General features: G+C 43.5%; 1 long non-coding RNA gene across 1 annotated transcript; it reads right to left on the reverse strand.

Moving 5' to 3' along the window:
• Positions 1-1,031: 1,031 nt before the first annotated feature.
• On the reverse strand, positions 1,032-72,637 carry LOC149871919 (uncharacterized). Its single transcript, XR_016440562.1, has 3 exons — positions 72,502-72,637; positions 27,092-27,214; positions 1,032-1,529 (listed from the first exon to the last, which is right to left on the reverse strand). It is a non-coding gene; the product is annotated as an uncharacterized LOC149871919 (long non-coding RNA).
• Positions 72,638-144,179: the final 71,542 nt, after the last annotated feature.

The raw sequence follows: 144,179 nt of genomic DNA on the forward strand, positions 1-144,179 counted from the left end.
TCTATAATGAATGATTTCTAGTGTTTCCAAAAGATTCTTTCTAACCTGGTGGTCTTGATCTGGCCTTGGTTATTTATGCACATATCAACTTTCACTTATTCTCCAGCCATATGGTACACCTAGGCATGAAGTCTTTAGCACTTATGGGAACTAGCTGACCTCCTTAACAACACAGGCTGCAATGAGAATATCCAACTTATCCCCTACTTTCTATATTTGTTTTCCCTACAATTTCAAATCAAGAACAGGTGTCATTGTGGTAAGTCTCTGAAGGATGACCATGCTACAGTAGAAGGGACTGAATCATCTGCTGGGTACACAGATAATTATGCAGTCTGATTCATGATAAGCACCTTGGGTGCATCCCCATGAGCAGGAATGTCCATTTCTTAGGGACAAATAACAGTGGCACATATTTGTGTCACTGCTAGTTGTCCCTGGGCATGTCCCTGTACACGTGCTTTGCATGTGTGGCAAATTTCCCCAGGTGGGCCCAGAACCTGTGCTGGCCCCAACAGCCTTACTTGAGGTCCTGGAGGCCTCCTGGGGTTGTAGCAGTGGCAATCCTTCCATACTGGTCTTTGCTGGCAGCTAGTGTGTGGCTCTGGCCTGCCAGGCTCTTGTTTTAGGCAGTACATACTGCAGTCCCATGAGTCACCTTGTTTTTTTTTGCTGTGTGTTTTTTTGATTTCCAAGTGTCAAGAAACCTGCCGTGCTGCTAATTAGCAGTCCAGTGAATACACACATGTGTGGTGCATGCAGTTTGTGGTTCTGCACAAATTACACATGCATGCTCATGGGGATGCACACCTTTTATCACAAGATTTACAGCACCATTCAGCTTCTGTTGCAATGCTGCTGCTGACAACTGTTGGCACTGGATTTATGACCCAGATAGACCCAAACCCTCAGACTGACCACAACCTCTCCATTTAATAATAGGCAAATTTTATTGATACACGGTAATGGCAGATAAGAATAATGTAAACAGTTCTATATCTACCAGTCCTAGAGCTGTCACAGAGGGAAGCTTTGCCTAGCCAGTGTGCAAGCATCACCCTGAGGTTCTTTCTCTCTTGAATGTCAGATGTCAGCAGCCTGGAGGTTGAAGGCTGAGCACCCACTCTCTCCAGTGGAGTGGGTGAGATGGACTAGTGGTATGCCTTTTGTTCATAGTGGCCTCAGCTTCCCCTTCGGGGGGAACCTTTGCTACTCTGAAATCTCTCCTTTTGCATCCTTTCTTCCCTTTGATGACTCTTCATGTCCAGGCATCATTGATTGGTTTCCCAGTGATCATCATACTGTCCACATTCTGTCCTGTCAGCATATTTCTTTATTCCAACAAACCCATAACATGCATACATCTTAATTTGGGCTTTCACTGGTCTCTTAATATGGTCTGTTCACCAAAACCAGAAATCCCAAGGGCTGTGCAGTTTGGCACTGTGACCCAATGCCACCTTATCTCATGTTATGGAACATCTTCAGTTTTCCAGGCTGTGTTTCTGCTGGCTTCAGACACAATGGGCCTTGAAGGAAACATTGTCAAAAACAGGCTTTTAGAAATCAATTAACACTTGCTCTTCCCCTGGATCATTGTTCTAATGCAATATCTACTTTACCTACAAACCAGTTCCCTAAAGCAAGCCTCTAAATAACATTCTCTAGTGATCAACAACATCCTTCATCTTACATGCCTTTCCAGGCCAAAGACACAGCTTAACGTTCCTTCCTGAACTCCAGGTCACTGTGTAGGAGCTGTTTAGACATATGTGCATTATCTGTCTAACATATTACAATAGGTGTACTTTATTATTAATTTGCTCATGTAGCCAGTATATTACAGGACTTGGTCATTGGTCTCCTTGTCATACTACCTTACTCAAAGTAGGATAGGAAGGAGCCTCTGCTGAACCAGATATGCCAAATGTCATGCTTAGATATTAAAGTGATGAGTATGCTATAAATACCTAATATAGATAATTTGAGACATGGATGATAGAAAAATATGAACTGATGGTAATAGTTGGCAAATGATGACCTCCTAAGGATTACTAATAAACATAATTTTGTTGCTGGACTTTTCTGAGCCAGATTCTTTGATAGAAAATTATAACAATTGGGAAAATTATTTATTTGATCACCAGTGACAGGGGCAGTGATAATGGCAAAATGTTCTATGCAATTGAAATGGAAGAGCAAGATTCCTTTTTTCCTTGGTATCACAAGGCATATAGGAGTAAATTTGTGAGAGAGGCTGGCAGGGAAGATTCTTATTATGACACTATCTGCATATTATCTGCCAGTCATATATATATATATGATTGTTTGGCAGATAAATACTAGCTTTATTATTATATATAAACAAAACATAAACACACACACATATAAATATATAAATATTTATTTTTGTGATATATATAAAGCTAGTAACCTCTGTTTCAAGAACATTAGCATTCTCCCTTTGCCTCCCCATGCAGGTACTGATTTCTGAGTACTGTTATAAATTAAGATCACCCAGACAAGGTATTGGAGACTGGACAGGAAGACCACTTTATGTTCATTTATGTTGCCAAATATAAAAAGACAATATTGTGTTCAGTAGGAAGAAAATCTTTTCCAATGAAAGTTATTTTTCCCCATCTTTTGTATATAATTTTTGCACATATGAGGCTGGTAGCATGGATGTAACCTGAAATATAATGGCCTAATCTTGTATTACTTCAAAATCTTTTCATTCAAACCAAACAGACAATTAAAATCCCTTCTCATTTTGATTGCTGAGAAAAGAATAATAGATTTGCTAATGGATAAATCACACCTGGAATAAAATATAATGTAGTATGGCGAAATTTTTCCGAGGTGACTGATCATCATACTTGTTATGGGTGTCAGTATCCAGCCTGGGATCTTCAAAAGTGCCCTGGAATTTAAAGTGGCTACTCAGAACCTCCTGAAAATGAAGTTCCTCTCAAAGTTTCAAATTGGACAATCTATAAATCACTATGTTCTGTTGTCAAACCTTGTCTAAATGTACAAAGAACACCCATACGCTCACGAAGTTATGCTTTTGAAACAGGGATGCTATGGACTTTATCAGTTTGATGTTTATGCCAAAGGTGAGATGCTTATCAAAACAGTATTTGAATATTTCGTGGTGAGAAATAGGTACCAGGAGATACTGGGTGCATTGTTTCTCTGTTTGCACTGTAAGCAGTGAAGGGTAGGAGAATTATTCCTGAAAAAGGTGAATTAGACACAATATAAAGATCCCTGACCTAGTAAACTCTGTAAAAGTATGTAGTGGGGCTAACAGGTTTAGTGAGAAGGAAATAATAAAGAAAACATAGGTACTTAAGTGACATTAATATACTATACTAATGAATGCTATCAGTAAAACCAAGATAGGGATGATATCAATTATGACTTTTTTTAATGGCTGGCCTACTAAATTGTTCCTTAAATTATATCTATTAAGGAAAATAGTGCTTACCATTAGCTACCTGTTTAAGATCTCTATTAAGCTTCCATTGGGTGCACAAAATTGCTAGACCTAGTATTTTTTTTCAAAATTAGGAACTGTTGGGGAAAGTAAAGTACAGAAAAGTATTGGGGATATTTTCAATAATTTCTCATCTTTTGTAAATGAACTCTAAAAAGGTGAAGTTACATGTTACACTTAGACCATACTAAATCTGTGGAATGTTAAATAGTGTTAAAGTTAGAACATGCTGTGAACAGCCATGCATTAAGAGTTAATACTGTTTCTTGCCTGCATATTTCTGACTTGCCATTAGAGACCTAACAAGTAGCGGTGTGTCTAGAAGCCAGGACACCTGAAATCTATTCCAGTTCTGGGTAGGGGGGAGGGTGGGAATTGGAAATAGTGCATCCTGGGATGCTGGAGGACTGCAAATTTGTTCATTTTTATCTTTTTGGAGACTGAAGTTACCCTACCATGAGCTAGGTAGCACACCCCAGAGTTAACTCCCACCAGAAGTGGTGTAACTTTGAGATACTTGAGGGCATTTAGCATCAGTTAACAAACCTTAACATGTGGATGCTAACATTTTGTGTGTCATTCTTAGACAGTGACTAGTTTCAGGAAGGAAACACTTCTGAAAACTGTCTAAAAGTTCTACACTTATCTGATGACTGTTTCCTTGTCCAATTCTTTTTCTGTGCATAGATGAGATAAATTCCTTAGTTCTTACTGTGAAGAGGCTTTCTTCACCTCTTCAGAGATGATGGAATAAAACTGGAAGAATCTACTGGAGCCACTGGAAATGATGCCAGTGACGGGAATGCCACAGCCACCAGAATGCTGCTTTGCCAGCCACTGGTCCTCCAAGTTTGGTGTTCCCCACAGCAGACATCATATTTCCAGTGGGGTGGTGGTGCTGGGGAAGGAGGCAGACCGGAAAAGCAGATCAGGTTTCCCTATCATAACCTGAAGCTTCTTGCTGCGAGAACCCTGGGGATGGGAGAGGACCAAATTTTAGTCCCAAGGTTTGGAGAAGCTCTGATTACAACTGGACGTGCCTGCTGCTGTTCCCTGCAACTGATTACACAGGGAACACTGACAGTATCTGGGAATTCTGGAGCAGCTGTGAGCCCCTTGGAGGATAAAGGTAGTTTCTTTTCTTTTCTTTTTACCTTTAAGTTCACATTATGCAAAAAAGTTGTGTGATGAACTGATTTGGGGGTATTATTGAAAAGGGGGGGGGATCCCTGCATCTTGAAAATAAGATTGGATCTCTGGGAAAGTGAAGACATTCCATTTTTTCCCCTTTTTATTGAAGTTTAATTACCTGCAAGGCTGTGTTCAGACAATGATCGCCCTCAGCATCTGGGGAAGGGTCCTCATACAACTGATAAATGAAGTGCCTAATACTCCTCAAGCTGTTGGGAGTTCCAGTACTTACCTAGATTATTGTGTCCATTGGTGGTCACTGTTTCCTTTATTTAACTGTATCCAAATATTTTCTTAGACATAGGCATTAGGGTTGGAAGAGACCTCGAGAGATCATCATGTTCAGCCCCCTGCCCCAGGGGCAGGATGTCAGCTAGGAACCCAGCAAGATAAGCATCCAAATGTTCCTTGAATTAGTCCAGAGTAGGTGCCTGCACCACTTCTGGAGGGAGTCAATTCCAGGCCTTGGGGGCCTGGACAGTAAAGAAGTTTTTTCTTATGTCCAGCCTAAAATGGTCATGGAGGAGTTTATGACTTTTGGTCCTTGTTATCCCTTGGGGCACTCTGGTGAACAGATGTTCCCCCAGATCCTGATGCACACTCCTTATGTACTTATAAGCCACCACCAGGTCACCCCGAGCCTGCACTTTTCTAGGCTGAAGTGTCCGATGGCTCTCATCATAAGGCCTATTTTTTTGCCCTCTGATCATCCGCATGGCTCTCCTTGGGGTTCACTCTGTCTGCTTTGTCGGACATGCTGAAGAGGTTCTAAGTGTAAAAGAGCAAAAGAGTAGAGGAGAAGTTAAAACCTCTATCAAACAAGTTGCAAGCTTCCTAAGATCTCTGAACAGGTGGGTGGCATTTGGCTGGGGTGTAAGTGGAAGTTGGAGACCCAAAGAGGAGCAGGTCTAACATCCTTGAAGTGAACTTACAGGAAGAAGAACACCTCCCAACACATATATGTTACATCAAGATGTGGCAGGAGAGAATCCAGGCACACATTGCTGTTTGATCCTAAGAGGATAACAAGGCCACTCCTTCATGGCACAGAGCCAACAGGCAAAAGGCCAATGGGGCCCTCAGCCCTATCCTGCACTCTGCAGAAACTTAATGTACACCCTAAAATTTATATCTTGGGGGTTTGTAAATCACAAATGGACTGCAATGTGATTTTAAGGCTGTGGACAGGCATTCATTTTTACAGGCATTCATTTTACAACAATAAAAATCTTCCTGAGAGATGAAGCATACAGACATTCAAGCCTGCAGATGCCTCCATTCCCCTTGCTCTCCATGTTTTCCTCAGACTGGGGTTATGCACCTGATATGGGGAAGACACGGAACAGCTGCTGCTTTGTTCCACCTGGTCCGTGGGAGGAGTGGAATGGCCAGGAGAGGCTTCCTGTACTGGTCTGGGGATGAATTGAAGATCAGAGGCAGCTAAACTCCTCCTGATCACAGGAGGAGTTGAGTTGTGGGGTGCTTCTGCACCTTCCTTGGACTGAGGTCCCACAGTCTGGGGAAGACACAGGAGAAGCTGCTGCTTGATGACTCCTGATCATAGATTCATAGATTGTTAGGGTCTGGAAGGGACTTTGTAGATCATTGGGTCTAGCTCCCTTGCTCTAGGCAAGAAGACAACTGAGATTAGGTGACCCCAGAGAGGTGACTGTTTCAGAAAGGCATCTCAGAGGAGGTTGTGGGGATGGATTCCTCTGTTGTTGCACCTCTGCCTGCTGAGGGGGGGGATAAGGCAGGATCTCCACCCTCAACCTCGAAGTGGTTGTGAGGGGCTGGAAGGGACCGTATAGATGATTGGGTCCAGCCTCTCCACCCTAGGCAGGAAGACAACTGGGGTTAGATAACCCCAGTGAGGTGACTGGTCTCCTCTTGAAAACCATCAGGGTAGGTGACTGCACCACCTCTGGAGTGAGTTTATTTGACAGTCTGGACATCCTGACTGTGAAGGAGTTTTTCCTGGTATTAAGCCTGAAGCAGCCTTCCAACCCTTGGCGGGTATCCATGGGGCTCTGCTTCCCCTATGACACTTCCATGCACTAGCCTCCAGGATGGCCATTTGGTGTCAGTGTGGCTTGCCCTCTGGTGTCATTAGTCCCTGCTCCTCTCATTGACTGGGTTACAGTTGGTTTCTCTCAGTCACTGTACCCTGCGGGCATTTGATCTTTTGGCATGTCTTTAATTATGCCTGGCTGTTTGCCATGGGTCCTCAGCCACTCCTATCCTTGGAGCACTGCCCATGCTCTGGCCTCACCTTGGGGCCTCTCTGTGCCGTCCCTGGCAGAAAAAAAAAAAAAGAGAAAAGGAAAAAAAGAATAGAATTTTAACAGTAGGATAAAGGGAGAGGGTCATAGCCCATCCCCACTCATGGACAAGATGCCAGTAGCCCCAGCAGTCCCCTGACATTGTTCCATTCCAGGTCCTCTCCCCTGCCGAGGACTCTTCCTGTGGGTGTAGTGCCTCATCCCACATCGCACGCTGGTGACCTTCGTGCCTGGCATGGGAAGCACTCTTGCTGTCTGTGCCTGCCTCCTCTCAGTGGTTCGCTGTCATGCTGTCTTTGCCCGAGCTGCTGACCTTGCTCACCAGGGACCTTCGTGCAGACCCCAAAGGGTTCCTTGGCTACCTTCAGGGTGACCCCCAAACTCACCTGCCATGACTTTGAATGATCCTTCAGTGGAGGGGGTCCCCTTTGAGGATGCCTCCAGAGCTGTCACGCATCATGGCAGACATTCACGGGGTTCCAACCTCCCCTACACCCTGGCCACATGCCAACCTTTGAGATGGGCCTCCAAATCTTTCATGGCAATCCCCTGCTGATATCCTCCCTGATCCCTGCATCTCCTCTTGCAGATGAGCCCCCTGGACCCTGCCCTGACCCGGAGGGTTTGGTGACTCTCGGCCTTTTGCCTTGTCTTCTTCGGTGCCCTGGGCCTTCTTTGTCTGATGCTGTTGGCCCTCACTACGTTCTCATGTGGTCCCTTCTCACCCTTGGGTGACGTCCCAGCTACCTTAGCCTGGTGCTAGGAGCACCGTCACTCTACTCTTGCCAGGGAACTAAAATAAACAAACCCTAAAAGGGGAACACAAACAATACCTTCACCATAGCCCCTTTCCCTGTAGTGACCCAATGTGAAACAAATTAATGAAACTAACCATGCAACTACCAAGGGAGCATGACAACAGGGAGAACAAAAGGAAGAGGAGTGCCCACGGGGAGAGTCCTATACTCTCCTAACCCCTAATGCCCCTAAGGCCTCCAGGCTAGCGTGCCCTCTGGGTCAGGGTCTGTGCTTTCACCCCAGCTGGGGTCTCTCTCTCCTTTCCTCCAGGACCCGCCTCCACCCTGGAGCTGTGGTACCCATTGTCTCTGAAGGGAGCTCCCACGCCGGCTCTCACTGTAGCCACTGCTGATTTCTTTGGTGGTGCCGCTTTTTCTCCTTTGGTCTCCTCCAGCAAGTGGATCCCTCACAGCTCCTGCTGTCTCTGCCGGTCTCCCTGCTGGCTCCTCCGATCCCTGCTGGTCTTCCCCGGCTCACGGATCATTCATGGCTCCGGCTGCCACTGCTGCAGATCACAGTGGCCAGACGCCCTCCACCTCTCAGTCTCCCACTGCTCCTCCAGTCCTTGGCTTCCCTGCTCCCGCGCTTTTGTGGCTGCTTTTTATCTTCGCCAGGTGGCATCTCTTCATGACGTCACCTGGCCCCAGCTGTATATGGGCACAGCTGACAAACTGCGTGGGTGGTTTCCCAATGCACGTTTCCTCACTCCTCCCGGCCCCTGCAACAGATATGTTGTTGTTGGGTTTTTTCCCTTTTTCTTTGATCTGGGGTTTGCCTCTGAAAGAGGCTTCCCCCTTTTCTGGTCCTGTGCCCCTGGGGCACTGTCCACTCCCTGTGTTGCCTCCCCATCATTCTTCCCAGTGCCTACTTTTATTCCAGCCAGGTGGTATCCTGGGATGATGTCATCCACCCATGCTGACTCCAGCTGGACAAGCCATAGGTGCTTCATGCTGGCACGGCTTGTCCAGCTCCCCTCAGACTGAAACTGATAAGTTTGCCCTGGTTTCAGGTTTTTTCTTGTAGGGATGGGTCACCCCCATCCTGAGTCCTAGCGCAGAAGGGTCTCCTGTTCCCCAGTGACTGTCCCCCTGGGACAGCCATGAATTCTGAAAGAGTTTTGCCAGGGGTTCCACAATGACCTCAGCCACCTCCTTCCACACTCTCAGATGGAGTCCATCTGGTCTTGCTGACTTATAAATGTCTAGCTTTTCTAATTGGTATTGCACCCACTCAGCATCCACAGTGGGGAGGTTTTCAGTCCTGGCATATCCTCTCTGAACTTTATCTTGCTTGACTTTCCCCTTGGTCCAGTGAAATACCGAAGCAAAGTGGGCATTCAGGAGTTCCATTTTTTTCCTGAATGTTGGTTACCAGCTGTCCCACAGTGTTAAGCAGGCGTCCCACACTTCCATTTCTTTTCCTTCTACTGCCTACATACCTAAAAAAAGGACTTCTTATTGTTCTTAACTCCAGGAGGAACTCATGAAGAGGTTGATCATATAGTGTAATTCTGGTGAGAGAAACTCTCTCACAGGAAAGATTTTCTAGGTGTCAAAGCAGAAGATCTTTTTCATGGGCGGGGCATGTTTCTTCTGCAAGAACTGAATGAATGCCTGTACACTGACAATTTCTAGTGGGAGAGCAGTATTTCTGTGGCTAGAAATGTAATGCCTGTCTACAACCTAAATTTCAGAATATAGCACCTCAAGCAGAACTAATTCTGCTACTGTTATGGTAAAAATGGGTTAAATACTAACTCAAAAAGTGCCACCTACAGAATCTCTAATCACATCAAGGGACAAGTATTTATTCCTTAGAGATCTGCTATGCAGCTATTCACTTGACCTAAGCATTCTTAGCTGAAGATCAGACTCCAGGCAGCTTGAAGTTATATGGCTTCAGATTACATATGAGTATCATATTTTATCAAAGGAGCCCAATGTCTGTTTTTTGTTTAACAGAATTATACACAATCAAAGAAACTGAAACAGCTGAGGGCTATCTATTTATTTTTCTCCTGAATAAATTGCACACACCCTTAATTATGTAAGTCTCTAAATATTTTTGAGTCTTCCTTGTTGCAAAGTAGGAATGCTTGCTTAATAACTGTCAAGACATGAAGATTTTTAATCCATCATTATATTTCTCTCTTTGGCACTACGTCAGTGATTCATATTAAAGCACAGATAGCATCAGTGTTTAGCAAATGATAATAACATTAAGGAAATTCTGACTATATAAATGTATATTTGTGCCCCATAAGAGAAAGTTGCATTGAATTGCTATTCAGGGGCAGATTTATAGCCATCTGAATATTATTTTAATTTTATTTTGAAATGCTATTTGAGATTATAAATCTGATTATGTTTGGTTTCAGCACCTGCAACAGTGGACTAAGTTTTCTCAACTTAAATCAAGTTCAACTGAGTCATGCTATACATAACACCTCCTTCTTACTATGCACATGAACAAACTTTATTGAAATATTTATTGTTTAAATGAAATGATCCTAAAAAGAAGGAAAAACATGGCTAAGAAGATTTGTTTTTAAATTCAAGTGACTATCTTGGGAAAATGTTTGGTACTATTCCAGTGTAGGATCTCACTGGAGTGAGAGGAAATCTTGTATAATGTCCAGCCATTGTAGGGCTCCATATGCCAACCAGTCTCGCTGTATGTTTGTGCAAGTTACATGCATGGTTCACTAGTCGCCATAATGACCAACTGGAGAAATAGCCAGTCTGTACAATTTTGAGGGAACAGCTTAGTGCTTGACTGCCCTAGTAATAAAGGAAAACAGTTACCTTAAAGTTACCCTGTACCTTCCCTTCTCAGTTGTACTTCTAAGTACACTTCAGCCACAGCTGAGATTCTACAGTCTTATTAAGAGTATATTTTAAATTATCTTTAAAGGTTTAACAACGGATGAATCAATTCTTACATATTGTTCTACATCCCCAAAGGTCTTTTAAGCATGGTTATAACCATTTTGAAATGTGGGCTAGCACAAATAAAGGACTTAAGATGTGTCTACTAGGGGTGTATGAAGCTTCAGTCGCTGATTTGATTTGGAGATGATTCAGCCTGATTTGGAGGCTGAATCACCAAATCCAAATCAAATCAGGAGGGAAAAAACCTCCAAATTGATTCAGAGCCTCAGAAGGCAGTCTTTCAGGGGAACAGAAACTGAGAAGAGGAGGGAGGGGAAGCAGAGGGGGAAAGACTGACATCTGTAGCTGGCCAGTGACTGTGATTTTTCCCTGTGTACCCTTCCAATCACAGTGCTCTAGGGGAGGGACATAGAAACAGCATATAAGCCTATGTCTACAGCCTTTCTGTGACTTTTGTGAGCTGTTTCTGCCTGAGCAACAGCATCTGAAAGGCACTGGACTGGCTTGGCTTTCTATCTAGTCAGTTTCTTGCTAGTTTCTATTCTTGGAAAGGATTGGATACAGCTTACTAACTAGAATCCCTCTACTTATCCCTATCCAATCCATTTCTTTCAGTTTGTTCTTCCCCCCAAAACCTCTTATTTGTTCTTTCCCTCTCCCCCCCCACACATACCTTTAAAAAAGAAACCTGTGTTTTCCTGGCAGTGTGATCCATCACTGTGCAGGAAAGCACATACATTACACACATTCACACACATATACAGAGAAGAAGAAGAGATATTATATAGGTACACACACATACAGTATACAACACAGAAGAAGTCTGACACATACATCAGAGAAGAAGAGATATTATTTTAGTTATGCACAAATACAGTAAACACAACACAGAAGAAGTCACACACAGTCATACATCAGAGAAGAAGGAAAAGCATAGATATTACAGCTGCTCACACACAGAGACACATGTTGCAGCACAGGAAAGATTAATATGAAGCGTGCTGGAATGGGAAGTGCCAGGTCTTCTGGCAGGGGAGGGAGAAGGGCTAGAGGAGGTAGAGGGAGAGCTTGAGCTGCAAGTTCCACCCCACAAACATAGACGCATCCTCTTTCCTGACAGTCATGAGGTTTCTGCAGCCAGTGGGAGCAAGGAGGTGGGAGCAATACCTGTCCCTGCACCTGCACCTGCACCACCTCCCCTAACACCAGAAATAGCCACCAGCAGTGGAATGACAGTCCTCCAGCCTAATTTCGTCTCCCAGTGTAAACTTCCCACTGCCAGAGGAGCTGGATCTGGAACCAGGGCACCTGAGTGCCCTAGCAAAAGAAATTCTGGGGACTGAGGGGGAATCTGAGTTTGTGCTCCACACCCCTTAAACAACACTAGAGCCAGATCTCCTTCTCAGAAAGGCACCTCAGAGGAGGTTGTGGGGGCAGGTGGCTCAGCTTCCCCTGTTATTGTGCCTCTACCTGCTCAGGAGGGGGAAAAGGCAGGATCCCCACCCTCAACCTGGAAGTGGTTGTTAGGGGCTGGAAGGGACCTTATAGTTGATTGGGTCCAGCCTCTCCACCCTAGGCAGGAAGACAACTGGGGTTAGATAACCCCAGTGAGGTGACTGTCTGGTCTCCTCTTCAAAACCATCAGGGTAGGTGACTGCACCACCTCTGGAGTGAGTTTATTTGACAGTCTGGACATCCTGACTGTGAAGAGGTTTTTCCTGGTATTAAGCTTGAAGCAGCCTTCCAGGAGTTTGTATCCATTGATCCAGATCTTCCCCAGGGTGCCCTAGTGAATAGTGAACAGCTCCTGATGCACTCTTCTGATATAGTGGTAAGCCACTATCAAGTCCCCTCTCAACCTTCTCTTCTTTAGGCTAAAGAGGCCCAGGTCCCTCAGCCTTTCCTTGTATGGCTTACCTTGCAAGCCCCTGATCATATGGGTGGCTCTTTTTTGGACCCTCTCAAGTTTTTCTACATCCTTATTGAAGTGTGGTGCCCAGAACTGGATGCAGTACTCCAACTGTGGTCTCACCAGTACTGAGTACAGCGGGAATATCACTTCCTCAGTTTTACATGAGATACATCGGTTGATGCATGTCAGCATGTTATTTGTCCTGCTGGCCATCACACTGATGGCTCATATTCATGCAATAGTCAATCATTACCCCTAGGTCCCTTCTGGCTGTGGTGCAAGTCAAGCTGTCACCACTGAACCTGTATGTATGTTGAGGGTTGCTTGCCCCCAGATGGAGCACCTTACACTTGGAAATGTTAAACTTCATCTGGTTCTGGTCTTCCCAACTCTCTAGCCTGTTCAGGTTTGCCTTTATCTGCAACCTATCTTCTAGGCAATATGGCAATATGGTCAAGGCAGTCCATGATGCCAACTTTTTTGGCATCTGCTGTGTGGCACATAAGTTCCACCTAATAGTGAGGGATGCCTTGGAGGGGCACAGGGCTGCCAGTGATGGTGCCATCACTACCACCTAGCTGATTTAAAAATGCAGGAAGGCGGTGGGCTACTTCCACCACAGCATCAAGGTGGGCAAGATGTTGCAGGAGAAACATGCAGAGTTGAGCATCCCGCAGCAAAAACTCATGCAGGATGTGGTGACTCAGTGGAACTCCATGTACCTGATGCTGGAAATTCTGGTGGTGCAACAGAAGGCCATCCATAAGATGGCCTTGCTCAGGGAGATTGGGATCAGCAGCCCTCTTAACAAAGCAGTGTGGGATACCAACTCTTAGACCTTGGCAGTTCTCAAGCCATTCCTCGAGGCCCCTGAGACCCTCAGCACTGGTGATGCCCTCCTTAGCCAGGTGATCCCTGTAGTGAGGGGGCTTCAACTGAATGGAGAAGTTCCAGGGGATCAATGTTCATGGCTGGGGAAAGCTGCTGTCACCAGATGTGCAGACACTGGTGAGGCACCTAAAGAAGGGCGTCAGGAAATGCCTGGATCTGTTGCAGTCCAGTATGGTCCACCTGCTGGCAGGCATGTGGAACCCCATGGTGAAGGGAAGCATGTACACTGGCAGCACCAAAACTGTTGATCAGTGGATGCAGGTGCTGGTGATCAGTCAGGGAGGTGGAAGGGCAGAGGTGAGGGGATGTGGAAGAGGGTTATCCACTTTCCCATGCCAGCACTCCCAGCACTGCCGCCGGTACCAGCCCCAGCACCAGCACCAGCCAGTCTCCTCCATGCCAGCCACTGCCAAGGTGGGCCAAGGGCATGGCTTCAGTGCTGAAGTCCAAATGCACCAGACCCCAGCCTTGGGCAGGTAGCGCTGACGCTTCAGTGGATACCTATCTCACTGAGGATGTGGAGCCACTGGACTGTGGTCCCTTGACTTACTGGGCAAGCTGCATCCAGATGTGGCAGGATCTGGCCAAGGTTGCCTGGCAACACCTGTCCTGCCCACCAACCAGTGTTCCAAATGAGAGAGTGTTCAGCATTGCTGGGGATGTTGTGACACCCCACAACACCTGCTTGGATCTTGCTTTGGTGGAGCAGCTGGTGTTCCGGAAGGTTAACCTCCCACTGCTGGGGTTCCCCAAGCTCCACCTGCAGATGGACTGAGTGCCACCCTCCTCACTCCATCTGCACCAATTTCCTTTTTTGAGTTTTTTAAAAACCAGTTAATGTCCCACTCTCAGCTGGAGTGGGCACTAACTGCATCACCAGCCAGCAGGGGAAGAACATATTGCTGCTGAGCTCCCATGCCAGGATGAACTTGGAGGTATTAGGCTGGAGCTATGGGGAAGGAGGAGGCTCCAGGTTCTGGGCATGACAACCAAAACCGCACTCTGCCAGGGTGGCATGGCAGCCCCAGGAAATGCCAGGACTGAAGATCTCCCTGTTGAAAGGTGGGTAGGAGGCACCATAATCACCAGCCACCACACGCATGGACAGCCCTGGCTGGGGAAAGCCCAGACCTGTCACATCTTTGATAGGCCTGAGGCTTGCTGGTTGCAGTGGAGTTGTGAGGCTCCAAGTGAGCTCAGCTTAGCTGCCTGGAATGCCATCTACAAGGAATGGGCTTTTGGGTTTAAAACCCTTCATCAGGCTGAGGAAGCATCTAGTTGTTGTGTGTGTGCTGTTCCTGGATGGAAAGAATACTAAAGAAGCCAGAGGCTGGTAAGCAATGCAAACAAGAAAGCCAGTTAGTGAAAATGGAAATGGAGGGATCAGGGGGTGAGAGAGACAGGCTGGGGTAGGGCAGAAAGGGGATGTAGCAGGTAAATGTGGAGAGGTATCTGGAGAGTTGGATGTCAGGCAGGCTGTAGTCTGCCATAAATCCAATGTTTATATCGAGTCCGTGAGCTTCTGTATCTAGAAGGTTGATGAAGTGAAGTTCATAGGCACATTTGTGAAAAGTGGTTTGTAAACTCCCTTTGAGGATCAGGCCTGAGATACTGGAGACAGAGGGTTTTTTTTTTTGTGAGAAATGTGCCACCTCAGGTGGTTGGATATTCTTGTCTTTGATAGATTCTGGTGTGCAGTTTGTGGGGGTACTGGCGATATGTTGGTAGGTTTTGTGTTTTGGGCTGTAGGAAGTTGGCTTCTGGTAATGAGGTAAGTGAGGTTCAGTGCTTGCTTGAATTTACAAACCACTTTGTACAGACGGGGCTATGAACTTCACTCCATCAACCTTCTAGATACATAAACTAATGGACTCAGTGTAGGCATTGGATTTACAACACTCTATGACCTGACTGACATCTGATTCCCAAGGTAGCAGCAGGTACCTCTCCACTTTTACCTGCTATGTCCCCCTTCCCCAGCCTGTCTCTCTCATCCCCTGACTCCTCCATTTCCATTTTCACTGACTGGCTTTCTTGCCTGCATTGTATGCCTGCCTCCGGCTTCTTTACTATTCCTTCCATCCGGGAAAAGCACATACACCAACTGCAGGTGCTTCCTCAGCATAACAAAGGGTTTTTAAACCCAAAAGCTTGCAAAGAAGAATTTCTCCAACTATTTCATTGGTCTAATAAAAGATCTCAGATTGACTCTAAGAACCTTGTCTGTGCTATGTCCTTAAACAACCTACACCCCTTAACACACACAAGTGACATGAGTTTTAATTTCAGCTGTTTGAGGTGCAGTTCAGTAGAAACCCCTGCACCACTCTGCCTGAAACCGGGCAGGCCTCCCTCATGCCTGTATGAGGGGCAATGTATGTGGCAGGACAGGGTGGCAAGTTAATGCACTGCTCTCAGAGCTGGAGGTAGCAATTTAGTTTCTTACCAGCCAGCAGGGGAAGAACATCTCCCTGCTGAGCTCCTGTGCCAGGAAGAACTTGGAGGTATATGGGCTGGGGCTATATGCAGAGAAGGAGGCCCCACATCATCCTGGGCATGATCTAAGACTGCACCATGACAGAGTAGGGAGGCCTGGGTGGGACTGCCAATGGTGCAGCAGCCCCAGGAAATGGCAGGACGACAAACCTCCCTGGTGAAAGGCAGGTAGGAGCAGAAGGCACCATAACCTCTAGCCACCACAGTCCTGGCTGGGAAAAGCTAACAAGTGAGTCTAACTGTATTCAAATAAGGTGTTCCTCTGTGTAAATCAGCTTTACGCTACAATTCAGTAGGCATTCTAAGATCAAGCCTAGCATGCAACAGCAGGATCTGGGTCCTAACAAGATGCAGGTGTGGTCACTGATTTTCTTTAAATAAAAGGTACTTGTGCCCACCTAGTATAATAGCCAAGTGGCTGGGGACCCAGAATACATCCCCTTCTTAGCCTAAGAAAATTCAAATCCACATTTCCCATCTCTCAAGAGAATACCTTAAGCTACAAACTATGCTGGTTTGAGACATTTTTCAGCCCTTCTATGGAAATTGGTTCATTATGCTGGAAAAATTTCAAGATTTATTTGGCTAAAGCAGGAAAAGCCTGACACCATAACCTAGTGACTAGGGCACTCAGGTAGAGAGTTGGAAGGGGTACTCCTGGATTTTGGTCCCTGATACCAAGACAGTTTATGGACTTTATCTAACCTGTGCTTTTAGAAAAGAAATGTCTATTGTGTGGATTCCAAGTGGACACGGCACTTCCCTGCAGCCCTAAGATACGTGGGGCTTCAGACATATCATTAAATTTACTTTTTCCTATTGACTAACTCTTGGTGACTCCTTGCTCAGGTACCAGGTGGTTTGCTGGGTCTGTTGCTGCAGGGTCAGGTACCAGGTGGTTTGCCTCCTTTTCTAAGACACTCAACTGTCATCATTATTATGTGGGGAGCCTAAAGCAGTGGCTTGATGCCTGAATGTTAGACAATACAAAAGATAATCTAGTTGCCTAGGTCCTTTAATGTACCCTTAATATAAAGTACTGTATTTTATGGTGTGTAAGTCTGTGTGGTGTATAAGTCAACCCCATATTTTGATGAAAAAGTTCGGATTTTTATAGATCCAGTGTATAAGTTGCCCCACATTTTATAATGATCCATTTGTTAAAAAATCCATCTATGGTACATATTTTCTTGTACCAGGAAGAATTCAGAATAAACAAGTGCCACCATGATTGTTTCTGATGATGGTCATGCTTACTACCAGAAGCCATGATTACATATAATGAACAATTTCTTGAACACAATTTAAAATCCCTCAGTCATTTTCATCATCAGAAGTATTGGCCCCAAACAGTTCCATCCAATCATCCACATGATTAATTCGGTTATTGTATGGATCCTCAGCATCAACAGTTCCAGTGTCTTCATCTTTGCTTTGATCTTCTTCATGCCACAGATGAAGAGAATCATTGCACTTTTATACCAAGGGGGATAAACAACGATGTCACAGGGAGGACTCAAGGGACAGACCCCGAGGGGCCAGGGGGGAACCCTGGGGTCTGGAATGTGCTGGGAAAGGTGAGAGAAAGGACAAGAAAACAGAAAATCCCTTACTAGTAGCCAGAGCCACGGCGAAGCTGGAAATGGTGGTGGGACCCGCGTGGCTCATTAGCTGTGTTTTTTTAAAGCTGTGGCCAGCTGAAGATAGGAGCGGCAGGAGCCAGAGTGGGGATATAAGCAGAGCCATGAGAGAGAGAGGTGGGGAGAGACCTGGAAGGTCGCCAGCAGAGAATGCATCCCCAGAACCGCTACTGGGGGGTAAGAGGTGGCAGGGCTGCCTCTCACTGGGCTGAAGAGCGCTTTGAAGTCCGTTGCAGGGAAGATGCTGGCGAAGGCACAGAGAGAGGAGGGGAGGAAGCATAACACGTGGACAGAGGATTTGGATGGGAAGATCAAAGGGAGCAGGAGGAGAGAGACGATGACAGTTACCCCCAAGGAGCCAGGGAGGTTGGCAGAGCTAGAGACGTCTCACCAGGTGGGACCGGTACAGGCTCAGGAAGGCTCAAGAAGAGACCCAGGTGGAGAACGAAGAGCCTAAGCAGTGGGAGGGGCTGTGGAAGATGGGCTCCAGCTGTGTAGAGCTGCCCAGTGGGGGACGTGGGGAAGATGTGACTGAGGGACCACCGAGGGTCTGGCAAACCCACAGACTGGGTGAAGAATGGAGGGGAGAATGTAGTAGCCGGTAGGCTAGTGTGTACCCAGGGTAAGGCCAGTTAGGAGCTTTAGGGGCCTGGGCCTGTTGGTGTAGAGTGGGCTGGGAGGTCAGGAATTAAGAGGCCAGTTGGCCTCTATATAGTCCGTGAGCCTCTCTGGTATTGATATTGGGTTTTTTTGTTATAGCTGTTGAGGATCCGCGGCTGGCGAGCCAAGCTCACGGTCTCGGTAATGGTTGGTTGGTCGAGTGGTGGCAAATTGGACACGAACAGGTGGGATTACTGGTGTGGAGCTCTGAGACACGGATACGTAGTGGGTTTTAAACAGAGAGGATTTATTAGACTTACGCTTCTGAGATGTAGGTATCGGTGCTTTCTTTAGTTACAGTAAAACAATTATACAACGAAGAACAACGAAGGGGTCTGTTGGCCCATGAGGTTCACAGCGAGCCCTTGCTTTCTACCCCTGGTGCAAGCCCAGGGATAGGTCTGGCTGCTCACTGCTAGTCTCAGGGCTGGTCAACAGCTCGTTAATGGGAAACACGAACGAACAGTAACAAAACTGTAACTCGTCATGATGCCAGTCCAAGGTGATGGACAATGAACGGATGGTTGGTGGGAGAAGCTGAGGTCGAAAACTGGGAGGTGATGCAGCGGAGACATCAGGTTAGTAAGGATGAGCCGAATCATGATCTATGATAGAAGCCAAAGTCAATCCAAGCCAGATAAGTAGAAACTGGGTTATCAACAGAGTCCAAGAGGGTGATCCGAAATCGTGGTCGAAGGTCAGAATGAAGATAAGTAAGCCAGCAGATCAATACAGTAGAAACGAATAACACTAAATGCCAAATGAAGAAGGAGACCGATAAGCCCAAGGGCTTAACTGGAGGACAGTCCCTGCCAAAGCAGCCTCTGTCTCCAGCTATGCGGGTCTCCCCAGTTGTGAGACACTCTCTGCCAACAGCAGTCTCTGCACTCACACTGGGTCCGGGTCTCCCCCCGTGGGAGGGGGTCACTGAACTTTTATCAGAATTTAGTGGCCAATCAGAACGCTTTCCACAGAGAAATTTCTAGTCTGATTACATCATGTCAGGTTCTGACTGAGCATGCTCTCAGTCAGAAGCTGACACAGTCTGAGCATGTGTCTGTGGGGAAAGTAGGTCAACAATGATTAACAGTCCGCAGGTCACCCAGGGGGCAAGAGCTGGGTGAGCCTTGGAACTTTCCACTCACAGAGTTAAATGCGCATGTCAGTTTCAATCCTTCTGTGTTGGCAGCATACACTTAAAAATTTTCCATACCCTGCAGCCCCTGCAAACTCAGGGCTGGGGGTGGGCTGTGGGCAGGTAGAGCTGGACCTGACAGCCAGAAGCTGCCTGCAGCTATCCGGAAGGACACAGAGGCCTGGAGTTCAAAATGCCTGCAGGCTTTTAAAGCCTGAGACAGGGGCTTCCTTGGGGCAGGAGAGGCTCCCAGCCCAGAGCTCTGGGGCTAGCCTCAGGATGGTCCCCGACTGGCAGGGCTGACTTGGGAGAAAATTTGCTCCCGAGTTGTTTCTACATGTGCATTACCACACTGTAACTAATCATGAGTAAATTTGATACTTGTAAGTTCTATAGTTTTTCTTGTAGTTCATATGGAAATGATGTGATGGTGGTTTTGAGTTTTGAGGTGAAAAGGGAAGTAGCATTTTCCTGTAGCTTTAGTAGTAGCTTGTGTCACAGGTTTTCGGCTTCTTTTATGTCATCTTCATGGTTAAGGATAACTATAGCTCCTCCTTTATTTGTTATTACTATTGGTGGTTGGAACTTAGAGCTTCTATGGCCCTTCTCTCTGAGAGGGAGAGGTTGTTATGATAGTATTTGTTGTTGATTATTTCATTGTTCATTCTTTCTCTGAGGTTGGTATTTGGAGGTGGAGTTGGTTTGTTTTTTTTTGTATGTTAAGAATATAGTTTATATTTTATTCCTTCTGTGGAATTTCTCAGACTTGGTATGTTATTTTTAGTGGATTGACATTATAATATAAATGACTCCAAAACATTACAGAGAAAGTTGTCAGGGTATATTAACCACAGTATTGTGGACTAATAAGCTTTTAAAAGGTGTTTTACTAGGCCTGTGCAAAGTGACTAGTATTTGTTTTGGATTCAGATTCGGCGAATTCAGGGGACAGTGATTTGATTGGCAATTCGAATCACTGTCCCAAATCAGTTTGGCCAAATGTGATTCAGATATTTGGCTGCCGTTGAATCAGCTGAATCTCCAAATGAAACAGGCCTCTTCCCCTGCCCATTCTCTCAGATCCATCAATGGCTGCCTCACCCGGCCCCAGTGCCCAGGCACTTAAAAAAAAAAAAAAAAAAAAAGCCCTGCATTCACGGGCTCCTGCCAGGTGGGGAAGCGATCCTCACTGCCCCCCAGTGTCCCATGCTGTGTGGGGTGGCTTTGCCACGAGTCCCCAGAAGCCCTGACAGCCGCTGCAGCAGCTGTTGAGTGTGGGGCGCTTTTTTTTTTTTGACGTGCCAGGACACTTGGGCTGGGTGGGGCAGTCATTGATTGGGCTGGGAGAGTGGGAGGGGGTTGGGGAGCACTCAGGGGGGCTGAGGGAGCAGGCTGGAGATGGAGCCTGGTGGGGGTCCCTCCATGGTACCTTCCCTCCTCCTCCTCCACCCCGCCCCCACCCCCTACTTACTGGCATGGAGCCCAAGTCCAGCTCCCTGCGGCAGTGAGCATGGACTGCCTGAATCTCAGACTCTCCAAAGCTTCTCCAAACCTTCTCCGAATCAATTCGGAGGCTTCAAATTGATTTGGACCTTTTTATTGGTCTCCTGATTCAGAGATTCAGCCACCGAATTGAGCCAAATCTTCTCTAAATTGAATCAGCAACTGAAGCTTCGCACAGCCCTATGTTTTACATATACTATATTATACGAGGCATACTAGGAATAGCAAGTATTAATTTTATCATGTGTTGCTTTTTTGAGGGAAGTCTAGTGACAGAATGTAGTCATATTGCTTTTAATGCAATTTTGTGAATTAGCATAGCATTGAAGTATATGTCATGAAACAAATACAGAACATGAAAAGTATTAATTAACTTCCATAACCATTTTCTAATAATAGTATAGCCTTCTTAAATATTACAGTATGCTTGGACTAATAACTTGAAAGTTCTCATTATATAAGATATTTACTAAACTTTTAATGGAACAAAAAGCATTTAATACTGCCAACTTGTGTTTTTCACTATTAGCTAAAAGTAAAGCAACTTAATAACATATTGTTAATTATGAATCCCCCCCAACATGCTACTTTGAAGGGAACTCATATACTTAGCTGTTTTAATCTGATTCTAATTTATTTGTGGTCTACCACTCGTGAGGGGCTTTAAAAAAAGAAATCCCCTTTGCCATATCTGTATTGCAGCATGAATGGTGCCTCTATAGTAAGGGGGCAAATGATTTTTTTCTGTCTTTTCACAGCTGCAGATGGCAGTCTGATTTAGAAATGCAATAGATATTAATTACCTTCAGGATGCAAGATGAACAGAGAAGAGGTTTGACTTGACTTGTGTATTGTACTCTTTTTCTTTTGTTTAATATAGGACTCTAATTTATTTCTTTTCTACACAAAAAATCTACAGTAATATTAGATATGTGCTGATAGTGTAAATATCACTATAGCAAACCACCTGGAGATAATACTGACATGACCTACTTCTCACAAGTATCAGGTTTACTAATTACTCTCAAAAATTTTCAGAGCAGATGTCTACAACCTGTAGCTTTCGTTTTTTCTCTCTCTCTCTTTTTCTTCTGTCAGAAGTTTAGCAGGTAATTAAGAAAATAGTTGGAAAATATTAATAAATCTAAAATAACCCTCTATATCTGCTTTTGCAATAGTTGTGTCTGTCAGTACCACTTGTGTTACAGCAGGATAGAGGACTGATTACAATCTAGGGAGAAGAAGAAACCCACAAAATATCTTTATGTGCAAATAATTAAAATGTGAGCGTAATAAAACCCCCAGCCATGTACAGCATTTTAATCTCCTGCTGCACTCTTTTAGTTAGCTTATAATAGCTCAGAATGATGAAACAAACAAAGACAAAATAAATTATCACAGCCAAAATACTTTAATGGAAAGCCACAAGGGGTATGTCCAGACAAATGTGCACGTGGCACCACAAACCACACGTGGCGTATGTGCAAGTGTTTGTTGCACTGCTAATTTGCAGCATGATGCCAAAATTTTAGGTGTCAAAAAAGTGGTATGGTACATGTGGCAATGGCATGCGCTGCCAGAACCAGAATCTGGCTGTCCAGAGCCATGCTCTAGCTGCCAGTCAGGCTCTGTGCGGCTGGATCGGCACTGCTGCTGCTCCAGGAGTCCCCCAAGACCCCAGGTAAAGCCGCTGAGACCAGCACAGGTGCTGGCCCCAGTCTCCCTTACCCCACCCGGGACTAATTGCCCCCCACTAAACCTGACTTGCAGGGGCATGCACAGTGGCAAAAAAGCACAATTTTTGCAGCAGCAAATGCACACCCCTGCATAGGGGGACATCTCTAAGAATACTAAAGAAGGCTACTAGCTTGAATCTAGCAATTCAGAACCAAAAAAAAATGCCATTTCACATTTGTTAGTTTATATTTGTGAAATGACTTGATGATCTCACCACATTTCCTATTAAACAGGTGTTCACAATACAAAATCACTAGCAAAAGTAGCTCGATTAGCACCATTATTGGAAATCTCAGAGGGTTCCTTACAGAACTTTCCATATCAGGGTTGGCCACAGACACTTTTGTTGGACATATATGTCTCATTCTCAGGGGCTGCATCTATACAAGATGCTGACCATGCAGTAGCCCAATACTACTGTGCAGTAGCATTATGTGTCAAAAAAAAGTGACAAGATGCTACTGCGTAGTAATATTAGGCTACTGCACAGTAGTGTCACAAAAAAGGTGTTTGCCGGTGCTACTGCACAGTAACTCAGGTTACTGTGCATGTATTTAGTACTTGTATAATGTACTTATAGTTAGTATTTGTATTATTTAGTACTTGTATAAACAAGTACTAAATACATGTGCAGTAACCACTGCTCATTAGTGTCTCATATAGATGCAGCCATGCTTTACTTTTTTACAAATAATAAGTATCTAAGGTTACTTTCAAACTGTGAGGACAAGTGTCTTAAAAGGACTTTGGACAGATTGTTTTGAGGTTTGAAAAATTATTTTGATTTTATTCACCAGCACAGACAATCTAGCAACTTTCATAAATGTTAGACTTTATTATTTTTTCATTTAATAAATGAATTAATCTATACTTGATTTTATTGAAGACGTTGCAACAGCATTTGAAACCAGCTGCTATGATACCATTTTACAGGGCAATCAGAAATTGATCATTATTTTTTCCTTAGACTCAGTTGAACTTGAGAGAAATTAGTACTTTGTTTACCATTAGGATTAAACATTCTTTGCTTATTCTTCACCTCTCAACAAAAAGTTCCAGCAATGTAGGAGATATTTTTGTTTCCTTTTAACAGGGATCATTCATTTAAAAATATTATAAACACCCTTTTCCTGCTACACAATCTAGCTAGTGCTGTGATCATTTACTAGACATTGCAAAACAAGCCACTCTTTAATCAAGCTTTAATCAAGGGTATGATTTAGCGAGTCATATTATATTGAGCAATGAGTATATTTTTGGATCAGACATTACTAAATGTGTACCTTGTCCTTTTATGGTATAAATGAATAGCTCTATATTTTTCCATTTTACAATAAAAGCTGCAAAAATTTATCCAGCAAGAAAATATTTCCATGTTGAATTGGTTTGCGGACATTTTTCCAGAAGCATTGGATTCTAAACTGCTAAACTCATTACCTTTTTCTTTTTTTAGATGGATCAAAATCAAAATAAAAAATATAACAACTGCTCTCTGATTGCCAGTTGACCATATGAAAGAATCAGAGAGCTTGAGGTAAACTCCTCCTAGGTATCGCAGCCAATTTGGAGATAATCCAATCCACTTGCCCTTTTGTATCCTCCTAATACAAAGAAGCCACATTTGGAAATTTCTTTGAAAATATGTCTGGGACTTGAATATTTTCTGTGCTCTTAGAATGTCAACTTTTGGCAAGTTTACTAACCATATGGGAAACATAGTATAATATGACACATGAAGTGATAAAATGATAAATGAATCTAGACATATCCCTTTGGCCATTTAATAGACTTTCAAACACCCATTCCAGCTAGATAAGATTACCTTGTTTTCTTTGTCTCACTAGTATATAGAGACCTCTTTTCAAATTCACCTATTTTGCTTCAGGATTACTTCATGTTGTATACTTCTGCATCTCTTTCTTTGCCAATTGACTGATTTAAGGTTCAAATAGTTTGGTTTAATTCTAAGCCATAATTTACTAGCAGTAGCCTTGCCGTCTTCAATTTTAGCAATTTCCACAACACTGGTAAGACTTGAAGCATCCAAAAAACTATTGACTCACAGTCTAGGTATTTGGTAAATGGTCTGCATCTTTCCTTTGATTTTTTTTTTCTTTGCCTAGGTATGTGTGTCCATTCTTCACATAACTCCTTTTTATGCAACAATAAAAAGATTGTTTGAAATATATAAATAAAATGTCAAATTAAATTAGTCAAATACAAAAAGTATTTGAAAGAGGAAAAAAGTTTCTGTGTGTGAATGTCTTGCATCAGGATTGCAGGCTAAGGTCTAATGGGACTGGTTTTGTTATGTTCATGGACAAACTGTCTCTGTCCTTGAAAGGAAAGTAGTTGGGATTAAGTATCAGTAGTGTCCTGTGCCAATTTAATTCTCATTCAATAATACGGGCCCTGCAGTTTGTTCATGTTAGCTGCTTGTGTGTTCTTAGGCGGCCTTCTACCTGTGTAATATACTTTATTGGTATCAAAACTGAAAGTCAATTTTCCTTAGAGTAGAACAATGCTTTACACTTGGGGCATGTTACATTTTAAACCAGATGGGAGGGCTGTGCTAAATGAAGTAAATGAGGTGGGGAGGTACCCTTAGCCATAATTACTCTTTGATTTGTTTCTAAATCACATTTTTATGTTATCATTGTAAACATCAGAAGTTACCAGATTGTTCCAATAAAATTACTGAAAAACTAATTTATAACAATGAATTTCTAAATATTTTGAACATAACCTTTTTCAGTGATTCAGCTAACTCTAATAATCACATTTAATAGGTCTCCTATTATGCTTGTTCTTAAGTGGTATGTTTATATTGTTAAGTAAATGGGGAACCCTAATATATTTCAAAATTATTTAAAAAATATTTAGAAAGTATATTTTACCTTCAATTCATTTTACCAATATTTTTTTTCCTACCTAGCTCTACTTTTGGTCAAACTATAATCTTAGCTGAAAGGCCAAATAGAAATATGTCTTAGCCTAATCTAGTGAGTCTTTATCCATTATCCATTATGTTTAGGAGTTAAAACCTGAGGGCACTTCTGGTTCTGCTTCATGACAGCCATGACTGTAGACCATAAAACATTTGCCTATCTCAACCTCTTGCCTTGCTGAAGTGCAAAGTCAGGGCCCAACATAAAAAGAAAAAAAAGGACATTTAAGATAAGTAAAACTAATATGCTGAGGAGATACAACTTTAGTGAAGTGAGGACTATGTGCATGTTGGATACGTAGTGTACGCCAGAAATCTTCAAAAACTTCATAGTTACAAATGAGGACAGAATTCATCTCCTTATAACTCCAGCAGCATAGGCCCCTTCCACTTAAGAGCAATTGTGAGACTTCGTATTTCTATGTGAAGTGTAAGGAATTATATGTATTTCTAGTATTATATTTTACAAGGGAGTTGAAGCCAATACACATGGTACTTATTTTCCACAAGCATCAGGAGGGAGGGTTTTGATGTTCAATAACTTAAATATAATAGTCAGTCTACCCACAGAATTTTAGGTTCTGGCAACAAAAATGAGCATATGTAAATCTGAACTATGGTCCTTGCAGCATATGACATTACGTCATGGCATGGCCAAAACCGTCTGATGCCTTGGCAGGAGATTCCCCTTTTGCAAAATGTAAGGACCTACCAAATACATTCACAGAAATCATGTAAATGGCAGTCTCCCATGAAACAGCTGGTTCCCCATGAAAAAGCATGGGGAAGTGGCTGTGTTTAGAGCTGGGAAAAAGCTCGCACAAAGCTTTTTCCTAGAAGAGCAGGGGGAGGAGGAAGACAGCAGAGACACAAAAAAAGGCAGGCTGCCCATCTACTGAAGCAGAGGGGGCTGGGGGAAGAGAGGAAGGAAAAGTTCCTGTATTTCTGACTCCAGAAAGAGGGCGGGGGGGGGGGGGGGAGGAGGGGAGCAGGCAAAAGCCCATCAAAACTCTTTGTCTCCATTGCTTTATATTAGCCAGGTAGCTAGCTTTACAGTACAACTGGGTGCAGGAACTGTTTAATTGCAACACTTAAATTGGTTATTTACTCAGTAATTATCACCCACCACCCCTTGAAAAGGGTGCTAATTACTGAATTAACAAGCCAGGCAGCTCCAGCTAGGGCTTTTAATCAATGCCTGGGAGGGGTGGAACTTGCAGCACCTCAGCCAAACAGAGGTGGGGAGGGGCACTTTGCTCTGCCTTCAAAATGGCTGACTCAGCCATGATATGGCCATGAAATCAGGGCCCTTAGCCATGTTACAGCCATGTAATTGGCCACTGGAGCCTGTGAATTTGGTAGGTCCCTACCAAAATGTAATCAGTGAAATGTCAGGGTATTTTTTTTGTTTTTTTGAGGGGTTTTGTGAAGAATAATTAAACTCTCTCTCTCCCCCCACAGCCCACAGCTCACTGTAACAGGTTTCCCGAATGTCATTTCCATTACCTGTAAATAAAGGCTTCTGCTGTGTCTTTAGCTGTCTTTTCCTCATGTGGCCATCCTTATACTGTCTTGTTTTACTCAAAAGAGCTCCGCAAATTCGTAAGACACAAAGGACTAGCTTGATTTCTAAAACAGAAAAAGGTTTCTCAGTAAGTACAAAATCCCACAATTAATTAATATTTCCGTATTGCTCAGGACTATTAAAGTGTTTAAGAAAGAATAGTCCAAGTAAAATCATTTGTAGCTTGCCAGCTATTGAAAATCACATAAATTCCATGTGGTGTAGTTAGCCCCTTAGGGTACATCCAAATGAACCCACAGATGCCTCTTGCTGCATCCCAAAGGAATTTGAGACATGGCAAGAGGCACTCTGGGAACAAAAACATGTTCCTCACACTGCATATTTTCAGTGCGGGCTCAAAATTTGATTTCTGGATATCCAGGTATCAACCCCTCCGACCTCCAAAAAAAGCAGGGCATGGCACATTACCATGCCCTGAGGCAACCAGAACCTTGGGTCCTCCAAAGAGACACTCTGGTAGCCAGCCAGCGAGAGAGTCTTTATGCCTGCCTCTTGCCCTGATGCTGCAGCACACTGCCTGCCTATGCAGGGCAAACAGCAATGCAGGCTGCAGTGACCTGGACCCAGTCCCCGTTCCAGGTTAGTAGGGAGTGGGATGGAGTTGAAGGGGTGGCTGTGACGGTGTGGGGGATCATGGGAGGGTAGCTTGGGAAGAGTGGATCCCCCATATACCCCCCCACAGGGCCCACATGCCCCCCCACCATGGCCCACAGCTCTCCCCCCACAGCCCACAGCTCACCCACAGCAGCAGCCACCATCCGGGTGCTCAGGGCCCTCCTGGCACAGCCCCCCATGTGGTGCAGGGCAGTGTGGCTTGGCCCTGGCCACCTGCCACCCAGCGCTGCCTGTGCTATATTGTGCAGGCCCGGGCCAGCTCAGTGCAGGGCTGTGCACCTTTGGGCAGCTCCAGCCCTCTTGGGCTGTCACCCAGGGCCCCATGTCACTTGGGAAGAGAGCTATGCCCCCATTCCACTTAGTGGGAAGCTGTGGACCATTCGGGGGGATCTGTGGGCCTCGCCTCCTACTGCTTCTTGGAGCCAGGGGCCAGAGCAGGCCCCTCATAACCACAGCCAGCAGTGGGGAAGAGGGGAGGGAGGGACAGGAGTGGAGGGGCAGTGCCATGTGCAAGCTCTCCTCCCTCTCCAGTCCTGGAAGGCAGGGAGTGTGGGGGGTGCATGGGCCAGCACCCAGAGCAGTGTGTGTGTGTGTTGGGGGGGTGGGAACTGGATCTAAAAGAATGGGGGGAATGAACCTAGGCCCAAAGCAGGGGGTGGGGAAGTGAGGGAGCAGACCTGGACTTGAGGCAGTGGCAAGGAAAGGGGGGAAGCCAGACTCCAACCCAAGGCAGTGGGGGGGGGGGGGTGACATAGGCCTCTGTCCACGCCCCCATCATGCTTGTTGGGCAATTTGCTAGTGTGTGTGTGTGTGTGTGTGTGTATAGCTTTGTGCAGTGGCTGTATCATAGTGTGTGTGTATATATATATATATATATATATATATATATATATATATATATAAATTGTGTTCTTTTGTTTTACTTGTGAAAGAACATGGATTTTGTGGTATTTTAAATAATGAATTTGGGCTTTTTTTAAATCAGAGATTTGCCTTTTTAAAATTCATGCTAGTGAGGCAAGTGGCAGGACTCAGGCTGAGGAGAATGCTCAGGGCTGACACGTGGGATCCAGCTGGAAGTGGCTGACCTCCTGGCCACTTGGAGTCAAGAAGACATGCTTTGACAGTTTTAAACAGGCTATGACACTGAGAACATCTTCTGGGGCATAGCTGCCCAGATGGCACGGTGGTGGCATACATGGCAGTATTGCCACACAAAGGCCTGTAGAGCCATAGCCCACTGGCAGCTGGCCAGTGCTGTGGCCATGTAGTCCCCATCTGGGTTTGGCAGGTCTGGGAGGCATGCAGCCTTGGGGCCAAATGCTGTCACAGGTGGCAGCAGGTCACAGCCAGGCAGCAACCCCCACTGCCAGACTGCTGCAGTGCATGGAGGGTACAGGGAACTGTCAATTGGGGCTGATTCAGCAGTCCAGCTGGCACAAGGGGTACTGTCCCCAGATACCAACTGCCTGGGCCTCAGAAGCTCCTGTCTATTTATATCACCCAGTTATCATGGGCCCTGAGGCCCACCCAGATAACTAGTAGCTCCTACTGTATTGGGCCAATGGATGGATGACACAACAGAATTCTTGGGCCAACAAAGGCAAAAAACAGGACAGGAGTGATGTGAGGATCTAAAGGTCAAAATGTGAAAATGAGTGCTTCTGAGAGGGATACGGAGCAGAGCCCCCAGGGAGATACCCACCAGACCTCAAAGATGTCTAAGGAGCTGGTGGATGCTGCCCAGTAGTGTTCCTCCTGGAAACATGTCTGGACCAGCAAGAGGACCATGACCCCACAATCCCTGGGCTCCTTCCTGGCCATAGCCTCCTTCCTGGTCATGTACAGGGCCCACTTGGCCAGGGCCAGGAGGATGTTGACCAGAAGATCCCAGAACTTGGTGGGGCTGTGGATGGGGTGGCCAAAAATAAAAAGGTGGGGAGTAAAATTCATCCAGAACTTCAATAGGAGGTTCCAGAGGTGGAGGTAGAGGGGCTGCATCCTGACATGTTCAAGCATGATATGCACTAGGGTCACCCTCTGCCCATAGAAGGGGCAGGAGACTGGGGTGTTGGTAAAGCTCACCACATACATGCCTGTGGTGATGATTCCATGGAGGAGCTGCCAGCTGAGGTCCCCAGTGGCTGGTGGGATGAGGGTGGAGTACCGGTTCAGCCACTGGAGTGCCCCAGCTATGCCCATGCTGAGCAGGTCTTGCCACTTAGTGTCTGGGCAAGACGTGAGGTGGCATGGTGGATCATGTGGTGCACAAGCATGCACTCAGACCTAGAGGTACAGCAGGAAGCCCAGCATTACCTCAATAGCTTGGAGAACCTCCAGTTGCAGGCCCAGGGAGAACAGGGTGGCCACTCCACAAGAGGTGGCTGAGAGGTGACTATAAAAGACCCTGCCTCCCCACTCCAGCCAACAGTTAGGCTGGTTGGCTGGAGTAGTCAGGGTCTCCTGCAAGAATACCATGGGGTACCCCACCTCCTAAAGGAAGGAGAGCATCCAGCATCTCCAGAGACCTTTCCTGCAGCCATGGACATTGAGTATTGTGATCTTAAATAACCTCATGGCTAGTGGGGGTTAAGCAGACTGTTTGGCAGGGGCCTTGCACACCTCAGCACTTGACATGGGACAACCGGCTTGCATGGCACCCTCCCATAAGCATAGAGGGCATCTATTAAACTTCAGGGCCACCTATAGATCCAGACATTGCAGCACTTGGGCCCCCTTGCCTTCCCCCACCAGTGCCCTTGCAGTGCTGAGGACACTGTCAAAACCTCCCCAGCAGTCCAAGGAGAGCTGCTTCTTGCTGGCGAACTGCAAGGAATGCAAGTAGCTCACCCCTGAGGATCACAAGGTTCAAAGGTCCGCAGGCTCCATGGAGCCCACTGGTTCTTGGGCATTCTCCTCATGGTTCTGGAGTTCAGTGGGCTCCTTAGGCACTGTCTGAACCCCCTGGTCTGCTACAACCCTGGATTCTGGTTGGGGTTCTGAGAGCTCTGAAGCCCCTTGGGATGGGAGCGGGGGTAAGGGTGGGGGTGGGACTCCCTCACAAGATGGCAGGGCAGAGCTGGAACCCCAGGAGGTCTGCGTGGGGTCCCCAGCAAGATTGGCCTGTCAGTCAGGGGACCCCACCTCTACCCCCTCTGGTGTGAGCCATAGGGTGGACTGGTAGAAAGGTTTTTCTGGGAGGTGGGGCGAGGAGACCCATCGGGCACTGGTGTAGCATTGGTGCCTTCCTTGGGGTCCTAGAAGAGAGGACCTTCTCCCTCAGGACTCACTGGGGTCTTCCCCAGAGGTCCACATGGTAGGTAGTGTAATAGGCCACTCTACACCCTGGGCAGCAACAGTGCAGGAGGCACCACTGGTTTCTACAATGGCTATTTTTCCATTCTTCCCAGATACTATGCATGGGGTTACTTCCCATTTGACCTCTTCAGTTATGCTGCTGGTTTAGAGATATTGTACTATCATCAATACTTGGGAGACTTAAGCACTGAACAGCACCGTGATATATGGACAAGCATCTGTCATTTGGAGTAAACTCATCTCACTATGGAAGCAGATAGAGGAAAGAGAGAAAGGGAAAGAGCTGTGTCTTGACATCACTAGGATCAGCTCCTTCTTCTCAGAACCATTTGACACATCTGCAGTTGAACATGTGGATCTCAGATCAGCTTCCCTATGTACTGGAAAACTGTCATCTTCATATGGAGAAATTGCTGGTGACAAAAGTGGTGAGGCTGATAAACTGTATCTAAGATGGATTTTAGAACTGACTAGAATGCAAGGTTGCTAAATGTCAGTAAATTTACTGACTGAGAGTAGAGAAAAACAGGCTAAAAATGGCTGTCAGTAAAGTTGGTAAAAAATCTCCTTTAGTTTTCAGTAAAAACATGTATCAGCTGCCGCTTGATTGAAGCACTGGTAGACAGAGTACAGGTTTACTACTTGATGTCTGAACAAGAGTGCAGCACCAGGTACACTTCCTCTCAGCCCTGTGCTATTGTTTGTGTGTCTTTGGCTGCCTGTAATACTCTTGGATAACAAGTAGGTCTCTTGGGGAGTTTATGCCAGGATTTGGGGGAGCAGAATGATGCAGGGTGCAGTCAGGGACATCATCCCAGGGTATGGGATAGCACAGTGTAAATCCATCACTGCAGTCAAGCAGGATTGCCAACCTAAGGATTTTTAAAAATTTAATGCTAACTTTTGCTAACAACCAGACTCCTTTACTTTTTTACTATAGTTGATTTGAACCCAGCTCTTCTAACTGCGGCCTGGCAGCAGGGCAGGACCTAGCAGAAGGGTTATATTTACATTATGTAAAACATATATCAGTAAAAGCATGTGGCAGTAAAAAAGTTTGGCTATCAGTAAAAGCTTGAAGATTGTCAGTAAAAAATATTCTTGGGTTGGAAACCCTTCTGGGATGAATTTAAAATGGGGTATTTTCCTTTTGAACACAGCGGGATGGTATTTTAGTCTCTAAATAATGGAGGACATACATTGTGAGTCACATCCTGATTAATCTAGCAATTACTCAAGAGCTCCTTGTTGGATGTTAGTCAGCCTATTGTTTTAAAATGATTCAAACCCTTTGGTATAGTTTTCAATTTAAGATGTATGTGTTAGATTTTCTCTAATTACATTAATTTGATAAGAAACAGGTTTCTCAGAGCCTTGCATGCTCAACAAAAATGTAATTTAAAATCCAGTGGAAAGCTGGAAATGCCATACAGCTGCCTAACACATGTCAGGAACTGACAATGTAAGATCCTACATTAGTGAAAAACATTTTGTGGCCCTGTACATTATAGCTCCAGTTTAGCTGTCATAATCCATTTTACAGTTAATTTCAACATCTTTGTGAAACAAATAGTGAATAAGAAACCTTCTAGAAATATATATATTGGATATGCATACATATAGACATACGTATATGTGTGTCTGTATGTATGTATTTCAATGGAAGTACTAGCTGCAGAGACTTCTCATACAATTGCTATTATTCCATTTGTTCATGTGGTATAATGAAATGACTACTGGCATCATCTATGGCTGAAAATTTAGCATGAAAGATACTTCTAGTTAACTTGTATATTTACTATACAAGTAAAATATGAGAGCAAATAATTGATATTTGTAATGGGCAAATAATTAGTCTAAGGGCCTGATCTTATTCTGCATAATAATAATAATAATAATTTTTATTTATAGAACTCTGGAACATAGTTTGAATGTAATGAGAAGCTTCACTGTAGGCTGTTGGTACTATTCCTCATTGGATTTTTAAGGAACCAATGGTAAATAGCTGATGCGCTGTTTAATTTTGTTAATATTTGTCTAAAAAGATTTACCTTTTTCTTAAAAAAACAAAACAAAGCCTTTCAAGAAAAGAATATTCTTCCTGGGTCATCTTTGCTACCTCAGTAAGGACCTATCAGGACTGTTGAATTCAAAAGCTACTCTAACCTGACAGATAGGATCGAAGTCAGAATCCTGTCAATTTCCTGAGACTGGGAAGAGATTCAATGGGAGGCTGAATCCTATGCCTCTGCTCCCAAATCCCTAATATACACTAGTATGCAGAGAAACCCAATATCCTTGGGCTTCACACCAAAAAGGAATATGAGTCTCTGTGTGGTATCCCCTAAGTCCTTCTCCTTTCATTGAGGAGAAAGACTGCATGATTTTTACTGTCAGAAGAACCTCCAAACCAAAAGGGGAGAGACAGGACTCATCCCTGTGCATTGTGTATACCACTCCCCTATGTAAAGTGGCTTTTGTAAAAAATGTGTATGCTTTGGCCAAAAATAATTAATAATATTTAATAATAATTAATAATAATTATTGAAAACCAGCTAGTTGGAAAGGGATACTGATCAAACCAGTGAATTGTCCAGTTAAGTTCACTAGGGGGAGAATTGACTTTGTATGTTATACTCTCTTGGTATTCTTGAGGAACTCTAAAAACCATATTGAAATGAATTTTAACTATGTATATAAAGAGAGAGATGTAGTGTCACTAATATACCTAGGGTTCCATTTGAAACTCAAAGTAAGGCCTTAGAATGAGGCTTGTTTTCTCTGATAAAATATAAGCAGCCATTTTAGAAAAGGAAATCATATGGCCATTTTTGCCATTGAGCCAGGTAATCCTTGTTTTGTTTTAACTGAATTCCCAAATAAGAACACTTTGTTTCCACAAACAGTTGTTGAAGTGGTTAGATAATTTGCATTCCTTTGTCATCAAACAAGGATTTCTTGTTTTATTTATCTTCCAAAATTCTGTTTTGCCAAGATGAAATGAACCACATCTCTATGCTGTAATCTTGTGTTTTACTTAAAGGATGTCATATTCTTGCTCCAGAAACAGGACCTTCCTGTTTTGTTGGAAAAATAATATTCTCCTAGCATTTTAAAATGTGAACATGTCAATGACCCTGGCAAGATCTTCTTATACAACGGTTGAGAAATAGTTTCACCATTGATCACAAAATGTTCTTCGGTGATTTGATCCTCAGAAATTATGGGTGACAATCCAGAAGATGATGTGTTGGTAAAAGTTACTCTTCCATTTGTATATGCCTAATTTTTTTTTCATAGATTCATAGACACGAGGGCCGGAAGGGACCTCAGAAGAACAGGGCAGGAAGGGGCAGGGCAGGGGCAGGAAGTCATCAGGGATCATAGGATCTCAGCGAGATAAACATCCACATGTCTCTTGAAGGTGTTCAAAGTAGGTGCTTGAACCACCTCCGGCAGCAGTCTATTCCAAACCTTGGGGGCTTGGACAGTAAAGAAGTTCTTCCTTATGTCCAGCCTGAAACAGTCATGGAGAAGTTTGTGACCATTCAACCTTGTCATCCCTTGGGGCACTCTGGTGAACAAATGTTCCCCCAGATCCTGGTGAGCACACTGATAAACTTACAGGTGGCCACCAGATCACCTCTGAGCCTGCGCTTTTCCAGGCTGAAGGGTCCCATGGCTCTCAGCCTTTCATCATAAGGTCTGTTTTCCTGAACTCTGATCATGCACATGGCTCTCCTCTGGACTCTCTCAAGCTTCTCCACATCCTTTTTGAATTGTGGAGCCCGAAGTTGGATGCACTACTCCAGCTGAGGCCTCACCAAGGCCGAGTACAAGAGGAGAACGATGTCCTGGGATTTGCTTGAGAAGCGTCTATGGATGCAAGCCAGCATTTTGCTCATTTTGCTAGTCACAGCGTCACCTTGAAGACTCATGTTCATCTTGTGGTTAATAATGACCCCCAGATTCCTTTTGTCCATAGCACTAGCCAGCGTAGCACTGACGAGCCTATAAGCATGCTGCAGGGTTTTCCACCCAAGGTGGAGAACCTTGCATTTTTTGGTGTTAAACACCATCAAGTTCTCATCCACCCATTTCCTGAGCCTGTCAACATCTGCCTGGATCACACTCCTGTCCTCAGGTGTGGATGCTTTACCTCAGAGTTTGATGTCGTTGGCGAACTTGGCCAGTCTGCTTCTGACACCAACGTCTATATCATTAATGAAGATGCTGAATAGTATAGGCCCTAGGACAGAGCCTTGAAGGACCCCACTGGTCAAAGCCCACCATGATGATTGACTTTGGTCAACCACCACCCTCTATGTCCTACCGCAGAGCCAATTCCCCAGCCAGAGGAGCATTATGAGGCCAAGGCCGCAGTTAGCCAGCTTTGCCAAGAGGTGATCATGGGATACCAGATCGAAGCCTTTTTCGAAATCAAGATTTATGACATCAATCTCTTCTCCCTTGTCCAGGTGATAGGTCACCTGGTCGTAGAAGGAAATGAGATTGGTCAAGCAAGACCTACCCCCAACAAACCCATGCTGGCTATCCCTCAGGATGTTACCATCAGCCAGTCTGTTAAGGATGGCTTCTTTGATAATCTTTTCCAAGACCTTCCCTGGGATAGAGGTCAGGGTGATGGGCCTGTAGTTTGCCAGATCCACTTTTCTCCCTTTCTTGAAGATAGGCACCACGCTGGCCTTCTCCCAGTCTTCAGGCATTTCACCAGAGCACCAAGAGTTCTCAAAGATTCATGCCAGAGGCTGGGCTATGATGCTAGCCAGGTCCTTACACCCTGGGGTGTAAACTTTCAGGGCCAGCTGACTTGAAGTTATCCCAGCTGTCAAGGTGTTCCTTCATGAGGTCAGCATTGAGGGAGGGTAAGGAATCTCCCTCATCTGGGCCTCCTTGTCCCATAGTGGGCAGGGACGTCCCATGGGACTGGTGAAAAAATGACACAAAGTACCTATTTAACAAGTTGGCTTTTTCCTGGGCGTTGGTTGTCAGTTGTTCCATCAGGTCTAACAGGGGTCCAAAGTTGTCCTTGCTTTTCCTTCAGCTCCCCACATATCTAAAAAAAGATTTTTAATTGTCTTTGATATTTGTAGCTATCTGGAGTTCCTTCACAGCCTTGGTTTTCCTGGTTGACTCCTTGCAGGTCTGGACTAGTGCAGAATATTCCTCCTTGGAGTTAGATCCAGTCCTCCATCCTTTGTAGATCTTTCTTTCAAGATGCAGGAGGTCTGCTAGTTCCCTGGAGAGTCAAGGGGGCTGCTGTGCCCTTTTGCTGCCTTTTCTCTGAGATGGGATAGACTTTGCTTGAGCATCCAGGCTCTCTTGAGGAGCAACCACTCATCCTGAAGTCCCTTCCCCTTTGGGTTGTGGCCCTTTAGAGACTCACTGAGAAGCCTTCTTACCTTGTCAAAGTCAGCTTTCCTGAAGTCGAGGACTTTTGTATTACTGACTGACTTGCCAGCTTTATGGTGGATGGTGAAGGTGATCAGCTCATGGTCACTGTCATTGAGCTTCCCTTTGATTGTTAGGTCACTGATTAGGTTGTCCCTGGTTGCCAGTACCAGGTCGAGCAGTGCTTTACCTCTCATCAGCCCGTAGACTTCCTGCATCAGTTAGAGCTCGTCCATACATGAGAGAAAGCTTTGCGACCACTTGGATTCAGCTGGGTGCTCTTCCCACAAGATGTCTGGGTAGCTGAAGTCTCCCATGACAACCATGCACCAGGAGGATGCGGCCTCAGCCAATTCCCTGGCAAACTTGGTCGAGCACTTGATCCTAGGTAGGGGGTCTGTAGTAGACTCCTACCATAGTGTCTCCTGTGCCATGTTCCCCATGGATTTTAACTCAGAGGGTCTCTAGTCGTCCTACCCTGGATGCCAATGTCGGCTTGCAGGGACGCATAGCTTTCCTTGACATAGAGAGCTACACCTCTACCCCTTTTGTCCACTCAATCTCTCCTGTACACAGTATAGACATCTATACCTGTGGCCCAGTCATGGGTGGAGTGCCACTAGGTCTCCCCTATCCCTATGACATCATAATTATTTGTGTTTAGCAAGAGGACAAGTTCCTCCTGTTTATTCCCCAAACTCCTGGCATTTCTGAATAGGCTTGCAAGTGTCCCTTTGGGGGCCCCTGCCTTGCTTACAGTTTGTTCCAGGGCTAGGGCAGGGTTAGGCTCCTTAGAGTGCCTTGGCCTGCTGGCTTTGCAAGGGTTGCTCAGCAGGCCAGCAGTGGCAATAGTCCCCCCATCCCCTGGCGGGCGTAGTTTACAGCCTATCTATGAACCTGATCATTTTACCTTTAAAAAAACAACTTCTGAATTGGATAGTAAAATATATTACTGTTTTGTGTTCCAAGATAAAAATTATTTGCTTGCTAACAGCTATTACTTTAAAATGTTTGGTGTGAGGCAAATTCATTCATGAAATGGAGAAGAAGAAAGGAATCACATTCTTTGATTGATGGCATGCACCAAAACAGGACATTCATAACTACAGAGACAAAGGGACCTGGAGGAGATTTCAGCCAATCTTTTTAGGTAAGTTTAATATTTGTTCTGGAGACAACCATGTTTGAACCAGAAATTGTTTTAAAAAGCAAAACCACTCAGTGTTTGTCTAAAACTTGCTATTGAAATCTCCTGCTTCTCTCTGTCTCCATATCAGATCTTCTTCTCTTAAAATGTATCATCAGACATGATTTACCAATGGAGTTAATGTTAAAAGGCAGTCCCAAGACTACACAATTGCCATATTCACATCAGTGGAGATTTTGAAACATTTACATATGTTTTTATTTTATAATTTCTGTGTTTAACTTATAGATTATGATCCGATTAAGTGTATTTTCCCATGATCTTCTAAGGCAGTAGGAAAACACACTGTAAATGGTTATATTGCAAAAGAGATATCAGAAAGATAAACAAAGCCAACAACCACCTTTCATCATTTAGCTTTTGGATCAGTTGTGCTCAAACATTAAAATGCACAATCCTCATATTTCAAAGACCTTCACAAGAGCTTATCATCTAAAGAGCCAGTAAATCCTGATATCAGCAAGCTTTTATATTTGATACCCAGTTCATTTTACATAATTGAAGAACTCTTATTTTCTAATTAACACAATCATTTACCAGGCTCATATTTTTTCTAGTAAAAATGGATATGTTTTTCAGTTTCCCACAAGGACCTACTCCAGTACTTGCTGAAATCAACTGAACCCTCTTTTCACTGACCTCAATTACCATTGAATCAAGACCTTATTAATTATAAGAATTTCTTACTCAGTTACATATCGAAGTAATTAAGCATTTTTAGAGGAAATATGTCTGACTCTATGAAAGGAATATGCTTTTTGCCAGTAGCATATTAATAGCCGTGACATCCCAGTGCAGCTAAGCTGAAGCTAAGGGCTTCTTTGTATAATCTGTTTCTCAAGACCTGAAAAGATGTTCACCCAGGGCAGATTCCTATTTCATTTTAGGCAACTAAAAGGCATGTGCAGAGTCACGTAACTGCCATTTTTGATACTTACACACAGTTTGGGATTCAACTCGGCACACAAGATTTTGTGTCTACTTGAGCATGTATAGTTGGGCTATACTTTGGGTAGGCAGGTAAATGGCACTGTTTATTTGCCTAAATATGAGCATAAGGCCTGGTAGTAGATGGTGAAGGAGGGGGACTCTTTTGTGCTTTAGACCAATAAGTCAGTGGCTAGAGCATTGGCCCAAGAAGTAGGAGAACCAGGCTCTAAACCCTTCTCACACAGAAGAGATTTGAAAGTGCATAATCTGCTTTTTAGCACAGTGCTCTAACTACAAGGCCACGTATTAGGCCGCTCTCCAGCCGCTCTCCATTCTTCCTTCGAAGCCACTGCACTGCGCACTTAATATTCATTGGATAAAATAGGTAAAGAGCAGCAGGGGACTTTCTGCCCCATTCAGAGTAAGGGCTGAAGCTAGAACCAGGGCCCCCTTCTTATCCATAACATCCATGTCATTGAGATGTATGCATGTTGAGAGACTCAGCTTCAAGAGGAGGGGTGGAACCAGGTCTGGATAATGTATAACCTATGGTTTACTGTTTAGAAGAATGTGTTGGGAAGCAGGAGATGCTTATTTAAACTGCCTCAAGGAAAGGGGCCTAAAATTAGGGCCTCCCACTTCCAGGATCAGTCCCTAATCATTTGGCTACTGGGCTTAAAAAAGTAAAGGTTGCCCTCTTCCTCCTCTGTCTCCTCCCCCCACTCCAATTTCAGCAAATAGACATGCAGGATGAAATAGCATCCAACACTATGTAAGTGCCAAAAATGGTAGCTATGCAGCTGGATAACTGCCATTTATGTAGGTAAAGCAAAATTGACTTCTGTCCTTAGTGTGCAGTTTTGGCTGTTTTTTGCAGAAGTTTTCATAGATTTCATAGACATTAGGGCTGGAAGGGACCTCGGAAGATCATCGAGTCCAGCCCCCCGCCCAAAGGACAGGAAGTCAGCTGGGGTCATAGGATCCCAGCAAGAGAAGCATCCAATTTGCTCTTGAAGGTGTTCAATGTAGGTGCTTGAACCACCTCCGATGGCAGGCTGTTCCAGACCTTGGGGGCTCGGACAGTGAAGAAATTCTTCCTTATGTCCAGCCTGAAATGGTCTCGCAGTAGTTTATGACTGTTCAGCTTCCTCATCCCTTGGGGTGCTCTGGTGAACAAACGTTCCCCCAGATAGTGGTGGTCACCCCTGATAAACTTATAGGTGGCCATCAGATCACCCCTGAGCCTACACTTTTCCAGGCTAAAGAGCCCCATGGGTCTCAGCCTGTCGTTGTAAGGTCTGTTTTCCTGACCTCTGATCATGCATGTGGCTCTTCTCTGGACTCTCTCAAGCTTCTCCACATCATTTTTGAATTGTGGAGCCCAAAACTGGACGCAGTACTCCAGTTGCAGCCTCACCAAGGCCGAGTACAAGGGGAGAATGACGTCCCGGGATTTGCTTGAGAAGCATCTATGGATCCAAGCCAGCCTTTTGGGCACTTTAGTAGCTGCAGCATCACATTGCAGGCTCATGTTCATCTTGTGGTCAATGATGAACCCCAAGTCTCTTTCTTCCCTAGTGCTAGCCAGCATAGCACTGCCGAGCCTATAAGGATGCTTCAGGTTTTTCTTCCCAAGGTGGAGAATCTTGCATTTTTCAGTGTGAAACACCATCAGGTTCTCATCCGCCTATTTGCTGAGCCTGTCAGTCAGCCTGGATCACCTGCCTTTCATCTGGCGTGGATGCTTTGCCCCAAAGTTTGGTGTCATCGGCAAATTTGGCCAGTCCGCTCCTGACTCCAATGTCCACATCATTAATGAAGATGTTGAACAATATGGGTCCAAGGACAGAGCCTTGAGGGACCCCACTGGTCACAGGACACCATGATGAGTGACTGCCATCAATTACTACTCTCTGGGTCTGACCACAGAGCCAATTTCCCAGCCAGCAGATCATGGTGGACCCAAGGCCACAGTTGGCTAGTTTCACCAAGAGGTGATCATGGGATACCAGATCAAAGGCTTTTTTGAAGTCAAGATATATGACATCAATTTCATCTCCCTTGTCCAGGTGATAGGTCACCTGGTCATAGAAGGAAATGAGATTGGTCAAGCAAGACCTACCCACAACAAACCCATGCTGGCTATCCCTTAGGATGTTGGCCTCGGCCAGTCCATTAAGGATGGCCTGTTTGATAAACTTATCTAAGATCTTCCCCAGGATAGAAGTCAGGTTAATGTTAGCCAGATCCACTTTCCTCTCTTTCTTGAAGATAGGCACCAGATTGGCCTTCTTCCAGTCTTTGGCCACTACACCAGAGCACCAGGAGTTTTTAAAGATCCGTGCCAGGGGCTGGGCTATGACGCTCGCCAACTCCTTGAGTACCCTGGGGGCTGATTGTCAGGGCCAGCTGACTTGAAGGTATCCAGCTTCTCAAGGTGTTCCTTCACGAGGTAATTTATGGAGGGCAGGGGATCTCCCTCACCCGGACCTCCCTGTCCCATAGCGGGCATGGGCGTCCCATGGGACTGATGAAAGACTGGCGCAAGTACCTGTTTAATAGGTTGGCTTTTTCCTGGGCGTCAGTTGTCAGTTGCCACATCTGGTTCAGCAGGGGTCCAATGTTGCCCTTGCTTTTCCACCAACTCCCCACATATCTGAAAACGACTTTTTATTGTCCTGGATGCTTGAAGCTAGTTGGAGTTCAGTTGCAGCCTTGGCTTTCCTGGTTTGCTCCCTGCAGGACTGGACCAGTGCAGAATAATTCTCCTTGGAGATTAATCCCATCCTCCATCCTTTGTAGGCTTTTCTTTTTAGCCTTAGGTGGTCTGCTAGATCCCTGGAGAGCCAGGGGGATTGCTGTGCCCTTTTGCTGCCTTTCCTTTGAGATGGAATAGACTTAGCTTGTGCATTGAAGATTGCTCCCTTGAGGAGCAACCACTCTTCTTGAACTCCCCTCTCCCTGGAGTCATGGTCCCTTAGGGCCTCACTGACAAGCCTCCTGAGCTTGTCAAAGTCAGCTTTTCTGAAGTCAAGGACTTCTGTGTTGCTGACTGACTTGCCAGCTTTACGGCAGATAGTGAAGGTGATCAGCTTGTGGTTGCTGTCACCCAGCTTCCCATTGATCACTAGGTTGCCGATTAGGTCACCCCCTGTAGCCAGTACCAGGTCGAGCAATGCTTTGCCTCTCATTGGCCCATAGACTTCTTGAGTCAGGTAGAGGTCATCCATGCACGAGAGGAAGCTTTGCGACCGCTCGGATTTTGCTGAGTGATCCTCCTATGAGATGTCCGGGTAATTGAAGTGACCCATGACAACCATGGCCTCAGCCAGCTCCTGGGCATACTCCTGGTCAAGCTCAGGACTTTGAGTGGGAGGTCTGTAGTAGACTCCCACCGTTGTGTCCCCTGTGCCATGTTCCCCACGAATTTTAACCCAGAGGGTCTCTAGCTGTCCACCCTGGTTGCCAACATCAGCTTGCAGGAACATGTAGCTTTCCTTAACGTAGAGAGCTACTTAATAATTTTCTTCTTTCATAGATCAGACCAATTAATAGCTGTATGTGTCAGGCTCCATTGATTTCTTCTGCTAACAGTATTTCATTTCTACAATAGCAAAAGAGACATAATAAATTACTGGACTTTCCACAGTTAACATGCTTAGCACTGGTGGGCATGAGGATCAGTCACAGGTTATTTTCTTATGGGATGTCTTATATTATATTTTTTTGTGGCAATTAAATGCAGAATTTTCAGATTATTTTCTTTTTTTATTATCACAAATTCAGGCAGAAGGGATAACATTTTCAAAGTTGCCTAAATGATTTGTGTATCAAAGTCCCATTTTCAAATCTTTCAGGTTTTTTTTAATAGAAAAAGTGACAAACAATTACACTTTTCTGCTCATTGTGTTTGAAATCAATGCAGCAATTGTTTCTTCTCTCATCTCTCTCTGTTTCTATATATCTGTTGTGTTCTTTTCTTTGTGCAATAATTAAATCAAATCCATATGCCTTTGCTTTTGAAGGCTTAGATGTAAAGCCCAAGATTTAAACCAGTTCCTGTGTTTTAAATTCAAGCTCAAATATTACAGAGAAAGAGCCTATAATCCAAGCTCTGATTCAGATATGTTTGAAATCTTGAACAAATAGATAATTTTTGAGATTTCAGCCAACACTAGTCAGCATCTTATGTAGAGGAGACAAACTTGTAACATTTCCATTGGTATTACTGAATACAAGTTTGAGTCTTGACTTCCTCTCAGATCTGAACCCTAAATATTAGCTTAACCAGTCTCTCTTCTATATTCCTAGTTGCTTTCCACATACATTTCCATTTAAATTAATAATATTTAATATCCACGTAGTGCCTTACAAACTTTACCATAATCAGGAATCCAAAAAATGGGACTAAAAAAATGATGTTCTAGTACATTTCAATCCCCTTTTTATAAATGTATTAAGTTCTGTCTTAAAGACAGTTAGATTTGTTGCCCTCACTACTGTTATTCGAAGACGGTTCCAGATAGAAGTGTAATGACATGTCCAGGCACCTACGATATCTCCCACACAGGGAGAGCAGCAACTTCCGATTACCACCACCACCAGTAAGACAATGTGGTAGTGGCAGTAGCTATTTTTTTTCTGGCCCCTCTCAAGTCAGTCCCCAAGGTGACTACCCTAGTTGTCCCACCCTGGTTATGACACTGGTTCCAGTCACCTTCTGATTTCCAGCTCAAATTTATCCATGGTCAGATTATACTCATTTATTTTTGTGCCATTATTTAAATAGTGCCTTTTCTCTCCTTGATGTTTGGCAGCATTCCTTGGGTGTATTTATAGATAACAATTGTGTTACTCTGGCCTTCATTTTTCTATGTTAAATGGGCCTAGCTTTTTGCTACTGGTGTTAAATTGCCTTTCTTCATTATGCACAATACTCCAAATATGGTCTTACCAGGGCCTTAACCATAAAGGTCAAAGGTACCTGGTCTGAATAACTCATCACATTGGTGTCTAGTTTTTGTAGCTAGCAGAACACAAGAGTATGGCATGGCTGCCTATGCCTCCATGTCCTGTATGATCAGGTATCCATTTACTGCTGTGGGATATGGTTACTGAAATAAGGCCTTATCTGCTATAGCAAGTTACTGTAACTGCTCTGCCATTGCATCAGGTTTCTTCACACATGACACAGAGTAGACATGCCCAAAACTGCCATATATTAGTATGGTGATTCCCAGAGACCTGGGCTGATCCCCCAAGCCTACTGCCAGCTCAGGCCTGTTCCATCAAGGCTGCTGAAATTGCTGCTGTCCTAGGTGCACTTGTAGATGCTGTGGCTGGGAGCAGTGTACTCTTGCTCAAACAGCTTCAGAGTTTATCCCTTCACATTAACTTCATGTGTAGATGCACCCAGCAAGTCTTAAAAGAAGATATAATCTGGTTTTACAAAGGTTCTATTCATGAATTACTTCCCTGGCTGTCTCCAGTGGTGAGACTGGAGATCCTAATTTTCCTTCCACAAAGCTCTTTTTACTTCACCAAATACCGCTCTGCAAATACCCTTCAGCTCTACCAGGAATTTCCCCTGTAATTTCCAAAAGAGTAAATATACATATTCCTTCTTCTGTCCTTCTCCAAAACAGTGTTAGCTGCCCAGTTCTACATGAGAAGTGGCTGTAATTTACTAATGAATACTATACAATCTCTAGGCAACAATAAAATACTTCTACATGAATGTACTGCCCGATGAGTGCGTCTACATGAGACATATTAATGCACATTAGCCTAATTTAATGGGCATAACAGGCATACATCTACACATGTGTGCCCTTAATGTGCATAAAAAATGGCCAGATTAGGCTAATCATACCTAAATTTGATGCCTACAAATGCAAGTATCAAATTTAGTCGCAATTAGTTAAAGTGCATTAATGCACATGTAGATGCAACCCAGCACTAACTTTAGTGCCAGATCTACCCAGCCACTAGGGGCATATGGCAGGGCTGTAGGGACCTGGCATTAGTGCACTAACTTTATTACCAAGTCTCTGCAAGTGTAGACACCTGCCAAAAAAATCACTTAATGCACATTAAATTTAGTTGTGCTTAAATGCATATGTAGATGCACCCTATATGTGGATAATTATTTATCATTCATAGCCTGTCGCTTTAAAGATGGTATAAACAGGACATACCTGCACCCTCCGGGCCTCGATTACTCGGTCCCTTGCCTCCTTGCCAGGGGCCTGGTGGTAACCTTCCGCTCCGTCTCTTACGGGAGTAGTCCTCGATCTTCCGCTTCACGCGGTCTTCCCCTCCGTATCCCGGCTGCCATGACTTCGATGATATTTCAGTGGTGGAGGGGTCTGGTCGCCTGACGCTGGCTACCTCCCCAAGGCCGAAGTGTGATGATCTTCGTGAGGCTCTACCTCCCCAGCACCTTGCCCTAGACCCCACCTCAGCAGTGTGCTATAGGGGTTGCTGCTGGCTGGCCCTCTGCTTGATGTGGGGTCCCTCTGGATTCCAGCTAGGCTTACGCCGGGGCCCAGGAAGCCCTGGTTCCTTCTCAGCCAGTCTAACCTGTAGAGTCCTAGGCTCCCTCTAACTCAATAGCCCTGAACAATAATAATACAGAGACCAAAGCCAACAAAACAAGCAACATTAGTAGTGAAAAGAAAAATGCTAACTTAACCACAAGACTAGAAGGATCACCTCCCACAAAATAAGCTAAGCTCCCTGTCAAGGGAATGTTCTGCCCATGAGTCTTGGTCGAGGTCCTATATCCCCGCCGTAGGGTCTCAGTCCCTCTTTCTTTTGAGGATCCCCTCTTAACTACTATGTCCGTTGTCCTCTGTGTTAATGAAGGCTTTAACTTCAGCTCTTCTCGCGCCCCAGGGTTACATGCAGTCGAGACACCTGGGTCTCGTCAGGACCGACGGCAGCATCTTCCCCTGGGCAGAATTCAGATTCCTCCCATGAGACTGCAGCCACATTCTCCGGCTCCTCCACCTTCCTGGTGTGCTCTGGCGCTCTTCTCCCCACGCTCTCTTGCCGCCTCTCCTCCCCTTCTGCCTACTCACTCTCCCTTCTTATCCTCATGTGCTGGTTCTCCTCCCCCACTTCCCCAGCTGTTTCCCCTTTAAATAAACCGTGGCTAATGGGACCTGCCACCGCTTTCCGCTCCGCCGCGATTCCTGCCGCTGTTTCCAGCCCCGCCGCGATTCCTGCTGCCAGTAAGTTGTTTTCATTTATTCTTTCTTCCCCTTTCCTTTCCCCGTGGTGTGCTGCCCCCCAGGGCTCCCCTTGGACCCTTCAGGGTTTGTGCCTTTGCCGCGCCCTGGGACAATACCATTGACTTGAATATACATGGAAAACTAGATATTTATATCACTATGTTAAAATTAATTGTGCATCCAGTAATAGAAAATGCCTGGATACTGCCAGATTTTTCGGTTTTCATTTTTCATCTACATGGGGGAACATAAACCAGTGATTAGTTTTTTCCCAATATTTTCCTTGTTAGAGCCCCAAATTTCCATCTGCACATGCTATCTTCTTTTCAGGGGTGATAGGTGAGCAGTTTAATAATTTCTTACAGCACAAAAACTAATTTCATTAAAGTTCTGTGGCCCAGCATGCCAAACCCAGCTGTTAAGTGCATAAATTGTTATAGAAGTACCTCACTGTTTATCTATTTAAGCTTGCTAAAGTGCTTTGGTAAATGTATCCAGCCATTTCTTCAGATACTTTCTTGTACCTGGTGTTATGAAAGAATCACTGTCTGTGACAGTTGTGGGTTTTAGGATGTTTTTATTCCTGGTCAGTTTCCAGTTGTTTTGGAAATAGCAATTATTAATCCTGTGAAAATGCACCACTTCTACTCTGCTATTCCAATCATTGTCTTCCAATTTCCAACTTGCTGTTTCTAGCAAAAGTTTTTTTGATAAAGTGATGGCTAAGAAGTTCTTTGGAAGCTTTTACAAAATGAGGTCCTTTGGGTATTTAGTTAGACTACAGTTATTGAGACCACAATGGCTACATTCTGTAGAGCCTAGGACCTTATCCACAAAGATATTTAGCCACTGAGGGCATCTTTTAAAATGTTCTAGGGGTGGGAAGGGCATTTAAATTAGAGCAGCTCTTGGTAGCCACTCTAATTAAAGAGCCTGCAGTGTCTTGTGCACTCAGTGTCCCACGCTTTAAAATGACAGCAGGCGTGCTTTAACTAAAGCTCATTCAACAAGCTTTAATTAAAGTGCCCCCAGTGCCATTTTGAGGCTCAGGGATTAATCAAATTTGCTCTGATGCCCTGTAATCAAAGCACATTGGAGCAGGTATCCTGCACATCTATGGGCACCTTTAATTCCTATTTAAGTCAATGGGAATTAGATGCTCAAACGCCTTTGTGGATCTAAAATAATAGAATGAAGGGTTCCCCTCCCCGCAGTGTAGAAGGGTAATTCAAGGTCTGTGGGTGAGTTTACGTGAGACACTTAATGTGGAGCTGACTAATTAGTATGGCTGTGTGAAGCTTTGGGTACTGATTCGATTCGGAGGAGATTTGGCCCGATTCAGTGGATGAATCTCCGAATGAAAATTGAATCAGGGGACCAATTAAAAGGTCTGAATTGATTTGAAGCTCTCTGAATCGATTCGGAAAGCTTTGGTGATTCGGGCAGTCCCCACCCACTGCAGCAGGGAACTGGACCTGGACTCTGAGCTGTTAAGTAGGGGACAGGGGAGGGGGGACTGGAGGAGGTGGGAGGGGACTATGGGGGGGATCCCAGCCAGGCCCCATCTACTGCCTGCTCTGCAAGCCCCTCTGAGCTTCCACAAGCTCTGCCATGAGCCTCCCAAGCCTCACCTGCTCTCCCAGCCCCCCATGGCTGCCCTGCCCGCCCCAGCTCCCAGCCCTTTAAAAAACCCCCCCAAAAACCCTCCACACTCACCAAATCCTGCAGAAGCTTTGATGATTTTGGGGGCTAATGGCATAGGCCCCCATGCAGCGTGGGCAGTGGGGGGCAGCAGGGATTGTCAGGTAGGAGCCGGTGACCTTGGGATTTTTTGTTTTTTGTTTTTTAAAAGGGCTGGTAGCTGGGGTGGGTGGAGCAGCCATGGGGGGCTGGGAGAATGGGTGAATGGGTGGGGGTTGGGGGCTCATGGCAGAGCCACCTCACTTGGCATGGGGCAGTGTGGGGCAGTGGGGATTGCCCCCTGCTGGGCAGGAGCTGGTGAGTATGGGCTTATTTTTTCAAAGAGGAGCTGGGGCTGGGCAGGGCTAGGAGAGTGGGCATGGGATGGAGCCTGTGTGATTCGGAGAGTCAGCTGATTTGACAGCAGCCAAATCTCCAAATTGGATTTGGCCGAATTGATTCAGGACAGTGATTCAAGTCACTGAATCAAATCACTGTCCCTCGAATTGGCTGAATCCAAATCCGAAGTGAATACTAGCCACTTCTCACAGGCCTACTAATTAACTTCACAGTAAGTGTCTCGGTATCTATATGTATGGCCCTATTGAGGTGCAGGAAAGTAATAAATTCCACATCAGGGTAGTACTTGTATTTACAATTACTGCCCTGCTATGGAGTTTTTTCATGCACAGTAACACATATAATGCTGAGTCTGATGGCTGGGCACGAGGGTGGTTCACTGTGAGGCTGCCTGCTGGCTAACCCCACACTGAAACACCCCAGTGCCCCAGCCAGCCCCTCTGCAGCACACTGAGTCTGGTCAGAGAAACCCCAGGCTAAGAAGCTGACCCCCAGGGCCCCTTGCTAGCTGGGTCTGCTCTGACCAGACTCCACATGCTGTGCATGAATAAACTCCAGACTTGTTTGCTCCACTCCCAGGCCCATGTTCAATTCTTCTGCTCAGAAGCAAAAAAACTCCTGAGCAATAAGCTCCAGAGTTTATTCATGTGCACTACTTGCATGTGTAGATACACCATCCATTTACCACATCAGTTCCACTAACTATCTAAAATAAAGATTAAGTGGGACTTAAGCAGCTCACAATCCCTTTGCTGGTTCTATGTAGAGCAATGAATCTTGTCTATATTTGTCAATGCTTTCTTATAGGCTTTTTAAATGAATTTTATTTTGGAAAGTACAGATGGTCAGTCATAAAGGCCAAAGTGTAGTCTGCCTAAGGCCTTGGACGTACATTCAAAACAACTGCCTCTGCTTTGTAGCACTACACAAATTAGAGTGTATGCATGTTCAGAGACACCTGGCTGGAGTGCTACACAGTCACTGAAAAAGTACGCTGTCCAGCAAGGAGGCAATAGGGGCTGCTTCTTCCATCCCCTTGCCCCAAGGGAGCTGTCATGGAGCACAGTCACTGACAGCCTGCTCTCATCCCTGCAAGGGAAGGGAAGACTGGGCAGGCTGTCAGTCTCCTCTGGAGGGTAGCACATTGCTGGTGACTGGGGCAGTGCTGGCTGCCTCACAGTTTGCTGCCCTTCTCATTTTTGTGGCAAATCCTCCCATTTTGTGGCACTGCTGATAAGCACATTCACCTTTTGAGGGCTACATGGGTGTTTATAGCACTACAAATGCAACGTGCATCCACAGCCTAAGTCTTTCTAGGGAAACAGATGGTGAGCATGATGCTGTGATAAAATGTAACTGGTAGTTTTATAAAAAATTGTAATTTGTTCACTAGTACTTAGGCTGAAACCATCAAACTTCTGAGCCACTCAACAGCTTTCATACAGTCCTATAATAGCAGAGCTGGTTCAGCAGTAAGCGGGCTGGGTTGGAAGTCCCAGGTTCAAATCCCTGTGTCAATATAGACTTGTTGTGTGACCCAAGCAAGTCACTTCTCAGATCTTCCAAGGTATTTAGATGTACAACTGCTGTTAATTTCAGTCAGGTACCTGGTTACATTAAAAAGGTAATGAGAATAGCTGGGATTAAGGAGAAAAACTGTGTACATTGTACAAATCCCTTGAATGAACCAGATCTTGAATTTAATGACCATTCTGAAAAAATAGAAGGTCTTTTGGTAATATCTTGAAAAGGGCATACATTGAATGAAGCACATTGTCCTATTTTATAGGTGTTGGTTCACGTTCTAATAACCTGAAGAGATTAGACTATTGTAATTTACTTGCTACATGGTTTACTTGATAAACTCATTTCTAAGCTTTAATTTCTTCAGAACTGTTTACATTTTTCTTCTCTGGCTTCTTGATAAACTCAAGTTGGTTACAGCGGTGGCATATATACCTGTGTGTAACTTGGCTCTAGAAATACTGTATATCAGTTCTGACAACTGTGGGGACTGAGTTACCAAGGCAAAGTTCAATGCTTATTATTCTTGGTTACTGCTCAATTAATCAGAGATAATATATAAAGGTGATTTAGGACATGTTGGCACTGGTCTATGATTTCAATATTGGCCAGTGGTGTGATTTTTTAGCAACATCATTATGTTGGTAAAAGTCCTAACAGATGTAGTTTAACAAGTAAAATGCTTTATACTTGCATTGTTTGTTTTGGTTCTTGACTCAAGATAAGTTACACTAATATAAGTGTTTTTGTATTGCTATAAGGGCAACTGCTGCTTTAAGTGTGCTTACATCATTATAGCAACAAAAGTAAGATTTAAGGGTGATTTAAGAGAACCATGTGGCAACCTAGACATTAAAAACAAGTCTGTTAGAGCTAAAAATAATGAATAGCTGGGCTTGGGGGTTGGAGGGGATGTGAGCTTTTTCTTTTTTCTTTCATTCTGTCTATAGCTGGCATAAGACAGTGAGTTTTCCCTGTTAGAGATGATGTCAGGGGTGTCTCCTGAGTCTGGGGCGGCCGGGGGCAGGCCAAAAGCCCCATATCTACTCCTGTACTTCTATGTCATGGCTTAGTGCCCCTTCCCCCAACATGCTGCCTGCCCACGCATCAAAAAAACTGCAGCACGTGCCCCCCCATATCCCCTTACCAGTCACCTGTGGATGATGTGACCTGGTATCAGTCTGTGCTGTCAGTGAGAGTCCTGTTTAGTGGTAGTAGTAGTATTACTATTTATTATTTTATTATCAGAGTGAGTAGTACCAGCATTATCTCTCTTGAAAAAAAATCACAATGCCTAGAACAGTTAGAGAAGGCAGAGAATGCCTTAGGTCACTTTTCTCCTACCCAGTGGTTATCATGCACACAAAATTCTTATTGACAAAATTAAATCATTATAGGCAGAATCTTCTTTTATCAATGAGTTGGCGTCCCACAGGATATGCTGTAAAACATATCTGTTTTTCTAAGCTTTCCTGTGGGCAAGGGGATAATTACATTTTTGGGATGAGGAGGCAACTTGTTATACAGGGTCTTTTGCATCTCTTCAGTTGTGTGTTTTATGATAATTGTGTGCAAAGTTTGAGTGGTTTAAAGAATAATTACAAATCTGCCTTTTCCATAAAAAATGTGATCTGGGAGATGAGTTGATGGTTTTGAGATTAAAAATGTTAGATGAGGAGAATTTAAAAAGGGGAAATAGGGGAAGGGGAGTCTTCAAGGACGCTGCATGAGGAATAGTCATCTTGACCAGACCTGCACTAAATATGCGAGATACTGCACTCATATTACCAGCTTTGACAAACATGCTGCTCATTTTAGTCGCTTTGTGATAAACAAAGCAGTCAGATTTGTAGGCAATGGTTAGAAATGACATTTTGGATATTCAATCCTGACATTCCTGAGATGTTTACCTTGGTGAAAAGAAGCAGAACCCATACAAAAAGTGAATGAACAACAAGCTGCATTCCATCATTAAAATGGGCTTTGCAGATGACTTGCTCTTGGCCTCTGAGACTAATTCCTTTTTTTTCTTCTCTCACAGAAATGTCTGCAAGACCAGAAAAAAAAAAGAGCCAATTTGGAACTGCTTGCGCACCAAACAGCACATGGAAAGCAGAACTCATTTTTATCTTTTTTATGTGCTTTATTTAATTATTAGCAGAGCACCGGATGTCTTTTATTTTCAAATATTGTCTCTATATAGATTTAAAAAAATACTCTTAGGCCACATCTTCACTGTCTCTGTGCTTAGCCCAGGATTATTGTTGAGAGGTAAGCCCTGTCCACCCACTTCCATTTAGCACCTGCCAAAACTCAGGTGACTGGTTAGTAGGCCTGTGCGAAATGGTCCTGTTCCATTTCAACTTGCATGTCGATGGAACAGCGTTTCATTTCAAATTTTGTTTTGATTTGAAACCGCTGTTCTGTTTTGTTTAATCGAAACAGTTTCGCTGTTTTGCCCAGAGGCTATAATGGGGAAGCTCAAAACAGCCTATAACATTGTCATTTTTGGTCTGATTTGGATGAAACTTGTAGAAATGGTAGCCCCTTCTGAGTGCATGAAGCCTGCTGAGTTTCAAGGAGAGAGATTCAGGGGTTTCAGAGAAACTGCACCTCAAGGTTTGAAAGCAAAAAATTCATGTCACGTGTATGTGTTAAGCCACAGCAGGGTCAAAACTGCAGGCATGCTAGCCCCTGCTAAGGCCATGAAGCCTGCCAGCTTTCAAGGAGATAGAAGCAGGGGCTTCTGGGGCCTTGAACCTCTGGCTGCTGACAGGCAAAACTCATGATATGGGTGCTTGTGAAACTGACTGTGTCTGTCTTGGGGCACAGGGGGGTGAAAACTGCAGGCCTGTTAGGCCCTGCTGAGACCAAGAAGGCTGCCAGCTGTCAAGAGATAGGTGTAGGCGGAGTCTGGGTTCTGGGACCCCGCACCTCTTGCTGCTGACAGGCAAAATAATGCCGCTTTTTATGCAGTTTTTCCATCCCTCCCCCAGAGCACTGGGATTGGAAGAGACCTCAGGAAAGGATGACAGTCGCTGGCCAGCTACACAGTCAATAATGAGAGCAGTCCTCCCCACCCCGCTTCCTCCTCCCTCTCTTTACTTTAGTTTCTGTTTCCCTGCAGGCAAGCCAGCTTGAGCTTCGAAACTCGAAACGTTTAGAAAATTTCAAAATGTTTCAACTTGCCTCATTTTGTTGTGAGGCTGTTTCAAAGCTCTCTGTTTCATTTCGATTTCGCTGTTTTGAGCTCAAAATAGGTCAAAACAGCATTGAAACAAAATTGCCGGTGAAATTTCGCACAGCCCTGCTAGTTAGGGTGACCTTGAAGGTGCACCAAGAAGCACATGCCAGACAGAGAACCTGAGAGTAGTGCTGGGTTACACGATCTGATATATTCTAAGCCACTACATTGCTTAATTTTGGAGGTTTGGTGTATCATCCTAAGGAGGAGCAACTGGGCAGGGATCACTTGTCAGTCCCAGTCTGAGGCTCAGCACAGGGGACATGCTGACAAGTCCTAAATGTCTGTGATGTCATTAGGACAACGGAATTGTGTTTTGGACCATAACTAATACTTGACGTAATTGCTTGCTTTTTATATTGACTCATGGTAAAGAGAAAAAAGTAGGAACCTTCCAGTACAGAGGTATTGTCTGCCTTATGGTTCTCAGATGTTACTTTCTTGTTCACATTACCCATCCCTACACTTTTTACACATTCCTGGTCCATCACATTGCACAATCAGATGATCTGGTTCTCATTTATCTTAAGGCCTCTTTATACATTCTGACAGGATGATGAGCTTTAGTGGATTTCTGAATTGTATAGATACCTGCCTTATGGCTCCTTTCCCATGCAAGAGTGAGAACCAGTCCCTGTGGGCTGGGTAAAATTAATCAGAATGGAAAAAAATGGCAGTCATAACCATAATGAACCAAAGTAACATATAAGTTCATGATAATAATAATGGGAACACAGTAATCACACAAATTGCTTAGAACTGACATAAAACTAAGGCCCTGACTTGTTGTCAGTTAGGATACTATTAATAAGAACAGGGACTATCACCCTGGTGTCCTATTATAATCCCTACCAAACTTTTATTAAGACTGATGACAGTCAACTTCCTCTCCCATATCATTTTGCTCCATCTTAAAAGTTAAATGGTTGCTTCATTTAAAATTACTGATTTTCCTGGCAATAATCTTTGAATCATTCATTTAGAGCTCAATTGAGAATTTAGCACCCATGATCAGTAAAAAGCTGGGCAGAAGTGAGCATGAAAACTTCAAATGCAACTGGGAGTGCTTGCTTAATACCTTTGAAAAAAAAAAATAGCCCCTTATTTAATACTTAAATATGGATGTAGTTATTTAACCCTAAATACCCAGCTTTGAAAATACTGGCCTACATCCTTCAAAACTTTGAAATTAGTTGCTGCTTTGAGACAAAATATGAATTGATTGCCATTTTCTCTAAACTGACCAATTCCAACTGGTAAGTTTATTGTATTATATTGTGATAAATTGTCTGAATCTACGTCAATATTGTAGTTTATGTCCACATTCCCTTTTGTCAGGTAATTGTATTGCATCACTAACGAAAACAGATGAGGCTATAAGAGCTGGTATTCAGTTCTGAGAGAATGAACTAAAAGAAGAATGCAGTGGCTGTCTGACCATGGCAGGAAAAAGTATAGTAATTTTGGCTTTAGTTTATTAATACAAAAGGCTCTAATTTGTAATCTGACTATGGAATACAAACTGGCCAGCACCAGGGGACATAACTACCTACACTCCTGCTTGTGCACTGTATTGGCATTCCAGAGAGACAGGCAATGCTTCTCTAACTTCAGAGTAATTCCTTTACCACAGAAAGCCCTAATGTTTTAAGCATTAATGGTATTTTATAGCCAACTACAATGAAATGAAAGAAAAGAACTTGTCATATTCCATAATAGGAATGAATCTATTTCATAACAAATATAAACACACTGAACATATGAAGCAATAGCTATTGCTTCATGTCTGAAGTCAGCTTAGGGTAGTAATGGGAAGGTTAGGAAGAAGATAGGGTAGGGTAGCACCTCATTCAGAAATGCAAAAGCTTTTGTAGGTGACAGCCTACACTAGATACTATGAATGGACTTGCAGAGAGCAGGGGGTATTAAATATGGAGGAATAAAATTATTTAAATTCAAATGATGGTGGAAGAGGGGGGACAGGATAGGGGAAGGAGGCACTGCTGAGAAAGGTGACGATGGGTTGAAGAAATCAAATAGGATAAACAAAGTAGTTAATCCACTGAGGGACATAAGTGTTATAGAAGCTAGAACAGATAATGGGGTAAGAATCCACAGTCTTTGTTGACACCATATTTAATACAACCTGGTCTGTCCATGATGCCTTGTTCTGCAATTTTGAATTCAAGTTTTTTTTTTAAGTTTTGCTGTTTAAGAACAGCTCTTTGGGGATCAGTGATGGAATATCCATGGAGATTAAAGTATTCTGCCACTTCAGTATCTTTCTGGAATTGATGTCAGATTGGTGTCTACTCATTCTCATTCTTTTGTGTAGGGATCACCCCCATCTAGCCAATGTAGATAGCAGAGCAGCATAGTAAGCAGATGACAGCACAGATGACATTGGTAGAGAAGCAGGTGAATGAACCCCAAATGTTATAATCCCTCTGGTTTGGTCTAGTGATGATGTGATCCAAGTTGATGAGGGGGCACAGCTGGCATCTGGGTCTGGAATGATACCTGGTGCCATGGTGAATATAGGAGCTAGATACTCTGTTTCTGGAGAGATGTCATTTGAGGTTGGGGGCTGCCTGTAAGGTAAGACAGGCTTGTCTCCAAGGCTTCCTTGAGATAATCATCATTTTTTCAGGAGGGGTTGCAGGTCATTAATGATGGATCCAAGATGTTCAAACCGGGGGCTGTTGGAGACAAGAGGGATTCTATTGTTATCATCATAGGGCTGTATAACAGGGTGCCATCTGCAGGGGTGACCATAAAGTCCTAGAGGCTAAGCAAATTCCTTACACCCTCCTCTCGGGGAAATCCACCCTTTTTTCATCCACCACACCTTGGTATAAATGGTTATTAAAGCACTGGAGGCTGTCCTGATCTTACATTAATGATCCCCAGGTGTCAGGGGTCCATGCCTTAGGGGCTAATTGCGTGGCTCCATTTCTTCCCTAAACCACACCCCATGCCTCACAGGTGTTTTGAGTCACCAAACAGGTGACTACTTCAGGCCACATCTCCAGGCCACTTCAGGCCTTCCTGCCTTTGTTGGGGTTTTAGTCTTCCTGGCTTCCTCCCTGTCGGGGTAAGGCCTCGAACGCCTCCCTGCGTCGGGGCCACTTACTGGGTGCCAAGGCTCCGCTCACCTGTGGTTGGGGGTTTTTCACGCGCTTGCCTCGCCTGCCATGACTTTGATGTTAATAGAGTTCGTTCTGATGGTCCGGTGCGTGTCGTCCAAATATGAGACTCCCCAGCGTCCCGCGGGTCCCGCGTTGATGAGGGCTCCGCCACTCCTACACCCTCACCCGTTCCACTGGGTGGTGGCCAACTGTCCGGTCCAGCGATGTCTCTGCCCGTCACTCAGGCAGGCCACAAAAGAAAGATGCAAATCAAAACCGGCACTGTGCTCACGACGGTTCTCTCGGTCGGAGCGGCTACTCCCGCCACCTGCAGTCATCCTCCGATACAAACTTGCCCCCCCCGTGGGGTTTGAACCCCCTCTTTGGCTCCCCAAGAGCCCCCTGTGAGGGTTTAGTCGACCTCCCTTGGTCACAGTTAGGGCTCACTCTTGAGCTGTGCCCCTATTACAGGGACTACGGTAGCCACAGTCAGAGAGTGCCCTTATACTAGAGTTTATAAGGTGCTCGGCTCCTGCCGAGTCCCGGCCGCTCCTGGCTGGTCAAGACAACAGTCCGAAGCCCTGCAGGGATAGATGCCTGGACTCAAAAGCCCCGCTGGGGCTTTCCCTTTCGCCAAAGCCTCCTACCACAATTGAAAGCTGCTCGCATCTGCTGCAACGTGCTCCGGCCGGCTTCAGCTCTGTTGCTGCCTTCTTCCGGTTCCGCCCCCTTCCTGGTCATCCCCGGCCTCTCTTTTATGCTGGCCCCCGGAGTACCGGCCCCTCCCTTTCCCACACATCTTGGGCCTGTGAGCACATGACTCGCGGGTTCCCGCTTGGGTGGGGAGCCCCGGAGCCTGCAGGCTCCTTCTCTCCCTCACACTTCCCTCTACTCTGGCTGGTCCCACAGCAGAGGCCCACTGTTGTAGGCCTGGCCTCTGGGCCCCAGCCCTGGTTTTGCCCCTCTCAGGTGCTGGGTCCCTGGCCCCCACTGCTGCCTTGCTCCAGGCTCAAGACAATCATGCACCCCTAGAACAGGACCTTCAAGTTACCTCCTTAGTCCCAAACCTAAGCCACAAGAACAACTTAAATTAAAGGACTTCAGCCTCCTGTTAGACACCCAAATCCTTGCTGGGTTTAATATAAAATAAAGGCCACTTGCCTGCAAAACAAGTATCTCTCTTTATTTCTGCCCAGGGTAGCTATTTCTTGTTCTCAGGCCTGCAGAACTGCTTTCTTCCAGCCCCACTGTAGATTCAAGGGTCCCACTGTGCTGCTGCCCCAAGCACTACACTCCATGACTCTCAGGGCTGGCCTTCTTGACTGGCTCAATCCCAGGGTTTATGTAGGTTTGGCCAGAGCCCTCTTCTGGTCATGTGATGCCCCCCCAGTCAGCTGACCTGACTACAGGGCTGTCCTTCAACCCCCGCTCTGCTGGCTGCCTGTGCTATAAAGACTCTGCCCCTTACAGGGGCTGCACTGCTCTCTAGTTACAGAGCTAGGGTTCCCTGTCACAGGCTGGTACCACAGTAGGTCAGAATGGAGCTTGAACATGGTTCTGTTGATCTGAATGGTTATGGTGTGGGGTTTGTATTGTAAGCAAAGGAATTCCTGCTCCAGATCCAAGGTGTGCATCCTGGTCAGTGGTATCAGAGCAGATAACAGTTATGTAGATGATGGATTGGATGGTGCAGTTAGGATGGAAGCTGGTGGTGTGTCTCATCACGGCAATCTCTCACAGTCCAGAATGATTGACCCATGATTGTTTTATCTGTGAGTCTGAAGATGGCTGACAAGGCTAATCCAGGATTGACAGACTCTGTTGCAACTTGGGCATGTGTTTCCATGTGGAGTGGGTAGCTCTGGATTCTTGATTCTGTCCATGATGCTGTTTCTGCTGCTCCCACTTTTCTGTCTCCTGTTGGCATCATAAGGTTTCAAAGTACTGAGATTCTTGCAGTAGACTCTTCCTCCATCTTAGGCAGTCCTGGGTGTTAGTCTCCTATGAGTTGATATTGACGTTTCATTTTTCAAGTCAGCCTTGAGGATGTCCTTAAAGTGGATTCTCTGCCCTCCTCTTGAGTGTATGCCTTGACTGAGCTGGAGGAATAAAACTTGCTTTAGGAATCTGGAGTCAGACATCTGTATCATGTAGCTGGTCCAGCACAGTTGATGCTGGATGATTACCACCTCAGTGCCCATGGTATTTGCTTGCAAGAGGATGCTAATGTCAGTGTGTCTGTCTACCCACTGGATTTGAAGGATCTTTCACCAGAAGAATTGATGGTACTTCTCCAGGGACTTGAGGTGTCTCCTGTATATTGTCCATGTCTCAGTTGTTTACAATAAGGTGGGGATCATGACTGCTTGATAAACCATGAGCTTGGTTTTGGATCTGATGTTGTGATACTCATTTTCCTCAGGTGTCTGAAAGATGCACTCTTCAGGCAATGTTGGATTTCACTGATGTCAGCCTTCTGTGAGAGACTGTTTCCAAGGTACAAGAATACTCAGTGTTCTTCAGAGTCTTACTGTGAATCTGAATTACTAGCACTAGCAACTGCTTATTAAGAACTTGTTGACGGAGGACCTTCATCTTCTGAATGTTAAGCATCAGTCCCATTTTCTTGTATGCCTTGGTAAAAACATTGATGATTGCCTGAAGGTCTGCTTCTGAGTAAGCACACACTCCAGCACCATTAGCATACTGGAACTCAGTGATTGAGGTCTGGGTGGTCTTGGTTTTGGCTTGGAGTCAGCTGAGATTAAACAGTTTATCATCCATTTGGTAGTTTAGTTCCATTCCAACTAGAAGCTTGTTGGTGCTCAGATGTAGCATCATTGTAAGGAATATTGAGAAGAGTGTTGGAGCGCTGATGCGGCCTTGCTTAATTTTGACGTTAACAGTGGTCCTCAAAAGGATCTGTGATAGATCTTCTATTGAGGACCACTGCTTGCATGCCATCATGAAACAGGCAAAGAATGGTGAGGAATTTTGATGGGCATCCATACTTCAGAAGGTTCCTCCATAGGTCTTCTTGGCTGACAGTGTCAAAGGCTTTCACGAGGTCAAAGGAGGTGTGTGGTGGTGTGTCTAGTGAAAAGAGGTTAAAATTATAGTTACCTTTGAAGCAAGGAGGGTGGTAACTGAGCACTATACAGAACCCTACGTGGCAACATCTATAGCAGAGGGCAAGTTTATTGTTTGCCACAAATTCATCTTCATATGATCCTTTATAGTTTGACAGGAAACTTCCATGTTCCCATTATTTGCTGATGCCCTCCTGTTTCCCTGAGGATCCAATGAAAGTAGAACTAGGCCAAAGGTGCAAATCTGGATGCATATCCAAATTCAAAATTCAAGTGTTCAGCTCCAAAGCCTAAATCTAGTCCCATGCCTAGATGAAACATTTTTACCAATCTCCATTGAGGTACATCTCATATAGTAATAAACACAGAGAAGTACCCCATCAGAGGTTATCTAGTTCAATCCCTTTCCAGGGGCAGGATCATCCCTACCCAAACCATTCTATACAAACATAATCTAAACTCTACATAAATCCACCCTCAACCCTGACCCAACATAGACTTAACACCCTAATCTGCCACAGGTAAAGCAGGGGAGCCATGGTAGACAATGTCCTGCTTCTATAAAATGTTGTCAAAATATGCTCAAGAGGTCCTGGGTAGAGGTCCAAGCACCCATCTACGGAGAAAGGCAAAACCCCCCACAGTCCATACGAATCTGACCAGGGGGTAAAGTTCCTTCTTGACCTCAGATATGATGATTGGTCTGACCCTGAGTGAAGGGGCAAGACCCTGTAGCTCAGAACCTACAGTTTATCTCCTAGCAGGAGATTCAGCACACGCAACTTGAAGTCCCCAGACAAAGCTGTAGCCAACACCCAATGCCTCTGGGGAGGCTTAAAAACACCCTGACACATATAGCATAAAATAGGGAGGGTGGCGGAAAGTAGGGCAGGAGCGACCAGCAAAGCCCAGAAGCATGGGAAATACCCATGGTGGAAAATAGGCATAGCCAGGACTAGATCATCCCCATGTCTGTCCAAAGTCTTCTTGAATATTTCCAGTGATGGAGAGTCCACAGCTTCTCTAGGCAGTCTATTTCACTGCCTCACTATTTTCACAGTAAAGAAGTTCTTCTGGATATCCAATCTAAATGTACTGTGCTGCAACTTTTCTGCAACTAAATTTACTTTGCTGCTGCTCCCTTTTCCTCATGCCTGCAGATGTCCTCTTCTCTGCCTCTTCCTCATCAGTTCCATTGCATAGTGCTTGAAAGCAGTTGCAGACTTCAATTTACTCCTCTTCAGTTCAGGGAGCCCTCCTTCTTTCAGTAGTCATATGCTGCTACTTCTCATTGCCCTTTGGCTCCTCCAGTACCAAGCTCTCATAACTCTTGTCCAAGTAATCTTCTTGGTTCCAGATATAACGCAGCATAGATTCCTGCACATCCAACCTGTGAATCTTGTCCTGCAGGGCAGACATCAGCCCACGTGCAGGATCCTCTAGGATGAACATGATCATGACATATCCCATGCAGGTCACAACAGCTGACCCAGACTCCATGTATGCCTCCCTTGCTCCTTGGAGCACACCTATGCTGTATAGATGACAAGAACCTGCACAACAAATGCCTCCACCAGGGTCCTTGCCCACACTCCCACCCACACACATTTGCATGCACAGAGTGTCTTGCTCCTTGGCTCCCTCCTGGGTGAATTCCCTGGGCAAACTCCTTTCCTATTTGCTGCCCTCTGTTTGTTGCTTCCACAGTTTGCTAGGGGTTGTCTTTTTATAAGGCTACCTATCCTAGCCCAACCCATCAGTTACTTAAACCAGCCCCACATAGAACCAGCCCTGTCACTCAGTCACTACAGAAGGGGGAAGAAAAGAAAACAACAAAAAACAGAGGGAGAAGGGAGGAAGGGACACAAAACAGTAGGTTCCCTTCCCCCCAATTCTTCATTTTTTGCTTTTTAGGATTTTCTCTAAGGGACCATTTTGTGCTGTAACTTGGTAAGTGTTCATGCTGAGTAGGAGTTTTTGACTTGTATTTAGGAATTATCGAGGCACTTTTAATTTTTGGTATGTTGTTATGCATTTTTTATGAGAACATAGGGATTCGCAAGAACAGACTTTCTCATGGAAATTTTATTTCCACTGTTTATCTCAGAGACAGAGAGAAAGAGGAGATATTTATTTAGTTCAAAAATAAAAAATAGAAATGATTTCTGAGTTTGCCTAAGCCTCAAAAAGGACATGATTAGCAGTTTTGGACAATGGTTTTGCCAGTTACTTTATACAAATCTGCCTACTTCATCCCTCAATGAATGATATTTCCATTTTAACTGTGAAATGTGCTGTATCTAGCCTGTTAGTACAACTGAATCAGGGGGAACACAGTTCTGACTGAGTTTCATTTTGATTTTCTTAAGCTCACTTGAACTTGAACTGCAGAAAAAAATATACATAAATCTCTGTGAAGCAAACAAATACTGTTTCTCTAGAACAAGTCTATATGCAAAAAACCCCTCATGGTTTATGTAATGCCCCAAGGATACACTATAAAATGGCAAGAACAAACAGAAAAGTATGAGCAAGCCAACAGTTTGTGGCTGAGGCAGAGCCTTGAGAGCTTTTGCTAAACAAGAGCAAGAGATTGCCTAAATACTTTTGAACTTATTAATAATATTATTACAATATTATTCTCTTTCAACTCTCCCCATCAACCCTTTGGCAATGCAGCTAAGCCAGGAGAATAGAATCCCGCACTGTGCCTTCTGAAGTTCATTATTGTTACTCCCAGAGTCAATCAGTAGAGAACAACATAAAGAACAACTTTAGGGACTAAGACTTCTCTGGGATTATAACAGAGAGGATGTGTCTACCCATGCAAATGCACCAGGGTGGGTTTATTCTAGTGTAATTTACTCTAGAGTAAACCCACCCCAAGCAGGCATGGACATGTGCCGGGAAATGGGAGTAGATTTGCTGCTCATGGCAGCAGTCTACTTCTGCCCCCCCGGCCCTGCAGCAGCCAGTGGGAGCTCTAGGCTTCCCCTGGGTGCTAGTTCTTGGGCTGGCAGGCAGCAAGAGGCCAGGAGACAGTTGTCTTCTGGCAAGGGTTGGGAGATTGACCCCTGCCCTTGGGAGCTGCCAGGGCTGGCACCACCACTGGAGTCCAATCAGGAACAATATCTCTGCTGCTGGGGCAGGGGGAGCTCCCAGCCCCTGCTCCATGATTACAGAGTGGGGGCTAGAAGGTATAAGAATCTCCCAGCCCCCATGATTGCGGAGGGGGGCTTGGGACATAAGAATTGCAATTGTGAAGCAGGGGCTGGCAACTCCCTGCTACCGGGGCAGGGGGACATTGGCCTCACCTGGGCTCTGGTGGCAGAGACTGCCCTGGCAGCAGATAGCTCCTGGGGGCAGAGAGCAATCTCTTGCCCCTGCTGCCTGGCTGACTGGGAGCACATTTTCTCCTGGTTGGCTGTCTACACGTGTTGTACTGTGCAATAAATACTTTCAAGTAAATTTGCTACTTGTATTTGCAGGTAGCAAATTTACTTACAATTAGAGCAAATTACTGCATGGTATGCATCTGCACATATAGATGGTAACACTTACTGCCAGTAATTTGCTTTAATCTTAAGTAAAGCATCTCACGTAGATGTGCCCAGAACCTAAGATCTCATTTTGCTGATTTTGAATGTGTATTTTTATTTATGTGTGGATGTAGATCTCTCTAAAGCTGTCATGGCTAATGCTTTAAACCAGCGATTCTTTGACTTGGTTTTTCAGCAAAGAACTTGGTAAGAGACAGATGCTCTTCTGGAATCCCCTCCTTTTCCAAAACAATACTCCTACTCTAATTCTCAAAATACTTTATTCTGAAAATGTCCAGGAAGTGGTCTGTATATCAGACTTGAAGAACCTACCAACTTCACTTGGACAACACAATGGAATGCATGTGGCAGGTTATAGCATAAGCAAGTAGTAAACACACTTTTTATCATGGGAATAAATGAAATGATACTACTTTGAATTAATTTGTCAACTCATGCCTTAAAAATTATACAAATCCTACTGCCAACTCCCAAACCTGCAGAGAGAGAAATATTTTCAAACTGTTTGATGTGCCTCAAATATCTCAATCTTCTCCAAAATATGTGGCCTGCTACAAAGGAAGGTAATCCCAAAGGAAGGTAATCCCAATGAGGATCAAAGGGAGCAGGAGAGCACACAAGCCTCCATGGCTCACCAAAAGCATCCGGGAATGTCTCCTTGCTAAAAAGGAGGCTTACACCCAATGGAAAGAAGAGGTCATCACCAGGGAGGACTATTCTGTAGTTGCTCGGGGATGTAGGGGGGTAGTTAAGAAGGCCAAGGCAGAGATGGAACTGGGACTAGCTTCCCAGATTAAGGACAACAAGAAGTCCTTTTTTAAATAAATAGGGGGTAAAAAGAAGGTCCCGGGTAATGTGAGGCCCTTGCAGAATGCGTTGGGAAACTTGGTCGTCACACCAGATGGCAAAGCTAACATGTTTAACGATTTCTTTGCCTCTGTCTTCCTAAGTAAGGACCGGAACAGCCACCTCCCTGCTGGGCCCCCCTTGGGCCCCAGGGGAGGCACACCTGGGCCACGGGTTAGCGAGGATTTAGTTAGGGAGCTTCTGGAGGGGTTGGACGTATTCAAGTCAGCTGGCCCGGATGATCTCCACCCTAGAGTTCTAAAGGAACTGGCTGAGGTCATTGCAAGTCCCCTGGCACGGCTTTACGAGCACTCATGGTACTCTGGTGAGGTACCGGAGGACTGGAAGAGGGCCAACGTGGTTCCCATTTTCAAGAAAGGCAGGAAGGATGACCCGGGAAACTATAGGTCGGTTAGTCTTACCTCGATCCTAGGCAAGCTGTTTGAGAAAATTATGCTGGCACACATCCAGGAGGGGCCAGCAGGGGACTGCATGCTTGGGGCAACCAACACGGGTTCATCAGTGGCAGGTCCTGTCAGACCAACCTGGTGGCCTTTTACGATTAGATCACCAGATCATTAGACGCAGGAGTAGCAGTGGATATAGTCTTCCTGGACTTCTGGAAGGCTTTTGACACTGTCTCTCACCCTGTTCTCATTAAGAAACTGGGGGGCTGTGGTGTAGACACCCACACAGTCAAATGGGTCGCCAACTGGCTGGTGGGCTGCACCCAGAGGGTGGTAGTGGATGGGTCCTTCTCAGCCTGGAAGGACGTGGGCAATGGGGTTCTGCAGGGCTCAGTCCTCGGGCCTGCACTGTTCAACATTTTCATCAGTGATTTGGACGAGGGGGTAAAAAGCACCCTGTTCAAATTTCCTGATGACACTAAGATGTGGGGGGACGTGGGCACACTAGAAGGATGCAACAGGCTACAATCAGACCTAGACAGGTTACAAGGGTGGGCGGACGAGAATAGGATGGGTTTCAACACAGACAAGTGCAAGGTGATGCACCTGGGGAGGAACAACCGGCACCATACCTACAGGTTAGGGAACTCCCCTCTTGTCAGCACGGAGGCGAAAAAGGATCTGGGGGTCATCATTGACTCCAAGATGAACATGGGCCGGCAGTGTGGAGGGGCAGTCAGGAAGGCCAACCGCACCTTGGCATGCATCCGCAGATGCATCTCGAGCAGGTCCAAAGAGGTGATCCTCCCCCTCTACACGGCAGTGGTCAGGCCACAGCTGGAGTACTGCGTCCAGTTCTGGGCACCACAGTTCAAGAGGGATGTGGACAGCATGGAGAGGGTCCAGAGGAGGGCCACTCGCATGATCAGGGGACAGCAGGGCAGGCCCTATGAGGAGAGGCTACGGGACCTGAACCTGTTCAGCCTCCAAAAGAGAAGGCTGAGGGGGGATCTGGTGGCCTGTTATAAACTAGTCAGGGGGGATCAGTAGGCATTGGGGGAGTCATTGTTCCCCTGAGTACCGCCAGGAGTGACCAGGAATAATGGTCACAAGCTGGCAGAGGATAGGTTTAGGTTAGATATCAGGAGGTGTTACTTCACGGTCAGGGCGGCTAGGGTCTGGAACCAACTTCCAAGAGAAGTGGTGCAGGCTCCTACCCTGGTGGTGTTTAAGAGTAGGTTAGATGAACATCTTGCTGGAGTCATTTGACCCCAGTACTTTTTCCTGCCATGGCAGGGGGTTGGACTAGATGATCTGCTCACGTCCCTTCCGACCCTAGAAACTATGAAACTATGAAATAATGGAAAAATTAGATGTTTCAGTAGTTTCACACTCTTTAGCAACAGAAATTGTTCTCCGTTCCTGCATAATACACACAGGGCACTTATACACGTACCTTTTTGTGTTGCAATGTGCTGGAGATCTGCCGCTTCAGAGCAGATGTGATTAATTGAGTCTGCTGCACACGCGAGCTGATGTGCAGTGTGCTGCCTCTGAGGTGCTTTAGTTTAAAAGTGCACCGCCACCATTTTCTTTATGCTGACATGCATTTTGCCACTTATACAACTGCACACATTGCGGTGCCGGGTGCTTTTCAAAGCACCCGGCACTGCGCTGCTTGCACATATAAAAAAGCCCGTAGGGTCTAGTATACACAGGAGCTGAAATATAAATATCAAGTATGCCTTTTTTTTAGGAAATAGAGGCCTAGGGCACAAAGGGGTGTTCCAGTGTGGAGCTAGCTGCCAGGCAGCCCCCACAGTGAAGAATCCTTGTGCCCCAACCAGCCCTGTCAGCATCTAGATGTGCATTGCTGTGCACTAAAGAATGCCACCATAGGGTAGTACTTGTATCTAGTCACAAGCACCAAGTTATGGAGGAGTTAATTAGTTTACTGAAGCCTAATAGGACTGCAAGTGTAGTCAGCTCTGTAATAAACAACTCATGTAGACATGGCCACTGTCATGTAGGTTGCTAGCTTTTCAATTAGGTCCCGAATCAAAGCCTATTTAAGTCATTTGGAGCTTTTTCCCTATAGACATGGCACTGGGTTTCGTACAATATCCATGATAAAATAGGATGTGTTATTAGTGATCTAATATGAGTCCAAGTTTTAGCTAAAGACCCAGGGTCAATTTATTCCTGGTATGTTACACCAGGCTATGAACATGAACCTCAGAAGCCAGAAATCTGTTTTGTTCCTAGGCCTTGTCATATTTCAATTCAGGTTTACAATGCCCTAATTAGAATCTGTTTCAGTGAGAGGGGTTACTGGTCGGGGCACTGGGTTATCCTGGGATCTCTTCATTAATGTTATGGGATTATTAACTTCTGATCAGCCTGACATTAAAGAGAATGTCAGAAGGGGTCTTCTCTTTAATGTCTGATGTAAAGAACAGCAGGGTTGAGATTTCTTTCATTTATGCTAGTAGCAATGAAGTAATCCAGTTTCTGAAGTCAACCAAATAACAAGTCTAAATCAGAGGAAAGTGAAGCTCAGCATTTTTAACATGTAACAGAACTGCTTTGTCACAGTAGAATATAAATCCATATTTAAGGGAAGAGTTGGATCCATGGCTATCTGAAGCAAAGGTGAAAATGCTAGTAATTAGGTTGTGGTGACACACAGAGGGAGCTCATAATACATGTACTAATGCAGATTTTTCAACTAATGCACCACAGTCATGAACAGGATATTAGAATTAATAATTTTATATTAGACTTAGAATAGTTGTCAATGTTAAATGCTAGTAATCACCAGGAAACACTGTACCATGCTGGAATGATTTAAAACTGAAGGGACAGTTGAAAAAGTTTTAGGGACAAAGATATTCTGCAAGTGTGTATGTGCATTGATGCCTGTATTTGCTGTTAATAGTGCTCTGAACTAAGATTTCTGTGATTGTTTCCTAAAATTGATCCTCATTTTTAAACAGTAAACTTATTTCAAACTTTTAAAAATAAATCTTGTTTTTTAAAACTGTTTGTCTTTATTGTTCATTACGTTCTAAGTACATAAAGAAGACCATTGGCTATTAGGGGCATCACTTTGATTCATGTTTTGTCATGTAGCATGCAGATCTCTCTCCTCTCTCTCAAAGGTGTCATCCAGCATGTAATTAAACTCATTTGAAAATTCTGATTGCTTTTAAACTATTTGCAATCATTTGGCCATTTTGTGGGAGTTTGGGATGCCAGGGGTGGCCATGACACCCCCTGGTGGCTTTGCAACCATGCCCACTCTGCCCTTAGGGTACGTTCCTGTCTCATCTGCCATGGCTTGATGGAATACATAAATAGGGAGGCTGCCCAAGGGCCTTTGCATGGCCCCAATTTTCCTGAATCCCTGTTAAGGTTCCCTGGCACCCCACTAGTCTTTACTGGTCCTCAGGCCCCCCTCGCTGGGCCTCGCTCCATAACTGTGCCGCTCAGGGCACCTTAAGCCTTATGGGTTAATTGTGTGGCTCCAAATCCTTCCCTACACCGTGCCCAATGCCTCGCTGGTGTTATGGTAACATTGTTCCCTCTGTTGGGGCCACAGCTTCCTCAGCATCTGCCCCTTTAGTCTCACTAGGCCTTCTAGCCTAGGCCGACTGTGTCAGACCTGGCTTCAAGGCACTAGCTTCACTTGATCACCCTCAGTCACTGGATGCCTGGCCCCTGCTTGCTGGGCCCTGGGCCCCTGTGGGGCTGTGCTTCTCGTTGTGCTCCTTCACTCTGCCCCTTTCTGGGCTCAGTAATAGCACAGGCCTTTAGCCTGCCTCCAGCATGGCTCAAGGCAGTTGCATGCCTCACAGGCACTAATGGAAACTCCAATACTGCCCTTTGTCCCAACCCAAACCGCAGGTTAAACAGTAATCTAAGCCATAAGCCCCTGGGCTGTAACAGAGACACATACAGGAGAAGGAAACCTCTGTCCCTTTAAGAAAGCAAACCTTCCTTATCTCCCAGCAGGTATTCCTTCCAGCTTGGAGCTATACCCTATATACTCACCCCCGCTTGGGCTTTTGGACCCTCTGGTCCTGGCTCAGCCCTTCCCTGGGCACATGGACCACTGGTAGGCCCCTTAAACCCTCTAGGGGCTAATGTAAAACAAAAGTCACTTGTCTGCAAACCAGTCTTTCTCTGCCCAGGGAACTTGCCTCTGTTTCCAGGCCTGCAGAGTTGTTTCACTCCATCCAAATCTGTCTAGGAGCTCTGCTGCCCGGCACCTAGGAGTTCCTCACTTTGTAGTTGCTGGCATAGACTGCAGGAGAAAATATTATATGGGGGGACTAGCCCCCGTCCCTCCCTCCTGCAGGGCTGTTGCAGGGCTGGCGTGTGCTGGTGCGGTATGTGGCGGCAGCAGAGGAGTGCGTGCTGGGGGCACCGGGCACAGTGCTGGGGTGCTGTGGGTGGTGGCGCCGTGGGACAGCAGTGACATGGTGCTGCTGCTGTTGCTGGCCGCTGCAAAAGTAGTTTGGGAGGGCTAGGCCCCATTAGCCCTGGCCTTCCACCACCTGTTGTTGCTGGGATAGAAATTACCTGACCCATGCAGGCTCTGAGCTTATATAGCCCTCTTCTGGTCGGATGAGTCCCTCATTAACTCTCCCCCTGACATCTGCAAGCAACCTCTCAGGCTCTTTGTTCTCTTAAACAACATCCTAGTGCCCTGCCACACAGAGTTGATCATTCGGGAGCAGCAGGGAGCTGCATCGAAAGCAGGGCCGTGGGGGGTACGGGGTTGTAGGTCAGGACTGAGGGGCACTGGCAGGAATGAGGGGGGGTTGGAGGGCTGAGGGTTAGGAGTGAGAGGTATTAGCAGGGATGGGGAGGGCTGTGGGTTGGGTGTGAGAGGCACCAGCAAGGTTGGGGACTGTGGCTTGGGAGTGAGTGGCAGGGACAGGGCACAGGCATATCATCTCTCTCCTAAAACCATACACCTCCTTTTTTCCCCACCCCCCTCTCCACAGGTGTCCTTTTTTTCGAAACTAGAAATATGGTAAGCCTACACAGTGTTGATTTTTCTTTACCTTTTACCTGTTCCCTCCCTTTAACCCATTGACTTGTGACCCTAACCTCTACGATTTTCTATGTGAAAGTGGGGACTTTCTCTTGCTTCTTGTGCCAGTTTCTGGGCCTGCAGGATTGGCACAGATGTATGTATTATGAAAAATTCTGTGTTTTGTAAAACTGTTACCTTCCACACGTAATTCAAAACCAAGCTGAGATTTATGCTCAGAATAGCTAACACTGTTGAACAAATACATGCTTATCCCATGTTTGGTATGGAAAAAGAGATTAGTTTTGACATGTATGTTGATAAGTTCAGTTATTAACCAGTGCTTGCCTCTGATTTGAAGGTTTTCCACGGAACAAGCCAGAATAATAACTTTTGCATAGCCATCTATTCTTAAACCCATGTGTGCTTCCATAAATATCTCTCTTCTTTCACACCAGAACAGAGGCAACATTTAGAACTTGATATAAACCCCAGGGATTCCTAATGAAATTATATCCTGCCTAAGATAAACCACTGCTTCAGACTAAAAAGGAAAGGTGATTAACCCCACCCCCCAGCCAAACTAGCAATGGCATTGCTGTACAGAACTCACCTTATCTTACAAAGTCAGGAATTTCTAGCTATAATTTTATTTTCATAAATAAACACTTCCTGAGCAGGCCTGTGCAGTGAATTGAGTCCTGCAGATCTGGGTTAATTGCCCAACTAGTAATTCTTTCCTTAGTTACATTGCCATACATGTTTTAATCAAACACCACATGAGAATGAAGTTGAGGGAAGTTTCTATCACCATCCAAATGTTGTCACTTGTGTTGGTTTCCTGTAGAACTAATTAGTGGAAAATAAAGTGTTAGACTGGCATGTATTTGGCAGTATCTGGGAACAAACTGGCTTGGAGAGTTCCTCCATGATATAAACCCCCTTCAGTATTAGAGATGACCACTTCCCAGTTTGCCTGCTGCCAGTGCCCTGACCCCTTTTCCAGAACTGGACTTTTATGTCACCTAACTAGTCTAAGTAAAAATAAATGAAGTAAATGTAAATCATTAAAAAATAGCTGTAATTTTTGTGGACACAAAATTTTAAATTCAGGATCACCAAAATTCATCAAAAGAGTTAATTTATAACTTCATTAAGTAATATTTTACTTGTGTTAATCTGCTTTTGAGAACTGCAGCTTCATAAAATGATCGTTATCATGCCTAGTTTAATGATTCTGACATAGTCTGGGATTTTGTTGTTTTTTTGTGAAGTACAAATTCATCATTCCTGTACCAAGTAATCCTCTGTGGGTCTGCAGAAAAGCTTAATTTTATCTTCTATCTTTTAAATGTTACTGGACCCTTCCAGAGTATTTCCACCTGGCAGTGAAGTGCTGCTATTACACTGCCATTCAGAACTGAAGAATCAATCTCTACCACCTGGCAGAGGTTGTCATTTAGTCATACACAGGGGAAAAATCAATTTAGTTTCCTTGTTTCAGGTCATATCTAACATAAAAGATCAAAGCTCCTTTAGACTGGCTTGGCTTTGATATCTGTTTCTCATTTCACGTCAGACAAAAAATGTGTAGTATGCACCAAGCAATGTAGAATTCTAAGCTGTCAAAAACACAATTTTACAGGAAAATTGTGCACCAATAAATAAATAAATAAAAATCTTACTTTTCTAATTTATTAAGGCAGTACAGATTATTTTCAGCTTTTTATGGAGAAATTTGTTATTGGTTTAATAATAACAAATTGGTTGGCTTTCAATACCATACTGTTTGACTTTAATTACTATGGTATAGTTTTGTCAACCTAAGAAGGGGCAATTATTCAATTGTTATTTATGAGCTTTCTCATCTCCAATTAACTCAAGTTACAATAGACACAGAAAGAATCTGTTAGGTTAACAGAATGCTATAACTCTACTAATATTCTTGATTATTTATCAAGTCATATATATTGATAAATTATTGGAACCATTCCAAAAATAAAAGATCACAAGTGTGAAATTTAATAGGTGTTTTATTTTTAATAAAGTATTTGCGTACATTTTAACAAATACATTATTGAAGTTTTTATTTGAAAATTAATTTTTTCATTTACTACAAGAGCTTTTAGTAAATGTTTTACTTGGAAAAGAATGTTTTTAGTAGATAAAAAATACATGTCATTATTGTTAATAGTTTCAATGATTTTTTTTTTATTCTAAAGATGTTGTTCAGCTCCATAAACTCTATACATTGTATTGAGATGTCATACAGAGTGGTAGCCAAGAATCTGGAAGAGGGGAAAATGATTTCATTTTTACAATTCACTTTTTCTTTCATTAAAACTATTTGGACCATTATGTTAACTGACATTAGTGATTTGCTGAACCAGTCTGAGATGAGTAAATTCAATTGCTTTCTGTTGTGTGCGCCATCTGATGTCTAGATACTAGACTGAACTTGAAATGAAGTGATTCAGGATTGGTTCAATTTTTTCTGATGTGCTTCCAGTCTGAATGTAATCCCTCTGTCAACAATTAGCAGCACTATTACAATCCAAATCATTAAAGTGGGTATTAGTTACCCATAAAAATAGTCCCAAAGAGTACCAGGTATTAGAAAATGTTCATAATTGGCCTATTCCCTTGAAGAAGTGCTGATCAAGCTATTAAGGGCTCCACAATTTTGCTCTAAGCTTCAAACTTAAGCCTGAAGCCAAGCTTACTCCCATTTTAATACCGGCAGTCCTCAACTTAAGATGTTTTGAGTTACAGTGAATGGCACTTACAACGTTTATAAATTGACACTGTTTCAACTTTCTGATGTCAGTTTTGACTTTACGACACTTGCTCAAACACCACGCCATGCCAGTGAACAAGTTCGCTGCATGTCCCATCCCCCTGGAGAACATTTGTCCAAACTTCCTTGGACGCTTTCTTTAAGAAAGCAGGCAAGACTGCAGAAAACCTGCAGCCAGGACTCCTGAGAAGACTCCAGCCAAGAACCCTTCAAAAAGTCCAGCAAGTCACCTCAAAAAAGTCCTTCCAAATCAGTATGGTTGCTATTTTCAATATAAATACATTAATGTAGCTATATTACTCATGTATAATTGATGGAGTACAAAATTCTGGGTTATTTTTGGTGAAAATAGGGTATCAGACCTTGGTTCAGGAACCAATCCCCCATTTATAACATTGTTCCTATGGGAAAATTGGTTCTGAGTTACGACGTTTTGACTCAAGATGCAGTTTTCAGGAACCAATTGTGTCGTAAGTCTGAAGACTGCCTGTACACACCTCTGCATGCCCAATATCACAAGAATAGCAATGTGCTTAATTTTTTCTTTGTTTGTTTTAGATGATTGGTAGAAAGGTTTTATTTGTATAAAGAAAGTGAAGCTTGTAAACGTGGCCTATGTTTGGTTTTTTTTTACTGAAGTACTGAATCAAGAAGGAAACAAAGTGAAACTTTTAAAATGATATGATGATAGCCTAACATTCATTGCAGCACTAGGAGGATGTGGAAAAACAGTCAGGTGCCCATGAATCATGGCATGTGAACTTCAGCACACATACCATTTTAAGTAGCTTTGCTGGGATTCATGTATAAAATTCCTTAGTGATAAGCACTACTTGCTCTAGCAGGCAATTGTGCCTATAAACATTGTTGTCATGACAGTAAGTAACATGCAATACAGACCACAGAAGCAGAAGAAATATCAGTAAAGAGTGCTTTACCTTTCAATGATACAAATGGACTTGGGGAGTGAGGACCACAGCAGTACTTTCCAATGCCAAGGACACAGGAAAGCAAATTACTTCACAGTACAGCACAGTGCTCTTATTTTTCTTCCTTGTGTGTTCTCTGTTCTGCAGAGAGAATACACAATATTCCCAGTCTAATGAACAATTGCTTTTGGTTTGTCTCTGGATGGATGCAGAATGACTGGAAAAAGGGCTGGCTCAAGGGAGTCTGATTTAAGAAACCTGGCCAGGATCCAGGTGGGGCAGGATTCAAAATGGTTCTGTAGCTGTCTAAATAGGACACAGTCCAAAGAATGATTCAAATTGGCCTTCTACCAGCAGCCACAAAACTCATTTGGTACCTCCATTTCAGACAGCAATGTTCTTATAATGGCTACCCCAGGGCTTATGAACATGCTCAGAGTCTTTCATATTGAGTGCTTAGGCACAGAAGGGCCATATCCATGCCTAAACTTTTTTATATTTCAGATTTATTCCTGGAAAGCACTTAAGCTCTACTGAGGTCCCTGGAGAGCTTTAGGCCAGTAGATTGGGGAGGGGGGTAGGAGGGGGAGGGAGACATGCTAATTTATGTTGCGAGGAATGAAATAAAGGCAAGGATAATGGTGGTTCTTATCTCTTGCCCAATGGCCTAGTGATTACAGCACTTGCTCAGAAAACAGGAGACCTGATTTTCTGGACCTTCTTGTCCTAGGATAATTATTAACCCACGTATTCCACTTCCTATGAGAATGGCCCAGGTTGTAGGTTAAGGAGACACTTTCCATCCTTCCTGTTAAAACTGACCGGTATAGTCAGGAGGTCACAGCCTTTCCTTGGGGGTGGGAGGGTGGGGGGCAGTCCTTGGCTTCACTGGGTGGGGAGTGTCATAGATTCATAGATTCATAGATGCTAGGGTCGGAAGGGACCTCAACAGATCATCAAGTCTGACCCCCTGCCTAAGCAGGAAAGAGTGCTGGGGTCAGATGACCCCAGCCAGGTACCTATCCAGCTTTCTCTTAAAGACCCCCAGGGTAGGGGAGAGCACCACCTCCTTTGGAAGCCCATTCCAAATACTGGCCGTACTTACTGTAAAGAAGTTTTTCCTGATATGTTGCCTAAATCTGCTGTCTCTCAGTTTGTGACCATTGTTCCTTGTTACCCCAAGAAGCACCCTGGTGAACAGAGCATCTCCAATCCCTTGCTGTGACCCCCACAAGATCACCTCTCAGCCTTCTCAGCCTTCTGTCCTGTGTATCAGACTCTGCTGCCAGGCTTATTTTTGTTTTTTAACAATGATTGTGAAGAGTATCATGAATAAATAGTCCTGACAGCAGAGAACAGGACCCAGGACTCCTGCCTTCCTGGGGAATGCCACATGTAGTAGGCTACAGAGGCAGGCTCCCTCTTGCTTGCCCAGCATTGTTGAGCCACTTTACATCAGGCATTTGTGTACTGAAGAAACAGAGATACAGGTACACAGGATGCTTTCCACCCAGTCTAGGCACCTACTGAACTACTTTGAATGTGGCCTTAGGTACCTAAGTTTTAAGCATGCCAAAACCTAAGCCAGAGACTGTAAGATAGATACCATATGGATTTGCTAGCCTGTATTTTTAGCTTGAAGTATGAGATCTGGGGTATAGTGATAAAAATCAATATCCTGCCACAAAACATGAGTTCATTGTTGTCAACTCCTGCAATTATTTTAAAAGTAATGGCATTTTGATTTAGCTTAAAGTTAGACTAACCGTGATAAAATATCCTCCAGTCAACTAGCAAATGTGTGCCCTACCTGTCTTAAAATATTTCCTTTTTCTGGCTGCATTCTCTACTTGCTTGTCACTAGGGTTTCTTCTTTTCCTTAGAACTGATTCAGCTACAGAATTTCTATGTTAAAATAAATTTCAAGATTTTGAGGTTTCATTGACAAAAAATAGAAATGAAGAAATCTTTGTGAAACAAAACATTCAAAAATATTATTTTTGGTCTTATGGAAACAGTTTCAAATATAAGATTTTCATTATATTGCATAGTTACGGACCTACTGAACTTGCAATTTTGCGATTTTCATAGAAACTGTGATTTCGGGTAGGTTTCCCAAAAAAGCATGGGATCCATGCTTTTGGCAGGCTCCCAGAAAAAAAACAAACCCTGAAAATAAAATGCTTACACCCTCTGGGGAGCCAGCAGTCCTTGAGGCTGCTGTGGCCTGGCTGTGCAGTCCACTGGGGTTGGGGGAGAGGGGGGAGAATGCAAGAGATGGGCTACCAGCATGATAATATGGCTGCCACCTCTGCCCCTTGCCACTGATTGCCTGTGAGGTCTGTCCATCATATAGCTCTGCCCCTTGCCACTACTCTCTGCCCACAAAAATGGCTGCCTGCCCATGATCTGCCCATGAAATCAGCCAGCAGTTGCCTCAACTTTGGTAGATCCCTATGTATAGCATAGTATAGTAGAATATTATATCTGAAACTCTTTGAAGACTAGATAGACTAGACTGTAAGAAATGATAACGGTGAAATGTTTGAACTTATAGAAATACAATATTTTATTTATTTACTTACTTATTGACCTTTCTGGCACAAATTTTTTCAATCATTTCCCATAAAAAACAACAATATTTATTGGTTCCTGTGAAATGTTTTCATTTGATAGAAGCAGCATTTTCTGTTGCCTTGTTACTGGGTACTGTTACTACCCACTTCAAAATTCAGCTATTCCTTTACCTGTGGAATACAAGAGAACGCAGCACAGCCTGGATTCAGAGATGACCAAGCTTAAGAAAGAGCTGAAGGCTGAGTAGTGCAATACCAGCCCAGGGAGCCAGCAGCAAGGGAGCTGTCTGCCAAAGCAAACTGGGAGGTGAAGTTTAGGGGCCATAGGAGCTAGACCCAGAAACATGTTGCTGGAGAAAAGGCAGCTGCCTGAAGGCAGGAGAACAGTGAGAAGGAATTAATACTGAGATTGCTACTTGCATGTTTTTAAGAAGTGTCTCCAGAGCTGAGTTGGAAGCTGTTGGATTTGTCTGTGCTTTGACTATGTACACCATTTATTATTGTAAGACATCATAAAGGACTCCTCTGTTTCTCATAATGCACAAACCATTTTGAGACCCTACCAAGGCCTGGAACTTGAAGGGCCTAGTGATTGGAGAGCTGATAGAGCTTGCCTTGCAGGCCATGACATAAAGCTTGCACCCAGACCTCAGAGGCAGCTGATATTTCACACTTCCAGGGACACTAATCAGTGGAGTAGGTTAGGACTGTTGTGAGTGTGGAAAACCTGATATAACTGTAGGCTGCCCCCAGTTTCCTTTTCGAACCCTGTATTGTGAAGTTTGTGGTCATATATATCTGTAACAGAATCTTTTATTGTACCTATTTGACATTGAATGGGTGCTTTAGAAACTAAGTTCTTATTTTTTAAATATGGTTTTAAGAACTCACATTTGTAAAGAAGGAAGATCTTGAAAAATTTAAAGTGGATGTAACTGATACAGCACAGCTTACTTGAAGTTGTCATCTGATGTCGTTCTTGGTACATATACCCTGGGATAACAGCACATGCAGCCCATTTGGGAAGAATTTTGGTTTTGACCAAAATTACCCAACACATTTATTAATGTCCTCAGCTATTTTAAACCGTATTTCCAAATATGGAGATCTGGCAGTTTTTCACTGTTCATCGGAATATTCATATCTTTGCAAAGTTGAATTTTGCAACAAATTCTTTTAGACTCCCTGTCGAGCCAGGTGGCTCCATCAGGGTGACTGTCAGTTACAACCTGTGAACAGATAAAAACTTCCAAATATATCTTGCAAATGTACACTTCAGGAAATGTTTTGAGATTTATTTTCAAGTCATGGGTGCTTCTCTCAGTGACAAAGGTCAATAGAAAACCGAAATAAACTGCTGAAAAGTACCTTCATTGATGCTAGGCAGACAAGGTTCTTTGCGTAAATCTGATATCTTTTATTAGACCAACTAAAATAGTTGGGAAAATTCTTCTTTGCAAGCTTTCAGGTACAAACAGCCTTCATTGATGCTCATTCTCACTGATGACAATAAAGTACAGAAATGTTATGCAGGTAAAATATCTACATAGACATTTTTTACTCTGAGTCTGGATATGACGAGTGACATGTCATAAAAGAGGCAACTGTTAACTGGCAGATGCATAATATATCTGATGTAATTTTAACTGTGCATTTTGATTAGTGATTTTTTTTGAGCTATCTTTCCATAGAATAAGATTTTCTCTGCCAAAATGCATACTAATCAGCAATAAAGTTTGTATTCTAAGATCCCCCTCCTCACCTGTTTTAATCTTTCCAAACATATATTCTTGTATAGAATCTGAAGATCTAGAATGCGTGGCTCAGTTTGGTACATAACATTTGGGAGTATCTGAAAACATGCGGAGTGAGTGTGACTGCTGCATCTACCCTATTCCTCCTTCAAACCTCCCTCACCTCCATCTCATTCGCATCTTATTGCCCCTTGCTTCATTTCCATGTATACAATGTCAGCGAGGCAGATTAAAGAAAACTTCATGGGCCTGTGACCTTTCACAGACTGGGAGGTCCCCCCTCCCAAGAACTTTTCTTTCTATTTTCAAACGATGGAGGGATGAAAAGGCTAAAGGAACAGAAGATTCTTAAATCTCTACTCACATTAAGAGTTACAAGGAACTCAAGGATAACTGACTTGATAATTAATTTACTTTGGATTGTAAATGGACAAGTTATTGTTGCTTATCTAGTCCCAGAACAGAAGCTCCCGACAGGGAGAAGTCTGGGAAAATCCCAATTTATTTTCCTTTCTCATGACTCTCTAGGAATACAGTGCTGGTTTGGGTACTTATACTCATCTTCAGGCCTCCCACTGCCCACGCAGACTGATAAACAAATGTTTGCAACTGTACAAATGCAATGTGGAGTTATTTGCCAAGGAGACCTAAAGTGACACCAGAATCAATTCATCGCCTTTTCCTCTCCAGTTAATTTACATGCTGCAGTCCTGTGTCTAAATAAGTCAACAGAGTGAAAGAATATATATTTATGTGTATCAAGATCATCTGTGCACTGGAGTTAGACTACTGAACTGTTGGAGGCTTTCGTTGCTCTTCAAGCCTCTGTAGGTTTAGACACATGACTCCCACCAGGACACTTGTAATGAATGTCCGGAGCTTTGTCTATAACTTGTAATATATGTCCAGTCACCCATTGCATTGTAATACAAATAGAGAGAGAGTGGGTGGCAGACAGAAATGTGAAGACAAAAAAGACTGAAGGATAAATTAAAAATGTGGGACCAAAGGAAGGCCAAAGTGGGGACAAGAGTCAGTGAAGGAATAGGGCACCGACTAGAGGTATGGGTTTTGAAGAGTGAGGGACAGCAAACTGGAGATAAATATGAAATTCAGAGAGGAAGAAAAAAGAATTGAGTAGAGGGCAAACAGGGAGAGAGAGGAAGAGACAGTGGTAATTAAATTGGAAAATGGAAGACAAAAGGGCCAGATGAGCACAGCTATGAGGTATGCAACACCACATATGTATGTGAGGTATGTTCGGCTGTTCTCTGCAGTGCAAGGCAGCAGCACAGGGTTTTTTTGACCCCTGGACATCCAGGGGTCAAAAACATCCATGCCAAAAAAAGTGGAACGGTGCATGTGGGGGCCGCATGCACCACTGAAAACTGGAGCCTGAGCAGCAGGAACCATGCTGCAGCTGCTGGCCAGGCTCTGAGCAGCAGAATCACTGTTGCTGTAGCCCCAGGAGACCCCCCCGGGCCCCAAATAAGGCTGCTGGGGCCAGCCCAGTGCTGGCCCCAGCCTTCCCTGCCTCACCTGTGGTAACCTGCCATGCACTAGTATACGTGACACGGGTGTTCCCTGGGGATAACTAGCAGTGGCACACCTTGTGTGCAGGGATTAAACGTCTATGCTCATCTGGATGTGGCCAAGGGGTTCAAGACTAGGGAAGGCAAATAGGGCTAGCTTGTTCAAAGTGAAGGTAGAGAAAACAGAGGGGGAGAGATAAAAAGGCAGCTAAATTAATGGTGGAGAGAAAAGAAAGAGGCAGAGGATACAACTTAAGAGGGAGGAGGGAAAGGAGAGGGAATCTTAGAAACAAAAGGGAGTAATATTCACATGCTGAGCCCTGCTCCTACCTTCTGACATTGCCTCAGTAGCTGTGGCTGTAACCGTCTTTCTCCACTTAATTGTAGGGGAAGAGACATGACAGACAGATATATGGCTCATACAAGAGCAAGACAGGGTGGGTATAAGTGTCACATTTAGATCGTTCTGACCAAGCTTAGGGCAAACTAAATGCCCAGGTCTGCAAGCGTTCACAGGGCTAAGGTCACCCTATGGTGGGCCTGAACAAAAGTTAGTTTTAAACAGATGAGAATCAACTTTTTGTCAACATGGGTTAAGTCAGCCTGAAGGGGTTAATCCAGCCGAATGAAAACTTCTGTGTATTTCCGACACAGCTGTGCTTGGGACTGAGAAAGCCCAGCCACTCTTCACAGCCCCAGGGCCCCCCTTCTCTCTGCTGACCCTGACCAGGCTATCTTTAGCACCCCCACCAAACCAGCCTGCCTCCAGACTAGGCAGCTCCCTGCTGGACTCACTATCCCTTCTGGATCTGTCACACCTTTTCCCCCCAACAGACCTGCCCCCTGCCCAATTCCCCCTCAACTTACTGCTGACTGCCTGCACCTCCTCTCAGTAAGATGCGCCTCCTCCCAGCAAGTGTCAAAATTTTGCACCTGAAGATCCCAATTCTCATTTAGATGTCTTAAACTAAGGGCCTTGTTACACCTTATGCTGTAAGCCAAACAAATGTTAGTCAGATTAGTGTTGTTCGGCGTAGTGGAGCAGTCACGCCTTAAGGTGAAGAACCATCTCTGGCTGTCCTTCACCTGAACATCTGTGACTTGCCACCAGAGGCTTGGTGAACAGAGGCAGGTCTAGGAGCTAGGGGCAGGACCTGCTTGCTGCTTAAGCTCTGAGGGGCCTAATCCATGTTTCTCTGGAGTCCGTCTCCTTCTGTGCTGCCCCGACCCAGGCTGCTGACTAGCTGGGTGCTACCTGAAGTCTGAAAAGCATTGTGCCCCTTAGAGCTTTGGGTGCCTGCTAACTGCAGTCACTGCTAGGTAAACCAGGCAGGGGGAGCTGGTGGCCAGACCCTGCGCAGCCTGGTGGAGCGTGGGATCAGTGGGAACTGGCCTCAGCCTGCTATGCTGTAGCCACTGGTTGGTGGGTGCCTAAAGCCCCTGAACTCTCGGCAGCTGATGGCTCTGGGCACAGAACACTGGGCTCAGTGCTGCCCGTCTGGGCTGGGGCTGCATAGAGCAGGTAGAGAGTCTGTGCCACTCTCAGCTACCTACCAAGCCCCAGGAGGGTTGGGAAGTCCCATCCCTGTCCCCCCCCTCCCCTCCACTGCTGGGCCTGAGCAGAGTGAGTGATGTGGGGGCAGAGGTGCCATGCCTGTCCCTGCTGTGCCCCAGCATCCCCACTCAGGAGGGGCCACTGCATTCTGGGATGCTGGAGGACTTCAGCTTGGGTGGAATAGCTGTCTAGAGTGGCCAAACCTTAACGAAGCAGGAACAAAATTGGGTGGATTAGCTATAACCCTGCCCTGGAGTATCATAACTTTAACCCAAAAAAACAATGCTTTAAGCCACTTAAAAGGTGTTAATGTGCAGCCAGTCCAGGGTTTAAGAGCTCCAGAAGCCACCTAAAATTACTGTGACTAGGCTGACTAAACCTGAGCTGGATCCTGAGAAGGCTTGTTTGGATCCTGTGATATAGTAAATGAGGTTAAGTGGAGGGTCTTTAGCACAGGAGGCAGAGAGAAAATGAGAGGAAAGAGTGTTTCCAAGCCTGTGTGTGTGAGGTGAATTGCAGACTGGGCGCATCCACATGTGCTATTAAGGCGATGAAATAAACTCTGTTGCAGTTTGTGCTGGAGTTGACTGCTCCTGGGTGCAGAATCTATACATGTGCCTGGGACTGCAGCACTTTTGAGCTGGGGCAGAGGAGCCCCAGGATGGCTATGGGATCAGCCCTGGTCTCCAAATGATGGCATTGGGCGGTGGAGGGGATGGTGGTTGAGGCATGACGGTGCTAAGGTGTGGGGCTAGGCAGCAGGTAGTCCACACTCTTTAGCATCCTTGTACCACAGTCAGCCCCTGTCACCATCTACATGTGCATTTCAGCACATGCAATTACTCTACCATAGGATAGTGCTGTCCCTGACAGGACTATTCTACAACAGAGTTAATTAATTTATGGTGTCCTAATACTGGTGCACATGTAGACTGTGATGCTTTACTGCAGAGCTAATTACTCAACAGTAAAGCACACGTGTACATGCACCCACTAAGTTAATATCAGTTCTGCAAAAGGTAGTTTTAGTGTATTTTCTTCCTTTTATGACTTTGTGACCTACTGGTTTTGATGCTGTCAAATGATTCTAGACTGTTCTGCTGCTGTTGGTAATATGAAATGCTTGGAGAGCTTTCTTTGTTCCCGACGGTCATGGGGCTACGGCAACAGCGAAGGAATGGTTTATATTTGCTTGGAAGAATGTATGGACTCTAACTGAATGGGTGTAATGCTTAGTTGTTTTGGTTTGGTTTTTTTTTTTTAAAGAAAGCTGTGTCCTTTCTCTCTGAGTTCAAGATGTGGTGTCATTTGATTTTATTAAAGAAATAATTTATCATGTTGATTCATTGTTATTAATCACGGGGGGCTGGTTAACATAGAAAGGATTTCCTCCATAGCCGAGATAAATAATTTAGGCAATGGTCCACCTGGGTAGTGCACAACAAATTGCCACTTCACTTTATACTTTCTTATGGTGACCTCTCATTCTCCCACATCCTGTCTCCAATCCTTGTGGTGTCTCTCTGTGCAAGGGTGAATGTAACTGTGTAAAAGCATGTTCTCCATATTTCAGTCCACCTAAGGGTTATATCTTTCTTTTGATCTGCATGCAGAAGTCCCATGAATTCAAGTGGCAGGCTGAATAATATATTGCTTAAAAAGCCAGAAATAGCAAATTTGTCATGTCCGGGCTTTATTTAGGGGTAGATTCATATTTCATGCACATGTGTATTTGGAACTTATACCAGCAGTTTCTTTTTTAATTCCTTCTTCTTTTCTTACAAAATACAGAAGCAGCTCCCAGTTTGCTGTAATAGATGTGTTTACTTGCAGTCTCCTCCCTGTTAGCTCGTGCTGCTGGGAAAAGTTTAATGTGTTCTGCTGAATCACAGCAGCAGTTGTTTATATCCACCTTGATAAGCATTGCTTTAAAGTTAGGGAAGGACACGTGACAAGAGAGCAGCTCTTTCACCTTTGCTTAAAGCAGAGAGGGAGCTTCTCCTCTCCTTGGTGTTGGTAAGCGTTACTTTCCAATACCTTGTCTTTTTGGCTAGCATGGTGCGAACTCCCTATTCTTGTTTCAATCTGTTTTAACCAAGCATATAGAGAAGGTAGGATTGGATTTCTGGATGGAAGTTATCAGGTATAGCATTGGCAGGTCTGAGACAGGAACCCTACATGCAGCACAAAATGAGAAGACTTTAGCTGAATGTTGTTCCAATGTAACTAATGCTGAATTCCAGAGAGGAGAAGAAATTAAACTACAATGTGTGGGCTTTGGGCTACTTGGAAGAGGCATCCATATGCCAATACAGAGTTTAACTGTATTATAATAATTCAGTTAAAACAAAATCTGTCCTGACATCATCCTGAGATCCTCCCAGTCTTGGGCTATGGGCTGAGGAGGGAGAGGAGGATCCATGTAGTGAACCAAAGACTGTGGAGCTGGTGTCATCAGGAAGGCTTTGGCTTCCATGACCACAGCCCGCTCTTTGGCGAGAGAGGCAGCGAGCTGCTGGGAAGAGATGGCCTCCACCTCTCCCCGCTGTGGAGGAGGCTCTTCTCAGCCAGGCTGGCTGACCTGCTCCACCAAGCTTTAAACTAAGCCCGCTGGGGGATGGGGGGACTACTGCCACTGCTGGCCCGCTGAGCAACCCTTGCAAAGCCAGCAGACCAAGGCACTTAAGGGAGCCCACCCCTGCCCCAGCCCTGGCACAATCTGTGGGCAAGGCAAGAGCCCCCAAGGGGACACTTGCCTGCCTGTACACTAATGCCAGGAGCCTGGGCAACAAGCAGGACGAGCTCGTCCTCCTGCTCAGTGCAAAGAAATATGATGTCATTGGGATAACGGAGACCTGGTGGAACTCCACCCATGACTGGACCACGGGCATAGAGGGCTATACCCTGTACAGGAGGGATCGTATTGACAAAAGGGGCAGGGGTGTAGCTCTTATGTGAAGGAAAGCTACATGTCCCTGCAAGCTGACATTGGCGACCAGCATGGACAGCTAGAGACCCTCTGGGTAAAAATTCGTGGGGAATACGGCACAGGGGACACAACGGTGGGAGTCTACTACAGACCTCCCACTCAAAGTCCTGAGCTTGACCAGGAGTTCGCCCGGGAACTGACTGAGGCCGCTTGCTCCAGGACCTTGGTTGTCATGGGTGACTTCAATTACCCAGACATCTCGTGGGAAGATCACTCAGCAATATCTGAGCAGTCGCAAAGCTTTCTCTCGTGCGTGGATGACCTCTACCTGACTCAAGAAGTTTATGGGCCAACGAGAGGCAAAGCGCTGCTCGACCTGGTACTGGCTATGGGGGACGACCTAATTGGTGACCTAGTGATCGATGGGAAGCTGGGTGACAGCGACCATGAGCTGATCACCTTCACCATCCGCTGTAAAGCTGGCAAGTCAGTCAGCAACACAGAAGTCCTTGACTTCAGAAAAGCCGACTTTGACAAGCTCAAGAGGCTTGTCGGTCAGGCCCTTAGGGACCATGACCCCAGGGAGATGGGAGTTCAAGAAGAGTGGTTGCTTCTCAAGGAAGCGATCCTCAATGCACAAGCTAAATCTATTCCAACAAGGAGAAGAGGCAGCAAGAAGGCACAGCAGCCCCCCTGGCTCTCCAGGGACCTAGCGGACCTCCTATGGCTAAAAAGGAAAGCCTACAAAGGCTGGAGGATGGGATTCACCTCCAAGGAGGATTATTCTGCACTGGTCCGGTCCTGCAGGGAGCAAACCAGGAAAGCCAAGGCTGCAACTGAACTCCAACTAGCTTCAAGCATCAAGGACAACAAAAAGTCCTTTTTCAGATATGTGGGGAGCTGGAGGAAAAGCAAGGGCAACGTTGGACCCTTGCTAAACCAGATGGGACAACTGACGCCCAGGAAAAAGCCAACCTATTAAATAGGTACTTTGTGTCAGTCTTTCCTCAGTCCCATGGGATGCCCATGCCTGCTATGGGACAGGGAGATCCGGGTGATGGGGATCCCCTACCCTCCATAAATGCTGACCTCGTGAAGGAACACCTTGAGAAGCTGGATACCTTCAAGTCAGCCGGCCCTGACAATCTGCACCCCAGGGTACTCAAGGAGCTGGTGAGCGTCATAGCTCAGCCCCTGGCACGGATCTTTGAAAACTCCTGGGGCTCTGGTGTAGTGCCCGAAGACTGGAAGAAGGCCAATGTGGTGCCGATCTTCAAGAAAGAGTGGAGAGTGGATCCGGCTAACTATAGGCCCATTAGCCTGACTTCTATCCTGGGGAAGATCTTAGAAAAGTTTATTAAGGAGGCCATCCTTGATAGACTGGCCCAGGCTAACATCCTAAGGGATAGCCAGCACGGGTTTGTTGTGGGTAGGTCTTGTTTGACCAATCTCATTTCCTTCTACGACTAGGTGATCTATCACCTGGACAAGGGAGAAGAGATTGATGTCATATATCTTGACTTCAAAAAAGCTTTTGATCTGGTATCCTATGATCACCTCTTGGCCAAACTGGGCAGTTGTGGCCTTGGCTCCACCACGATCCGCTGGCTGGGAAATTGGCTCCGTGGTCAGAGCCAGAGGGTTGTAATTGATGGCAGTCACTCATCGTGGTGCCCTGTGACCAGTGGGGTCCCTCAAGGCTCTGTCCTTGGACCCATACTGCTCAACATCTTCATTAATGATGTGGACATTGGAGTCAGGAGTGGACTGGCCAAGTTCGCCAATGACACCAAACTTTGGGGCAAAGCATCCACGCCAGAAGATAGGCGGGTGATCCAGGCTGACCTGGACAAGCTCAGCAAATGGGCAGACGAGAACCTGATGGTGTTTAAGACCGAAAAATGCAAGGTTCTCCACCTTGGGAGGAAAAACCTGCAGCATCCTTATAGCCTCGGCAGTGCTACGTTGGATAGCACTACAGAAGAAAGAGACTTGGGGTCATCATTGACCACAAGATGAACATGAGCCTGCAATGCGATGCTGCGGCTAGTAAAGCGACCAAAACGCTGGCTTGCATCCATAGATGCTTCTCGAGCAAATCCCGGGACGTCACTCTCCCCTTGTACTCGGCCTTGGTGAGGCTGCAGCTGGAGTACTGCGTCCAGTTTTGGGCTCCACAATTCAAAAAGGATGTGGAGAAGCTTGAGAGAATCCAGAGGAGAGCCACGCGCATGATCAGAGGTCAGGAAAACAGATCTTACAATGACAGGCTGAGAGACATGGGACTTTTTAGCCTGGAAAAGCGTAGGCTCAGGGGTGATCTGATGGCCACCTATAAGTTTATCAAGGGTGACCACCAGGATCTGGGGGAACGTTTGTTCACCAGAGCGCCACAAGGGATGACTAGGTCGAACGGTCACAAACTCCTGCAAGACCGTTTCAGGCTGGACATAAGGAAGAATTTCTTTCCTGTCCGAGCCCCCAAGGTCTGGAACAGCCTGCCATCGGAGCTGGTTCAAGCACCTACACTGAACACCTTCAAGAGTAAATTGGATGCTTATCTTGCTGGGATCCTATAACCCCAGGTGACTTCCTGCCCTTTGGGCAGGGGGCTGGACTCGATGATCTCCTGAGGTCCCTTCCAGCCCTGATGTCTATGAAATCATGATGTCTATGAAATCATAATACCACTGTTACTTTCTTCAAAAAAGAATGAGAGTAATTTGCTCTTTGTTTTTAATAAGGATAAAAAATTCCAATTTTTAACAGGTACTGAGGACAGGGTAACACCTTTAATTAAAAAAAATGTTTAAAAAAATAATTCGTCCATGTCTTGTTTACTTTGGGCACTGCCTGAGGTTAATTTGAAAAAAAAAAATCAGCTATCCATTCTGTCTGTGGATTAGGCTGAGAACTTCTTTGTGGGTTTTTCATTTATTCTTTGGAAAGTGACCATGTGATCAAACACATCCTGTTCTCTGGAACTGTGTTTTAATAATATGCAAACTGTTTTGCTTTTGGGTAGCAAAGATGTTTGGACAAGTGAGTGGATAGCTGATATGTTCAGCCCCAAGTAACTGGCACTTGGAATTTAGCATTAAGTGCATAAACTAAACGTAAAAACAATCTTTGTCCAGCCTCAGTATCCAGAAATGGTTGGTTTCCGTCCAGAGTGCTGCCTGGATAATAGCTGGGACACCGCCCAAAAGTTATCTTTATTTATTTATTACTATCATTAGCTTCTGGAGTGGCAGAGCTCTTCCACTTTGTTCATGCAATTGCACATTGGTTTTTCTATTCATATATCAAATCAATAACAATGCCACATGAAATATTAAACTTCAGTGGTATAAGGGTATCTTTATATCTATTTATCAAACTGTACTGGAACTCGGAGAACAAAGAATCCTTTTTTCAGTCATCGTTTCTTTGCCAGCATATTTCTGTGCTCTCTGGGAGGGACCAGCAAGATATGCAACAAAAGGCTGCCAGATGAGACTAACTTAGTTAACACAGCCCCTGCTGATTTATTCAGAGCAAGGATCTCTTCTGTCTCAGGTAGAGTTGCTATGCTCAGACCACAAGGGTCTTGGTTTAAGTCTCAGCAGTAGTTAATGTCCAGGAAGTATATACACAGTGAGCTTAAACACCGGATATGTAGAGTCCACTAAATCATTAGGTCTGCAGTGGTGTCTGGCCACCAATTGGGAGACACAAAAGGGCCTTGCAGATGAAAGTTCAAGGGATATAGCAAAGATGCTTTACTGGACCACAACTTAACATTTTTCTAATAACAGATTGCCAGAAATATCAGAGCTGTTATTTTTATCTTTTTCTAACCTTGAAGCTATTGTTAAACCATATGACTTTGCAACGATGTGCCTTTAACTTCAATTGCTGTTTTTTACCTCTCCAAAAGTAACTCAACAAAATTACCAGTTCAGTAAGGAATTTGTATAATTTCATCCTATTCTACAAGGGTATGGTATGGTATGATATGGTATGGTCAAGGATGTGGTGGTCCATGCAGAGAGAGGATATTAGGCAGATTAACAGAAGTCATGTTTTTTTAAAAGACTCTTAGTTCTTTAATAGAAACACTTCTCTGTGCAAAGCTTGTCAATTTATGTGCATGTCTCATTTCAGAGCTCAGGATCAGGCCATTCTCAGACCATCTGATATGCTTTACCAAGACTCAAACTGACGATTCCCTCTATATATGCATGCACTGCATGTGTTTCTTTCTCCTTGTATTACCCTGAAATTGAATTTTTTTCTGGAACTGTCAGATTCCTTTGTCTTGCTATGACGGCCTCCAAATGGTCTTGGAATTTTGTGGGTTTTACATTGGTTTTATCTCTAATTAGTCACAGAATGCAAGAGTTAGTGAACTTCATTTTCTAAACTCTGCTGTAAAAACACCCAATCTTTTTTTAGAATGATCATTACAGGACTGCAATCTGATCACCAGCATGTTAATCATTTGCACGCCACATAAAACCTGAAACTTGGCTGTGCACTTTGAGCTGATTTATAGCTATTTAAGCAGATGCATCTTTTTCAAAGGTCTGAGATAAATGCTTTGGTGGTAATTCCATTAGTAATACATAAAATATGGACACCAGTTTAGGGCTTTAACTGTAAGCAAGTGTTTAAGATCTGTCACCCTAAAGGTCTGTTAGAAGGCTACTCTCTGGAATATGCACATTATTGAACCATTTGCTTCATTTACCAGTGATGTAACTCTGATTTTGGTGTTTTAAACATAATTAATTACAATTGCAATGTACTTGTTCACTTATATGGTTTATCTGATGGAAATGAATCATGGAAAGGGAGCTAATGGGAGCTAATGAAATCAGAGACTTATCTACTACTGCCGTAAACTTAAATTAAACTACTGATTTTTCAGGGCAGTTTTTTGCTATTGATTTACTTTAAATGACTGAGATCTCTCCTACCATTCCATTTCCTCCTCAGACTATGGAGTGGAGAGTGAAGATTAATTTTGGGAATCATTTGACCCTTTTCATCCACTGTTTTGCTTTTGACAGTCACCAGTACCAGATGATCAGTAGGTAGTGCAAGAAACCCCCAACCATCTCCTCCCCACCCTGACCAAAAAACTCTCTATCCCAAATATGAGAATGACCTACTCATGTAGGAAGTAATTTACTGATAGATATAAACTTTAAAGTCTGAGCTTTTGTGTTCCCATATAGTATTTTTATCCTCTGTAAAATAATGGTAGATGTTCTTATTATTGAGGTATATGTCTGTTCCTTTTTTTTATTCCTATTAGGCTGTAGACCTCAGTGATTCTTTTTTGTAAAAAGGTATCTCAGGTTGTCTATGCTTCTATAAAAAAAAAATTTGATCTCTTCTAGACTTGTCACTGTCAATGATTGTCTCCTTGGTCCGATATTATGAAGACAACAGTTGCAACTCCATAGCTGGGACTGAGATGGACTTTGTACTTATGCCGTTTGTTATGAAGAATACAGTTATGAAGAATATAGCTTTTCCTTCCCTAAATTACAGTGCTGAAGCCTACAAGAATATATATATTTTTAATGGATTTATAAGTTAATATCTAGTTCAGGGCTGTCCATCTAATGACTTACAGGCCACATCACGCCTGCACAGGGTTGATATGTGGTCCCTGTGCTCCTGCCTGGTTGGCATCTTCCTATTGTTCTGGCAGCTGCTGCAGCGGGGGCCTCCTGCCTCCCACTCCTTCCTTCAGCTTTTGCTCCCTGCTCCTCCAGAAGGCAGGGTGGCACAGCTCATGGTGCTTGCACCGGGGTGCAGCGTGGGAGCTGAATTGAGGATTTCCTGTGCATGAGCAACAGGCTGACCATGCAAGCTACAGTGATGTACGTGTGGGTAGGGCTGTGCCCATGTGTGGGGGGCAGCAGTGACCAGGGGGCTGCCCACACACATGGTGCTGTGGCAGGGTGAGGCTGCTTGAATGTGCAATAAAGTGTTGAGGGGTATATCAAAGGACCCCTTGGTGTGCATTAGTATGGTCCCTGGCCACTTGTAAGTTGGACAGCCCTATCTTAGTTTATGTTAAAATTAATTTTAAAATGGCTCCCTTAAGACATTTGACACTTGAACATGCTTTTTGTCAATAATCTCAGTCTAGATGCTTTTTAATGACAAAATCTGGCAAGAAATGAGTCTTCAATAGATGTGATTGGTGCCATAGGTAAGTTTTTCCTAATGTAATATTTTAAGATTAAAAGTCATTTTTGCTGTTATTCTTTAGAACTTTGTTTTTCTCCATCAGCCATTGCTGAAGAATAATGTTCTACTTCAGAGAAACTCATTTGGAAAATCCTTCAAAATGTCCGATTTTTTTCTATTTTTCTTTGCATAGATTACCACCACTTGTTTTCAGCTTCCTTTATTTATCTATCTTCCTTTCTATTGTGTTTTCTTCTGCCTCTTGATGCCACAGGGAGCTACTCTCTGGCTGTGTCTATACAAGATGCTGACTGCGCAGTAGCCCGTGACTACTATGCAGCTAGCAATTCATGGCAGAAAGCATGACACAACACTACTGCGCAGTAGTCTCAGGCTACTGTGCGGTGAGCGTCATGAAAAAGCCATTTGATGACACTACTGTGCAGTAACTCTGGTTACTGTGCAGTCATCTAGTACTTGTTTATATAACTTGTTTATACAACTACTAGATGACTGCACAGTAATGACTAATGGGAATAATGGGAAACAATGGCCATATTTTCAGTATTCTTTAGAAAAGTTGAAGTTTTATTTGCTTTTTTAATAGCTGTTGAGATTTTCATTTGCCAGCAATGAACTTGATACTTTTACTTAAGCAGGTATCATTAACTGAGAACTCAGAAATTTATGGAAATATTTCTATTATTTCCTTCCTTTCTCAGCATATTTTGGTTAATAGAACTACCACATTCATTTCCTTGTTTACTTACCATTCATCCAGTTTTATTAGCATTACCTGAAGTTACTTCTACTCTTGGCCTGTTTAACCTAAAGGACTTGTAAAATGTTGATTTTATGGAGCTGTTGACTCCTGGATTGTCCACATATTAACGCCTGAAACTAGTTTTAAGCACACTTTAGGTGGCTTAAAGTTATGCCACTGCAAGGCAGGTTTATTTCTGATCTGTGGTACCAAGCTCATGTTCCATTAATGTGTGGCCACTCCCCACAGATAAGCTGCTTAAGATGCAGTCTTCCAGCATCCCAGGATGAAGGGTTTCCTCCCCCACCCCACTGTTCTGTGTGGACAAACTTTCCACTCCCTAAAATCTACTGCCTGAGTTGGCACGAAGCTGACTTTCTCTCCCACTCTGGGGGGTGTGAACTACCTACCCCCAGGAGTGCAATCTCATGTAAACAGCCTGCAGAGCACATGCAAGCTAGCCAGGTTGCAGGGCATGAACAGGTCCAGGAGTGGGGTCAAGGAGGGTGGAAGGAACAAGGTAGGTAGCCAGATTGGGTCCCCATGAGCTGGACTTCCTTCCCAGGGCAGGGGCTCCTCCAAAAGTACCTTTCCTTAGTGCTCCCTCCTCCCAGCCACCCTGGAAAACTTGACAAGCACCTCCCTATACCCCAATCCAAAATCCCAATTTATTAAAACATGAGGTCCTCTTTAATTTATTTTCTCTTAATTTCTTTTTACATTTGTATTTTATTTTATCCTTCATTTTATTTTATCCTTCAGTGGCTGGCTGACTTCATTTCACCACCTTTCTTTCACTCCTATTTGCTTTCCACCTCCTATTTCATTACCCACACCTATCTCATTAACTCTCTGCCTTCCAGCTTCATGTTCCTACCCTCCTCCTCCCTGCCCCAACCCATCTCTCACATGCCTTTACCTTGTCAGGTTTGCCAGCTATCTAGTGGCAAGTCTTAGCTGTGGAGGTAGGGGACAGTTAGAGGAGGTTTTTAGCTTTAAGTTCTTAAGATGTGATCGCTCCAAACTCGAGCTAGCACTAATACCAATCAACATTTGAGTGCAATATGGAATAAAGCCCTAAATAACTGCTTGCAAACTTTGCTACCTTGCTACATACCATTTTTGTCACATAATTTAAATAAACATTTTCCATGCTGAAGACTGATTATTTATTCCTTTGGATTATTTTCTTTTTAATGGTTTCCAATGGGTTTTAAATGGTTTCCGAAACAGGGATTTGACTGAATTGGCACTTTTATAAAATTATTTTTATTTAATTTTGCTAATGCTGAATTTTAAGTCATGTCAAAGGAATACCAAATATTAAGAATACTTTAGATGAAACAGTAAGAATGTTTAAAAAAAGATTTAAAGCATTGGAAAATATATAATGTAATAGTTGCTAATGGATATGAGATTTGAATCAGAGAGCAAATAAGTGGAAAGTATTTTGGAGTCATCTAGGTAGACAAAAACAAGGCTTCATACTGGAAGTATAATGTGGTATTGGGCATGTTCCATCATGTGATCTGATTTTTCCAACCAAGTTTGGAGGAAATTGACAACATTAAAATAACATTAGATTGCCCATATTTATGTGTTGGATCTACTGCATTTGGGTCTAGTTTTTATGAGACAAAGGCCCCCTTCAGATGGTACATCTGTTACACAATTACCTGGGTTAATTATGCAATTTATTGAGACTGGCTATGCATGCAAATTAACTATGACACCTTACAAAGGTCCAACCAACTATACAGTTATGACACATTTTCCAGTAATAATTTTATAGCTGGTTTCTAGAGTTAATTTGTACATGTAGCCTGTGCCTCCCCACGGGTGGGGTACCACAACTGCAACAATCTTCCAGCCATGGGGGTGCCCCATGAAAGCCGGGGGTGAGAGTCTTGTCAGCTGCAGGACTCTCAGCCTCAGCAGCCATGGGACACAGGTGGGATCAAGAGTCCTGCCATCTGTGGTACTCGCAGCTGTAGAAGCTTGCTATTTGCTGGTACAGAAGGAGCCCAGGATAGTGATCCCAGTCACCCCCTTTGCCAGCAATACGGCATGATAGGATCTGATACCTGGCATGCATCAGACCTCCTGCATCAGACCTCCTGACAAGCATTGGACCTCAGACCTCCATAATCACATCTCCTGACATGCATATGTGGCATGGCAGGAGGCACTATTGCGTAGACCACGCATTATATCCCATTGGGCCTAAAGATGTACTGTACTTACTTAACTTTTCCCTTTCCTGTGGCTCATACATTTTGTGAAAGGATGTACAGTACTTTCATATACAGAACTTTGAACTTTGAAAAATACGTGCCCTTACAACACACGCCTCTTTAATTTAGGAAATGAATGTCCATGATAAATAAATATCACTTCCTGCTCTGTATCTCTTATTACAGTGAAATGGATGAGTCTAGGCTACTCAGAATGCAGCTCTGTAATTACCTATTCTTAACTGTACAGATTTTTCCTGAACTTCCTCTGTGCGGCTGTACAGACTGACTGTATGGTTATTATGCAGTAACTGTGTAGACATTATTCAGACCCAAAGGTTCTGACAGACATTAGCAGCCAGAATGTGTAGAATTCCTTACTCACCGAAAGCTTATTTCTGAATAACTGTAGTGTAAGTATGAAAAGCTCTCTGCTTTAGCTCTTATGAACTTTTTGCTTCTGTGTTCAGAATGATCAATATTTTTGCCTAAAACAAATGCTGACCTAGCCTAGTAATTCCCCCTCATCAGCTAAAAGATTTCAACATTTACATAACAAAAAATCTATTAAATAAAGACAAAGGGGGCCATGGAATAACTGAAAAGGGAACTTTTAAAGTTATTTTTAAAGAGCCAAAAGCCTTGAATTATTTCTGTCCTTCTCTCCTTTTCACCTCCATCTTATCATGGCTCTGTCCTAGTGCCTATACTGTTTAACATCTTCATCAATGATGTGGACATTGGTGTCAGAAGCAGACTGGCTAAGTTCGCTGACGACACCGAACTCTGGGGTAAAGCATCCACACCTGAGAAAAGGAGGGTGATCCAGGCATATCTGGACAGATTCATGAAATGGGCAGATGAGAACTCAATGGTGTTCAACACCGAAAAATGCAAGGCTCTCCACCTTGAGAGGAAAAACCTGCACCATGCTTATAGGCTTAGTAGTGCTACTCTGGTTAGCACTACAGATGAAAGGGACTTGGGGGTCATGGTTGACCACAAGATGAACATGAGCCTTCAGTGTGATGCTGCGGCTAGTAAAGCAAGCAAAACGCTGGCTTGCATCCATAGATGCGTCTCAAGCAAATCCCAGGACCTCATTCTCTCAGTGTACTAGACCTTGGTGAGGCCGCAACTGGAGTACTGCATCCAGTTTCCACAATTCAAAAGGGATGTAGAGAAGCTTGAGAGGGTGCGTAGGAGAGTCACGTGCATGATCAGAGGTCAGGAAAACAGACCTTATGATGAGAGGCTGAGAGCCATGGGGCTATTCAGCCTGGAAAAGCGCAGGCTCAGGGGTGATCTGGTGGCCACCTATAAGTTTATCAGGGGTGCTCATCAGGATCTGGGGGAATGACTGTTCACTAGAGCCCCCCAAGTGATGACAAGATCGAAAAGTTACAAACTTCACTGTGACCGATTCAGGCTGAACATAAGAAAGAACTCCTTCACTGTCCAAGCCCCCAAGGTTTGGAATAGACTGCCACCAGAGGTGGTTCAAGCACCCACTTTGAATGCCTTTAAGACACATTTGGATGCTTATCTTCCTGGGATCCTATGATCCCTGCTAACTTCCTGCCCCTGGGGCAGGGGCCTGGACTCGATGATCCTCCAGGGTCCCTTCCAGCCCAATGTCTATGAAATCTATGAAATCATTCAGCTCAGCAGGGTTCTTGTTAGAGGTGGATCCAGTGGGGATGGAGTGGTGCGGTGTCCACCCCCTTCCCCGTCCTTTAACTCAAGTTTCACCCAATCTTTAAAACCACCTGTCTGGGAGGTACAGCAGCATTCCTAGTTAGGCAGCAATGAGGGAGTCAACTGACTTCACGGCTCATTGTCATCTCCCTGATTCTTGCTAATCTCTCTTCATTCCACAGGTGCTAATGACCCTCTCTCCTTTTTCATGGTCTTGATGTTCCATTAACCAAGCTCTCCTTTCTTCTGCAGTGTTGCCATCTATAAGAAATTCCTAGGACTGTCTGTCTTCTATTTCACAGCCTTGCAGACTGTTTTTAAGTCTAACCAGAAACCTTAACTTTGATGCAATACTATTAACTCATGTGCAGAAAAGACTGACAGTAACATGTTGGAGGCACTATCATGATGCTCAAGAAGGCCATATTTTGTTTGATGAATCTAAATAAGAGAGGTACAATTGGACTCATAAAACTTTATTTTTTTCACTATTTTTATCTAGTTTGTTGTGGTTTTTTTCACGCTTTATATATGTAGTAAATCAGTACATGCTCCTATACACTTATATTTGGTTTTGCTTTGATCTTAAATTGAATAGCATAGCACTGGCCTAGTGAGAGGTGACACCGCAGCTGGGAACTCCTCAACTGGGAAGGAGGTGGGGATCCCAGCCATGGGAGTTTACCGCTTGCTGATCCCAATCTTGCCCTGTACTGAGAGTAAGGCACAATGGCATATAATATGCAATCCCACAATCGTACCTTCCTGCCATGCACATGTGATATGGTAGGAGGCACGATTGTGTGGATGACAGATTAGACTCCATTGTGCCTTTATCTGCACATATAGAAGGGCCCTATAAGATGCAAATCTACCCTGCTTTTTACTTGATATATTTTTACAAGCTTTCATGACCTAACTAAATGGAGATATTTCTTCAATGTGCCCATAGTTGGCCAAGTAACAAGTCTTTGAAAACATAGATTTTGAAGATGCTCAGGAAAGTTTTGCAACTAAATTGCCTAAATATTCCATAACCAGGCTTTAGCTTTGTATTCAGTGGGCATGTCTACACGAGATACTACATCACTGTAGCAATGAGCTACGGTGATGTAGCTTGTCACTACAGCAACATGGCACTGGTGGACATGAATCGTGATGGAAACAACCCTTACGGCACCAGGACCACACAATGCCAGCACACATGGATCTGGCATACACTCCCCAACCCAGCTCCACATGCTGGGATCAGGCTCTGGGGTTTGCCACTGCCCAGCCCTGTGCACTGGGATCAGACTGCACTATCCTGTGTACCCTATCTAGTATGCAGGGCCCAAATTCTTGGATCTGTGGGAAGTCCTGTGGGCAAAATGGCATGGCCCTGGGGGCCAGATATGGCCCAGAAGCCAGGGGTTGAGCACCTCTGTTCTAGAACACCCCTGTTCAGAGCCTGTGGAGACCATTAGGCTCTTGACTACTATTGCACGGATCTAGATTCCAACCCTTGCTCAGATCTTTCTCTTCTGTACACACTCCACTTTTTATTCTCACTCTCTCTTTCCCAGATTGCTGTCTATCCACAAATCTATGTTAATACAACATTATTCAGGTTGTCAAGTCAAGTACTCAGAAGGTTAGACAATATCATAATTAAAGATTGCATTTGGAATTTTGATTCATCTCCCTTAGGAGTGTGCACTACAACAGTGTTTTCTTACATGCTCATAATCAGGCAATCATAATCATAATCATGCCCAAGGACCCCTGCTTAATTCAGTGCACAGTCCCTGTTCCCCCGAGCACTGCCAGGAGTGACCAGGAATAACGGTCACAAGCTGGCAGAGGGTAGGTTTAGGTTAGATATCAGGAGGCGCTACTTCACAGTCAGGGCGGCTAGGATCTGGAACCAACTTCCAAGAGAAGTGGTGCAGGCTCCTTCCCTGGGGGTGTTTAAGAGGAGGTTAGATGAACACCTTGCTGGGGTTGTTTGACCCCAGTACTCTTTCCTGCCATGGCAGGGGGTCGGACTAGATGTTCTGCTCAGGTCCCTTCCGACTCTTGAAACTATGAAACTATGAATGAGCAGCATTCAATTAATGAATTGCTATTCAGTGTTTTGTTTTATTCTTATCATTCAATGTGTTGTCATAGGCATCATGTATTAGATACTAGTCAAACTCCTGAAGACAGAATTTTTATGTTTTTCATGAGCTTTTTATTACTTCAGTTTCTTAGGGTTTCATAAGTATGAATTAATTTTATTATGAATTTATGTTTTCAGTCATCCTAAGAAAGCAGAGGGTAGGATTATCCCTATATTTTACTTTTGGGGAACAGAATCTTAGAGAGATTACGGGCCTGATATTTCAAAGCATGAGGCATTATGTAGCACTTGGCATGTTCAGAGGAGAACACTACTGACTTCTGTAGCAGCTGCAAAACAGGCTGCAGGGCTTCAAGTCAGGCACCAGAAAATAAACTAAACTTTTCATGTGTACCTTAAGTACTGTGATAGTAGGACAGAAAAGACAGGGGCTAAATCAAATTATCCAAGGTAGCATTTAACTGCCCTAATCATGGGACTATTCTAGCAACTGCTTCTTTTCCTGTATGCCTTCCAACTTCTCCAGGCAACTCTGGTTCTATCCAGAACCGGTTGATCCCATATACTGAACAAAGCAGGGGGTCCTGTGGGAAAAAACAGCTTGTGAATGTGAAACTAAAGACTCTTATGATGTATGGGACTATATTATGATTGTTCAGTCAACTTTGATTCTGGCACTTCCCTAATTCTTGAGTTCTTGACTTTATAACCTTAATAGCATTCTTCTATATTGTGCATGCAATATATAATATATATCAGTGTTTACATTTTTTTACACTGGAATAATCCTCCTCTCCACCCACTGCCCTTTCTCCCAATTCAGTTATGAAGCACATAGCAAACAAACATATGTTATATCTGGGACAAATTATTCCAGAATAAATTATGTTTAGATTTAAATAATTCATTCTATAACAGCATAGCCAAAAAAAGGTCATTCAGATGGGTTACAGCCAATTATCTTTCTCCAGATCTTTAAGAATTGTTGCCTCCAGCATTTTACTTGTATTATATAAAAAATAAGGCATTAACCTGCTGCCAAAAATGACAAAATAAGTTATCATTTCATCCCATGAATGGGTCATAAGGCTGATAAAACCAGCTCTCAGGATACTGTAGTGAGTAGGAGTAAAACAGATTGGAATTTTCAGTTAAAAAATAACAATTGCATTGTAAATTGACAGGGATTTTGCAAAAATTTGTTATTTTAAAATAGAATTTTAAAATAGACTTTTAAAAAATGGTTTGCCTTTTTAAAAATAGGACCATGATTGTACCTGAAACAGTTAGCCGGTAGCTCTGCTCTGCTCAGTCTATATAATGCTGGCAATGTTTTGGAATAGTACCTACTGCAGATAGCTACCCTGAGTGAGATGGTCCTCTGTTCATTATGGACCCTGGTCTCGTATCTACTGGGATGCTGAAGCTGATGCTGATGTAAATTACACTGAAGTAAATGTTTCCAGGCTCTGGGTATTATTACATACCTGCCTGGTAAAAACAGTCTAGCACATGATGTAATAGCCAGAAGATAGTTCTTAGAGAAAAGTTCAACAATGAACACCTTAGATTTTTGGTGCTGGTTTCTCATGGATGCTGTATAGGCTGAATTTTTGTTTGTGTTGATCAATTTACTGCACAATATACAGGACAGAAGGAGTCTGTATTTATGTTGCATGCTTGTGTGGCTATATATCCATGCATCAATTCCTACAGTCCCTGTAAAATAAAACCCCTATCATTTTCAGTGGGAGTTTTTCTGCATAAGGAATGCTAAATAGGGAGAGTATATCTAACTGCGGCTACGGTGTTTTCAGCCATGAGAGATTATGGGAAAGGGGCAATTAACTTAAAAGCTTGGGTTTTCAGACTTAAAAATAGACCACTACTCCTGAATTTAGGAAATGGCTAAGATTTGTAGGAAAGTTATGAGAAGCTAGACCATACTTTAATACTGTATGTTCTCATTATTTGTATTCCCATACAAGTAAAATGAAATCTATGCTGCTAAAATGCAAGGGATAAAACTAATAATCTTAGAGATTTAAGTTGTAGAACAACTTTCATTTAAAATTTCCCTCATCACATTACCATAGTCCTGGCCCTGAAAAGAGGTTATCCACAGCAAATGACTGTGCATATATGGTATTATATCAATGTCGTTGATGAACATAATGAGATGCTATCGTGATACAATGGTCAGGGATTGCAATTCCTTCTTCACAGTTGCTATGATTGACATTCAAAGAGCCTGGCTGGCATGCTGGATTCAACTAACTAATGCAAAGAAAGACTCTACAATAATGGGACTATGAGAAATATTTAAGGGCCAAGAGAAAGCAAGGAAAAGTGTTAATTATCATAGAATTATACACTCATAGGCATGGAAAGGACCTCAAGGATGATGCAGTCCAATTCTTAAATGTCAAAGAAACATCAGCATCCATATAGAGCGACATGGCCACTATGCACGGAAGACGGCATAGAATCCCTTTTATTTACCATGGAAGTATGGATCACTCCCACTTGAAACAACATTTCACACATTCTAGCTGGCATAGCATTATACTATCCACTGTGACTTGGGGTTGGAAAGGTTGTTTGAAGACAATATCAGTATACCAGATTTTCAAAAGTTGCTTACAAAAGATAAGACCATAACAATAGACCGCTTCTGCCCAAACAAACACATGCAAATTTGTATCTGAAAATGAGCATGCGTGAATGCAAAACCAGTAAACATGATCCTGATTATTTATTTGTAGGTGACTATGAGTTTGTGTAGCTGCTGTTGGAGATCACAGGTTATATAGGCACAGGCGTGTATCCTCCAATTGCCAGTACAAATCAACAGACAATGGTATAATGGTAAGAATTTGGTAGGTATTCATATTCTTTTGCATGAGAAAAACTTTCATTGCAATTTTAACTTTGTTTTCCTTACAACATCTTTCTCTTTTATGTGTTTTTTTCAGACCTTTGGCACATGATTTTATTGCTTCCCCAGAATTGTTTTCTTTTCATTGTAATAGGTTAATTTCTTCCATAAGTATTGTCTTTTTCTGCACTTAAAAACATTTTCTACCTAAAATAATGTATAACATGACATGGAAAATATGTGAGCTGTGTTTTACTAATTTCATACCCTCTCTCACCTCATCCCCCCAGCAGCAGGTTGAGAATTTGTATCTGTTGGATTCTGTCTTTTCTACTTTGGTTCCCCTTGGCTGACCTCCAGGAAAATTCATGAGTATGTGTTTAGGTAAAAGTAGACAAAAGTATACCATTGGGAGGAATGAAGCTGTGGTTAGCTGCAAACCTGAATGTTTAGAGAGAAGGAAAGTGAAAATAACAGTGTCGTTTTGAGTCATTTAGAATCATCCTCTAATTGTCTCGATGAAAGTATCATTCATATAAAATTTGCTCAAATTTGCTTTAAACCTTTTATTGCCTCAAAAGCTCTTAGCAGTGAAGATGATGAAAATACTGGCATCCTTTAATCTGTGAGAGACGGTCGAACCACTTAGCAGTGGATCATAGGAAAATGGTTCATAGGAACATTGTAAAAAATGTTCAGCAGCAAGGTGAGAATGCAAACAATATGTATTGGATTTAAATATCTAATTATTATCTATGAAACATTTTGCTGGTGAGGATAGTGGTGTGATGGTAGTGATACACTATGGGCAGGAAGCAGGGTGTCGCATTTTTAACAGAGAAATGTAATTTCAACAGAAAGCTGCTTTAAACTCTTGGCTGCAGTCTCAAAACATCCTCCAAACATGTCACCTGTCCTCCGAGACTTCAAATCCTTGTCTACATTTATCTTTAAGAGTGCCTCTTAACTGCAGCTGAAACACTCACTGGAGAATTATGCTTTTATTCCGCTTCTTTCACCTTTCCCAACATACTCAGAATTAAATAGCGCCAGCTTTAATTAGCCATTCAGAAGCTGATTGACACTTTCTCTTTCCAGCTAGTGTCTAATGTCATTATACTTTCCTTTTCTTATTATTGAGGAGATAACACATTCTCACAGGCACATTCATTCATGGAGAACTTGACAGTGAACTCGTGTTCTCTTTTTTACTACTTATTATTAGTATTACTGCAGCCACAAGAGCTCTAACCACGGCCCAGATTCCCATTGTGCTAAATGCTGTGCACAGAAAATGAATTCAGAATCTAGAACTAATACAAGGGACAACAGACATATAGCAATAGACATGGAAGTCCACAGAGGCCATGAGACAGCATTAGTCATCATGGTAAGCAGTAATCCAGTACTGCCTAACCACAGTCAAACTTTTCAGAAGCTTCACAGTTATGGGAGTTTTAAGGAGGAACTGCAAGAGGATCATGAGGTTGCCTTGTGGAAGTTTACAGAAAGCCCTGCAGGGACAGAAGAAAGCTTGAATGATAATATGGATAAGTCATAAAGCGGCTTGAAAGTGCAAACAGGTTGGCCATTATCTGACACAACAGAAAAAAGGGAGCCAGTGGAGATAGGTAACAGACAGTGGAAACTATCTTTGTAGCAGCATTCTGAGTTGGTGTGAGCTGGATACAACTGTGTTTGTCAAGGACAGAAAAAGGTTGTTGCAGTAATTGCAGTGAAGGACTCAAGCCTAGAGAGATTTTTAGTTGCATGGATGGTTAAAAAAAACTGTACCTCCAGCTGTTATGTAGAAGGATTTAAACATTGTTTGGATGTGAAGACCTAAATTGAGGCTGGAGGATGATACTAAACTCATTTTTGGACTACTTGGTTAGTATGCTGATGTTGTCTACAGTGGTTGAGATAATGGTGAAAGAAAAGAGGTATAACAGAGCATTTGGGCTAGGCTGACCATCATAGAGGACAGTCCGGTTGTCCTCTGTCCTCTATTAGATTAGATTCGGCCCAAATATTTTTCCCTTTCTTGAAGAGAAAAATAGAGGACATAAAGGCGTCAAGTTTTGTATCAACAGAGGACAGAGTAGCAGAAAACCAGAATGTCCTCTATGATAGCCACCCTAATCTGGGCACACAAGGCAGTGGCAATGTCTAGGGACAGTGACAATTTCCAGCTTCTGGTGCTGCCAGTGCAGATGTGCAGATGTCACTTTTTTGCCCTCCCCGTCCAAGTTGGAGCCTGGGCCCCCCCACATTAGTTATACTAAAAGACAATCTAAATGTCTAAATTATTAGGCCTGTGCAAAGTGTCGAGTATTTGCTTTGGATTCAGATTTGGCCGATTCAGGGGACAGTGATTTGATTCAATTACTGTCCTGAATTGATTTGGCTGAATCTCTGAATCACCCAGGCCCCATCCCCAGCCTGCTCTCTCAGCCCTGGCAATGGCTTTCCTGTCTGCCTCAGCTCCCGGCACTTTGAAAAAAAAAGCCCTGACTCACGGGGTGCTGCCGGGTGGGGGGCGATCCCAACTTCCCCCCACTCCTCTATGATGCATGGGGGGGATCTGCATGAGCCCCACAACCCCCCCGTCTGCCCCAACCCCCCCCATGGCTTCCTTGCCCAACCCAGCTCTGGCCCTTTAAGAACCCCCTCCAAAACCACAGACTCACAGGTTCCTGCTCAGTGGGGGCTGATCCCTGCTGCCCTGTGCCATGTGGGGGGCTCTTCCATGAGTGCCCCAAAGCCTTGAGGCTGCTGCAGGAACTGGTGAGTTTGGGGGGTTTTTCAGGTTTTTTTTCTTAAAGGGCCAGAGCTGGGGCGGGTGGGGCAGCCATGGGGGGGGTGGTGAGGGGGCTCATGCTGGAGCCCCCCATACAGCATGGGGCAGTGCGGGGTGCAGGGATTGACACCTGTCCAGCAGCATCCAGTGAGTGGGGCCTTTTTTTTTAAAGCACCAGGAGTGGGCAGGGAAGCCATGGGGGGCCTGGAGGAGCAGGCAGGGGATGAGGCCTGGCAGGGCCATGGTCCCCTTCCCCCTCCTCCATCCCTCCTCCTACTTACTAACTCTGAGTCTGGCTTCAGCTCCGCAGGCGAGGACTGCCCAAATCATCAAAGCTCTCTGAATCTTTTCTGAAGATGCAGAGAGCTTCAAATTGACTCAGACCTTTTTATTGGTCCCCTGATTCGATTTGGATTTGGATATTTGGCCACTGAATTGGGCCGAATCTCCTCTGAATCTAATCACCACCTGAAGCTTTGCACAGCACTATAAATTATCTACCCACCATCAAATTCTTTTAGTTTAGATATTTCATAGATTTCATAGACATTAGGGCTGGAAGGGACCTCGGGAGATCATCGAGTCCAGCCCCCTGCCCAAAGGGCAGGAAGTCAGCTGGGGTCATAGGATCCCAGCAAGATAAGCATCCAATTTACTCTTGAAGGTGTTCAATGTAGGTGCTTGAACCACCTCTGCTGGCAGACTGTTCCAGACCTTGGGGGCTCGGACAGTAAAGAAATTCTTCCTTATGTCCAGCCTAAAACGGTCTTGCAGGAGTTTGTGACCGTTCGACCTCGTCATCCCTTGGGGCGCTCTGGTGAACAAATGTTCCCCCAGATCCTGGTGGTCACCCCTGATAAACTTATAGGTGGCCATCAGATCACCCCTGAGCCTGTTAAACACCATCAGGTTCTCGTCTGCCCATTTGCTGAGCTTGTCCAGGTCAGCCTGGATCACCCGCCTATCTTCTGGCGTGGATGCTTTGCCCCAAAGTTTGGTGTCATCAGCGAACTTGGCCAGTTCACATCATTAATGAAGATGTTGAACAGTATGGGTCCCAGGACAGAGCCTTGAGGGACCCCACTGGTCACAGGGCACCATAATGAGTGACTGCCATCAATAACAACCCTCTGGGTCTGACCACAGAGCCAGTTTCCCAGCCAGCGGATCGTGGTGGAGCCAAGGCCACAACTGGCCAGTCTGGCCAAGAGGTGATCATAGGATACCAGATCAAAAGCTTTTTTGGAGTCAAGATATATGACATCAATCTCTTCTCCCCTGTCCAGGTGATAGGTCACCCGGTCATAGAAGGAAATGAGATTGGTCAAACAAGACCTACCCGCAACAAACCCGTGCTGGCTGTCCCTTAGAATGTTAGCCTGGGCCAGTCCCTCAAGGATGGCCTCCTTAATAAACTTTTCTAAGATCTTCCCCAGGATAGAAGTCAGGCTAATGGGCCTGTAGTTAGCCGGATCCACTCTCCTCCCTTTCTTGAAGATCGGCACCACATTGGCCTTCTTCCAGTCTTCGGGCACTACACCAGAGTGCCAGGAGTTTTCAAAGATCTGTGCCAGGGGCTGAGCTATGACGCTCACCAGCTCCTTGAGTACCCTGGGGTGCAGATTGTCAGGGCCGGCTGACTTGAAGGTATCCAGCTTCTCAAGGTGTTCCTTCACGAGGTCAGCATTTATGGAGGGTAGGGGATCCCCATCACCCGGATCTCCCTGTCCCATAGCAGGCATGGGCGCCCCATGGGACTGATGAAAGACTGACGCAAAGTACCTATTTAATAGGTTGGCTTTTTCCTGGGCGTCAGTTGTCGGTTGCCCCATCTGGTTTAGCAGGGGTCCAACATTGCCCTTGCTTTTCCTCCGGCTCCCCACATATCTGAAAAAAGACTTTTTGTTGTCCTTGATGCCTGAAGCTAGTTGGAGTTCAGTTGCAGCCTTGGCTTGCCTGGTTTGGTCCCTGCAGGACCGGACCAGCGCGGAGTAATCCTCCTTGGAGGTGAATCCCGTCCTCCTGTCTGCGTGGAGCCCGGAACCATCAGATATAACCAAATTAAAATTATTTAGCAAGGAAAAGATCTAGCTTCCAGTTAAAGCTTTTCTCATGGCATAGCAAATTTTTATGACCAAGTTCTAACTACCCACATTCATGACAAATGTGCATTTACCCTGAACAATCCTATACTTTTTGTTCCCTTGCTACCTCTCTAATGTCAAGTTTCTGGTAGACATGCCAGAAAGGTAATGAGAAAGTTATTTGAAACAAACCCAGTCTAATTTACCTGAATAGATTTTCTCTTCTCCAGTTGATAGCACTTCTGATGTGGAATGACATGACTGCTAAATCATCCTGATGATTTATCAGCTCAGTACAGGCTCTTACTGATGCTGCAAGACTGCTTTTGCTTTTGAATTCCTCAAGAATTTAAGACACTTGTAAGCTGCATTTTTTACATTCAGCATGTAACAGAACTGTTCTGATTCACAATGTACTATACACATTAGCTTTTTGGCCACAGATACAAGCTCACTATGCTTTGTTTTGCATTGAATAAATGCTTTTACAGTTTAAATGTGCCCTTATCTAATTCATAGGGTTACTTCTGCCCAGCCAAGACTACTGCACTTAACAGTAACAGGTGGTTTTATTTCACTTGAAACATTTTTTTCATTGTTTTGAACTTTGTTTCCCATTAGTGCAGAGCTGAAGAGGGCAGAAAGAAAGCAGAAGGAATGTATGCTCATTGTGTATTCTTAGAAATACTCTCTTTAGGACTCTCCTGGATATTGCTCCCTGTATCAATGAGACAACATCGGGACATTTGGACCTTCAAGTACCAAAATGTACTGGTTTGTTTCTGGAATGCCCTTCATTGTTTAATTATCAATTACATCTACAGTATTACAGTTTCCATGCAGAAGATTTACAGGCTTTACGTACAAATTTTACTTGACTTTCAAATTCTGCTCCCTCTGATGTAGAACACGATGATCATTTCACACCAGTAATACTATAGTTTTTAAAAAGGGAGGACTGCCTTTCCTATCCAAAGCTGCAGGAGGCATTTAGGTTGATAGATTGTAATTGTTTGAGTTGACATTTGGTCTTGGCCAGGACTACTGGCTTTGGAGAAAAGTGGCATAGGGTCTCTAAATACAAATAGCCAGGTAAATGATTTCAGGCTTCCTCAGAACTAGGCAAAGTCCAGCAATGTTACCTCCTGTTAGTACAATCTATCAGTTCAGTATTGACTCAAAGGGAACTGTGCCACCCAATGAGTCAACAATAGCTCTTCCTGTTGCATATTCTTACCATATTTATTCGAATCCAAGATAAGTCCCTTCCCCCCCATTCAACATGGTGGGGAAACAAGCCTCATTTTGGATTTGACTACCAACCTGGGGCAGGTGGTTGCTCAGGCTCTGGCCCTGGCCCTGGCCCCAGCCCTGGCTACTCGCCTAGGCTTGGGGCTGGAGCTGCTGCCTGCCTTGGGTTAGGGCTAAGCCCAGAGCTGCCTCTGCTGCTGCTGCTTGGAGTCACAGCCATGAAGACAACAGCAGCTGTGGTGAGTCTGGGGCAGGAGCCATTGGCTAGGGTCAGGGATTGGGTAGCAGGACAGGTTGGGGAATAGGTGGCAGTGCAGGTGTAGCATGGGTCAGGGGGCTGAGTGGCAGCATGGGTCAGGAAACAGGTAGGCAGGGCAGGCAGAAGGAGGGAAAAGTTGTGGGAGAGACAGGTGGCAGGGCCATAGACACAGAGTGGGCAAATGGTAGAGGAGGCAGGGTGCATGTTCCTGCTTCCTTTCCTCTCCCCTCCCCTCCCCTTCCCCCCACTGCAGTCAGTGACCACTTTAACATGACCTTTCAAAATTAGATTTTATACATAGAAAATTATAACAAATTTATAATTTTCCATGTATAGAATCTAATTACTGGGGGGGGATGGGAGAGGGATCCTCTTAAATTTGAGGTTGGCTTGGATTTAGGTAAATATGGTATTATTTTGAAGTCTTCCTTATGGATAATGATCAGACCCATCTGTGACATCACAGCTCAAGGCAATATGGCTGTAGGTGATAAAGTATGCCATGAATATTTCTAAAAATCCAGTATGATTCCAAGGTGATGCTTCCATATGTAGTACTTCAGCTTGATAAAGCCACTCAACAGGTAACTAGCAATCTTTACCAATCTTTGTATTTTACCTACAGTAGAAAACTGAACTAAAGAAGTATCCAACATTGTTAGGTAACTTGGGGAGGCGAAAGGGATACAGATGTGATTGCTGTATATAAAAGATTAAAGATGTGATATAAAACCACATCAATGACTGGTACAAAATGCTTTATCCTTTTGTACTTTTTAGTGCATGCAGTCGATACAGACCTAAAAGAACTCATTCACCGGTTACCTGGTTAGCACCGTGCAGTTCAGTCTGGCAAACAAACCAACCTGCTCTAATCGTTGTTTGCCTAGAAAAGGAATGCCAGTTATAACCTGGTCTATGTTCTCTCTTTTACTACATAACTGACCCTTACTGGGTGGTGGTTCTTGGACTGTGATGAACATGGAATATTTTATGATGTGCCCCAGAATGTAGTTTAAGAACCGAATGGGTGGAATGTCAAAGGGAAAGTAGGAAGAGGACATAGGCATAATTCACGAGAGGATCTTTATTGATAAGATTCTTCTTTACCTCTGATCTCAAATTGAAATTAATCAGGGAAAGCACAGAAGTGACATGAAGGAATTCTATCTATATTAATTTAGCAGGGAGAAAAAAACATGTACGCAGGTAATGAAATTTTAACAGTTCATCTGAGAGTCCTGTGATGAGGTCAATAATTTCTTTTGCTAGTTTTTGTGCAAAAGCCTTATGGTTGGTAGTTCTATTTTTCTTGGTTTTTGTCCTTAAGAGTTATGTTTTTTAGAAGCTATATTCTCAACTTTCTGCCTATGGTTTTAACTCCTAAAATCCCCCTTGATTGCATTACTATTAGTATGAAGAGAACCACTACCCCTTTACGTATCAGACTGAAAATGTACTGCTCTAGGTTCCAGTCTGGATTCTTGTAACAAACTGGGCATGCCTACACTGCATTAATGTGAAGTTGTTACGGTGCGTGCTACTGTGCAGTAGTACTGGCACATGCCTTTTAAGTGATGCTAATGCACAATAGATTAATTCTATTGAGCGTTAGTGCAATAGCACAGCTTCCACCATGATGCGCTAACATGCAGTAGAATTAGTTTAATGTGCATTTAGCATCTTGTGTAGACATGCCCACTGAGCAATGTTTGAGCTGAAAGTGGCAACAGTGAAAAGGAATTGCATGATGCAGCAGATAGCCTTCTTCTGTTGTAAAGAAATGACCTTCTCTTCTATGAACCCTCCACAAATTTCCAGTCCTCTTCCATAGGCAGTTTAAGGCCTGCATCCCAGCATTAAAAACATCAAACAGATTTTATTGACCCTCACTCTACTTATGACCAAGCAAGGCAGCTGCTCTCCACAGAGAAATGGGCATGGAAATAAAGCATTCTTGGTCCAGGGGGTTAAGCTTAGGAATGTTTTTTCAAAGATTACATTAATTCTAAATCTGATCATTTTCATAATATCTTGCAAGATTTGACTTTTATAAACTTCTGTACTTTTAATTCTTCAGTTTAGGTAACACCTCTTAACTTGCATTTGTTAAACGTTAGAGAGTAAATTTTCAGTTACACAAACTTAAATCTTCACTAAAGTTCTCAGTTTACAGTGTTGTATGGCAGAATTTTCTTCTCTGTGTACTCTGTAGGACATTATGAGAAAACACAACCTAGTTGTCTTTCTGTAAACCTTGTTCTAGCTTGCCAACAAATCTCTGTTTTCAATATTACTTTATAGGCCAACACTAAAAAGTTTTCCTCCCTTCAGATCTCCCTGTTGTAAACTATCTGCCAAAGCCTTCAGGCTATAGTTGTAAAATACAGTTAAGTGATTTACACACTTAGGCCTGAAAAGAGATGATTTTTACATCTCAGGTTCATTTACATCCTATATTAATTATTTATGTTGCAGCCTGTCTAGGAACCTATCATATTAATTAGCAAGACCTAGAAACTAGAAAAAACATTAACATGGTGCAAAGCATTTCATTCTGGAATTAAAATTGCATAAATTTTAATTTAAATGATTTAAATGAATGGCGTATCAGATTGAAGGTACTGAACCCACTGATATATCCCCAGGAAAAGTACAAGTACTGTCACTTCAGGTTTACGCATGCTGTACCAAAGTGTGATTCCATTAATGTGTACTCAAAGACATGTAATTCATGGCCCTGTACCATGTATATTCATTTACACCTTTGCAAAACAATACTACCTTCTACCTAAACAGCATGTACCATTTTACATCTAGTTTGCATTGATATGAATGGCTACATGAAATGCAGTTAAATACACAAATGATTGGGCCAAATACTGGTTTTCTTTACACTAGTGTAAATCAATGGAGTTATTTCTGAAATCAAAAGTATAATGAAAAGCAGCATAATTACTCCTGAAATCAATCGTGTAAAAATGCAGTAAGATTAGAGTTAGGCAATTACCTTTGTTTATAATAGCTGCGCTAGAAAAAACTGTAAAGATGATGTTAACTGATGGAAGGATTATGATGTCAACTGATGGAAACTCAACAGAGATGAACTACTTAGCTTTTGATTTTAATGCAGATGTTCCTTTCAGTAAAGAATGAGGATGAAATTCAGAAAATATAGAAAAAGCCAAGCTGTCTCTAGAACAGATTTTCTGAAAGTTTTGCATGAGGTTTCAGTGGGCATTTCTTAGGATAACTAATTTAGGATACTTAAAGTGATGGTATGTATTTTTTCCCATGTCCTCTGCCTGCTTTTCTGTATTCTACTTTTGTTTTATATTCTCTGGGTCAGATTCTACTGGAGAAGCAGAAAGCATCCAGACCATGGACTGAGTATTGAACCCTATCTATCCATATGTGTAGAACAGGTTGGGGGGTGCCACATGTTTAGGGTGATCATACATCCCGGATTGACTGTGACAGTCCCAGATTTTGGAGGACGATCCTGGTTAGTCAGTGAAAACTAAAATGAGCATCTCAGTCATGGGGCAGGGAGGCAGAACTGCAGGAGCTGTGAAATTGGAATCCCTAGCAGACAGCAAAATTGTCCTACAACATTAGCTTGTTTAGTGGAAAGACTGTTAAAAACAGGATTGTTAAAACCTGTGAAGAAAACAATGGGTCATTAACTGAGCTTAGTTTCCTGAACAATAATACCAATGGTGCCCTGCCCCCCACATCTGCCTGCAGCAGTTGAGGGTGCAGGGGTGGTCAGTGTCTCAGCTTTCACATTGTCCCATATGGTCTCTGGGGGTGTGCAAAATGAGCCGTATTTGATTCAGATTCAGCCTGAACTGGGGACAATGATTCAATTCATTGATTTGGATCCCCGATTTGATTCGGCTGAATCCAAATCTGAAGATTTGATGCTGACTCAGAGAATCAGAGATTTGGCCATGGACACAACTTTAAATGTTTTTTCTACCTCGAGGTACCAGGTGTGGCTTGTGAGCACTGAGATGCTGGGGTGGATGGAGCATCCCACAGGAGTGGAGGGGAAGGCAGGGGGGAGCCCTATGTGCTTGGTGGTGAACCCAGAAGTGGACTGGAAGTACTTGCAGTCCACTTCCAGGTCCACTGGAGAGTGCACTGGGGGCCCCCCCATGCCTGCTCAGCTCAGTGATTGGCCACGGGGGGACCCTGGGTGCTCCCCCCAGACCTAGGAGGCACCAGTTGCCGAGCTGGGGGGGGTGCAAGGGTCCCCACTGTGTGCACCCGGGCAGACCCATAGTGAACCGGAAGTGCGTCTGGTCCACTTCTGGTTCTGCTGACGAATGCACTTGAGACCGCCCCCATGCTCCTGTGGAACACTCCATCCACTCCAGCATTGCAGTATTCATGAGCCGCCTCCTACCTTGAGGTATGTAGAAAAAACATATGAAGCTGGATTTATGTCTGAATCACCGAATCCTTCCCACTCTCTCCGAATTGATTTGGAGGGTTCTGATTTGATTCAAAGAGATTAAAGCGTCACCTGATTCGATTCAGAGTTTTGGCCACCGAATTGGGCCAAATCTCTGCTGAATCGAATCATGGACTGAAGGTTCGTACAGCTCTAATGGTCACCCTAGACATGCAGCACAGATCCCCGACTGGCCAGGGCTGGCATTGTGTGGGGCGCGACTTCTATAGCAGGCGCTGTGTGTGCTGGATCGGGCATGTTAGGGGAGTGGAGCTGTGGGCCCAATTTGGTCTGTGGCCTGGCCCTACGTCACTCATGGCCCATGAGGCCAGATGTGTTTGACACCCCTGGTGTTTTGATAAAATTGCTAACTTTGAGGCCATGTGAATTAGCAATGCCTTGCTTAAGGCACAGCTAATAACAATGTCTGCAAATGTGTAATGTGGGCTACATCTGCGTAGCCTTCTCAGAAGGGACCTTTGTTTTAGCTGGCTTGTGTTACTATTATTTTAAAAACATTGAGATTATAAAAAATGTCCCCCTCATTAATCTAGTTTCCTTTGGTGTGTTTAAGCATGCTGCAACATAGAATACCTGATAAAATCATTAGGATTATTTATTTCACAGAGTTGTGGTGCCTTTACATGAGTGAATGGCACCAAGCCAGGTTCTGCTCAGAACGTTAGTGTTTCAGTGTGCACAGTCAGGAAAACAAATTAGGTAGGAGAGACATTTGTTAAAACATGTAACTAAACGCACTTTGGTTTATGAGTTAAGCACTTTTATGAAAGGCAAATTCATTTCAAAGTGAAGTGAAGTACTATGTTCTTTCAGTTAGTTCACTTAGTAAAATTTACCAAATGTATTAAAAACCGGGTAATATTTATTTTTTAAAATTCTCTAGAGGCAGTGCTTTCTTTTATGAATACCCCACTACAATACAAATAGGAGGAGAATAGTTTTTAAAACATATTTGTACAGGTTGGGTAATTGAAGCTTTTCATGCATTCCCAGAACCATATGCAAATAGGCAGCCCAACTGCAGAGTCCAGACGCTAAACTCTTCTGTAACAGTTGTTCAGCCTTTAATTTATTTATTTTTTAAATTAATTGGTCCTTATTGGCTTTATATTGTCATCTTGTCTGTTACTTAGCCATATCTTGTTCCTCAAAGTGTCCCTTTCTCTTTCTTGAGTGTGTTTGTAGGACTAGGTATACACAAACTGAGTGAGTATTGTACTGGTCTTGTGGTTTTAAAAGACAGCTGAAGTGATTTCTCTGTTATAAAATTATAAGCACATGCTTGAGTATTAGCAACAACAATGGTGGCCAAAGTAGAAAATTATTCATAAACTGAACATCAAGATGAAGATAAATCCAGGATACAGTTACAGCTGTCACTGAATTAATAGGGAATACCGTTTGGTTGCTAAAACATTGAAATGAGCTTTCCTCCTTATTTCTGCACTCTGCTTTGTGCTTTCATTAACTGTAGCCCTCACAGCTCACAGATGATTGTAACAAATATGCCTGTCTCAACTTTTGAAATCCTTCCTGCAATGACACTTCATTAAGTCTTGACTGTGTGGAGTGATTTGGAATCCCTGTGCTCAAAATCCTTGCATCTAAGTGATACAATATATTTAAATAGATATGATCATTTCATTTTCTGGATGTCAGACTTATCACTGGGCTCAGTAAATACAGGATCACATGAATGAGAAGAACTGAAAAATGAATCTGTCCCCATATGGGCTACAGAGGTGGGTCCTTTTCTTAGCACTGGTGGCTCTGTGGTAGCATTTCTGCCTATCTGGTGGGAGATGTGAGTTCAAGTCTTAGTTGGGGTGACTTGTGGTAAGTGAAGTGACAGGGAGAAATCCTTGTTGCAGTGGAAAGGGACTGTTGTGTTTCCAAGCAGTGGTGGCTGTGTTGTAGAGTTTCTGCCTACCACCTGGGAGATCTGAGTTCAAGTCTTAGCTGGGTTAAGTAGGGGTGAATGAAGTAACAAGGCAGAAATTCTTGTTGGAGTGCAGGGGTTCACTGTGTTTTCGTACTTCAAGAGGGACTTCAAGAGGCCAGCCTGGAGAGGGTTCAGAGGAGGGCCACCCACTTGGTGAAAGGGCAGCAGGACAGGCCCTATGAGGAGAGACTGAGGGACCTGAACTTATTCAGCCTCGGCAAGAGGAGGCTGAGGGGGAACCTGGTGGCTGCCTACAAACTCATCAGGGGAGATCAACAGTAAATAGGAAGAGCCCTTTTCTCCCTAGTGCCACCTGGAGTGACAGGGAACAATGGTAATAAGCTGATGGAGAATCAGTTTAGGTTAGAGATCAGAAGGTAATATTTTACAGTTAGGGTGGCCAAAATCTGGAAGTGGCCAAAATCTGGTCCTCGCCCCTACCTCGGGCAAATTCAAGAGGAGGTTGGATGATCACCTGTCCGGGGTCTTGTGAACCCAGCATTCATTCCTGCCTGTGGCAGGGGGTCAGGCTAGATGATCTGATCAGGTCTCTCCTGACCCTAGCTGCTATGAAACTGTGAAAGGAAGGCAACCTTTGCAGACCCTTCTGCTAGGTACAGATGATCTAAGTTAGGCAGTTTTCTATATGTGACATAACTGAGATAGCAAACAGAACACACATTTGCCTCTTGGTGGGGGGGAAATGTAGTCTGTGTTCTGCTGTTTTCAAAACAGTCTGTGTGTGCTGAACCTGTATTCTGTTAAGATTATAGACCAGTTTTTGTGTGTCAAACTTCTGTTCTGTTATGAGTATAGACCAGTTTCCAATCGCTTATACTGATGAAAGTGTAAAGTCTGTACCTGGCCTTGGTTTCTAATTAACTCCCTTAACTGAGGGAATCTCCCAATTCCCAACTTCTACAGTCTTCTGAGTAAAGTAGTGTCTCTAAATGACAACTTCTATTGCTACAATAAGTAATGCAATATCTGTTAGACAATGGCTGCTCAGACTGAACAATAATCTGCATCCTTTATAAAACTGCAAGGTCTGGTTCTAGGAAGTATTAAGTTAATTCAGCAAAACAACTTAGGCACTGGGCTTTTGGAGTGGAATCCACAGCCCCAAGTTTGCTGCCTAATCACAAAGAAAGAGTGGACTAGAATTGCTTGACATGGGATTCATACAGCAGCATACTTAGCAGAGGAACCATCTGAATTAGCCAATAGGAAATGCTGAAGAGGTGGGTGTGTCTTTAACCATACCCTTTAGTGGGGCTTCAGGAGGTACCAATTTCAAATCAGGTTTCATAGCCCCAAACCCTATCCTGGACTTAAAAGCCTAAATTGTCCCTTTAAAGACAGAGCATATGGTTGGAGAAAGCAGTGGTGCCCTCTTCTATATAGTAGCTGAGTGATTATAAAGTTCATCCCACATTGTGAGAGGCATGGGTTCAGTTCCTTCCTCTGCTTGGCAGAGTTCAAGATTCTGTCTTTTCTCCTACAGGAGAACACCTTAAGCACTTGGGTACAGGCTACCTTGGGACAAACTCCATTTCTCCTGTTGAAGCTATTTCAGTTTTAAAAAAACAACCAAACCAACATTAATTAGATAAAACAGAAGGAGCAAAAGACGACATGAGTCTTTAGTCTAGGGATTAGGACCCTCACTTGTTCTCTTTCTTTGGTCTAATGAATATTGAATTCTATTTTTCAAGGAGACATAGCTTCAGCATGATGTGTAAAAAGTGTTTCCTCCAGAGAAGAGCCTGTAACCAACTGGAGAGGGTTGTCAAATCGAAGATGATGACTGTGGGTCTGAATCCCCTTAGACTAAGGAGAAAACCAAATGCAGCTCTCCCACTTCCTGGGCTAGCACTATAACCACTATATAAAACAGTGGTCACCAACCAGTGGATCTCAATCCACCGGTAGAGCTCAGAGCCTTTTGCAGTAGATCTTGGAGCCTCTTGGAGTTGATCTGAGGCTGGGGTGAGGGGCTGAGTGCCTGCATGCATGCACGCACACCCCAGCCCAGCTAGTCAATCCGTGGGGGAGGGAAGGGGCAGGGACTAGACTGAGGCCCCCATGATGAAGGACAGTGCAGGAGAGGCAGGAGCAGGGGTAAGTCGAGTGGGGCCCTGGCCAGGTGGGACTTACCTGCTGGAAAGGCAGGCTCCCAAATAATTTTTTCTCCTTTTGCCTCAATCTGCCCCCCACTTTGCCTCCCCACAGACTTACCTGATGGGTGGGGGTGGGGAGCGGGGATAACATTGGCACATGGTAGAGCTTGGATTGTTTTTAAATGCCAAAGGTGATCTCCTACTTAAAAAGGTAGGAGACCACTGATATAAAAGCTGATTTCTGCCACCTCTACTTTGTTTGAAATAAACAGTGGACATAACTGCAGATCCACGAGAGACAGAGACTGTTAGGATGTATTAAGCATGACCTGAGAACTACCACTCTGTGGCTTTCAGGAGACTAAAGGGAAGGAACACCTAATTTCTGCATATGGAAAGGCAACAAAATTTAATTTTGGGTTTCTTTAAGCAAGCTGTGTACTAGGGCAGCTCAAAGTTATACAGACCTGTTTTTGCCCCACTGGAGCATTATGATGAATAACAATTATGTTTGTATGATGGTGTCCTGGTTATGTCACATGATTATAGAGTCAGAGAATTAAGGCAGGCAATAGTCGGGCAGTTAGGGCAGTCTACTGGAAAAAAACACCTATGGTTTTCTCACATCTTGGGTGAATATATGACTGAGCTTTGGTATAAAAGGGGGCCACTGCCTTCTCCTCTGGCCATCATTTTTAATCAACATAGTGGTGCCTGCTGTGTTTTGTGCAGAGTTCAGTGCTGTTAGCATATATTAGGCATGAACCAAGCATGCTTACCACATCATGCATCTGAAAGGGAGAGGTGGAGGAAAGACTAAGTCTCAGGGCGAGGTGGGTGCTAAACTGCTGAGTCTGTTCAGGAGATGGCAATTCTGGGCACACAGAGAAGCAGAACTTTGGGCACCCAGGAGAAGTTACAGGCAAAACCTGAGTTGCCTAAGAAGTTAGTTAGGGATTTTGAAGATCACACTTAGATGTAGGTGCCTAAATTCAACCGTAGGCACCTAACTCTTTTTGTGGGCCTGAGTGCCTTCTGTGAGGGGGCAGTTGAAGCTACTCAGTACTTTGCAGATTCAGGTATTGTATCTGAGAATATCTGGAAGTTTCCACTCTGAATAATAACTGTAGGTTGGCACTAGGAGGTGGCATCTTTATTGCCTTCAGCTGATTTACAGACCACCCATGTATAGCTTACAAGAAAAAAGGAGCTCGTTTTTGTTGTCAGCCCTGAAAATCCAACCTAAGACCGAAAATCAAGCTAGATTTTTATTTTCTGCGGGTCCACAACAGGCTTAAAGGTAACAAATGTGGCATGTATACAGTGGCATCTGTGCAATCCCATCGCCTTCAATGATTGGTCCTAAAGGTGGAACTTAGTAAACATTTCTGATGATGATATACAAGAAGAAAGACAATCGTTAATTTATTTCTGCAAATTGTGTTAGCTGCAGTAACAATAGGAAGAAAAGTAGTAAAAAAATCTTATTTTTGTCAATGAGGTAAGCAACTCTGATGCTGAATTCACACAGGGAACAGATCTGCTGACTAAGAAGCCGCTATTTTTATGAGATTGTGTCTGAGAGCAGAGATGCACTTAAAGCAATCAGTGTGTTTATCTCTGGATTGCAGAGCAAAACTTGAAGTGAATTCAGTAAGGGAATATGCAGGCTGTCATCTTGATAACAATTAATCTTTAGATATGCTGTTACCTCATACACATCTGTGCAGTTGCCTTGTCCACTCTTTACCCACATACTGTGATGAGATAGTTGTGTATCTGTTTTGTTTGTACCATAGCACTGCATTTATGGAAATGAATCATTCTATATAAATTTCTTGTTCAAATGAATTATCTACATTGCTTCCTAATTTTCACTACAATTGGAGATGCACTAAGTTTCTGTGATAACCTGCAAAATAATTTTTCATAGGACATTCATGTTACTTGGTTGTGATACAATGTGCATAGAAAATATATAACATAATTCACTTCCAAGGCATTTTCATATTTCTAGGAGCTTTATTAAACAAATTGCCTACAAACATCCTAAATATATTAAACATGTTAAACATGGATCAAGTCTATTTTTAAAAATGGAAGAAAAACATTTAATTTATAAAAAGGTTCTGACAAAAAATGTATGGTTAATTATAAAAATCAAGAAGCCCTATTGAGCCCAGGTCAAATACACCCACAGCAAAATGAACAAAGAAGGGGAATTATACAGGATTTTTGCTTTGAAAGGAAGCAAATTTGCTGCGGGTGGATGGAGCTTTGCTGATAGCCATAGAATCTGAAATTCGGTATCAAAGCCCAGAACAAACATGGTGTGGAGAGTGGCAGGTAGGGTGGCCATCATAGAGAACAGTCCAGTTGTCCTCTATTGATAAAAAACCTGATGCCTTTATGTCCTCTTTTTCTCTTCAAGAAAAAAATAGAGGACATAAAGGCTTTGAGTTTCGTATCAATAGAGGACAGAGGACAGAGTAGCAGAAAACAGGAATGTTCTCTATGATGGCCACCCTAGCGGGCTGTCAAGCTTCTTGTACCATCATGACAATTTGCTTAAACTTGGACATGGAGAAAGTTGCTTTTGCAAGTAAAAATGTAGTTCAGTCTCCAGGCACATACATTGCTTGACATTCCTACTCAGAATACCGACTAATTTGCAGGGTATTTTTTAAAATTAGGTCTTGGACTGTCTCAACTTTGTTTCATAAAGAATGCTGTTTGAAATAGCCAATCGTTCCTAATTCAGACAGCTTTGAACAAGATGCTTGATTTTTAACATAATTAGTGGTCTAGCTTTCTGTTCCTATTGCCTTAGGTAAAGAATAAAGTTGAAACCCTATCACAAGCTATTGATGAAAAATGGCACCTATGCAGTTTACCCCATGAGAGACTACTGGCAGCTTTTTGAAAGAGAAAAGCAGGTAAAGATCCAGTAAATAGCACACTAGTCATTAATTTGTCAAGCCAACAAATTAAAGTAATTGGGGTCAAGTTAGTGATTGCTCAGCCGAGCATTCATGGGTTTGCTGAACACTGAGAATAGCAAGGAAAATTGGGGAAGCCTGTAAGAAAGTTTAGTTTGGCAAGGGAGTTCAGAACCAAGCAAGGAAGAAATCCGGTGGGAGACCTGCTCCATCAGCTTACATGACAGCTATAGTGAGCAAGGGAATTAGGTTACAGCAAGCCAGGAAATCAGTTAGGGGCAATGGTTAGCCCCAGTAGGAGAGCTTCAAGGCAGGAAACAGGAAAGACTGAGAGTCTGTTGACCCTCTGTTTTTTAAGTTCTTCTTTTATGAGCTCATAGACTAATATCCTCACAGGTCTGCTAACAGCAAAGTACAGAAGTGTGTTTTTCTCAGGTTGGTTCTCTAGTTTCTTTCATATGGGCTCAAAATTTCTGTTGGCTTGAATGAAAGTTATATGACTTCATAGCGCAGAGATTAGATTCTCTATGAATAATTTTCTTCTGAAACCCAAAATATCTGATTTTCTACAAACTTTAGGGTCAGAAAGCTTTATCTGACTATCCACTCATTCCCTCCCTTTCCTGTAAATTAAAAGAAAAAAACCTAAACAGGAAAAGGGATGAATAGTTAGGCAGTGACTATATTACAAAGGTCATGTAGGTTGTGTTAGTAATGATCATCAAAGCTATTTAAATCTGTTTCAGAGGTACAGCATGTCAGACTTTTACTTTCCACAGATAACAGAAATTAACTATAGGTGAAATAACTGGGTGCTGCCAAAAAGCTGCACAAGCCTTTCCATCTTGGGGTCTAACAAAGGGTAAGTCAAGTTTATACTTCTTATATATTACCATAACCCCTCCCCACCCCCGCAATTAAAATGAAAAAAGACACGTCTTTTTAATAGTTAAAGAATGTAGAACATAATCCTGTTAATGGTGCATTAACAATTATTCCTTTTATGACTTTAGTTGATGAGCTAAATTAAAACATGACCATTTTGTACAACAATGCATTTTGCCACTGGTTACTTGGAAGTTAAGGGGCAAATTTCCACAGGATGTACCTAAATCATTTATATAAAAACTGCATGTATATTCCTGCTTGCCTATGTAGATGTTCATGCAAAGTTGGATATATGCATGTATTTTGCAAGTGACAAGTGAAGAGCTCTATCTAATATTTGACCATAAGAACAAAATAAGTGTGAAAGGATTAAACAGTTATTCCTTGCTCCTGTACACTAAGGTGTAAAGTGTAAAATTTCTACAGGCATTATTGGGACTACATTCTCACATATTTTGCAATGGCAATTCCCAATAATGCCTGTAGAAACTTTACACAGCATACTTCAACTCAAATGGGATACTGGTATCTGTGTTAATCCTTTATTTTATAAGGAATGTGCAAATCTCTTGTAATATTAGAAGGTGCCACTAATATGTAATTTATATAAAAACTGTGGGTTCTCAGCATTTTTCCCTCAATCAGAAGTTTTCCTTTTACCTTATTAACTAACATATCTTAAAGGACAGGAAAGGAAACAGCCCAAAAATAGTTTTTTCTTTTCTAAATATAAAATGTTTTTTTCTGCTCACCCTGAGATTCATAGAAATGAAAACTTTATCTCAGATGCTGTCAAAATGCTGTCATGGAAAAGCCTTAATCAATGTAGATTTTGTGGTTCTGGTTTTGAAGTGAATGCAAGGTGGATGGAGAGGTAAGTACTGAACATTAGGTCTTTCCATCTACTGAACTGAAAGCTGGCATCTTTCTCACAAAGCCAAGCTACTTGCAGTCAGGAATCCACCACCTTTATTTTATTTTATTTGATTTTATGTTTAGTGGTTTCAGATAATAAAGACAACATAAAGAATTTCTAAGTGGAAATGGAGCATCCATGCATATGGGTCAAAATGTGCTAAAGATTGATAGATAGGAAAATAAATGTTTTAGTATGGAAAGAAAATATAGCTATAAACTGTAGAGGCTACAGGCACTCCTCGGACTTATGACACAATTGATTCCTGAAACTCTTGTCTTAAGTCGAAACATTGTAACTCGGAACCAATTTTTCCATAGGAAACAATGTTATAAATGGGGTATTGGTTTCTGAACCAAGGCCCGATACCCTATTTTCAGCAAAAATAACCCAGAATTTTGTACTCAGTTAATTATAGATAAGTAATATATCTACCATAATGTATTTATATTGTAAATAGCAATTGTATTGATTTTAAAGGACTTCTTTGAGGTAAATTTGCTAGACTTTTTGAAGGGCTCGTGGCTGGAATCTTCTCAAGAGTCTTGGCTGCAGGTTTTTCAAGGGTCTTCTCTGCTTTCATAAAGAAAATGTCCAAGGAAGTTTGGACAGATTTTCTCCATGGAGATGGGTAACATAACAAACTTGTTCACCACCGTGGTATGGCATCAGATCAAGTATTGGAAAGTCAAAACTAAGTTCTGAAAGTTGAAACAGGGTGTCAGTTTATAAATGTTGTAACTGTATCTTGAAACGTTGTAAGTCAAGGACTGCCTGTACTCTTACATTTCTTTTTCGTTAGAAGTTGCATCTATGTTGGCAATTGTGTTGGTGTTTTGTCATTCCTGTTTATTACTTGTGTTTATTACTTGTTTTACCAACCAGCCTCTATTTTAATTAAGGCCTCATTGAGAGAGGTGATGTGCAAGCAAATATGTATATCTGAGTCTTATCTATATTTCTCTAAAAGAGTTTCCTGATTTGTTAGAGTCATTTGTGGAAAGAGAGGGGGTGCTAAGTCTTTCTGTCTTCTCTGGGCTGTAAGGAAAAATAATCAGGAATGGGTGTGGTATGGTGAGCTTCCATGTCTGACAACATGAGTCCATAATGTAACTGTGCTCTCTTATCCAATTTATCAAAATAGTGGAAGGGGCTTAACAATGGGGCAGGGTCACTAAATGAAGTTAAATTATTTAAAAGCTGTTGCTGAAAATTGTGGTGTCACCAACACATTTTACAATTGTGCTCATTGGCTAGGGACAGACATTACACATAAACTGGTTCAAATTATCAGAAACTGGTTTAAATCTGTAACAGAACAGGTGTTCAGTGCACATAAACCAGTTTGAAAATGACTGAAATTGGTTTGAGATAAACCTGGCTGAATGTAGTATCAGACTTATATGCAATGTCTGTCCCGGACCCCTTGTTGGGTTAAGATAAACCAGACTCCCTCAGCATCCCAGCATGCTCTTTGGGCTGGGCAGGACTCTCTGTTCCACAGCAGGGCTGGCTCCTCCCCTCTGCCCCTGGCTGCAGATCCAGCAGATACTGCAGGTTGCTTCCCCCCTCCCCTCTCCTTGCAGAGAGGTGTCTATGTATTAGCTAGCATGTGGTCTGCTAGCTATTGTCCCTGCTGAGTAAACATGTAGAATCAACAGGTAGTTGGTAATGTCCCTCTGTTGTTTTCTTAATGGGGTGATAAATACTGAGTTAGGGGTGATAAACACTGTTATAAATTCCCAGCTGGGCTAATCAGAGCATCCTGATGGGGCTTGGCCACGCTCCCCTCCCCCCCCCGATCAGTATTCTGGAAGGGAAGGGAGGATTGCTTTAGCACCCCCAAACTTCTAGCCTGAGCCACTGCAGGCATGTACCTGCATTTCTGGGATGTCTGTGTAGTTACAAAGTGAGTTAGCTTAGCCAGGTTAGACTAAGCTGCAAAGATTGAATCAGTTCAGACTCAGGCTTTTTGAATGTCTGTCCTTAGCCATTGGGAGCAAGATTTCACATGCCTTCCCCATGGTATTATTCCTTACTGAAAGCACAGAGGACCCCTATTTACCTAGGTGAAATGGGTGCAATTTATATCAGTATTGAATTGCATGTAAATCATATATTTTTTTAACTACATAACACTTGGAAATAACTGGGGAGTTCATAGGCAAATACTCTTTTTAATGGTGACTAGCAGAGCCATCCCTAGGGGTGGGTGGAGCCCAGGGCATATCAGCCAGTGCAGGGCCAGGGGGTGGGTGTGGCGACCACCTGCAGAAGCTGGTGGCAGCATTGCCCGTGGAGGGGGAGGGGGGGTGCGCATAGCAAGTGGCCAGAGCCGGCAGTGCTAAGCAGCAGCAGAGCTGGTGGCGCTCGGCAGCAGTGGCATGTGGCAGCTATGGTGGGACCTGTATGGCACTGTCTGTGGGGCCCCCTAAAGCGTGGGACCCGGGGCAGTCATCCCAGTTTGCCCCCCCCTCCTCCCAGGGATGACCCTGGTGACTAATATCAATGACAATCATCAGTATATTGGCTAGTTCTTTTTTTCACTCAAGTGATACTGTTATTCATCAGATCAGAGAGGACAAACAAAATATTGGGCCTGATTATCAAAGATGTTGTGAACCTTAATGTTCATATGAGATCCTTGGGAGCTGGATGCTCAATGCCCCTTAAAAATCAGACCCCTGTTTACAGCCCAAAAGATAGATTTGAACCTTTCCAAACTACTGCTTTCCTTGGAACTACTGCAAATATAAAGTCTGCTTTCAGAAAGAGTGAGATGGCTCCTTCTTCAACCCACGGAGATGATATTGCAACATAAAAACTAACCAGCTGTGCCTTTCCAGTAACACCAGAAAACATGATAAAGAGCTGCAAGGAATGTCACAGCACTCTAGGGCCACATCCCCATGAGCAGAGGCGTGTGGTTGCCATGAGGAAGAAAGCAGTGGCACAAATTTATGCTGCTGCTTTTTGCCCCTGTCTGTGCCTCTGCACATGGGGTTAGTGTGGGGGGGAAATCCTCCAGGTGGGGTAGCATTGCTGTAGCTGGCCAGGCTCCAGTTTTGGGCGGTGCACACTGCCACCACATGCACCACCCTGCTTTTTTTCTGTATGCTTTTTTTTTTGATACCAAGATTTTCCAGTATCTAAATTTGGCTCTCTGCTGTAAATATGCAGTATGGAGTACCAAATCACGTGCACAGGGTACATTTTATGGTGCCTCAAAAGCCCTTGAGGCGCTGCAAAATGCACGTGTGCTCTCGTGTGGATGCAGCCTAGGTTTCTGATTCCCAGCTTCCAGAATCCAAATCTGTGGATTAATTCCTGCTAGTGATCTTGTTGTGTTTCATGTGTTTTTCCATTGATTCAGACAGGAGGCTGAACCACGTGCACTTAAGTGAACTATCTCCAGAAGCTGCACTCATCAAAAAAAAAAGAAAAAAAAAAAGAGGCATTAGAAAATAATTTGTGGGACCTCATTATATTTAAAATTCAGACAGATTCAGACCATTTAACTAATTTTCTTCTGGTCATATACAAGGACAGATATTGGCTATTATATTGGAACTTGTAATTTCTACAGTTTCTGCTTGATCTTAGAGGATTTTGAATAAATGGCAAAAGAACCTTTCAGGGAGGATGTCAAATTCTTTTCTGCCCTTTCGTATTTTTGTGCACCCATCCTCTGTGGGTGAGGACCTTTGGGTGCCTTCCACATTTCCTAAAGTCTGAGCATACTGAATTACTTCATCCCATGAAGCCAGATCTTTCATGGCTGTGCCACATACTCCCATTCAGCTCCTGCATCCTTCAGATGAACTCTGTGAACTGATTTTTAAGAAAATTCACTCTGCAGAAGATAAGATCACGATTTGGCTAGCTGCAATCTAAAAAAAATGCAACCTGCTCCAAGATAAATGTTTTCAAACTCATTTCTTTCTTCAGCTCATATAAAATGTACTGTACTATAGACCTGATTAAAAAATAAAATTCATTTAGATGAATGAATCATTACTCTTCTTGTGTTTTGAAATGTAACCAAAAGACTAAGCATTTCAACTAATACTCTCTAGGGTCGGAATGATCCAAAGCACTTTATAATTCAGGTCAAATGCTTAAGTCCTATTTAATTCCTACCCTGGCAAGTCTACTGAGCCCAGTCTTAGGAAGTGTCCTCAACTGTCAGGGAAAAAATGGCCCTTTAAATTCACAGTGGCTATGTAGTCTGAAAAAAGGACATGCAGAAAGTCAGGGTACACAATGCTGTGGAAAGCCTAGCGTTCAGGAATAAAACTAGTGGGAATGAACTTATCATATGTATTATAGTTGGAGAAATATGAACAGATGGGGTGATCAGAAAATTTCTGGGAGACAAAGCATCTTGATAGTTTGTGGTTTTAACTTTCAAATTCTGGGAAACACATTATGAAGGCAGACCTAATTTTTTTGTGTTGAGTTATCTGTTGCAAAGAACTCAGAAAGACCATAACAGATCAGACTGTTTTTAAAGAGCGGATTTCTATTTGAAATCTCTGACTTTATCTTGTGAGTCATGTTAGCACACCTAACAGTGCTAACATTGTGTGGCACCCTTGACACTCTTGAAAGGATGTTATGGCTCTCCAGGGTGCCATGGCACCCTAGTTGAGAATCACTGGTCTATGTGATACTATACTATACTATGTGATACTATGTGTAGGGATAAAAAAGCTCTTGTGCAGAGGGTATAGGGGAAGAGAGGTTTGAGATTAATTAAAATAAGAAAACAGTACCATATAGAAAGACTAAGACTTAAATATCCACTATTAGAAATAGGAGTAGTTGCTATGTTCCCAATGTGTCTTGAAAAGCCATTAATTAGTCAGTTTTGGATCATTTTTTGATTTTAGACAGACTGCAGGAAACTGAACTGTGTGGCTGAGTGCATCAAGTTAAGTATTTTCAAAGCACTGTGTATAACTACCCTGCTTCTTTTGTCATTCAAGGACCTTGAATGCACAGGCTTCTGTGAAGACAAAGATGGTTAAGTTCTGGAATAGTAGTGCCTCCAGCACAATAATCCCTTTAATTTAGCCTGAGTAAGGGTCATGATCATAATGCTTCTGACATAATGGAATTAGTTCTTCATAACCTACACCACCTGTAGTTTACATTCTTATTCCATTGCACCTATAGCAGTTGTCTTTATTGAATCAAGATGGATGCTGATTTTAAATCCTTAAAGAAATGGAATGCCTGAGGAGCTACAATTTGGATGGGTAAAGCTGAACATAGTTTGCCACCGTCTACTAATGCTTCAGAGCTTCATTCTTGCACTGCAGTTAGCAACAAGACTCAAGGTCTCTGTGTCACATTGGGAACATAGCAACTACTCTTGTTTCTTTTATTTTTGTCATTATAGTGGATATTTAAGTCTGTTCTCTGTCTATGCCAGTGGTTTTCAATTTTTGTAGACTCAAGGTATGCCTTGATAGATTCAAGTTTTCGTCAGAAAATGCCAGCCGTTAGGTTTCACTCTTATTTGACTACAGAAAAGTACTAGAGCAATTATTCTGTTGCAAAGAACTCAGCAAGACCACAACAGGTCAGAAAGTTTTTAATATGGTGGATTCCTATTTGAAATCTCTGGGTTTATCTTGTGAATCATGTTAGCACACCTAATCCCCACCCTGATTGGTACTTTTGTTGGCAATCTTCATGAAGAAGTGGACTAGACACATCACTTGCCCACACTGTACCTCTTCTGTTTGTAGAGTAAGGTAAACTAGGCACATCTATATGTGTATTTATGTACCATAATTATGGCGCCTTAAGTTAGTACCTGTTATTATGAGTACTAAAGTTAATGTGCTGTACTTGGCGCTAATGCGCAGTAATGCTGGCATACATCTTTTAGATGATAATAGTGTGCAGTAGCCTAATTCTACTGTGCATTAGTGCATTACCACAGCTTTCACCATGATGCATTAATGCACCGTAGAATTAATCTACTGCACTTCTAGCATCTTGTGTCAGGATTGGCAGAAGTAGCCCTAAATACTGAAGAGGCATGTTTTAGATATCTCTTTCAACCTAGATATAACGTTACCTCCCAAGCATTTATCTCTTTATTATAGTGTACACAGTGCTCTCTGCTGGAAGATTGTGTGTGTGTAATCTAACAGCTCCTTTGATTCAGACTACTAACCCAGTCACTCTTCCACACCCATTCCTGCCAATAAAACAGGTCTTGTAGGATGGAGACAACTATAAGAGCATACTTTATTCCTACTCCTATGTCCTTTGCTTCAGTCTCTGATCTTTTATTAAGTTGAATGCATTTCTCATCTGCTGAAACTGGGACTGGCATATGACAAAACAACAAAAAGTTCCCCGGGTAACAGTAATAGCACTCACAAGTGTTTCCATACTCATGTCATTAATTTGTTTTTTGATTCCAGTGGCAGTTCATCCTAACCCCAGAGCCTATTACTTTTTCCGGGTGCCTTTCACCTGTTGTGGGCACCTTTTCTGTAATACTTGCATTTGTCTCCAGGTTTAAAATAGTGCCTGTTCTTTTTATGAGTGGTCTTGAATTGCATGATGGGAGCCTTACATTTTTACTGAAGCAAAACTGAATCATCATAGGTCTGTGAGATGGAAGAAGAGTTTCTTCTCTAAATGTTAACTCCTTAGTGCTGGAAACAACATGAGGCCAGGACAATGCTCAAAGTCCTACTGTTAAGTGGTCATCAAATATTCTTTTCTCTCAAAACTCTGTGTCCCAGTAGAACAAATTGTCCCAAAGCTGTAAGTAAAAGTAGCAGTTGAGAATGATGAGGTGGTAAAGATTCATGGACATGCACAGCAGATGTTGGAATGGAAACTGGCATAGTTTACTTTATTCACGTTTTTGAAAAATGGTCAGATTCCCAGAGAGAATAGAGCTCCTGTAACATGTTTCTTTTTCTAGACTGAACTTAAAATAACATTTAGAAATGCTTGAATTCCTTTTCTTTCGGTTCTAATAAACTTTTTCTTGTTTGCAATTTAAATTATTTCTATACATAATAAAAAATTCATTGAAAGAAACCCTGGCTTTATAAAGGGATCGTTTCCAAGACTGTTAAAAGATAATTGAAGAATTTCACATTCAGTTTGACTTGCCCTTCTCAATAATGAATTGAAACTGTTAGAGTATAGCCTCAGTTATCCAACCCCTTTGAAAAGCACCCCCTGAAAAGCTATTTGGGTAGCTGAATTTGTTCAGATAAGTGAAACAACAGCATGTTGTAAGAAATGATACCTGCTAACACATGGTGCACAATGTGTGCCAGACAAAAATACAGCCATTAAAGACAGTAACATGTCAAAGAGCACCATTTGTTATAGATACCAGATGTTACAAGTTATTAAAATAAAGTTGCTGGCCAGATAAAGTTTCAGAAAACTGAGGTGCAGATAACCAAAGGTATGCTATGCTGTTCGGTGGCTGATTAATACATACGGAATGACATGGCATTCATACTTCAGTACCCATTCAACAGATGACCATTTCATATCACTATTAGTACTGCTGTTCATATCTGGCATCTATATGTGCACTATCAGCAGAGGGGACAACAAGGAATGGACATGTAGATGGAAACATTCCCTCACCATTAAGTGATGAGTCTTCCAGGTCAAAGATGAGGCACATCGCTGTTCTGATATGTGAGTATCACTTATGAAACAACTGTCTTTGCTTATACCTGATTAGTGGATAAATAGAGGACTTTACTTTTCAGAGCTTAAAAAGGATTTAAATATGTTACTAAATTGCTTCCACATCTCTATTATAAGGTAGGATTAAAAGCTTACGCAAATCAGTTGGAAGTTGGAGCTGTTAAATCCAGTTTGCAGGATAACTGATAAAGAGTGACAGAGAGAAAGAGAGAGAGAGATCTAGCCATTTAAATTCTAGAAATATTAAGAAGGAGAAAGAATGTGATAGGGCAGCACATGACCAGCTTTTTCAAGGTAATATCAGAACTAGGAACTTAGGCTGCTTGCAGATGTGGGGGGAAAAAACCAAAATGGTGTTTTACTTTAAACTCTGCGCATTCCAACGCCAAGCCCAACACATGCCCAGAAGTGGCAGTGTGTTGGTTGCACCTGACTTTCCTAACATCTGTATAGATCGGGCAGTTTAGTGGGGCTTTTTTGGTGATTCTATCTAATAGCTGATTGAATCAGCTTTAGCTAACAGTGCCAAAAAGCCCTCCTGAAGCACCTGGAATACAGACACTGCAGAGACAGGTCAAAGAAATGTACTGCTGCTTCTGGTAAATGGCATTCTCCCTGCCATGTCTGTCAGTGCCCTTAATTTGCATAACACTGGGTGCAGCTCCATATGCAATTAATGCACACGAATAATTTCCAGAGCTTATTGCTCTTGGGTGTGCTGCTTGAACATGTGCCCGGGAGCAACTAGCTCCAGAGTTTATTCATGAACAACATATGGAGCCTTGTGAGAGCTGCCTGGGCTGGCATGGAACTCATGGGGGTGAGTCTGCCAGCTGAGGGCTGCTCTGACAGGGCTCCATGTGCTGTGGAGTGGTGGGCTGGGACATGAGGGTGCTTGAGTGCAGGAGCTGTCTGCTGGCTAACCTCATGCTGAAGTACCCTCATGCTCCAGCAAGCCCTATCATCATCTACACGTGTGTTTAAGTTCTGTAATTTACTGTGCCATCAGATATGTGCTTGACAGGACTATCTGATGACACAGTAAATTAGTCTACCCAGCCTAATTACCGCCCACATATAGACAGTGGCACTTTACTGCACAGTAAATTAGTCTACAGTGTTGTAAAATGTACATGTAGACACACTCACTATGTCATAGATGGCAGTGCCTTGTGTTCTCTTTGTATTCTCTTTTTTAAAGTGATTTAAAAACTTATTTTAAAACTAATGGCATAAAACTGTCTTAGAGTGCTTTGTAGCCTTTCACTGACACCTTGAGACATCTATAAATATAAGGAATTGTTAAGTCCTACACTAGCCAAGCTGTCTCTGGAAGTAGTTATAAAATGGACTTGCTCCTGGAATGTCACTAAATACGTTTACTTTACTTCTTTCTTTTTCTTTTATCATTTTGCAAATGGTTAGTGCGGTAATACTTATGAGACTATCACTGGATCTGAAAAGAGAGACTTGTCTTTTCTTGTGTGCATTTGAAACTTTTGCCTCCCATGCCTTTCTGTCTAGATGTATCTGCTTGCTTTTTCCCTTACTGCTGAGATTTTCCACCTAATTTTCTTTAGCAGGTCTCTTGGAGAACCACTGACTACAACACATTTGGTATTCCTAGTACAAGCTATTTCTGGGAGATGCGACAGAACAAAATGTAAAATTTGGGTAAAAAAACCTCATAGACATTTCCAGACAATCATAAAAAATTAAATAGATTATCTGTATATTATAGATTGGGCTGGTGGCACCACCTATTAGTAAGATTGCAAACAGTTTCTTTCACAAGGCCCTTTATTTTATTGCTTATATGTCTGCCAAGCTGACTATTTGGCTTATTTTCCCTGCTGGGTGTCTGCTTAATCTTTCTGGAAAATTTCTGTCAGAATTGTTCAGCCATTTCCAAGAATAAGTTTAGGGGAAAATACATTGTTTTGCCCTTATTAAAAAAATTCTGATGATTTTTTTTCTTTGCAAGACTCTAGTGCTACTAGGATTTGGAGCAAAAGCATGATGATTGGAAGAGGTTTCCCTTTGTGTTCCAGTTTCACTTTTTACTGCTGTGGTGACAATCTACCCCAATTTGGCTACACTATAAGCTTTTAAAAATTATAGTTCACACATGTTTGGTAGAGTCTTGGAGATTTACAGCTAAATTCCCTCAAGGTCCTGTCTATGCTGCGCATGTTCCAGCCAAGTGATGATCATGACTTTCCCTGCAGTTGTAGCCTGGGCTGTGACACGGCAAGTCAGGGATGGGCCTGAGCAGTGGGGAGGAAGAAGCTGTCTGATCTCAAAGCAGAGAAGACAAAAATTGACTGATGGAAGGGCAGGAGAAGTCTAATGGGAAAACTGTGATTAGAGGCTGGCATAAGGGAGGGAAACTTGGCCCAGGAGTTTGAGTGGGGTAGAGTGGAACTTGAAGGCAAGGAGACCGTGACTGGGAATCAGGAGAGACTGAGAACTGGCTAGGCAAGCAACTGAAAGGAAGACTGGGAGATGGAAGAAGAGACTGTGAGCTGGGATGAGAGAAACTGGATTTTGCTAGGCAAGAAGACAGCATCTGGGAGGTGGGAAAAGGAAAGGGCAAGGTGAAGGGATTGAAGAGAAGTACGTGGGGAGAGACTGAGACTGGAGCTGAGAGCCCACGGGGCCAAGGAGAAAGTGGCACAATGGGAAGGGAGAGAAATTTGCCAAGGAGTCAGGGCACAGGGGAGAATTAGAAGTGGGTAAGTAAAGAGGCTAAGTGAAAGAGATGAGAGCTTCTATGGAAAACAATGGCAGGTAATAATGTAATTAAAGAACACGTTATCATGCATATGCAAAAGAGGACCAAATAAAGGTTTTATAGAAAAATATAATTCTGGAATGGCTTGACTATTGAGGGCTTGATTAATAATAATGTCCTTTTAATGTTGTTTTTGGTGTGTACCAAACATTATGTTGTTGCTTTAATTTTCAGTATCTCATGACCGTCCAGGGTTGGAAGAAATCACTTTATAATCCACTAAACTGTAAGCTTTCTCTTTCTAGTTATATAATGTTCCTATCCTAGCTCACTTGAGTGGTAAGACATTAGGCCTCAACACTCTCCTCCATGCCAGAAGATATGCTGCTGATCCCAAACTGTAGAAACAATATACCTTTCAAAGGGAAGAATTAAATGAGATGTTTTTAATGAAGGGCATTTTACTGTAAACATGCTAATGTATATCATTTTGTAAATCAGTTTGCAAAACTATTTCTTTAGAATCCCTTCTGGGTGGAGAATATTATGAAGTCTTCTTGGTTAGATCTCGGCATGTTCTGCAGTTTGCCCGTCTCTGGCAGTAGAGGGAAGTTATCATTTGGTACGCTAGGACACTGCCTCACTTGGACCCAACAGAGTTTGTGTTGATGGTGGTAAAGAGGTTACATCTACATGGCTTTTTCTGTGCTCTTTTAGAGGAAGGCTCCTAAGCATTTCCCACTCCATCTCACTTGCAAGCACCTGACTGGACATGCAGTGCTGAAGCCAGTATGGGGGTGCCCCCTGCATCTCAAACATGATAGAGGCAGAGGTCTTAAGAGCAGACATACAGAGACACCTCATAGTATGTCTTCAGCACCACATTTCTGGGTTTGGCACATAAAGGCAGGAACAGCAATAAGTGGGACATTAGGGTTACCATTTTCCAGTTCCAAAAAAATGGGGGACACTTCACTCCCAACACACAATTCCCTGGCCCTGCCACTGACCCTCACTCCCAACCCACAGCCCGCTGTCCTTGTTGCTGCCCTTCACTCCCAGCCTGTAGACCCCTGGCCCTGCTGGTGCCCCTTATTCTTAACCCACAGTAACTTGCTGCCCTGCTTATGCTGATACCCCCAACCTGCATCCCCCGCCCCCCCGTTGCTGCTATTGTGTCTTACTGCCAAACCCAGCCCCCCACTGCCCACCCCAAGTACCCCTCACTCCCAAGCAACAGCCACCATCCCCCCTCCCCACAGGGCTGCTGGTGCTCCTCACTCCCAACCACAGCCCTTTGCTCTCCCCAGCCTTGCCAGAGGGTACCCTCCGCTGCCAACCGGGCCAAAGCATGACAGCTCTGACTCATGCACTTGGCAGTGGAATAAGTCCAGCCTTGGCGTGGGCTAAAGGGAAGAGGGGAGGCCTGTGGCACTCCCCACCCTCGGTTGGGGCTTGCTGACACCAGTCAGCCTGGCCATGACCCCGCACCCCACCCCAACCCACCCCGGGCAGCCTCTCCTGGCAACCCTGCCCCAGTGAGCACAGGCACTGTCCCCAGTGCTGCTGGCCTGGCCACAGAGCTCCCAACTGCCCTTAAAGTGCCTCCCCACCCCTTCTATTGCTGGATGGCCAGGCACTTCCACTCCCACCACCTCCCCGGCCACAGCCCCAGCACCCAGACGGCTTCCCCAAGTGCTGGCAAGCACCCACCTCCCCCTCACACACCCATCCCCTACACACACACACACACACACACACACTCCCCAAACCCTGGCCCTCTGACCCCCCATAGACTTACCTGCATCCAGATGCTGGGGCTGCTCCCACAACCCTGCCTGGCTGTATGCTGGCCATGTGCATGTGGGCACGCATATGCACATGCTGACCCCTGCCTCCAATCACCTTCCACCCACCAGTGGAGCAGAGCAAAATACTGAACATTTCTTCAGATTTTAAAGAACTGACCAGATGGAGATGGGAGGACTGAAAAAGAGGACATATCCAAGAAAACCCAGACATATGGTAACCCTAATATAGACATACTCTTAGAGTACCCTTTTAAAGGACCATGGCAACCTGGCCTAGATTAGGACAATATTCCCAAAGCTATGGTTGGGGCTGGTATAGATGCACTGTCAGAATTGTGATGGCCTTCCTGAAAGCCTCTTGACTCTTCTGAGCAGAAACACAGACTCTGCACTATCCTCTGCAGGACCAAATGATGTCTCTTCTTCAGTCTAGGATTTAGAAAAATATTGCTTTTCTTAAAAAAATTATTTCTTGGGAAAAAAAAATCTATATTTTTCTAAGCCAGTTTAGTGAACTTATTTTGTACAATGCTTGTATAAAGTTTTTTAGTTTATATCTTGTGTCACATGAGAATAAAAAGGTGGCAAACAATGAGAGGTGAAATGATAAAATTCTTAACAGAAGAAACACCAAATGTGACATTCTGGGAAGCAGCTGCTCTGCTATTAAAATTCCTCAAACACAGTGTAGATTTTGATACAGCTTTAAACCTTACCAGCTAGCTAGTTAATTATCATTTCAGCTGAATACTTAGGAAAAAGACTTTTTGAAATGTGGTGCTATTGTTGATCACTTGAGTCAGGCCAGGGCAAATTTTAGTTGCCCTCTGACCCTTCAGGTTAAATCCTTGACCTGGTCAGCACAGCAGGAAGGCACAGAGAGCAAAAGGGGCTGTAGGCCAAATGTTGGTTTGAATTGCACCTACAGAGCTACACCACTATAAAGAATAATTAAATTTGTTCTTCTGATGTGACAGAAAAGAATGTGTTAAAGAAAGTGACTTAAAAAACACAAGCCCTTTTGCTCATCATTTCAGCAGCTTGCATGCTAGATCAAAATGCTTCCGTGTAACCTAAAAAATCCTTTTCTAATATTCATGCCTGCTTGGTAGTCAGTGAGATTTTTTATAACAATACATAAAATATTGACTAGTTGAATATAAGTAATACCACAGCAGAGCTTTGTAAAAGGTATAATTGGTAAAGGCACATAAGCAACAAGATTCTGAATCTCAATCCATTTTATGAAAATGATAGGGTGACTTGAAACCATGATGACCATTTTAATAGGTGTGTTAGCCTTTTTGAAAACTAAAATTGTTATGAAAACAATGCAAATATTTTCCCCAGGTACTGTCTCTCATTGGTCAGATATAATATTATGGCCCTCCTTAGAGGCCCATATTTTGAACAGCAGAGGACATTCTGGGAGAAAGGTGGATTTGAATTTTTTCTGTTGTGTTGTGAGAAACTGTACTTCAGAGGACAAGGAGGCTGAAGTTTGGGGAGCTATTTCTGGACTATTATGGATTGTTTTGAAAATGCCCTGTGGACTTCAGCTGCTAGACTATAAAAGGTAGTGCGCCTTTACATTTCTAAATACAGTACCCCAAACCTGTAGGTTGCCTTTGCTCTTGTAGCATTTCTTCCATTATCGTTGCAACATGTGGTGCATCCTGAGAAGGTTTGAAGAGTTGCCAATGTTGTCATTAGTGCTTTTAATGAGGGTAGAATCAATAGAGAGAAGATGCAGCATTTGAATTGCTAGGGAGGAGAAGAGGATTAGTGGACAATCAAAGATGGAGGAAAAATAGAAAATTTTGCAGGTAGAGAAGTGTGTTGTTCTTCCTCCCATCCTTGAGCTTTACCTAGATTCAAGGTACTCAGCAAAATACCAATATGAGGTTAACAGGAGTTCATCTGACTGATTGGCCCTTTGGATTGGATTCTATAATTGTGCTTAGTGCCCTAAAGTAAGATGAACAATCTGTAGTTTACAAAGGTTTATAAACATTGCCTCAGCTTTTGACAGATTCTTCTTCAATGAAATAGCCTGGCTATGTTGATTTATGCTTGGAATTCCCTGTCCAATTGCACTGGAGACTTGAAAAAATGCCTGATGGTTCCTTGATGAGAATAGTACATGATAAAGGCAGGCCATAATTCATCTCTACTCTGTGCATTGTTTTGTTGCAGTTGAAATGGAATTTCATTAGAAAGGCACTCATGCCACATCAACAAAGGGTTGATTGGTCAGGGGGTGCTAAGGTTCCTTGTATTGAATTTGACTTGAAACTGTACATTTTATACATTCATTTCCCACTCCTGAGTATGGATGAAAGGTAGTAAAGAAAAACGGGGAGGAAAATTTTGTCGTCACAGAGAATAAAAATTGACCTATATATTTATAGGATTAATTCTACATTAAACATGCAATACAGACAAATGAATTTCTGAACAGGATTGCGATGGATTTTCAGAGGGAATTTTTTAAGAAAATTTTCCATTCAGTGCAGAACTTGCTGAAGGAATGTTTGGTTGTTCTAAAGTGTTATCTATATATAATAACAACAGTAGTGCTTTTCAATGCTCAGCCTTCTTGACATAATAGTTCTTAGTTACTAACTGCTACATAAAAGCAATTCCATAGCAACCAGCTAATGCACTAATCAGAATGATTGCAAACAGCTGTCTGGGCTTCAGGAAACAAATTTGCATGGCTGCAATAAGCATTTACAGGAGCATAAGGAAGGAGACAGAACACACATACTCTTATGTTGGTGTAATTTTTAATTTGGTGTAGAATTGCTCCCAAGTAAAAGTGAGGTGAAACTCCACTGATATAAGTTTTGTAATCATTAAGTGTTCTGTGTCCACAGTTATCCAGGGCAACCCGACTGATATAAGCAACAGGCAGTTACTCCCAGATCAGTGGCTGTCTGTGCACTTTGGCTCCTTGCGTAATATATATTGCTGAACAAAACTGATGTATCACACTGCTGAGTGTGCCATGTGGTCAGGCCCTGTGTTTCTGAAACAGTACATTAATCCAATCAAACATCATCCTATAGGGTAAGCTCAGAGAACCTCATATAATTTATTTTAAAAGGTGTAGATAACAGTCTTGCCTAAAAATGAGCACAGCTTCTTAGGTATTTATATCACATTAGTGAATGGGGAGAGTACACACTAAAGTTGGGAAATCCTTCAGTCTACTGTACTGGTACCACAAATAATTCATTTTTCATAGAGTATATTGCAGTATCCATAGCGCACATTTTTAATGTTTAACATATGTTTCAGAAGTATAAAATGTTGCCTTGGCTATGCCTTGTTTCTTAAATAACTTTTGCTAACATTTAGACATGTCTTTGTGTTTGTCTCTGTATTTACATTTCAGGACATTTTTATTCCTAAGTGTACATGTTGTCCCCAGAAAGAATTTTGAAAATTATGCTATAACTGTTAAAAAATACACACAATAAAAAACTGTGATATAGTCCATATTTCATTCCTGTTACCCACATTTTCCAGAATCTGAAATTAACATAGGCCAAGGGTTACTGGGAACAAGATTGAGATCATCAAATTCATTTCTCCTTGAGCTATGAAATGAGGCCACTGTGAGCATGTTTTTCAAGTATACCTACACCATAAGCAGCCATTGTGCACGTGTTCTCAAAAAAGATAATTTATCCACATTTGACCATTTCTAAGGATCATGAGACATAGGAGCATGTTATTAATCTCTCTTCCGTTCTCTTCACATATTCTTTGTTTACCAGTCTAAAATAATGTGCAAAATCAGTTTTGGAGCTTGCATCATTGTAAATTATCAGAGCCAATGAGCTACTTAAAATTTTTTTTTAAAGACAAAAACTAAAATAATGCTGTACCATCAACATGACAATAGTTACTATTACTAAGGAAAATATTGTTCACTTCTGATTAACTCCAAGATGAGCTTTCGTTGTTGTCATTTGCCCTCAGAATGACCTATTTTCTGAACTTTATTATATTTAATGTCAAAAAGTCAATAGTTTGTGAATTTCAGATTGTTTTCTAAGTTGGCATTTACAATATATTAGAACATATTGAGCAACAGAGCATTGTTTTTATTTGTTTCCTTCCCAGATTTTTAAATTAAAACAAGGATGCATGCAAAACACTTTTTTGATCAAATGTCTGTGTTTAAACCCTAAAAACTGGAGAAATATATACATGTGTTGCCATTTATGAAATGTAAAACAGAAGATTGGAAACTACATATTTTTTCAAACTGAAGGATCAAGATGTATAAATATACCCATGCCTTTACTGTTAGAATTCCCCTTTTAAAGTAAGTGCTATTAAATAAACCTAGCAGAGGGAATGGTTTTCCTATCTTGTAAGTCACAACATTTAAACAATATATCTATCCCAATTCCTTCTCCACATCCAGATGAAACAATGACCTTTCAAAAAATGGAGAGAGACTCACCGAGCCATGAAAAGCCAATACCTCCTATTTTAAGGAAACTACCCTTGATGTGACACTCAGATTCAAATTTCTGGTTGGAATAAGTGCCCTAACCAGCAAGATGTTTGCTGTTTCTGGGTTGGTCTTCCTCTCTCTTCTTGGAGCTAGTTCACTTTTTTATAAACAAGTGAACAGTCTTTGGAACTAGGACTTGAATATGAGGTCTTTTATAACCAAGGTGAGTACAATAATTGGCAGATTCTTAGCTATTCTAGGATGACCAAGAACTTGCTCTCTGTCTGACCCATGAATATTGAATTACTTATATAAAACAAAAAAACTCAAACACAAGAGACATTGAGAGAGACTCAGCTTATTCCCTCTGGGCCCTATTACTCGTTACACTTTGAGCTGCTCAAATTAATCCCACACTTCCTTCCCCTCCCCTCCTATAACAGGCTTCTCCCATGCCCCACAGGCCCTCTGTTTCCCCTGCCCTCTTTGTGGCTCGCTTGCACCCTCCATGTCCCTTGGGTTATATGTGGCTGCCCACCCAGCCCACAGGGTGGCAGTGATGGTAGTAGAGTCTGAGCAGGCAGGTTCCCTTTCCCTGCCTGCTCCTCTGAATCAATGCCAGCAGCCAAAACTAAGTCAGGTACTGAGGAGGAGTGGGGATCTGGGATGATGGAAGGGTAGGGGAGCAGTGGGACAATATGGGCTAGTGGTTCCCCCCTGCACCTTGCCAGGCTTTTCCCTGCCCCCAGGGCTCCCCATGCTCTCCCTTGCCTCCAGGGCTCCACCCCCCACTCACCCACCTTCTCCTTGGGGTTCTCTCCAGCTCTATCCTGCCCCTTCTCCCACCCCAGCTTACTTTTGGCTACGGGGCTGTCCTGGAGGAGCAGGCAGGGAAGGGAAACCCACCTGTTCAGTCCCTACAACTTCCACTACTGCTGCCAGGCTGCTGCTCTTCTCTGGGCTGAGCCCAGAGGTGGTGGCAGCAATTGTGGCAGTGGGGGCTGGGCAGGCAGGTTCCACCTTCCTTGGCCTCCCTGCCAGGACAGCCCAGAAGCCAAAAGTAAGCCAGGGGGAGAAAGAGTGGAGTGAGTGAGGAACTGGCATGCTGGGGGGTAGGACTCCCAAATCAAGCCTACCCCCCAGTCAGCTAGTTGTGGGGGAGTGGCAGACCAATTGGATCCTGGGGGCAAGGGGCACTTGGCCCAATCAAGGCGAGTTTGGGAGGAGGGCAAGTGGGGTATTTACATGAATGTGCAGCCAAAGGTCGCTAGAGGTTAGCATAACATGAGCTGGGAAACACCTACTTGAAATGCCATAACTTTAAGCTGCCTAAATGGTGCTTAAAAATAGTTTCAGGTGTTAATGTGTGGGCAGTTTAGGGGTTAACAGCTCCAGGATCTACCTACAATTAATGTGTAACAAGGCCCTCGCTCTTTCTCACTGGCTTGGATTAGATCTTCCGTTATGTATTTACTGCATATGTTCCTCTATGTCCTCACAAAGTTTCAGTTTTGATGAAGGTTTATTTTCTATCAAATTATTAGTTTGCTGAACATTCCTGATCTGTTCTCTAATTAAAATCTTATCTGAACTTTTCTGTCCCAATTTTACATGGACACATGTAGTTAATTTCCATAATGTTTATACCAGTGAGGATGATTCAGATGAAAGGGATACATGAGGATTTGTTCCCAGAATTATATTTCAAAACAGGTCATCTTTGACTTTTAAGAAACTGAAGAGGCTTGTAAATTAAGCTGTGAACAACAGTGCCTTAGATTTTGGATGCTATCCAAAGTACATAGCTATATTTTGTTGTGAAAAACTAGCCTGGAAATCACACCGGAGCGGACTTTCCAGTTGCAAAGCCACCAGCTTTAGGTATTTTGCATTTTCACTTCCAGTCCCAGCTGGAATCAGGAGGTGTTTGCAATATCTTGCAAAAACTATGTCAGTGAGTCCTGGGGGTGAGAATTACCACAACTTCTTCAAAATACAAAAAACATTTGTCGGGGATTTAATCTGATGGAAGTTCATTTGCATATTATTTTATTTGATTTGGTTCTCCCAGCTGTTCAACATTGGTATCTATTTATCATTTTTTTTGTTTGTGGGAAAAGGGTGGGGAACAGTGTTAGTGAGGTGAGATGAAAGGCACCAACAGGAAGCAGACTCCTTTGATTAGTGAGTTTGCCTCTAGTTGTGCGACTGGTTTACATAGTTTAAAGTTCAAGACTATGGCAACCTTCCTTTCCAATATCACGTGTCTCAGTAAAGCTTCAGACTGTCATCTTGAAAGCTTGTCCTCATCCTTTGAACAAGAAATCCATTTTTGTGTCTGCTTTTACTTGGTTTTGCTTTGTATTTGGGGGTCTGTTGTGTCAGTATACATCAAAAGGCTCGAATTCTGCTGGTTAAAGGGTTCCCAACACCATGTGCGTACAATTATCAAGTGCAAATTATCCACTGACCATTAGAGATGAACACAAGAGTCACTTTAGGTCATGAATGTATACCAAATCAAAATACCGGAAACCAGAATTTAAATACTAGTGGCAGTATTCAAAGACAGCACTGACATGGCTAAAGCAACAGGTTTATAATCTTTCAATATCTCATTTGTCAAGGCCAAAGAGAAGGATGTTGCAGTAATGAAGATGTGAGCTGATGCGAGCCTGTTTCTGAACTAACTGTTAAATGTTCTGTTAAATGTTTTTTATGTTTATGTGAATTGGCCAGTTATTCTTTTTGTGTATTCTTTCCTAAAAATCATCACCTGCTGAACATGGTATTTATACTACATAAATTGTTTGGGATATATCATATAAACCCGTTACACTTCTATCTGACAGACCCCATATTTAAAAGTAGCATAAACTTTCCTGTTGGTTTGGCAGTACGAGTTTTTTCTTATCTTGAAAGGGTGACTCTCTTTTCAAACAGAAGAAGTTTTCAGTGAGAATGGTAGAAAAATAATAATTTATTCTAAAATCTGTGAAGTTTGGGGACTTTACAAACTTCCCCCTAAGTGCCTGCTGAAATTCATATGTAGCAGGAATCCTGGTATTCTGATTAAAAACATTGCAAATTGTCTAATAAAAATCTCCAAATCTGTGATTAAAATGAAAACTCCTCCCCCCCAGCTCCCTGCTCCTGCTCATAACCCTCACTCCTCCTCCCCCCCCACAGCCCCATGGCCACGGCCCTTCACTCCCCCCCCCCCATAACCCTCCCAGCCCTGCTGGTGCCCCTCAGCCCTCAGCCCCAGCCCCCTGCTACCCCAGCCCTACTGGAGGGGGCCCCCAGCTGCCAAGGCTATGGGGCCAGGGACTTATGTAGCCCCCTGCCCTTGCCAGGAGGAGGTGACTGCTGCAGTGGAGCAGAGTACAGAGCACAGATTCCTCCCCCCTCCATTACCTGCTGCCTGCCTCCTGTGGGGGGAGGCTCCTTGCAGCTGAGTGCATTCCTGGGGGACAAGGGGAACCTGTGCCCCCCAGATCTGTGTGCAGTGGGCTCCCACTCTGCTGCCATTCCCCAGGGCTTTCACAGCTTGGCAGGTGTGACCTAATGCTACAGGGAACAGTGGAGCTGTGTGAGCTCTGCACTGCCCTGGCCATACATCCCCTGTATGCATTGCTGCAGTGAGGGGCATGCTGCCTCCCCTGCTGCTGCTATGCATGCATGGGATGTGTTGCCAGGGCAGTGTGGAGCTTGTAACAGCAAGAAGATCCCTGGGCAGCTTCGCTGTGCCCTGCAGCACCAGGTCATACCTGCTGGGCTCTGGAGATACCAGGGGAGGGCAGCAGGGTGGGAGCTTGAGCCTGCATCAGGCAGCCTGCACCCACCCCTGCCCTGTGCACAGATCTTGCCCTGTGCACAGATCTGTGGGGCACAAGGTTCCCCCTGTATCCCTTTGAATGCACAGAGCAGTTGAGGGAACTGGCCCACCCCCTTTGCCTTCTTGGTGAGCCACCTGTGATCCTGTCCCACTCCCTGCCTGGGCCCTGTGGCTTCATATTGTAGCCCTGGGCCTCATGCCCCATACCCCACCCTGCTGGGCTACAGCCCCAGCCCCTACCCCAGCCCCAGCCCCAGCCCCAGGCACCAGCCCTCCCTCACTTACTTGTGGGAGCTGCTCTCCAGGCTGTCTGGTGGCCATGTGCAGATACATGCACATGGCACCCCCTGCCTGACTGCCCTCCTCCCATTCTCACTTGCAGGCTGCAACTCTGCTAACCTGCACAGAGCTCTTTGCAAAAGTGCAAAATCCCTGGGGTTCTGCAGTTAAATGAGAAATCCATGTTTCCGTCTGGTAAAAAGGAAAATTCATGTTTGTTTTTTTCCCCCCCGGAAAACCCAGATCCCTGATGAGCAGTCAAATGGAATAAACTGTGGTTGGGTCTTGGGTGTACAAATCTAGCTTCAACCAACTGTGGGGCCTATCATTGCACTATTACATGTTTATGTCAGTGTCATGATACTAATATAAAGGGTCTACACTAGATTAACATAATGGTGAATCAAAATCTTATCTATGATAGTCTGCTACCAATTTTACTTTAGTCCTTTTCTTGGTGACTAAAATCTCTCTGCGTGCCTTAAAGAACAGCATACTACACACATTTAGAGGCTGTGACTCCTCTCTGATGTGGCAATGAACTGCACAAAATACCCATACGTCACAAGGATGGGTGGCATAAAGTTAGAGCTGGTGTCATTATTGCTACAGTTTTAATTTGTCTGATTTAAAGGGTAGTATGACTCTTAATTTCTCAGCTGCGAAATTACTGACTGTAATTGACTCTGCAACATTTAGGATTTTGTACTTCAGTCCAGTTTCCCTGGGGGAAATGATCTCTCTGGACAATAATAGAAAGAAAATAAAAATCAGCTGTTGCTAATCCTGCTCAAAACATTCTTCCTACTCCACCCTGAGATAAAGCTGCTTTGATTAATGACTGGACAAAATAGTTATGGGAACCAGACCTTTTCAAATACATTCAAGAAGTTTGTAATCTAAATAAGGTTTGGCCCTTATTTCTTCAACTTAAAAGAATAAAAACATCACTATTTCCCTCTTGCATCTGTTTTAGCATTTCAAAGCAGAATTCTGTGTAGAACTGTTAACAAACTGATCTCACAGCTTAAGGCTCACATTTTATCAAAAGACACTCACATGCATCATGCTGTGCACTTACAGAAAAGAATGCTACCAATATATAGCTTCTATATTTTTATTAAAAACAAAATGATGAAAGACAGCGGAGATTAAAATTTGTTCCATTGCAACGTTCTAGAAACCCGCACCCACTGAGGTAACTAAAAAAGGAGAACAAGAAATGTGATGCTTTGTCAAACTGGACATATATTAACATGTAAATATACAGTATAAAGTACATTCATTATGCACCCTTACTGAACAAATTCAAAGACCGGTACTTGAACTATTCTATCCCAAATAGAAAGATTGTTGTTAGTCTGTGGTTTGAGCCCATTTTTTATCTTCCATTCACTGATAAAAAACAAACTGTGTTTCTTCATCTTCTGGTTCTGCATGACACAGTATTACATATGGAAAGAATTGCTTCTCCATGTATCAAGCCCAGACTGGTCCTTTAGAATTAGTGTTACTGGAAAGCAATAAATTCTCCCACACCAAATTTGCCTAGGCCCCACTTGCTGAAAATAAGTTAAGATGAAATGTCAGTGCTCCTGGGAATAGCTTCCACTGTAATAGTATATGCATTTTTTGTACATAACTTGATGAAAAGTACCTCCAAAAAAAAACATTGCCTAGGGATTGCATTCATTTTTAAAGTTTATCCATTCATGATCATCTTCATGGTATAATCAATGAGTGGCACTTTCACAAATCGTTCATGTTTTATTAATGTACAAGTGTGTGAGGCCTATTTCTCCACTGGAGTAAATACATTGAGCATCACCACTTACAGCTAAACTTATTACACTCACAAGACAGGTAGGGCCAAATCCTATTTTGCCTAAGGTCATGTAAGTGGTATATACATGTCCAGACAAGAGTCCCATAAGAGGCATGTATAGGCATTTGGGCTTGTTGTGCTACTGACAATGGAGTAAAAGTCCTATCTGGAGAGTTCAGCCCACCATCCAAGCTGAAATTATCACCCAGTCACTGTGATATTGAGAAAGGGAGAGCTGCCACAAATAGGACCTCACACTGCCTGGATGAATAGTTGTTTAGCTGTGAGCTTCTACATGGTCTCTGGAAACTGGCTGTGCCCATGGCACTGGGGACAGCTACAGCTCACTGTGCACCTGTTGTGCAAACTTCCTCATGCATGCTGGGAGGCTGCTCGTTTCATGTTGGACTCCCTCTCTGGTTTCTGGTCCTTGCTTTTGATTCTATTTTTGCATTTTCTTCAATAACTATTTGATACAAAATGTACAAGCCATCCCAGGCTCCCTTCCTTTTAGGGCAGTGCCCTCCTCACTAGGGCTCAGAGTCACAATCCCTCTGGGCACATGAAATTTGCACTCATGACTGCCTATTGGATAGCTTTAGAAGGAGAATGGAAGATATCCTCAGCCCTGCCAGCCTGTAACTTGGCCAACAGAAATGGGTTCAACCCATTTTTTAGGCAATTGCCCTATTATGCTGTTGGACAAAGGTAGCTAAACCGTCCTCCACCTGATTTAATAAGATTAGGGCCTTAGGTGATAGAGTGTAGGCAGGGGTTTGTGTCTGTGGATCCCATATTACCAAAATGCCTAACTGGGGACTGTAGGAAACTATATAAATTCTGCTGTTTAATTCCAGGATAGGGGTACAGCACCATACATTCCCCTCTCTCCTGTACTTTTTGTTGGTGGAAATATGCATCCCCTTGCACAGCACCCTGGTTGCTGTGAATCCTAATTAATATGGGTTCAGGTGTATCTGTTCATGATATGGAGGTCATGACTCTTTTTAAAATTCTGCCTAGAGGCACATATACCTACATTTTTGGTGGGACAATGCACAGCATCAGCACAGTCAAGAACCTTGAACTTGATCAGGGAATTTTATTGGTGCTGTCTTGGGTGCTTAATGGTTAGGCAGGGGTTTTGAAGGTCACATTGTTGGACTTAAGCATCTAAATGCTGCCCCATCCCGCTTTAGGCATCAAGGACCTTTTGTATATCTGAACCAAAGTTCCTACAATGGACTGTGAAGTGATTCTGGTGTCAGTCATCAGAATGAACTCAGTCATCAGAGGTAAATTTAGAGGGAAAGTCTAGAAGGACACAATGCTGAGTCTTCTAAGAAACTTCAGTAAGATATGCAGAAAGCAGTTGCTGATGCCTTTCATAAAAGTTAAACCAGAAAACATTCCTTCCTTTGCCTCTTCCTGAAAAATATGCTATAATAACAGATTTGCTCACCTGTTAGTCCAAGATTTCATTCCATCTAAATCTCATATTTCTGGCAGCATGATACCTCATTATTTGCTGTACTCATTAATTAAGTGTTATCTGCAAACTTTGCTTTCCACATCACCATATAAATTATATTTGTGTAAATATTTCAAAGCTGGATCCCTAACACTGACTCCTGTCACACTCCACTACTGACTTTTAGCTTGAATACTTTCCATTTATGACTACCTTACATTTCCTACTCACATGGCCAAATTTGTGTTCAAGCATGCCAATTTTCCTTTTATCCCATGACTAGGATGACAGCTGAAAGAGGCTAATAGATATGACTTAGGTTTGTATATCATTTTCTACCCAGTTAAGTGGATATTTTTGCAAGAGAATGTATAACCCCATATTCCTTGTAAAAATACGTATTGCTTCACCAAGATGTAAAATGTACCTATTCCACTTCTAATTTATTCCCCTGTATTATTCTGTTTAACAAGCTTCTTTCTCTTAATATATTGTTCTTGCAGCTGTTTCAAGTACAAGTTCCTCTCTTCCCTAATCAGATGTGCCTCTGCATGTGTATATATTTATAAATGCATGCTTCAGGATTTAAAGACCCCATTTGGAGCATGTAAAGCAAAGTTTGTTCCTGAGAAGATCCCTTAGGGTTCCTCCTGTTCATCATAATGTGTGTTTTGAAAATTTCAGCTTATAAATATTATCTCCATTTCCTTTAAAACAATGGAGCAATGTCCAGATACACCAGCTGAGCATCTGGCCCATAAGTTTTTCTCTTGAACTTTTGCAAGAATGTGTACATCCTCAGTGACCTAAGGTGCTCCAAACAGATGCGGTACTACAGATGTGGGCCTCACCAGGGCCTTGTATAATGCCATTACACAAGGTCCTGGTGAGACCCCTATATTTAGTAATATACTACAGTATCATCACCTTGTGTTGTTTATGCTGGTTTTTTTGGTATTGTTGCTTAGAAAGAATGTACAGGTTTTCTGAGCTGTGCTTTAACAGTGCATTTGTATCTTCACAGTATTGCTACCTTACATTAAAGTCCTAAATCCATTTATTTATTTTGAAACATAGACCCCAGTTCTTTACTGAGCAAGGTGTAATAATCTAAACTTTATAATTTAGAGGCATAACCTTACACATATTAATGCATATGTAAATACATTTTTGAGAGCTTTGCATATATTCATGTACTACACAGTCACTGAAGTCTTGTATCAACACACACTAAAGAAAATATCATAAAATCAAGCTTTTTCTGACAGAAGGTCTGCAGATGAAGTTCATTTGGCCTATTTAATGAGTACAGTCTGTCTAAGTCATAAATAATTCTGATGTGCAAAACAGAGTGATTAAATAATTATTTTTCATAAAAATATCCTTTGCTAAACAAAAAATGTGTTCCTTGAAGTGCCTCAGAAAATTTCTCAAGGATATAATGCAGAGAGAACACAGACTTATTTCTTTTATTTTTTCCTCAAATATGATTTGTTTATACATATTTCAAAGGCCAGTGTCTAGGTTCTTGATTATTTCACTTTGGCTTAAAATGGAAACCACTATTGTTCTGAAAAAACACAGACTATTTTTATGATGGGTTGACTTGTCAAGTCAGGCTCTTTCATTGGCTATCCCAAGGGGTGGATCAATGGCC

Source organism: Crocodylus siamensis, chromosome 2 (assembly GCF_052110815.1).
Source record: "Crocodylus siamensis isolate JL-2025a chromosome 2, ASM5211081v1, whole genome shotgun sequence".
NCBI classification, from domain to species: domain Eukaryota; kingdom Metazoa; phylum Chordata; order Crocodylia; family Crocodylidae; genus Crocodylus; species Crocodylus siamensis.